The 144,179-nt window shown below is 48.6% G+C and overlaps 1 protein-coding gene and 1 long non-coding RNA gene across 3 annotated transcripts; one reads left to right on the forward strand and one right to left on the reverse strand.

Moving 5' to 3' along the window:
- Positions 1 to 11,696: 11,696 nt before the first annotated feature.
- Positions 11,697 to 78,990, reverse strand: PRKX (protein kinase X-linked). 2 transcript variants are annotated; one of them, XM_042973871.1, is made up of 9 exons: positions 78,765 to 78,990; positions 52,133 to 52,301; positions 36,982 to 37,245; positions 29,886 to 30,005; positions 24,323 to 24,418; positions 21,794 to 21,851; positions 16,336 to 16,413; positions 13,965 to 14,113; positions 11,697 to 12,164 (listed from the first exon to the last, which is right to left on the reverse strand). In XM_042973871.1, the coding sequence occupies exons 1-8, from the start codon at positions 78,940 to 78,942 to the stop codon at positions 13,988 to 13,990; spliced, it is 1,089 nt and encodes a 362-aa protein (XP_042829805.1). In that variant the 5' UTR covers positions 78,943 to 78,990; the 3' UTR covers positions 11,697 to 12,164; positions 13,965 to 13,987. The 2 variants fall into 2 exon arrangements, with proteins under 2 accessions (XP_042829805.1, XP_042829806.1); XM_042973872.1 differs by having other exon boundaries at positions 11,697 to 12,170.
- Positions 76,872 to 93,776, forward strand: LOC122235251. Its single transcript, XR_006213360.1, has 3 exons — positions 76,872 to 78,365; positions 91,579 to 91,641; positions 93,465 to 93,776. It is a non-coding gene; the product is annotated as an uncharacterized LOC122235251 (long non-coding RNA).
- The last annotated feature ends 50,403 nt before the right edge of the window (positions 93,777 to 144,179 follow it).

The following is a 144,179-nucleotide window of genomic DNA, read 5'->3' on the forward strand; positions in this document are numbered from 1 at the left end:
TGTGAGTTCGAGCCCCGTGTCGGGCTCTGTGCGGACAGCTCAGAGCCTGCTTCAGATTCTGTGTTTCCCCCTCTCTCTGCGCCTCCCCTGCTCTGTCACTCTCTCTCTCTCAAAAATAAACGTTGAAAAAAAAACTTTTAATGAAAATAAATTAAAATCCCAGAAAGTTTTTAAAAAGTCACACATCAAGGTAAAATAGTACTTTTTCCCTACAAAATTGGCAAAAAAATTGTTTTAAATCCCACACAGGATCCGTGCTGTCAGCACAGAGCCCGACGCGGGGCTGGAACCCATGGAACCATGAGATCATGACCTGAGCTGAAGTCAGATGCTTCATGGACTGAGCCACCCAGGCCCCCCTCAGCATTATTTTCCCCGGGAGAAGTGACTCGGGCAACACCACTGCCCAAGACCTCGTAAACAAATTAATATACCATCAGCATTATAATGCTATAGGTCATAAATTAAGATACTATCATGATTATAATAAATTAATAAACTACTATAATAAATTAATACGCTACCATTGGCTTCTACTTGGACGCAAGAATTACCGTCCACTATAACCTCCTGGCTGTTCACAGCGAGTGGACAATAACATACTTTAGAAATTGTGCTCGTGTATTTTCAATTATTGTAGAAATACGGTGGGCCCACATTGGCTACCGCGCCTCCCAACGTTAACACACACACCGTACTCACAATATAAAGTGGCCGCCGGTGAAACATGAAATTAATGAGAGTTTTATTTGGCACTCATAACCTAAAATAACAGGCAAGACCTTCCCTAGGGGATCAGGGGCTAAGTTCACAAGGTGAAAGGATGGTGTAGAGTGATATATAACGATTTCTTTATAACGTGTGTTCCACATCGTGACTCCACGGGAGAGCACGTCATGCTGGAAAAGAGAAGCTATCTATCGGGTTGAAGACAGACTCACGGAAGCAAACACAGAGTCTCGAGTCAGACTCGGGTATCCCGGGAAGCGGGAACGTCCAACAAGGGGACTCTTGTATACACAGGGAGAAGACAGACTCGGGAAAGACAGAAATGGGGCCAGGCAGAAGTCCTGTGGCAGGCGTTGCTGTAGGGACGTCCTAAATCAGCAAAGGGACCAGGGCATCCAGAACCGAGTGAGCAGAGAAGAAACAGAGTCACACATGCCGGACGGCAGAGCACGGGCGGCTTTGCACACATTGTGAGGATGCTGTCTTTGCTCGCGGTGCAACGGGGAGCCACCGCGTGGTGTTGTGCAGACAGAGATGCAGGAGAAGAACGAGCATCACTAATGAGTAAATGGGAGCACAGTACATCTAGGTTGGCCGCCATCTTGAGTCCAGGTAGACACACAACTGCACTCGAACCGAGGTCTCTGAATCAGCGTCCAGGGTTCCTCCAACCACCCAGCACGTCTCTGTCTGCTTACGATTCCCCACACTGCTCGTTTAAATATTTTTGTCTTTGCAGGGGATCAAACGTCGGTGACGTTCAAGAGAAACTCCAAGATGGAGTCAGAAGTAGGAAATAGGATCCATGAAAAAATGCCTTTGCACGCCCCACAGCAAAATGCACACCCCACACGGGCATCTTCAACAGCTCCTTCCTCCCTTTGTTAGGTTCTTTCTGTCTGTCTCGGCGGGCGGACCTCTGGTTGCGTGACCTGGTTTGGATCCAACTGGAAGACTGCACAAGGCGAGCTCACACTCCTGGTTTGATGCGTTGGTGAGACGCATCCGAGCTTTCCAAGTGTGGTGATTCAGGCTCTTGCTTGGGCACCAGGGTCAATCATGTTGTAAGCGTTTAAATGAAGCTGGTCGCTGAGGTCCTGTTTTCCTCTTTGCTTTCTTTTTTGGCCACCCTTCAATGGTCCCTGACATCAAAATACTCCTCAAGACCGTGGTTTCGAACCCGGGGTGATTTTACCTCCAGGGGACATTTGACAACATCTGAGGACATTTGGGGTGGTCACTACTGGAAAGGAGGGGGATGCTACTGGCAAGTGGTGGGTGAAAACTTAGGGACACCGTCCAACACCTTATGGTGTATAGGACGCCCCACCCCAGAGAGTGATCTGGCCCCAAAAGCCCAAGAATGAACCGTGTAGTCAGCGGCCGGTGTTACAAGGGGTGTTGTTGGTAGATCTGGAGGTAAAACTAGGAAAAGGTAAGACTAAAATCAGGAAGCCCTAGGGTTTCTTTATGAGAATACCATAGCCTGTCTCATTAGCCAAGAATATTTTATAGATAGAGAGTCTGAGTAAAAACAATAGAGAAAGAGCAGTTATACTTTTGTATAGTTTAATACAACTGTGAAGTCGACGTAACCATGACCAAAGTAGACATTGACAGTCGTGTGAACTTATGCATGGCTAAGTAGGTTTTATTCCTGTGCTATGTTTAAGACATAGGATATTTACCACATTAACTAAATATCACGCTATCTACGTATTAGTATACTTCAAAGTGTTCAAAGATGGTAAAATCTTGGATTGCGAGTAACTTGTTCAGTGAGTGTTCCGCAAGACAAGCAAAAATTTCTAATAAATTTTCACCTGATAAACGAGTTATGTCTTACAATACAAGCGGTACCTGATGTGGAATGTCACATGATCAGAACTGAGCCAATGGGTGTTCTCGCTCTCTCTCTCTCCCTGTCACTGCAGGATTGTGGGCGATCGTCAATGCAGTGTCACATTTTTGAGAAATCCTCAAAAGGACGCAAAGGTAAGTGTCCCTGGATAGGTTCCTTGTTAAAGCTGCACATAAAGAAAAACATTCCATTGAGCCAATAGATACCAGTGGCTCCATTAGTGATCGTGAAAGTCGTCCTACACAATAACCCTCCTCTCTCTTGTCTCCTTCACACCAGCCCCGAAGGTGTTCAAAGGAAAGTGCAGGTTAACTTGTTGTTTTCATTTTGTATTTTCTTTATTATTTGATATTACATTACAGTATTGCAATCATTTTTATACGACTATTTTTGGGTTGTGGAATGAATCATCTGAGTTTCCACCATTATGAAGAAATTCGCTTTGATCTACAAGCACTTTGGATTACAAGCATGTTTCTGGAACGAATTACGCTCACAAACCAAGGTTTTACCGCAATTAGTTTTAAATATTCAATATTACAAAGGTGAGGGGGCCAACGCACACCTCAAAAAAACAAAGATTTTTAAAAGTGGGTTATCCACTTTTAAAAGTGGGTTATCCACAAAATCTGCTACTGTACCAAAACCCTACAATGAGTGTGCTTCATCATTACTTAAAGAATGTTCTTCAAAGTGCAGAAGCAGACTTTCAGAAGACCCATGCACAGAAAACAGGAATAATGAAAATAGATCAAGGAAAGAAAATAAAAGTCTGGGGTTGAGAGAGGGTACATGGTTAAGTATTTGAGGGGCTTCCATTGCTGGCAAGGACAAGCTGGATTCTTTTTTTTTTTTTTTTAATGCTTTTAATGATTATTTATTTTTGAGAGAGACAGCATGAGCAGGGGAAGGGGCAAAGACAGAGGGAGACATAGAATCCGAAGCAGGCTCCAGGCTCCGAGCTGTGAGCACAGAGCCCAACATGGGGCTCGAACTCATGAACCGTGAGATCATGACCTGAGCCAAAGTCAGATGCTTAACTGACTGAGCCACCCAGGCGCCCAGCACAAGCTGGATTCTTAAGGCTCAGAAGCCACACCTCTGATCTGAAGTAGTCAAGAGAAATGCCTGGAAATCCCCAGTACCTCTTTTCCTTGGAAAAGAGAACACTCCAGTGTATCGAGAACTCCCAACGCCTGTGCAGATCGTGCACAAGAATTAGGAAAGGTTCGTGCAGGGTCCGGCTGCCTCGTCGCCAGCTGCCAACAGCTGACAAAGATATTCCACCTCCATTAGGAAGGGAGGTCCATCCAACTGGATTCCCAAAGCAGACTGTAAAATGTAACGGCAATATCCAATGACCATGGGAATTTTGACCCAAAGTTGTAAAACAGAAACAACCAAAAAGGAAAAAAAAAAAAAGTTGGACCCGTTTTCTGTCAAAGTATAAATTTATAGAGATTGAGAATCAGAGCTGTGGAAAAGAAAATATTACATAATGACGGACCATTAATAACTGCCTTGTAAAATGCTCCTATATCGGCCAGAAGGTGGGTGTGTGCCATGTGGGATAATGGTTTCTTCTCGACCCCAGCTGGCTTTCAATCCTGCCTTCAATCGCCAATACCGAGCTCTGATTTAACACGAAAAAGTAGAGAGTGTCAGTGTTTTTTTTCTAACACGGACCAAGACAGAAGCGTGGGTCATGCATTCAATTCGCTGGGTCCCCACTAGTACTAAAAAGGGGCGCCTGGGTGGTTCAGTCCACTGAGCGTCCGAGTTTTGTTTTCGGCTCAGGTCACGATCCCAGGGTCATGGGATTGAGCCCTGAGGTCGGGCTCCATGCTGAACGTAGAGCCTGCTTGGGATTCTGTCTCTTTCCCACAACGCCCCTCTCCCCTATTTGCATTCTCTCTCTCTCTCTGTCTTTCTCGCTCTCTCAAAATAAATAATTACAACAATAATAAAAATAATAATAAATTTGAAATGAAAGAGTGTTCTATTTACACATTAATAAAGCCACATTTGCTCACCTTTGGTTTCAGGTTTGGGTTCCAGATAGTTCTGCCAAATACGCCACAGTGAGGGTCTGAAAAATCACAGCTTATGGGATCTCCTCTTAAGCCCCAAGGCTGTGTAAGATTATATTCCGTAGCTAAAACTTAAAAAAAGACAAGAAATACCCAGTGTTGGCAAGGATGTGTAGAAAAAGGACCCCTCGTGCACTGTTGGTGGGAATGCAAACTGGTGCATCTGCTCTGGAAAACAGTACGGAGGTTCCTCAGAAAGTTAGAAATAGAACTACACTACGATCCAGTAGTTACCCTACTGAGTACTTAACCAAAGAAAACAAAAGCATTAATTCAAGAAAGAAAAGAAAAGCACGAATTCAAAAAGACACACACGCACGCCTACGTTTACAGCAGCATACTATTTACAACAGCCAAGATACAGAAGCAACCCAAATGTCCATCGATGGATGAACGGATAAAGAAGATGTGGTCTATATATACAATGGAGCACTACTCGGCCATCAAAAAGGATGAAACCTTGCCATTCGAGACATGGATCTAGAGGGTATCACGTTAAGTGAAGTAAGTCAGACTTAGGAGGACAAATACTATGATTTCACTCCTACGTGGAATCTGAAAAGCCACACGTATGAATAAACAAGCCACCAAAAAGCAGAAACAGACCCATAAATGCAGAGAACAAAGCGGCAGTATGATGGCCCGTGGTGGCTACACATGTGATGAGCACAGTGTCATGTGTAGAAACTCTGTCACGTGCGGAACTCTGTCCACGGCAAAACGGGTATTTCCAGGGCATTATAACGCCAAGAGCTCAGATCTCGGACCTTTGTTCATTTCCCACTTACTGGACTGATACCACTTTGTAAACCTTGCCCGTTGTGGGGTTCCCCCCTTTTCCCAAGGCGCTGGTTTTAAGCCTCCTGCACACAAATTCTGATTCATTATTAAGACTCGTTCTTTGGCCAGTGGCTTTCCGAGACATTGCTCCCGAGGGACTGTAAGAGCGGAGTCTGCACCGGGCTGCAAGCCAGACGTGTATAACGAGATACGAAAGCCCGAGTCGTTTCTCTGTGATGTCCTTGAGAATGAAGATCGTTTGGGATGAAACTGAAGGCCGGCAGGTCTCTGCCTCGGCTGGTCTTTGGCTAGGGAAGAGACGGGGAAACGGGGAGTCGCTGTTTGGTGGGTATGAGGTCTGGGTTACGCAAGACGAACATTTTTCGGAGATGTAGTGTCCCACACCGTGCATAGACCTAGCAACCCAGTAAAGTGGACTGAGCATTTTGTTGACGGTCGATCTCCTATTATGTGTTTTTTACCACCATCGAAAAAAAAAAAAAGCTTATCTCAGCTTCCAAGTTCACAGGGTTTACAAGACCGTTTCTCACATGCACTTCTGGAAGGAAACGTGCCTGTTCAAATAAACCCTGGGACCGGCAGACTGAGTGGGGGTTTAAGGAGATGGTAGTTTTCTGTGCAAAACAAAGCATCAAATGCCAAATTCTCGCATAAACACAGTCACTGTAGGTCTTGAGCATTTGACAGTTTTATCCAGCGTCCAGTGTTTTCGGGAGAAGGAACACAGAGAATCTGGTTCTTAGCCTCTTTAATGAACGTCTCGTTAGTTTTATTATGGAAGCGTCACATGGTTCACTGGAATGAGCAGGAACCAGATGTAGCATAAATCTGAGCTCCGTGACGTATTAACTGCGAGATCTCAAACAAATGACTTAGTCTTTCTCAGGCTCAATTCTGCTACCTTTCAGGTGGACACATATCCTATCGTTCACAGTATTTAAGTCCCAGATGATAATGTGTGCCCAGAAGTGGGATTGCTGGCTATGCTTTAACGTTTAAAGGAGCCTTCCTACTATTTTCCAGAGTGGCTACACCAGTTGGCATTCTGACCCGCAGCGCACCAGGGTTCCAACTTCTCGATACCCTCACCAACGCTGGTTAGGTTTTGTCTTTTTGATGAGCCATTCTAACAAGGGGACGTGATTACTCACTGTAGTTTCGATCGGCATCTCAAAGAAATGTGTGCACAGCTCTGTTCACTGCTGCACTATTTATTCACAAGAACCAAGATACGGAAACGATGAATGAATGGAAAAAAGAGATGTGACACAGAAGCACCTAAGTTTTCCTTAACGTTCTGGGGACAAGGTTATCGGACCCTTCTCACAAAAATGCAAAAGGACGGTAAGAGACTTGCATGAACAGAGTGTGCAGTGACTCTACAGAAATTCTGGAACAGTCCCTGCCCGGAAGATGTGGAACCAGAGCCTACGTTGGCCTGCCTGTCCCTGAAAGATTCCCTCTTCCAAGGGGTCTCCACGAGAGGGGTGCACGAGCTTGGTCACCAGGTAAACAGGCTTCTGTGTGACCCTCAGTTGGTCGCGACATTCTGCTCCCCGGCTGCAAGTGACATCAGTGTTATCAACTATACACAAGTGGGCTTCAGTGATGAAGGCAGGATGTTTTTACCAAGCAGCAAGGGTCAAGCCATGTGAGTAGAGGGAACGTGCAATCAAATAACGTATTTGTTGATAACGATGACGGAGGCACATTTTTAACAAGCGGCAAAGGCAATGTGCACGGTCACTCTCAGGCACCAGGTAAGAATCTGGCAAAGTGTGGCCTGAACGACAGATCCGGCCCCTGAACAGTGCTTTGTTTTAATAAAACTTTATCGGAACACATATTGTCTAGGGAAGCTTTCACGCTCTCTCACAGATACAGTGTGCCCTGTAATGCTGAAAACATTTAGCATCTGGTCCTTTGCAAAAAAAATGATACAATAATACTGTATCGTGTATTTGCAAGTCGCTAAGAAAACAGAATTTAGAAGTTGTCCTCACAAGAAAAGTAAGTTTGTAAGTATGTGTGGTGATGAATGTTGGCTACACGTACTGTGGTGATCATTTCTGCAATATATGTGGGCACCCAATCTTTATGTCGTATACCCGAAACTGAATAGTGTCCTCTGTCAATTATACCTCAATAAAAAAATTAAAAGTTGAATTGAAAAAGAGCCAGGGCTGGCCCCTGAACTAGACGAATATAGAAAAGCTTATTCTGTAAATGGAAAAAGCAGAGCAGAAGCAGGCTCCTTAAAAGTTACAAAGTTTTATTAAACAATCCTGGAATGAAGAGTATTATTACATAAATTAGGCAGCAGTAAAATTTTCCTAGGGTATATATACAAATCACAGTGATTTTCATTGTGCAAGATTTGAAAGGATTAGCGACAGGCTATTTTCTTTCTCCACGTGGGAAGCTGCGATGACCCTCCCCATCCCCACCCAGGAATCCCCGTGCTGGCTCGCCGGGGCGCACCGCACCCGCAAAGGCACTCCGTCTCGTGTCTGCGGCCACCCCACTGGACCGCCACGGGGACCCCGCGATGCGCGGGCGACCCAGCCAGGTGGCCCCGTGAAGCGCAGCGCAAGAGAGAAGGAAGCTACAGTCGTCACCCAGAGCTGAAAAGCCATCTCAGAGCGCAAGGCACGCTGAGCGTCAGAAGGCCACAGCTCCCATCCGCTAAAGCACCCACGGAACGACACTTTCTCTCCATTACTCTAAACACAGGTGCCGACCACGGAAGGTCCCATGGAAGTGCAACAGAACGGGTTACAACACAGTAATTTATAGGGAACTGTGACACAGGACTTGCCTTCTACTCTGAAGGTCTGTTCCCTGGGATGCGAAAAGCAGACTCCATAGGAACACGCAACGCTTGCTGAAAACTCATGTCCTGCCCTCCACCGCCACTGAGACACGCACACACACAGACACGCAAACACACACACCCCAAACTGCCCACACGCATCATTAACACCAGCGGTCGTGTGCTTGTCTTCTTGGTTTTGGTAGGTGGATGTCGCCCCCTGAAGGCGGCATCATGAGAAGGATCTTCTCACCTCCGTGAGAAAACGGGACACACGGCACACAGGACTGGCCCCACGCCGACGAAACCCACACTCGGTGGACGGACCTCCGGGAAAAGAACAACCCAAGCCTCCCATGCCGGGATCCCCGCCGTGGGAGCCATCAGGGGCTTCTGTGAACCTATTTGTTTCCGGATGTAAAATCAACTGGCTGGAAAAACAAAATCCAACCGAGTATTTCTCCCACACACTATGATAACCACGTAGGTGGGATGACAATTTTGAAGTCATCGTGGGACGGGACTCGGCGTGATGCGCTCCCGGGGCGGGGGCAGCCCTGGGGACCCACGGGGTGGGGCGCTGGGGTCTTTAGGTGAGGGCACGGATTCCTATTTTCACAGTTAAAGTGGTCCAAAATCCAGAGGCAACTCAGGTCATACGGAGAAAGGGCCAATGCGTCCACATGACGCGACTGGGGTACTGGGGATTCTGGGGGTGGGAACACCCACGGGAGCCTTTGAGTAGAGCGGAGAGAGTGAAACACAGCAGGGCAGCAGATGCTTACTCACAGGTGGCTGGGCAGGGGTGGGGAGAGCGATGTGAGAGCCTCACGATGGTGTGAGCGGGGCACGTGGCTGACACGTTGAGTTGGGCTCTCTTTCGACGCATCTTGACTCCAGCCTCAGAAACCACGATGTGCCCCTTGCCTCAACAGATCTGTGCACGACACAGAGGGTTCCCACCTGTGTTGTGCAAGAAGGGGCTGGATGTCGTCCAACAAAATGTAGGATATGCGGTTACGGCCAGTTGCGACTTTATCACCTTCTGAGTTTTGAAGATGTGTATCCAGGCGGGCTGGTGCCCATCCCCTTAGTAAAAAACAAAAAAAACAAAAAAAACAAAAAAAACAAAAAAACAACGACACCCACCCCTACATACTTCTTTGCGAAACATTCATTTCCTGAGGATGCTTTTTTAACGGTGTTTGTATTTCAGAAAATATTGCCAAGTCATAAAATTGCATAGGACAAAAGGACTGTACAGTTTTGTTTCTGGTGCGAATTTTGCGAACATTTCCATGACGTTTTTTCATGGCTTTTTTTTTTTTTTTTTTTGCACACGGATATTTGATCAGATCCCTGAAGATTTGAGAGTGCCCCCCACCAAGTAAACTATTTTTCAGTTATATATAGTGACGGTCCCGGGGGTTTGGGACTCATTTTGATTAAGCCAGTGTTTGTATGACATCACCCTGCTTCATTTACAGCCCAGCCACGGGCAGTTAACACATGGCTTGTGCCACTTGGAATATTGAAATGGCAAGAGTGAGCTTAACACCATCTGGTATTCTTGGAATTCCTTTTAATTTTTAATTTGTGTTGCATGGCTGATGGTGGATGACGATGTTTTTAAAGAACCGTGTGATCCAAGCGTTGCAACGTGGGGTTGTTTTTGTGTGTGTGCATATCTGTCCAAAATTAAGGCAATGCGTTCCGTGCTATCTTGATGCAATTTTCATGCCAGATATTAAATCCGGGACGGTGAGCACGAAACCCAAAAATAGGCGTTTGGGTCCATGTATCTCCGCACAATGTTTCATCGTGTTCAAGAAAGGTGTTTCATTTATTTTTATTTTTCTTAAGCACAAAGCTCCAAAATAATAATAATAATAATAATTTATTTTTATACGTCAGAGAAGGCGAGATCCCTGCTCTCCCTTGTGGGTTTATATCGGAGCGTACAAAGTGACTTTGTTGATTCCGTTTTGGAACATTCAATGGTGAAATAGTTTAGAATCCGCTGGATGTGTGGCCCGTTCTGGACCCTCTCCTTTGTCCAAATAGGACGGGGATCGCTCAGCACAGACCGAAAGCACCACTCTGCTGGAACACCCTTTGAAAAGAATTGTTGAGTTCGTCATTATAAAGAGTTTATTTTGCTAAATCTTGTACTCACTCTGACCTTCTCATCGGAGGTCCACCTGAAGAGCAGGTCATTTACGGGAAAGGGGGATACGCTGGACGCCTTGAGTTTCACGGTCTTTTAAAAGCTTTTTTATGTGCTGTTCACTCTACATTCAAGTACCAACAGCCCCGGCCTCCTGGGCGTGTGACTGGCATCTGGCCGGACCTGACAGACCACTGCATGGCCTCTGACACTTTGCTGCTTCAGAAAAATGCCTGACTTCCCCACAGGGCAGGTCGTTACACCCGTAGATGTAGCTGCAGAAGGGGTCGGAGGGGGCGCCTGGGTGGCTCAGTCAGCTAAGCGTCCCAATTCGGTTCAGGTCATGATCTCACAGTCTGTGAGTTCGAGCCCCACCTCGGGCTCTGTGCTGACAGCTCAGAGCCTGGAGCCTCCTTCGATTCTGTCTCCCCCTCTCTGCCCCTACCCCGCTCACACTTGATCTCTCAAAAATAAATAAACATTAAAAAAAAAATGAGAAGAGTGGTTCCATGCACAGAAAAGGCTTTTGCAAGCACAGCACTGGAAAAGTGTCTCCGAAGGTGCAGACCCAGCAGGTGACTCAAGAACACCTGAGCTGCAGAAACCTTGAGAGGGTCCTCAGGCGACCCTCGCCCCACACCCACGTTCTCCAACACACCTCCCAGGGTATGCGCAGCTCCCCTCCTGGCTGCCCGAGGACACGGATGTTTCCAGGCGAGCATGGGAAGAAAGGAAGGGGACAGAGGGGTCTTGGACGTCTGTGGAAGTGTCCTCCTGGCGTCGCCCTGGGCTCTGGAACCTACTAGTTAAGTGCACAGACATCCCTGCAACAGAAGGTCCTGGTTGAGCCCTACGACCAGCCACATGGACAGAGGTGAGGAGCTCTGCGTTTCCAGAGCACTCACAGCCAGGGGGGAACGGGCAATCCCGTGAGGTCCGTACAGCAAAGTTCAGAATCAGGAAGCGGAAACACAGGGCAGAAGGTCATGGATCACGGACAGCACGGACCCCGAGGACGTCTTTGCGCATCCCGTGTCCTGGGAAGAACCACATCTAGCAACACGCTCAGTGTGGACCACTCCACATCTGCCTTTTCACCGTGTTGCTAGATGTGTCTCTGCCCTTCTGTTTCAAGAGCTAACGTCACCAGGTATGACGCACTAAAGACAAGAGACGCGGACCCACCACACGAAATTTTCTTCACCACCTACGAAATGCACAGAAGACGACACAAAATGCACACACCGTATCCGTTTTAGGTTTTGTCCCCAAGGAAACAGATTCTTGAAAGAGCGACTCGAAAAATAAAAATCACAGGCTGTGCCAAGTACGAACATGGACATCAACGCACGATTTGCACGCCACTCATACAGTCTTTTTACACACGCACACGCACACCATCTGTGGTGACGGCGGAACACGTTGAGTTCAAACTTATAAAGTGAAGTCTGGGAGGAAAACCGAGATATCACAGTAGGTTCATCGCACTAAGAGAGAAGACAAAATCTACAACCAAACAATTTTCCAAAAGTTCCTACTGTGCAGTAGATTTCCAGTTGTTTAAATAAGGCCAGGTCCGTGACTTTCTACGGGTCTCCAGGCTCTTTATATATATCCAGATATATAGAAATACGGAAACGTCCTTATCCCGCGTAGACGACCCCTCTTCTGAGCAATCAGTGTCCCCGGCAGGTTCAAATGGTCCTGTTTCTCCCAGGAGACAAGATAAAGGATTTGGTTAGTTTGCAAAATAACGGGGTCAATTTTGTAATAACAGCAATAACTCAAAAGGAACTCAACGATACGCACACACAGGAGGAAACTTTTTCAATGAAATTCTTATTCCAAACATCCACAAGCAGGGATCGTAAGGGGTGTGAGATGCTTAATAAAACAAAACACAACAAAACTAAGCAGTCTTTTTACAAAAAAATTTTTTACTGTTTATTTATTTTTGAGAGAGAGAGAGAGAGTGTGAGAGAAGGAGGGACAGAGAGAGAGAGAGACACAGAATCCGAAGCAGGCTCCAGGCTCCGAGCTGTCAGCATAGAGCCCGACGCGGGGCTTGAACCCACAAGCGGTGAGATCATGACCTGAGCTAAAGTCAGACGCTGAACCGACTGAGCCCCCCGGGCGCCCCCAAACTAAGCATTCTTTTAAAGGTGGGTCTCAAATGTGATAGGATGGTGTCATGAATATAGATCGCATGGATTTCACAAGCAAATCTCGATCCTGTCTCAATGGGCTTCACCATAGAACCTTCCAGTTAGACAGAACACATTTTATTCTGAGGTCAAATAAAAGCTCAAGTGTGAGCTATCTCCCTTCCAGCTGTCCTAACATCATCTTCCTTGGGCTAAAAAACATGGAGAAGGCACTCGCAAAGATGAACAGTTAAGACATACAGTTATCAGTCAGCTCTGGAGGGCAGTATTCACCCTGAGCCTGCCTCTCATCCGTGGCAGACCATTTCGTTTCCCGAAGAAATACCTTCCTACACGGAGACTCACCCCTGATGACTGAGCACGGAAAATGCCGGATCTCTGTTCCGCCCCGTGTGCAAAATGACGGAGACAGATTAAAACGTTGGGGCGCCCGAATGGCTCAGTCAGCCAAGTGTCCGACTTGATTTCGGCTCAGGTCACGATCTCAGGGATCAAGCCCCACGTCGGGCTCTACACTGGCAGCTCGCACCCTACCTGGGATTCTCCTGCTCTCTGCCTCTCTGCCTCTGCTTATGTTCTCTCTCTCTCTGTCTCTCTCTCTGTCTCAGAATAAATAAACTTTAAAAAAAAATACGAAAATCAAAGTCACCACATAGGCATATCACTGGCAATATGTCGCCTCTCTTCCTTCACATCATTTTTCATGCCTGGACATGAGAAGCAAAGCCATAAACTCAGACATTCCACAGACACAGAATCAGAGACCTTCGCAGGTTCCAAGACATGACAGACTCAAAACCCATCCTTCTAAATGTCACACTGAGCTTAGCCAATTTCATACGAGGGGTGTAAGCTGGTATGATCACTTTTTGGTGAAAAGGGACCTAAAAAAAAAATACCTTTTTGGAAATACGTGATAAGTGTTACGGGGAAGGTGGTGTGGAGCTCAGGGCTTCCAGAAAAGTCGAGAACGCAGGGAGTTTTACGAAAGGAGACATGCGTCTCTATATTCGGGCACACACACACCTTGCAGGGCTCTTACTCAGATGTACGGATTGTGTCCCTCAGGTCTGTCTGGGGAGGAGGGTGTGGGACGCAATACTGTCTCTGGGCCACCTTGAGTGACACCTTGAGTAACCTTGAGTAACATGCCCCGGGGGGCCGGGGGTGGGGGAGTGCTTCTTAAACAAGCTGATGCTTGGAAGGACCAGGTCAAGTTCTGCTCCCCCGCTCGTGTCCCACTGGATGAGGGAAGCCCCCGTCTTGGTCGACGCAACATCCCCTTGATGAGAGGACGTGTCAACCTCACTGGAGTGCAATTACGGAGAAGAAGATATACCTTCCACGTGTGGATTCGCGTCCTCAGAAATTCTTGAAGACTTCCAAATCCTTCGGCGAGACGGGAGGGGCCGCGTTCCAGTCATTGTCGGGATAGGCTTCGAAGTTGGAGGTATCGCCCTCGCCACACAGCTTGGGCACGATGGGTGGCTGTGGGGCCCGGGCAAGACACAAAGGCACGGTTAGGAAGGAACACCGCGCACCGGGAAGGGACATGCATCGCAGCGTCTACGGCTTTACGTAAAAATGGAGAGGAATTGAAAAACAAGAATAAAAAGCACAGAGAACCCAAGCCGTCTTTCCTTTGCTTACGAACATGGGAAGTTTCGAATCTGAAACCGTGCCAGTTTGAGGCACGAAGAGAGGAAACACGCTACCCAGCAGTTGCTTCTTAAAGTCTAGAGGGAGAACCACCCAGATCGCTTGTTAAATGCAGATTCCCAGGCCAGCCGCGGTCTCAGGGATTCTGAGGTAGCTGGTCCAGTGGCCAGAGTTTGGGAAAATCCCAGAAAGATGTCAAGCCTCAGTCCTGCGTTGGTAAAATGAGGTGATCGGCATTGGATAAGAGGTCGGCCAAGGTTTCCCGTAGAGGGCCACTGAGTAAATATTTTTGGTTTTGCCCGCTGTAGAATTTCTGTTGTGACTGCTCAGCTCTGGCACTCCAGGGTCAGGCAGCCTCAGACAAAATGTGAATGAAGGGATGTGGCCGTACACTAATAAAACTTGATTTATAAAAATAAGCAAGGGGCAGGGGTGCCTGGGTGGCTCAGTAGGTTAAGTGGCTGACTCTTGATTTCAGCTGAAGTCACGATCTCATGGTTCGTGGGTTCAAGCCCCACGCAGGGCGGGAGCCTGCTTGGGATTTTCTGTCTCTCTCCCTCTGCCCCTCCCCCATGTGCGCGCATGTGAGCTCTCTTTTTGTCTCTGTCTCTATCAAAATACCTAAATAAGCATGAAAAGTATTTAAAAAAATAAGGAAGGGGCTCAGGAGGAAATAGAGTAAGAGACTAACACTCAGCTATGGCAATGCGTACCTTCTAATATCTATTTGGTCTGGGGTTTTTCTTTTTTTTTTTTTTTTAGTGTTTATTTTTGAGACAGAGACAACATGAGTGGGAGAGGGGCAGAGAGAGAAGGAGACACAGAATCGGAAGCAGGTTCCAGGCTCCGAGCTGTCAGCACAGAGCCTGACGTAGGGCTCAAAATCGCGAACCACGAGATCATGACCTGAGCAAAGTCGGAACACCTAACTGACTGAGCCACCCAGGCGCCCCTCTATTTGGTTTTTGAACAACGAAAATATGTTACTTATTGAATTGGAAAAAATAAGTCAGTTAAGACAATAAAATACTTAAAAGTTAAAAGCAGCTCATTGAGACATTGGTGGTCTGGGCTGAATGTTAGCTTTTGGGTTGGGGGGCCAAGCATTAGCATTTTTTAGGTCTCTCCATCGAGTCCAAGAAGTATAAGGTTGAGAATGTCACTGTTAAGGAGTCGTGTCAAAAGTACATTCAGTTTAGGGAGGCTCCTGGGTGGTTCAGTGGGTAAAGCGTCCGACTCTTGGTTTCGGCTCAGGTCATGATCTCGCAGTTTGTGGGTTCGAACCCCACATCAGGCTCCATGCTGACAGCGTAGAGCCTCCTTGGGACTCTCTCTCTCCCTTGCTCTCTGCCCCTTCCCCAGTCACTCTCTCTGTCTCTCCCTCAAAAATAAATAAATAAACTTAAAAAATGTTTTTCAAAACTACATTCAGTTTAGGGGCGCTTGAGTGGTTCAGTCAGTTAAGCATCTGACTTCGGTTCATGAGTTCATGGGCTGCACAGTTCATGAGTTCAAGGCATTGAAGTCACAGTTCCTGATCTCACAGTTCATGAGTTCAAGGGCTGCATCAGGTTTTCTGCTGTCGGCTCAGAGCCTCCTTCAGGTTGTCTGCCCCCCTCCCTCTCTGCCCTTCCCTGTCTTGCTCTCTCCCTCTCTCTCGGAAATAAACAAACATTAAAAACATAAGTAATTACTTAACTTTATTTATTATTATTACTTATTTTCATTTTATTTAATTATTTATAATTATATATATTTTTATATATGCACATAAATATATATATTCAGTTCAAAGAATGATCTAGAGAATATTCCTCATCTAATCTACTGCCAGGGGTCTCAACCCATTACCTCCAGGTGTCTCTTTATCGCTAAGACTTAACACCGAACTGGGATGTTGTTGGATTAACGATTTGAGATGCTCTGCTCTGTTATACAAATTAAACAAGGTGTCAGCCATAAACAAACGAGTCACAGGGTCACTCTGTGGCCCTTGTTGACGACAAGTAAAAGACGCCAAGCTGAGACCCACCCGCTTACGTATGTTGTACCTTCAGTTTCCTTTGTGGGACCGCCTCCCAATCCACAGTTCGGAACCACCGGTGTCTTTTCACGTCCTCCGCTCCGTTCTTCAGAAGAAACAGGCACCATCAGCAGACAGAATTTTGACAAGACAGGAAAGAAAATATTCCAGAGAAGGTCTACTGTACTTAGGTTAGCGCGTGCGGGCACACACATGCACGCACACACAAAGTTTGCTGTTTTGAGTAACTGTCCCTGGACCATACGCTATGAGGGGGACACCCGTCAATGAAGCCCTTTGTGTTTTGTTCACTTTCCTTCATAGCAGAAACCTCTGGACCACACATGAACGTGTGATGCCAGCTCAGGCTCCCGAAATAAAGAGAGAGACACAGAGTCATTTCTGAATCTGTCAACTGTGTTCATCTTGATGATTTTCTTTGGTATTTAGTATCCTCATCATACAAACATAGGAACCAAGGTTCACTGAAGGATGTAATTGGCTCGGTATTGGGAAGCTATTAAGTCACATGACTAGGACTCAAACCCACGATGTCCAACTTCAGAGATCTTGAACAGCCACCCACTCAGCAGTACCTTCCAATTAGAGCCTTAGTGTGTTTGTGGACTAGAAATGGTGTGCTAACGCCTGTGTGTTTCTCAAGTGTGATCCGATGGCCACGTTGCAGACACCGACGGCAGCATGGCCTCTGAAACCCCCTCCCAAGTGTCCGGGCTTCGACCCTCCCTTTATTCTCCCTTTTTATGATCCTCGGAGCAACTTTTTTAATCGATTAAATGTTGGAAACTGCGGAGAGAGAAATACACGAATTCTGTGACATGGGAAGAAGCCAGTGGATCTGAGTGTAACATTTCGTTTGTGAAATGTTTTACAGTATAGAGCTCATATTTTTAACCTTTTCAATTTTTCATCCTCAAACAGCAAAGCTCTCAATTACTGTATCTACAAAAGGAAAGACATGGTGATGTGAATTGTTTCCACTTTTTTCCTAATCGTATTATTTTGACAACCATTCCTCTTTCCCTATTGGGAAAAAAATACTCTCCCTTCCCTTCTAAGTCAAACAGCAAATACTTGTTGAGTGTTACTGTGAGTGATATGGAGAGAAGGCAAGTAAGATTGGAAGTTTACTCTCAAGTAAGTGAAACTTTACTATGGGTGGTAACGGGTTATACTATATAGATAGAGATAGGTAAAGAGGTAGGTAGTTAGATAGGATGGATAGATAGATAGATAGATAGATATGATGATGGATAGATGATATAGATGACAGGTGATGGATAGATAGGTGGTAATAGATATGATGGATGCATACACAGATAATGGATAAATAGATGATGGATGGATGGATGGATGGATGGATGGATAGACGGATGATACATCAATAGATTATTGATTGATAGATGATGGATGGATGGACGCATGGATGGACGGATGGATGGATGGATAGACAGATGGAAGGATAGATGATGGATAGATAAATAGATGACTGATTGATAGATGATGGATGGATGGATGGATGGATGGACAGATAATAGACTGATAGATAGATAGATAGATATACAGGGTGGATAGATGGATAGGTGGATGACAGACAAATAGGCAGACAGGGAGACAGGTAGAACACAAGGAAGAAAGAGTGCACATAAAGGGCATTAACAGGAGAAAACCAGCAAGGTGGGCAGTGAACACAGAGAAGGGTGTGTGGAGGGGTGATTAGCCCACCACGGCTGGCGCGAGGCCGCACCATGAAGATCAGTGCACCCTAAGCTGAGCTGGGGAGGAACCAGGAGGCCGGTGAACGCCAAGCTAAGGCCCTTGGGCTCTACACTGGGAACACACGTCCTTTTCCATAGACAAATGAGTGCGTGGATGGAGAAAGCCTACAATGGGCACACGTGCAGCGGGAAGCTACAACCACCACCCCGGAAGGCAGGGATACACCCTGACAAGGACAACGACACCGCGCAGAATGGAGAGACGGGCAGCCTGGCGAAAGCACACGCGTCCATCTACAAGCAACCTGCGCTAGACCGCTTGCTACTCGGGAACATATTTTCATTTTGATGAGGCACTCTCTGTAGCCTCTTCCAGCCAGTGTCCACGTGGCGAAACCCCACCCAGACCGTAAGTCCTAGCTTGGATGTCTGTGTGTGCTTTTTCCAGATTCCCTAGGTCGGAACATCCCAGGAGGCCTGGCGTGGTCACTGAGCTCCTCCCGTCACGTTCTACCGATGGGGCATCTGCGTCGTCCTTGAAGTCGTGGCCAAGGACCCTGCTCCTGGCTGCGTGTTCGTGGCATTACCGCGGCAGTTGTCCACTCGTAAGAAGAGGCTGCTGCGAGGACACGTCCAGACCGCACTCCTGGACGGAGGGGCTCAGATGAAAGCCCGGAGCACCCATGGCCTAGCTCTGTGCCTCCTTCTCTGCAAACCCAAACTGCTCCAGGCGGGCCGGCTCACCTCCCCAGGGGCCAAGGCACCTAGAGAAGCGCAGCAGGCCAGCCTCCTCTACCTCTATTTGGATGCGGCGCACCAGGGACACGAGTGACAAACTCATCGTACATTTTAACCGTCACCAGAGCTGTGTTTGATTGGAAGTCAACACACAGAAGCAGGTCCCGAAGACTTTCTGGGACACACAACACGCCGCCCCTACGTTTTTAGCGAGATGTCCACGTGAAAGAATTATCTTTGCTCCTTACAGGAAACAAACACAAATATCATGTCCTTATGAGGCACGCCTGAAACCAACACAATGTTATGTCAATTACACCTCACATGGGAGGAGCCTCCTTGAAAACACAAACACAGGCAATATTCCGCCCTCCCCCCCGCCTCCAAAATGCATGTGACAGACCAAAGTGATGACATGAAATTATAGGAACTGAGAGGAACAGAGAAAATCCAATTTGTCTCTGTGGGTTTGGGGGTCTTTAGTTGGGTGGGGGAAATCTTCCCCAAATCCCATAATCCTGGGCTAATCCTGACAGGAACATGTGACAAATCCCAATAGAGCTGAATTCTACAAAATAACTGGTAAGTCTTCAAACTCTCAAGATCCTCAGAAACACAGAAAGCCTGAGAAGGTGCCACGGTCAAGAAAAACCAAAGGAGGGGTGCCCGGGTGGCTCAGTCGGTTGGGCAACTGACTTCAGCTCCCATCACGATCTCACGGTTCGTGGGTTCGAGCCCCGCGTTGGGCCCTGGGCTGACAGTTCGGAGCCTGGAGCCCATTTCGGATTCTGTGTCTCCCTCTCTCTCTGCCCCTCCCCCACCAACGCTCTGTTTCTCTCTCTCAAAAATAAATAAACATTAAAAAAAAAAAAAAAGACAGAAAAAAACCAAAGGAGACACGATGACGAAATGCAGTATGGGACACCGATGTGACTCCTGAACACAAAGGAGACATTGGGGGAAACTGAACAACATCGAACAGAGTTGGACTTTAGCCAGTCATGTCAGACATGCCGCGCTGGAGTAGGATGTTCGGAATGAGGGAAACTGGGTGTGAGTATTCGGGAGCTCTCTGTACTATCTTTTTAGTTTTTCTCCACATCTAAAACTCTTCTGAAAAAGCAACATTTATTTTTAAAACATCAGGTTGAGGAACAGTAGGGAGAGCTTCTGATCCTGGAGGGTTCCCCTCACTACTACTCCGTGGCTGTGGCACCCGACTACCACGTGCAGTGGCCGGGTTCGTGGTTGTTCAAGTTAGAGTCCTAGGCGCTAGCCTCTCATGGATAACACCCCTCACAAGCCCATCACACCATTTCTAATCGGGCAACGTAAAGGAATCACATGGCAAGCAATTCTAGCAAGGCATGGTCTTGGAGCTTAGCTGTGAATCCATCAGGCAATTTTCATACGACTTGTCATAAAACGGCAGGAAGATCGAACGGAGAACTAATCTGTTTCGTGGCTGTGTTCCCTGCACCAGTAACATCCCATAAATTAACATCGAAGACACTCCTTGGAGACGGGGACATAGGAGCCAGTGTCCGTGAATGATGTGAAGGACAAATGAGACCACTGTTATGGGTTGAATTGTGCCCTACACAAAAGGGATACATCGAAGTCCTAGCCCTGGTACCTGTCAGTGTAAGTGTGTGGAAATAGGGTCTTTGCAGATGTAAACAAGTTAAGACGAGGTCATCAGGGTGGCCCTAAATCCAGTGACAGGTGTCCTTATAAGAGACAGAAGAGGAGAGACACGGACACAGAGGAAAAGCCAAGTGGAGGCAGAGATGGGAGGGGCGTGGCCAGAAGCCCAGGGACGCCTGGAGCCCCAGAAGCTGGATGAGGCAGGAAGGACCCTTCCTTGGAGCCTCAGGAGGGCGCCCAGCCCTGCTCTGCCCGGATCTGAGTGGTCCTGCCCCGCCGGGATCTCAAACTTCTGGTCCTTTGTTGCAGCAGGCACAGTGACACAAATACACCCACATACACAGAGCGTCCCGAGAGCTCGCTGGAGACCAAGCCTCACACACGGGTCTGTGTCCTCCAAGATTAGAGCAGACAAGGCCAATGCACTGGCCCAAGTTTAAGCTCCTCCATGGACGTCCAGAACTAGAAATAGCTAAGAAGATGTTCACGGACTCTCTTAGGCTCGGAGATCCCATAACACAACCACAACATGCATAGAAGATACCATACCCTTTATGCAACAATCCCTTAAATATATTGCCCTCCACATGAAAAGCGTGTGGAAATCATACACGATGTCCACCTCAAATGATTAATTCGCACGCAAATGTGCAAACCCATGTTTATCTCGCCATTCACAACAGCCCAAAGGTGCAAACAACCCAAATGTCCATCAACAGGCAAATAGGGAAACACAACGGGGTCCATCCATGATCAGGATAGTATGACTCAGTCATAAAATGGAATAAAGCACCTGCTACCCCTCGGATGGGCCCTGAGAACATGATGCTCAGGGAGAGAAGCCAGACACAAAAGGTCACTGATGGTGTGATTCATTTACAGGAAAGCCCAGAATGGGGGAATCCACAGAGACAAAAGTAGATTAGTGGTTACTCAGGGCAAGAGGGACAGAAGGACAGCGTAACGACAGCAGAAGGGTATGAGATGAAGGAAATTTCTTTAACATTGACTGTGGTGACGGCTGCATAACGCTGTAGAAGTATTAAAAGCTACCGGACTGTCCACTTTCAATCGGTTGGTCATACAGTATGTGACTTGTAGGTCAGTAACACTATTCGAAAAGCAGAAACAAACCAGCAAAATACCGAGAGCTGCGAGATCACGGTTGAGTCATTTCCTCGTTGGGAGAGAAATGGGATGGGGTGTAGACCCAGTCGGACGGGGCACACCCAGACACCCAGATTTGAAATCTGTCCAATCATCAAACACCAATACCGTGCCTTTGTTTCCATACATAGGGATGTGTGGTGAGAAGTGACAGGGGCAAAGAGTGTGGTGATACGTACGGAAACAAACACTGACCTTCATGTTTCCGAGCCGTCTCGTTCTGTCAACGACCAGCAGTTTCTTAATGAGGTCCCTATTGGGGGGAAAGAGACAGAAAGTATACACATCTTGATATGGAACCGGGCAAGCACAGGATGGCCACAGCCACACGGTCGGCATTTGGAGAGAGGATCAATTTCCCTCTGGCCTCAACCTTTTCTAGCCCTTGTTTCTTAACCGATTATCAGTTTCTAAGTAACGTACGCAAAGCTGGGTGGGCTACACAGAGATCACAGGGCTGAGGAAACGTGGATGAAATCATTGTGCAGGCTGCTGGTGAGAATGCAAACTGGTGCGGCCGCTCTGGAAAGCAGAATGGAGGTTCCTCAAAAAACTAAAAATAGAACGACCCTACGACCCAGCAATTGCACTACTAGGCATTTATCTAAGGGATACAGGCGTGCCGTTTTGAAGGGACACATGCCCCCAGTGTTTATAGCAGCACTATCGACAATAGCCAGAGTATGGAAAGAGCCCAAATGTCCATCGATGGATGAATGGATAAAGAAGATGTGGGGGGCGCCTGGGTGGCTCAGTCGGTTGAGCGTCCGACTTCGGCTCAGGTCGTGATCTCACCGCTCGTGAGTTCGAGCCCCATGTCGGGCTCTGTGCTGACAGCTCGGACCCTGAAGCCTGCTTCGGATTCGGTACCTCCCTTTCTCTCTGCCCCAACCCACTCGCATTCTGTCTCTGTCTCTCTCAAAAATAAATAAACATTAAAAAAATTAAAAAAAAAAGATGTGGTGTATACACACACACACACACACACACACACACACACACACTCTGGAGTATTACTCGGCAATCAAAAAGAATGAAATCTTGCCATTTGCCACCACGTGGATGGAACTGGAGGGAATTATGCTAAGCAAAATTAGAGAAAGACAAGTATCATAAGATTTCACTTACATGTGGAATTTGAGAAACTCAACAGATGAACATGGGGAAGGGAAGGAAAATTAAGATAAAAAGAGAGAGGGAGGCAAACCATAAGAGACTCTTAAATACAGAGAACAAACTGAGGGCTGCTGGAGGGGAGGTAGGTGGGGGATGGGCTAAATGGATGATGGGCCTTAAGGAGGACACTTACTGGGGCGAGCACTGAGTGTCGTTAAGTGATGAATCGCTAAATTCTATTCCTGAAATCACTATTACGCTATGTTAACTAGCTTGGATTTAAATTATGAAAAAAAATAAAGAAAACATTAAAAACATTAAAAAAATCGTGCAGAAAATGAGCCTTTTAATATAACATGCAAAAAAATAGATATCGAAACCCCCCAGGCCAATCGAAAGACCCACAGCCCAGATTCAAAAACTGCATGATGCAGCTTTCAGTGACTAAGCTTTCCTGATGTGCCTTATGTCCCGGGCTCAGGAGCACATAGCCAGACTCACACCGCGCCCCGGGCTCCATGACCAGCTGGGAAGGCTGAGATCCCAAGACCCGTGGTGATCTATGTAATGGTCCAGGGTCCCAGGGTCCCTGGTTGGACCATGGGACGGAAATTCTATACAATATTTTTCATTTCTTTCGAGAGAAAAGAAACCTTTTTGCGTGCTGTATCTGTCTTGGCATCTCAGTGTCTTAGTATTCACGGCACAGGGTGTCCCCCTTCTGGATGGTTATTTTTAAATGGAACCTCCTCTTCTTGCTAGTCTTTTAAAGCCTGCCTGGAGGGGCGCCTGGGAGGCTCAGTTGATTGAGCGTCCGACTTTGGCTCAGGTCACGATCTCACGGTTCATGGGTTCGAGCCCCATGTCGGGCTCTGTGCTGACAGCTCGGAGCCTGGAACCTCCTTCGGATTCCGTGTCTCTCCCTCTCTCTGCCCCTCCCCTGCTCACGCTCTGTCTGTCTCTGTCTCTCAAAAATAAATAAACGTGAAAAATAAATTTAAAAAGAAATCATTCTTGTGTTTTTAAAAACTTAGTTTTCCGCACCCCCCGGCCACAGATTTCATGAAATGCATTCCCAAAGTTACTAACACTGAACCCACAGAAAAGTTCTTGCAGCAGATGTTCATCAGTCTAAATTTCAGCGTGAAAGAAAGAATTTAGGAAGGAAAATAATTGAAGCAGGAGAAAAAAAGAAACGTTGCTAAAGCCAGGCATGTTTCTGCCAACCGTAAAACTAGCTAAAGGAGGAGGCGGGGGGGGGGGGGGCGGACAGGGAGGGGGGACCCTTCTCGTCAAATACCCGAAGGGCTCTCTTAGTAAATGCAATTAACAAATGCCTTCACTGGCTACTTGTAAATGTCATTTCTTTCAAAAGGCATAAAATCCGGCCAAGAGTCGTGAAAAGGGGAAGGATCATTATACGAAAATAATGACAACGTTTTCCCTTCCAGGGGAAAAAAGAATGACCCAAAGAGTTCTGTCACGACACATTCACAATGCAAGATGCTATCCTGCTGGGCAGATGCCGTGTCTGGGAAATCTGATGTCCTTTCTAAATCAACACGCCCCCACCACCCCCACCATGAGGAGGGAAAACGGTTTACTTACTTTACACTGAAATCCAAATGTCTGGGGAAATCTATTTTGCCCGCGAGAATTTTTTGATAAATGCCAAATGGGTTGTCATCAAAAAACGGAGGAAACCTGTAAGAAAAATAAACATCTATTTTTAGCAGAGAGCAAGCACGGAAAAAATCCTGCTTCCTAACGATTTCCACTCAACACACATGCAGGGCACAATTTGTTGCACATGGACTCCTTCCTTGCACGCTGGGGACGCCAGAATCTTGGGACACACGGAGCACGGCTGGTTCCAGGAGGAAAAGAATGCAGCAGAGGAATGGCCAGCGTAGACAAGGCAATGACCATTAGAGCACGTGATCGACTGTGGGGGTCGGTCTCTGGCATTAAAAATGTCACCCCATCACAGGGTGCCTGGGTGGCTCAGTTGGTTGAGCGTCTGTCTGACTGCGGCTCAGGTCACGAGCTCATGGTTCGTGGGTTCGAGCCCCACGTCGGGCTCTGTGCTGAAAGCTCGGAGCCTGGAGCCTGGTTCGGATTCTGTGCCTGGAGCCTGGTTCGGATTCTGTGTCTCCCTCTCTCTCTGCCCCTCCCCTGCTCACACTCTATCTCTCTGTCAAAAATAAACATAAAAAACCTTCTTTAATTTATAAAAAGAGAAAGCAACATATGTATCTTCTCTAATATCTTGAAATAGAAAAAAAACCTGAAACAAGAAATATAGTTAAAACCACAAGGAGGAAAAAAAAATCCAAGAAAATCCAGAAGTTAATCAAGAAATAAATCCCAGATCCCTACCTACATGCCCCGAGGCACAGGCTGTACTTTGCATATGGGCTCATAGTTCCTTCCCAAGGCTAAGACCCTCAACTCAAAAGTATAACCGTTAACTGGATTCTTTAGAAGTGGAACTTCTAATTAAGTGAAACAAGCAGTGAAAATAACTTATAAAACGCAACTTGCAAATGGTATCCTGATGGAAGATGGCAACTTTCAATACTCCAAATTAATTTCTGACATTAAAAAAAAACAACAGAGAGGTGCCTGGGTGACTCAGTTGGCTGAGCGTCCAACTTTGGCTCAAGTCATGATCTCGCGGTTCGTGGGTTCGAGCCCCGCGTCGGGCCCTGGGCTGACAGCTCAGAGCCTGGAGCCTGATTCTGATTCTGTGTCTCCCTCTCTCTCTCCCTCCCTCACTCACGGTTTCTCTGTCTCTCTCTCTCTCTCTCTCTCGGTCAAAAATAAACATTTAAAAAAAAACCAAAAAATTGAAAAAAAAAAAAAAACAAATGACAGAAAACAAAAGAGTACAGTTGTTTTTATTTTTTTCAATTTTTTTCACCTTCTTACCCTGCCAATCTGTGAATAGGAGCTTATTTGGAGACTCTTTGAAAATGTGGGTAAGTGAAGGATCTGAGATGAGCCGATCCTGGTTGAGGATGGCCCTGAATCCAATGGCAGATGTCCTTGTAAGAGACAAAAGAGACACACAGACACAGAGGAGACGCCGCGTGAAGGGGGAGGCAGAGACGGGAGGGACACGGCCACGAGCCCAGGGGCGCCTGGAGCTCCAGAAGCTGGAAGAGGCAGGAAGGACCGTCCCCTGGAGCCTGCTGGATCTCAGCAGCCCTGCCCATGCCTGGATCTCAACCTTCGGGTCTCCAGAACGGAAAAACGATAAATTCCTATCCGAAGCCACCATGGTTTTAGCCATCTGTCTTGCCAGCTACTGATACACAGAATAGACCCATTACCCCTGCACGTATGTTACAGAGAAGTGGAAAATGGAAAAAACAAAGAACAGAACAGAACGTACAAAGAAAGGAAATTAATGGGCACGTTGAGGGAGAGGAGGCAGGTGAGAAGACGGAGACGTGGAAAACGCTGCATAAAGGTGAACGTGTGGCCGTGGGTGATGCAGGCATGAAATCGCGTTTTTTTTTCTGAAGTGACGTTCCAGATCCATAAACAGAGACTCAGCGTCGTGCAGACAAGCGCCGTGTCTCGGAGCGGCCGGTGATTAGGGTTTGGTGACTCCCAACTCTTCCGACCACCGTTGCTTCCAGAGTTACGAGCTGCCTCGTACTGAGAACCCGGCCAGACCAGGCTCGGGAGGAAAGGTCTACACGCACGCAGATTCTCAGCCGGTCCTCACCATCCGACTACGCCTATCAAGTTAACAGCTCCCGAGTCAACCTTCCCTCATCTGCCAGATGCTTTGTGTAACCAGGGTTGGGAGAGTCGTCGTCGTCCGTTCTTGGGTGGCAAGCCCATCTGAGGACACCGGGCCGTATGATTTCATCGGGGAAACGCGCTCGTCCGACACCAGGAGAAAATGTGTCATACGTACCTAACGACCGTTACGGACGGCGTGAAACAAAGTGTTCTCAGGAAGCAGGCATTACAGGACCGCGTCACCGGGAAGCTATGTCAGCAGGAGTTTAACAAGCGGAAAAAGAAGATCATCGCTGCATGATGCCTTTTCCAGATCCGACCCAGCCACCTACACCTTCCAGTAGAATGGATCGTCCAGAAAGAGGCACCACATCGTGCCAACGTCACGTTCCCCATCACCCTCTTAGAAAACCACACGGGGGGCGAGCCTGAGGGACGTGGGTTCGAGGGAAGAGTTTGTCAAGAAGAAAGAACTTTTCTGCAGAGAAAACAGAAAGGGCAGGTGCGACCCGTTCATTCTTTTCGCTGCTTTTCCTCAAAGACCTGGGACTTGCGTAGAAAACGTAAAACGTGCATCCTGTAGAAAAAGGGGCAAAGACAACGAGCTGGGCTGTGCGAGGGGGTGAGGGGCCGAGTGTAGGGTAAGAAAGAGTCTGAGGGGCACTCGGTGAAGCCGGCTGGCCACGATTCTCAATATGGGGTCCCAGGGAACCCTAGGGTTCCTGAAGCGTCTTTGAGGAGTTTTGCGATGGCCTTTTTTTTCTAACGGCAGAGCTGAATGTGGATACGTTTTTGTTTTTGTTTTCCCCATCCAACTCCAGCAATGGTGCCCTGGTTGGTGTGTGGGGGGGGACAACTCCAGCTCCTGCCAGGGAAATGTCCCCTGGCCAACACAGGGAGCAGCTGGAGGGGGCAAGGCGGAAATTCAGAACGGGTCCAGGTGAGGGCGGAGTCTCGTACAACTGCAGGAACCAAGGAATGCCCAGGAGGGATCAGCCAGGCTTGCGGCATAGACAGTCATCACTGTCAAGAAATCCCTCCAGGGGCGCCTGGGGGGCTCAGTGGCTTCAGCGGCCGACTTCGGCTCAGGTCATGATCTCGCGGTTTGTGAGTTCAAGCCCCGCGTGGGGCTCTGTGCTGACAGCTCAGAGCCTGGAGCCTGCTTCCGATTCTATGTCTCCCCTCTCTCTCTGCCCCTCCCCTGTTCATGCTCTGTCTCTCTCTGTCTCTCAAAATTAAATAAGCAAAATAAATAAATAAATAAATAAATAAATATTAAAAAAAAAAGAAAAGTAAAAGAAATCCCTCCAGAAAACCCAGACTCACTCCAACTGGAGATGTGTAAAACAGAAATACGTTAGTGTAAACGCATACGTACCTGCACTATTTTCTATTCTACTCCTAATATTATATTAGAAATATATTAAAAATCGATGATATTCCATTAAAAAAAGAAACATTCCATTTTCTAATATTCTAATACAGTGTTTTCTAATATTTGAATGGATTATATATATCCTAATAGTATTTTAATCATCCCAATAATTATTTACATAATTATCCTAATATATTCATTCGAATATGTCCTATTATAATCTAATTTTATTTTATTCTATTTAATTCCAATAGTTTCCTTATAGTCTAACAATATGTTCCAAAACTGTACTTACTAACAATATTTCCCATTATTATATTCTGTAAGTAGAATGTATCCTAACAGAACGTACCTAGTAATACAAAGAAAAACCTTGCTCGTAACCTCATCTATTAAAGCCCTGGACGCCAAGGTTCATTTATTGTTAAGCAATGGTGACCTCTAGCGGTCAATAATATGAAGGAAGGGATATATGCTGCAGGCCGTCTGAGGGGAATCTGATGAATTTGGACGTATAAATATTCACAACCGTTTTATCTTCTTGATGGATGAACCCTGTGTGTGATTCATATTAACCTTCTGGTCTGCCTGGCACTTCACGGGCTGGGTGTCTATTAAGAAATTTGTTTCTATGTGATTTGCTAGAGACATCTGAGCGAAGAGTTAATGGAAAATACAGAAGACCAGATAGATGACAGATAGGTGATGGGTAATGGATGGATGCATGGGTGGATGGATGGACGGAGAGATGGGAGAGATAGATGAATAGATAGATACATACACAGATGATAGACAGGTAAACAGACAGATGGACAGAAAGATCGGATAGATACAGAGACAGGTAGGTAGGTAGGTAGATAGGCAGAAAGACAGATAGGTAGGCAGATAGACACGTTGATAGATGATAGATACAGAGATAGATAAATATAGATGGAGAGCTGGATAGATGGATGGATGGATAGACAGACAGGTAGGTATATAGAGACAAGTGGATTAGATACACAAACAGATAGGATAGATACACAGAATGCATAGACAGACTGGTAGAGAGGTGATCATAGACGACAGACACATGATAGCTAAAACATGATAAATATATAGGTAAACAGTTGCTAAATACTGAGATAATCAATAGACACACAAAGAAATTCAGGCTTTCACAGATTCCACGCTGGCCACACCCTCCGTGCAGAAATACACCCGTTTCCATCATTTTTTTTCAAACCGAAGAGGAAGGTTTCCAGGCAAAAATCTCTGGTCTTGCCCTACAGGGATATCAGATGTGGAATGGGGTCCAGGTTTGGCCAAGCGTCTGCTGACCTCCCCAGCAGGAAACAAGGAAGCTAAAGACAGAGGACAAAGGACAGGGAGCGAGGCCCGCACATCCAGGAGCCCCCGGCCAGTCTCCTGGCACCTGACACACCGGACGCCCGTCGTCCGCACCATCAGACAAGAGCTCTTCCTCCATGGGACCAGGAGGAGTCCCCACGTCCACACTTGCTAAGCATGGGATGCTTGCTTTATGCTTCTGGTAAAAGAGCATCCTAAGCCAGACTGGAGTTTTTCACCATGACGATGCCTTGATAACACGTGAAACACCTCTGGCATCCGGACGACGGGACAGGGTGACTTTGCAAACCTCACACAAAGCGACCATGGGCACGCTCTCTGCTTACTGGCTCGCTGCTCCTTCATAACATCCTGAACTCCATGTGGATTTATTTACTTTCATCCGAAACGTGCTGTAATTGCTTAGCTCTGTCCACTGCTCCAAAAGGGTCCAAGCGGAAGATTGAATATTATATTCACGGGAGGCAGGAACACTTAGACACAGGGTAGAGGTCCCAACGGCCGGTGCTTGTGGTGGGCGCTTTTGCTCTTACGAAAGCGCACTTACCTGTGGGTCCCCGTGGTCATGGTGGCACCGACTGGGAAACTGGCACAGGTATTTGCCAGCAGAAAGCACGGTTCTAGAAGCAGGAAAGGGAGGTACCCCGTCAGCAAGTGGACTTCCTTTTTCTCCACGGGAGCCCTACTCACCCCGAATGCATCTCAAATATCAGGATGCCAAGCGCCCACCAGTCCACAGCTCTCCCGTGGCCCTTGCTCTGGATGACTTCGGGGGCCAGGTACTCGGGCGTGCCACAAAGCGTCCACGTCCTGGGGACAGAGAACAGCACGCACAGAAGAGTTAGCTGGGGTCAGTGAATGCGTGCATCTCAGGAGGACCTCGCGTGACAATGGCTTCGGCCATCACAGCCATATCCCTCCCCATCCCGCAGACACACCGCGCTGGACAGAGATACTGGCATTGTGAACCAGGATTGGTTCCCTTACCAACACTCATCTATCCCGATACAAGCAAAAATACATGCTCGGTTTGACCACCACCCGCCGTTGGCTGTCGCTTCACCATTATTACTCGAAACGCAAAAAAGCCACAGTACTGGTTTTCCTAGGAAATGATACGGAAAACAAATGCAAGAATTCGTTCATAACTTCCTGTCTTGGGGGTCCCATCAAGAGCCCCCAGCAACAAAGTACTTCTGTCCTCGGGGAGGAAGTGCTGTGAACTTTCCACCTGTTCCCGAAAAGATCTGACGCGTTTTCAAGGTGTCTGTGGGCTCAAGGTCATGTTAGTCTCCCCAGTGGCTTCTAGAAATCCTGAGGTTAAGGGACCCTGGGATATTTGGGGTTGAAATGGAGCAAGGGGGGGGCTTTGGGAAGGATTTTCTCCACAGAGGAGGTGAGACTTGCCAAAAATGTAGCTTCTAGCCCCGCGCAGAGGACCGTGGGCTAAAAGTGAGGGAACCGCAGAATGTCATCATCCGAGGCCCCCCGGTCACGGTGCTTTGTTACGGCAGCCGTGGGAAAGGCACGCACTCCCCAAGCCGGCCACTCACACGCAGAACCTTCCTTCTGAAGCACGTGCGGGCTGGACCCGCACGTTCTACGGGACACGGTGTGTCGTCTAAGGGAACATAAGCCAACTGAAGGCAGGGAACAGAAAACCTCTGAAAACCCAAGTTTGGAGGTCCAGAAGACGGTCATACTGACTCCCACGTGGTCTCGCTGGATGGCTGACGACCCCTCGCCCACTAAGACTCTGACACGTGAGACCCTGAGCCCATCTCCAGAACACCTCTGCCCACCTTGCCAACTTACGGGCTCCCAAGGCTGCCTGAAGCCAGCTGGCAATTGGGCTCTGAGCTCCTAAATGCACAGGTGGCCGCATTATATATACATTAGGTACAGCGTCTCCACTTCCACTTGGAAAGGGGGGTATCTTTCTGGCTCTGTCCTAGCGTAAGGGGCACAGAGGGAATTTCTAAGTGGCCTGGGGTAGGCGGACGCCTCTCTAGAGGAAGAGCCTCCGGCAAAAGCGTCTGGTGCTTCTCGGCTGCACAGAGAGGCGTAAATTGCAACAGAGAGCTTCGGACCTCAGTAAGTAGGTAAAGACAGACAGACAGCCCTGGATGTTACGCAGACACCGCCGGTGCAGGCTGTGAATTGTCTATGCACCTGGTCTCGTGTCTCTCAGCTCACTCGGCTCTTGGAGAGAAGGCAAGGGGACACCCGAGGTTCTCCGTTTGTGCACGGCTATCACTTCCGCTGCCGTGGGCACGTTAACGGAAGAAAAACACGACTCTGCAAAGCGCACCTCGAATCGCTCGTCATGACGCCTGTAGGGAGGTGAACGGTCTCCCCCCAAAAGTCCTAAACCCCAGAGACTGTGGATGTGATCTTATTTGGAAATAGGATCTTGCTGATGGAATCAAGTTAAGACGAGGTAATATTGGATGAAGATAGACTAACTCAGTAACTGGTGTCCTTATAAGGAGGGGGACAGACACAAGACATCTCTTTCTACCATGTGAGGACACGGTGAGGAGGCAGCCATCAATCCTATCATACTAGGATCTCACTCTCCTGACCTCATTTAACCTCAAGTACCTCCTAAAAGCAGTATATCCAAACGCAGTCACTTCAGGGGGTTAAAGTTTCAATATATGAATTCTGGAGAGACACAATTCAGTCCACAGTAATGGTGGTGATGGAGATGGTTGTGATGGTGATGACGGTGATGATGATGGTGAGGATATTGATGATGATGGTGATGGTGATGATGACTGTCATAGTGATGATGGTCATGGTGGTGATGGTCATGGCAGTGATGGTCGTGGTGGTGATCTCGGCGATCATGGTGATCATAGTGATGATGATGGTCATGGTGATGATGATGGTCAAGGTGATGATGACAGTCATAGTGATGATGGTCAGGGTGATGATGATGGTCACAGTGATGACGGTCAAGGTGATGATGATGGTCACAGTGATGACGGTCAAGGTGATGATGACGGTCATAGTGATGATGGTCAAGGTGATGATGATGGTCAAGGTGATGATGATGATGGTCACAGTGATGATGGTCAAGGTGATGATGATGACGGTCACAGTGATGATGGTCAAGGTGATGACGATGGTCAAGGTGATGATGATGGTCACAGTGATGATGGTCAAGGTGATGATGATGACGGTCATAGTGATGATGGTCAAGGTGATGATGATGGTCAAGGTGATGATGATGGTCACAGTGATGATGGTCAAGGTGATGATGATGACGGTCACAGTGATGATGGTCAAGGTGATGACGATGGTCAAGGTGATGATGATGGTCACAGTGATGATGGTCAAGGTGATGATGATGACGGTCACAGTGATGATGGTCAAGGTGATGATGATGGTCATGGTGATGATGACAGTCATAGTGATGATGGTCATGGTGGTGATCTCGGCAATCATGGTGGTCATGATGGTCAAGGTGGTGACGATGGTCACAGTGATGATGGTCAAGGTGATGATGATGGTGGTCCTAGTGATGGCGGTCATGGTGGTGATGGTGATGGTGGTGATCTTGGTGATCATGGTGGTCATGATGGTCAAGGTGATGATGATAATGGTGGTGATGGTGATGAAGGTGATGACAATGGATGGTCATAGTGGTAATGATGGTGATGCTGATGGCAGGGATGATAAAGTCAAAAGCAACATATGTATGCTCAGTGCTTACTATGTGCCTGGAACTGTCCTAAGTATGTACTTTCCAATTAGCAGATCCATCCATTCTTACCAACAATCCTAAGGAGTAGGAATAATTTTCACTTCACCGATGAGCAAAGCAGTGGATGGCAAATATCCTCAGGGCATTGGGGTGCTTGGGAGGTTCAGTCGGTTGAGCGTGGGACTTCGGCTCAGGTCATGATCTCACAGCTCATGGGTTCAAGCCCTGCATCGGGCTCTGTGCTGACAGCTCGGAGCCTGAAGCCTGCTTCGGATTCTGTGTCTCCCTCTCCCTCTGCCCCTCACCTGCTCTCTATCTCTCTCTCTCAAAAATAAACATCAAAAAAAATGTGATAAAGTATTGATGTTATTTTTTTAAATCATTCTCCATTAGAGATAGCATGGTGAGTAATCACTTTAAAATAATGTACCAAACAGTGGCGCCTGGGTGGCTCAGTCAGTTGAGCGTCTGACTCTTGGTTTTGGCTCAGATCAGGATCTCACCGTTCATGAGATCAAGCCCCAAGTCAAGCTCTGTGCTGACAGAGCAGAGCCTGCTTGGGATTCTCTCTCTCCTTCTCTCTACTCCTCCCCCACTTGCTCTGTCTGTCTCAAAATAAATAAACTTAAAAAAAAGTTTGAAAAAATAAAAAATAAATAATGTAAGAAACAAAAATGTGGGAGAGGTAAAAACTCAAATCAGGTTGAGCACTGGGTGCTGTATGGAAACCAATTTGACAATAAATTTCATAATAAAAAAAATAAATAAATAAAGCCAAAAAAAAAAAAAAAAAACCCCTCAAATCAGGTGGCAAAGGTTTGATGCCCACTGAATCTGGGTGAGAGGCATACAGGATTCAAGGTCAACAATTCTCTCCCCTCTGGTGGGTGTTTGAGAACGTTAAGGAACTATTGTTAAAGACTGGGAACAATGTTACTTATTACTAGCAAGATGTCAGGCACAAAAATCCAAAGGATGGCACTCAATGAAACATGTGAATTTTAAAAACTACAGAGGCGCCTGGGTAGCTCAGTCGGTTAGGCATCCGACTTCGGCTCAGGTCGTGATCTCGCGGTTCATGAGTTCGAGCTCCGCATCGGGCTCTGTGCTGACACCTCAGAGCCTGGAGCCTGCTTCAGGCTCAGTGTCTCCCTCTCTCTCTGCCCCTCCCTCACTCACTCTCTCTCTCAATGTCTCTCAAAAATAAACACAAAAAAAATTTTTTTAAACTACAACAGAATAACTGAAGTAAATGCGTCAGTATTTTCTTTTGATCACTTCAGAAAATGAAAAATAATTCTAGCGTGCCCCTTCATCTGCTAGGAAAGCTACGTGCAGAATAGAAAGTGTGGGATAAATAGTTTCACGCAACAATAAGAAACACCAGTGTAAAAAGAACTCACTCTAAGAAAATAAGAGTTCTGTAAAATTAAGACACAGGAGGGAAAAAATACACCTGCTATTGAGAAACGAGGGAAAGCTTAAAAAATTAAGTCACTACGAAAGAAGCAGGTGGACTACCGAATTACGTGCTCAACCACACTGCACGCGATGTTATTAAAAAGACAGGAGAAACACACTTTTCCACATTATGTGTTCAAAACCATTCTTGCAGGAGCACCTGGGTGGCTCAGTTGGTTAAGCGTCCGACTTCGGCTCAGGCCGTGATCTCGCGGCTCGTGGGTTCTAGCCCCGCATCGGGCTCTGCGCTGACAGCTCAGAGCCTGGAGCCTGCTTCGGATTCTGTGTCTCCCTCTCTCTCTGGGTCTCTTACACTCATACTCTCTCTCTCTCAAAAATAAATAAAAACATTTAAAAAATTTTAATAAAAAACAAAAAACATTACTGCAGATGAGTCTGTGGTTGGTTCCACGTCTTCTGGGCTGATCCCTGTGGACGTTTCCTTCCACCTTTATGCAAAAATCAGGTCTGTTGTCGAATCCTGAACCAGAAGAGAGGACGTGACTATGTGCCCACGGGCACCACGGGTCCAGAGCTGGCCCAGAAGGGAGAGACTTCACCAAGCAAATCAAGAACAATTAGGAAGAAGGGGGGGTTGGGGGGAGTGTTTTTGCGGTCTACACGGCCCATGCCTGGAAAATGAAGTCGTTTGTAAAAGCAATAGATCGAGATGGTAATGAGGCCTTCTTTCCCCGAACTCAACGTCTTAAGTAAATTAACTGCGTGACATTATCTACTCCACCACCGTCATCCATTTAGTCTTAAATGGACACGATGGGTTAACTGCAGAGGAACACCGCTCGCCAAACTTAGAAGCAAGCGAATGCGTGAAACATTTTAAGGCGGGATGGTTGGAATCAGACTTCCAAATAAAAGGACTTAAAGAAAACGAAAAGCAGAGAAAGGGGTGTAACGACTTTCTACGACGTGATGCCAACGGGGGACGGCCCCAATATTCTAAACCAGCTACGATGTGTTAATAGGGTCTCCGTTCACAGGGGTATGGAAGACCAGTTTGCTTTTATGGGCCTTATTCTTACAAAGGGAATACGGGAAATTCCACAGGGGATAATCAGACGGAAGTTAACCGCATCACAACGTGCAAAACTGCTTCCGACCAGAATCAACGTTCTCATAAATGCAGACGTTTCCATAACATGAGGAATAGAATTATCACCTTAGCCATCCCCACGTCATCAAGAAATGGAAAAATATGGGGAGATTTTTCTTTTCTTTCTTTCTTTTCTTTTTTTTTTTTAAGATTTTATTTGTAAGTAATCTCTACACCCAACATGGGGTTCAAACTCACAACCCTGAGATCATGACCTGGAATGACTATGGAATTGAAATTTTAATCCACTTTTAATGAATTTAAACTTAAAACTTGTTTAATGTTTATTCATTTTTGAGAGAGACAGAGTGCGAGCCGGGGAGGGGGTAGACAGAGAGGGAGACACAGAATCCAAAGCAGGCTCCAGGCTCTGAGCTGTCAGCACAGAGCCCGACGCGGGGCTCGAACTCACGAACTGCGAGATCATGACCTGAGCCGAAGTCAGACGCCCAATCGACTGAGCCACCCAGGCGCCCCTACACTTAAATTTAAAACCCAATACTCACTACAGTTGCTGAGAAAGTTTCCAGTATTTTTGGAAAGCCTGGCCATGTGCGTCTATCTTCCCAACTGTAAATTTTATGGGTTAAAGCACAGAGTAAGTGTTTCTGATGAAAATGTAGTACTCTGAGACGCACCAAAAATTCACGTAAACGCGCCCAACTGTTTGCAGGGGTTATGTGTTGGAATAATCATATTTGAGATGCAGTGGGTTAAGTATGCTATCTTATTAAAATTTTACTTTTTAAAACAAGGCTTCTTGGGGCACCTGGGTGACTCAGTATGTGGGGCTTGTCGGGGTCTAAAGGTTTGGTTTTGGATAGAATTTTAGATTCTGAGTCCAAAGAGGCAAGTAAGGCGAAGGATATAGAGACGGGTGTGGAAAATTTTCTTTCACGCTGTGTAGATACTCCCATCACATCGCACATCAGTTTTGTAGGTTTTTTTGTTTCTTTTGTTTTCAGGTTATTTGGAGGAAATATTTTTGATGAAATATCTGATGAGGTATTTTTGATGAAATATGCCACGAATGCGCCGGGCTTAAATGCATGGGATTTACGGTACTGTCTGCCCTGAATTGTATCTATAAAGGCTGAATTACTCCTCATGAAGAGAGAATATGGTCTCTGTGATTCGCGGCACCTAAAGACCCGTGGAAATCAACACACACAGGCATTACAGGTGCATTACCCTCCCTTAAGCTAAAGGCTGGACGTTTATACGTTGTATATTCTATAATCGTACACACTAGGTCCGAACATGTCCTCAGCTAAATGGAGCACGGCAGATCATGGGGCGAAGTGCACCCAAAAAAAGGCATCGTATGCCCAACTGTGTAAGATTTCACCTTATAGAATTATTGTTTGCTCCTGGAACTCAACTCAGCCCCATCCAGCATCTGTGCTCTTACTCTCACGGTCGCTCAAAAATCATAAGCATTCAAGAAAATCCGGACGCGGCACCGGGCGAGTGGGCTGAAATGGGTGAAAACGGTCACTTACTTGTCTACCAGTTTCTTGGCGAACCCAAAGTCGGTGAGCTTGATGTGGCCATCCCTGTCCAGCAGTATGTTTTCCGGCTTCAAGTCCCTGTAGACGATCTCCTTTGAGTGCAGGTACTCAATGGCGCAGACGATCTCCGCGGAGTAGAACAGCCCGGTGCTGCTGGAGAAGCGGCCTCGCTTCCGCAGGTAGCTGAAAAGCTCGCCGCCGGGCACGAACTCCATGAGCATGTACAGGAAGCGCTCATCGTGGCACGTCCAGAACCTGCGGGACGGCACATGGGAGTCAGAGTCGCGCCAGGGACACACAGACGTTAGGGCGCGGGCGTGAACGGACAGTAAGATGCCATATGGACAGGAGCGCGGGGCGGGCTCAGTCGGTTAAGGATCTAGCTCTTCATTTCGGCTCAACTCACGATCTCATGGTTCATGGGTTTGACCCCTGCGTCAGGCTCTGCACTGGCAGTAAACAGCCTGTTTCAGATTCTTTCTCTCTCTCTCTCTTGCTCTCTGCCCCTTCCCCACTCTCTCTCTGTAAATAAATAAATAAACCTAAAAAAAAGAAAGATGCCGTATACTTATTGAGATATTCATATACGGGAACAGATGCTTGAATATGCGTATGTAGATGTAATCTGCTACCATGTTTTTTGTTTGTTTGTTTTTTGCTGTTTATTTTACTTCTGAGACACAGAGCGCGCGCACGGGGGAGGGACAGAGGCAGAGGGATACACAGAATCCGAAGCGGGTTCTGTGCTAAGCGGAGAGTCCAATGAGGGGCTCGGACTCACAAACTGTGAGATCATGACCTGAGCTGAAGTCAGCCACTTCACCAACTGAGCCCCAAGAGCATGTTGTGATAACAAAGTGTCCCCCAGGCTGAATTCTGTCACCCAAAATTATATGCAGAAGCCCTATGCCCAGGACCTCAAAATGTGATCGTATTAGGGGATAAGGTCCTTAAAGAGGAGACTAAGGTAAAATGAGCTCACCAGGGTGGGCTCTGATCCCACAGGACTGGGGACCCTTGTAACAGGTGACAGGAGGAAGCAGCCTCATGACCAAACGAGAAAAAGTGCAATTATGCACCGAGAACCCCCCCTGCTTGGAGAAGCGGGCTCGGGGCGTCCGCCTCCAGCAGAGGGTCCTGCCTGCTGGGACGGGCCATGCCAACAAGATAAAGACGAAGCCACACGCGGGGGGACAGCTCGCCAGGACCGGAAAGATGCACTCAAGAGAAAATCATAAAGGAAGAAGCGTACACAGGGGTCGGGAGAGGAGGTCATGCAGATAAACACAAACTCGAGGCAGAAGGGAGGAAACCTTCCCCATCCCGGAAAGGGGAAGCCCTGCTGTGCCGAAGGGAAGCATTTAAAACACATGTTTAGGGGCGCCCAGGGGGCTCAGTCGTTTAAGCGTCCGATTTCAGCTCAGGTCACGTGATCTCGTGACCTCGTGAGTTCGAGCCCCGCGTCGGGCTCTGTGCTGACAGCTCGGAGCCTGGAGCCTACTTCGGATTGTGTCTCCCCCTCTCTCTGCCCGTCCCCTGCTCATTGTCTGTCTCTGTCAACAATAAACGAACGTTAGAAAAATAAGAAATGAAATCAAAATTAAAACGCATGTTCCTTTTGCCGACCACTGACGGGTACGCGTGCTAACAAGCCACGGTCGTATACACAAAAGGCGTCCGTGAAATGCGTGTGCAAACGCACAGCGCCTTCGGGGTGAGGATGCCTTTCGGGACGGCACCTGTTCGCTCGCGGCCTCTGCACGGATGCCGTGTTCTCTCCAAGCCGGTACAGGGAGTGCGGACGTGAGGACATGCAGGAAGTCCCTGTTTCACTTATTGAGAGCCGAGCCCGGGTCTCCTGCTTCCCCTTCTCGCTTCCTGCCGCTGGGAGGGCCCATGATGTGCGGGATTGAGGCGTGAAGGCATATGGGGAGCACGAACGGTGTTGGCAGGGGCGGGGGTCCTGTTCTGCTGCTCTTCAGACTTTCTGGAGAAATCTTTTTGCAGTGACACAGATTGACCAGACGGCCACGTTCTCTCTAGCATTGAAAGTCCAGAGGAGTACTTCCTTGCGGCCACACGCCCTTGACTTTTTTTTCTTCATTTTTTTTTAAGGATTATTTATTATTGAGAGACAGAGAGACACAGAGCATGAGCAGGGGAGGGGCAGAGAGATGGAGAGACCCAGAATCTGAAACAGGATCCAGGCTCCGAGCTGTCAGCACAGAGCCCGACGCGGGGCTCGAGACCGTGACCCCAGCCGACGTCGGACCCTTAACCGACTGGGCCACCGACTGACTTCTTGATTAGTACAGCAAGAACATTCCTTCCGGGGAGGCTTCACTACCAAGGCTCGGTGTCACAAATGCATATGGCAGGCACACTCTGCTGTCGTGGGGATCCGACAATGAATCCACCGTTCTGGTGAGCAAATATGGTCTAGGCTCCAGAAAGCACCTGAGTGGTACACGTGTAGAATGAAAGCTGTATGTAAGCCCCTGACGTTCTGGATTTCTCTGGAACAGGACGGGTGGTAAATTTGGCTAGAACCCATCGGAAAAAGCATGGTGTTCCGGAGTTTGGGCATGGCGCTCAGCCCTTGAAAAGACCCCAAGTGGCCAAAACTACGCAGGTCACGGCACTAGCGTGTTCTACAGCTGTGAATTTGGTTGAAAAGCTGAAAAAATACGCAGAACCCTACCTTCCCACCTCTCAAATGCGTAAGTACGTGCATGCGTGTGCACGCACACGCGCACACAGTCTCTTCATCAATTAGGATGCACCCATTCTGTGGATATATCCTATTGTCGCTCCTACGGATTCACAGCCAGGATCATAATCCACGCAGAGCCTTTCTCAGCTCTAGAGAACAATGCATCGCCATGTTTTCATGCAACCTGATTTCACCCTTCAAAGGCACAGGAGAGAATTCACAATGAGGGAGATTAGAACAGGGCCAAGAGACAGCCAGTAGTAAGGAATGAAAGGGAGCTTTGGGGATTAATCAGCCAAGTGGAAGGTGCATAGACCCAAGGACTGTATGGGTGGAGACCAGGAGATCCAGGCAGAAGGAGTGGGTCAACGAGAGCAGTCTGTCACCTGCGTTCCAGCTGAACTGCAATTTGGGGCACGAGTGGGTTGAGATATAGATGTATCTGGGCAAAGATAGGACTTAGTGTCTACCCTTCTGCTCCCAATTTCAACACGCATCGCTGTTCTTTCCCCCACACCATGAAGTGATTCTGGGACACCAACCCGGCATCCTACAATTCAACTCAATTCCGACACAGTCGACCTGGAGACCACAGAGATCCCGCAGGAGAAGGGCGCAGTCCTACAAAAATGGCCCAACAGACACTTCAGACGCCAATTCCAAGTCCGGCTTGTCACCTGTGCTTGTGACTGACCCGCTACAGACAAGAGGTTCCCAAGACCCCTCCTTGGGTTCCATTAATCTGCTAGAGCGGTTCACAGAGCTCAGGGGAAACACATAACTAGGTAAATCACCGGCTTCAGATAAAGAGATAGAAGCCAGGAATGGCCGAGATGGAAGAGAAGCGGGGGGTCAAGGTGTGGGGAACCGTCCGTGCTCTCTCCAGGTGAGCAGTCTCCTCCAAATCTCCCCAAGTTCGCCAACCAACTCGGAAACTCCCAAACCCCGTCTTTCTGGGATTTCATAGAGGCTTCATCCAGTAGGCGAGGTTGATGAAATCATTGGCCTTTGGGGATTAACGCAAACTCCAGCCCCTCTCCCCTCCCCGGAGATGTGGGGTGGGTCTGAGCAGCCCAAGCCTCCAATTACAGGATTAGTTTCCCTGGCAACCAGCCCTCTGCCCTGGGCGGGCAGGCGGGCGGGGGGGGGGGGGGGGGGGGGGGGGGCGGTTCTCCAAAAGTCACCTCATTCACATAACAAAAGCCACCTTTGTCACTCTGCTCACTTAGGAAATTCCAAGGGTTTTAGGGCCTCGGTGCCAGGGACAAAGAGCAAACATCTATTTCTTGCCAAAAATCCCAACATCACAGGGACAAATGTCACACACTAACGACTGAGTGGGGCGCAGGACAGTGGTGTGTATGGATATATGGAGACACATCTGTCCCACAAATCTCTCAATAAGATCCAACAAAGCATCAATAACAATCCTACGAAAGTCACTATATATCAAGTGTGCTGTGGAGTACTCCCCAAGGAGTCGAAAAACAAGGCTACAAAAAAAAAAAAAAAAATCCTGAGGGCCCTGGTGCCCCTGGCTCATCTTTCCTTCAAATCTCCACTACTAAGGCTTTTCTCGTATGGAGAGAATGGGCAACGCGTGGGGGGTTACTGATAAGAGCCACAATATTCAAAGACACAATGTACAAGTATTTAGTCATCCCTTGGGGCTTGCGGGCAGAAACGAGGGGTCCAAGTGGCCACAAATGACTTAAAATCTGAGCCTAGAGAAGGAGAAACAGGATGAATCATGTTGGCCAATCCGCTTGTTAATTAATACCGGTTCATTGCGGGGCTCCGCCCCTCGCGTAGAGGCTAAAAAACAATGAAAACGCAAGGGCAAAAAGAAGTGGGTTTATCACGAGTGGGATGAGAAAAGGAGGCATTCCTGGGTCGAAAATTCAGTATGTAGGGGCATCTGGGTGGCTCAGTCGGTTGAGTGTCCAATTCTTGACCTCGGCTCAGGTCATGATCTCATGGCTCCTGAATTCAAGCCCCGTGTGGGGCTCTGCCCTGACAGCGCAGAGCCTGAGTCGTGTGTGTGTGTGTGTGTGTGTGTGTGTGTGTGCGCGCGCGTGCTTTAAGGACACAAAGATCTGTATCAGACTGTCCGTGTGATTACCTGGCACTGAAGGAGGGTGGGAAGAAGAGACAAAGGAAAGCCCTACACAAGGGGAGCAGAAAAAGAAAAGAAAACCAACAAGAGAAAATGCTTCAGCTCCTCCACAAACAGGAAGGAGATATAATTCGACACGGAAAATGCAGCCAAGCAGTTAAAGCAGGTACACGAACAGATACTTGGCATTAACATGAAGTACGAGAGCCAGAACGTGGAAACAACACAAGTGTCAATGAATGGATGGATGGATGGATGGATGGATGGATGGGGGATGGATGGATGGTGGATGGATGGATGGATGGATGGATGGGGGATGGATGGATGGTGGATGGATGGATGGATGGATGGATGGATAGGGGATGGATGGATGGTGGATGGATGGTGGACAGATGGATGGATGGATGGATGATGGATGGATGGATGGGTGGATGGATAGATAGATAGATAGATAGATAGATAGATAGACAAGATATATGGGTAGGTGCATGGGTCGATGGATGGATGGATAGATAGATAGATAGATAGATAGATAGATAGATAGATATGATGTATGGGTGGATGGATGGATAGATAGATAGATAGATAGACAGACAGACAGACAGATACATAGATAGACAAGATATATGGGTAGATGCATGGGTGGGTGGGTGGGTGGGTGGATGGATGGATGGATGGTGGATGGATAATGGATGATGGATGGATGGATGGATGGATGATGGATGGATGATGGATGGGTGCATGGGTGGATGGATGGATGGATGGATGGATGGATGGGTGGGTGGATGGATAGATAGATAGATAGATAGATAGATAGACAAGATATATGGGTAGGGCATGGGTCGATGGATGGATAGATAGATAGATAGATAGATAGATAGATAGATAGATAGATATGATGTATGGGTGGATGGATAGATAGATAGATAGATAGATAGATAGATAGATAGATAGATAGACAGACAAGATATATGGGTAGATGCATGGGTGGGTGGATGGATGGATGGATGGTGGATGGATAATGGATGATGGATGGATGGATGGATGATGGATGGATGATGGATGGATGGTGGATGGATGGATGGTGGATGGATAATGGATGATGGATGGGTGGATGGATGGTGGGTAGACAGATGGATCGTGGGTGGGTGGATGGATGGATGGATGGTGGATGGATGATGGATGGGTGGATGGATGGTGGGTGGACAGATAGATCATGGGTGGATGGATGGATAATAGTGGGCAGATGGATCATGGGTGGATGGATGGATGGATGGATGATGAACGGATGGATGATGGATGGATGGATGGATAGATGGATGGATGGATGAATAGGTGGATGGGTGGGTGGACGGATGGATGGATGGATGGATAGAAAATGGGTGGATGGATGGATGGGTGGACAGATGCATAAACACCATGTGGTTCATGCACACAGTAGAACATGACTCAGTCTTGAAAAAGGATGTTCTGCATCTGCCACAAGGATGGACATTGAGGAATTGATGCTCAGTGACATAAGCCAGACACAGAAGGACAAATCTGCGTGATTCCACGTATACGGGGTCCCTGAAGGCATCACATCCATAGAGATGAGAGTAGATGGTAGGACCAGGGGCTGGGGATAAGGAAGGGAGCCAGTGTTTAAGAGGGCAGAGTCTCAGTTTGGGGAGATGGAAGGTTCTGGAGATGCTGGTGGGGATGCTGGCACAACAACATGAATGTGCTCGATGCCACTGAGCTGTGCACTGAAAAACAGGTAAAATGGCCAATTTTCGGTTCAGGTGCATTTTAGCACAATGAAGAAATGATCGTTTTGAAATGCATTCCAGAGAACGTGGGAATCTACGAAAAGCAAACGAGCTTGACCCTGACCACAACCCCCAGCAACACCTTCGACCTCTGACACCGACCACCCCGCCGTCTTTCCCTTGCAAAGCATGTGGCCGTCGTAGCCGATTCGAAAGTCGGCCTCCTTCATTTAACAACGGCTGTCGTCCTGTCTCCCGATGCCAAGGTATAAAGCTGGGCTTCTGCCATGAAAACAAGAAAAGCAGACACCATCCCTGGGCGTCACCCTAGCCCTTTGGACTCATGTCTCTGTGCAACCTGAGGCTCTGGAAAGTTCCTTCCACTTTCCACCCAGGCTCCATGGCAACCAGCCCTGCCCCGAGGCACCCTTACCTTGCTTCATCCCCCAGCCTAGGGTGTCCTCCAGCTCTGTTCCCCAAGGGTCCCCTACCCGCCCTCGCTGGCACCTTGAAGGGGGCTGAGCGCCTCCTCCGTGCAGAGACAGCTGCGTCCTGTTCGTCGGCAAAGTGGCATCTACAGCATCACCCGCCCACCCTGCTCGGCGTGTGCCCACCCCAAATACACCACTCTGCCAGCTGGAGACGGGGTGACCGCCTCCTGGGGTTTCCTGGAAGCCAGTCCCCGACAAGTGCACAGGGGGCCCACAGCATTCCCTGCAAACGTCCAGGGCTACTGTGATGGTCACGACTGGGAAAGGAGGGGACACTGCCATCAGTGGGTGCAGACCGGGGATGTCGGTCAGCACCCACAGGGCACAGGAAGCCCCAGGTCAGACGGCCATCCGCCCCCGGATGTGAGCAGTGCCCAGGTGGAGAAATCCCGAAGCAGCAACGTCATGGGGACAAAGCCCGAGTCCCGGGACCACTAGGAAGAAGAGGTAGAGACAGGGTGCCTGGGGGGCTCAGTCAGTGAAGCATCCATTGTTGATTTCGGGGCAGGTCGTGATCTCACGGATCATGAGTTCGAGCCCCGTGTCGGGCTCTGTGCTCTACAGCACGAAGCCTGCTTGGGATTCTCTCTCTCCCTTTCGCTCAGCCCGTACTCTGCTCACCCTCTCTCTCTCTCTCTCTCTCTAAAATAAGCGAACATTTAAAAAGAAGAGGTAAAGACGGACGGAGCCCTCGAGCCGTGCCATGCACTCTTTCCCATTCCACCAGATAGGACGCAAGCATCAGAAGGAGGCTTCCGGAATAATGCCCCTAACGGGTGGAATCAGCCCCCCCGTGACCGCGACCACCTGCAAGCCTGACTCCGTGCAATGGCAGACAGCACGGCGCACCTGTAGCTGGGCAGAAGGCACCGTCCCAAATATCCCTGCTCGCTGACCGCTCACCGTTGTCCCACAGTTCCGCACGTTGCCCCACGAGGAGGCATAAGCAGATCCGAACCACGTTCGTGAGCATGAGGCGTCCGAGAGAAGGCAGCGAGAGAATGAGCCCTTGTGGCTCAGGCGTGGATAGAACGCAGCCTGAAAGACGCTGGCCGGGGAGGGAACACGGGAGGACCAGCCGAGGGGGGGAACGGAACAGGACAAAACTGACATTTGATTAAGCACGAGCCTCGATATTGCTATGAAGATTCTTTTTTTTTTTTATTTTTGACGTGATTAACACCTAGTGTCAATTGACTTTAGGAGAAGCACATGACTCTCTCTCATATGGGTGGGCCTCGTCTAATCAGTCGATGGCCTTAGGAGCCACCAACCCCCCCCCCAAAAAAAAAACATGAGGTTTCCAAGGGAGAGGGAATTTTTGCCTGTGGACTTGACTACCATATAAAACCCTGCCTGAGTCGCCAGCTTTCAGTCAGACACTTGAGAGAGTCTATCCCTTCAAATCTGCCTCTCTGTTCTGGTCGTCGGGATCGTGCTGTCTCACGTACCCAGGATGCCGCCCCCCACCACCAACTCCGTCCTCGTACTCAGCATCCCTGAGTCTGAACACCTGCCATGGGCCACGCACCTTTCCAGGCACAAAGAGAGGGAGCTCCTACGTCTGAGGGTTGGTGAGCTAGCAGGAGACAGACGGGCAGGAGAGATGGGTAGTGAGGGTCCAGGGAAGGCTCCCTTCCCCGCGTCTGCCTGCGGTGTCTCTCGGGGTTCCTTGGGAGGAGCGTGACCAAGTCTCCCTCCAGAGCCCCTACACGCTGCCCCCTATGGGAGCTACATTAGTTACTGCAGTTGGCATGGACATCTGCTCCCTACATAGCTTTAGGAGGGTCAGACCTTAGCAGCATCACATCCCAGCAAGATGCAGGCTGGCGGGAGGTAGGTCCCTTTCCGCCAACTACTTAATAATGCTGAATTCTCTGTGCGATCACATGTGTATAAAGAGAGACTGCTCGGGGGCGCCTGGGTGGCTCAGTCGGTTAAGCATCCGACTTCGGCTCAGGTCACGATCTCGCGGTCCGTGAGTTCGAGCCCCGCGTCGGGCTCTGGGCTGATGGCTCGGAGCCCGGAGCCTGTTTCCGATTCTGTGTCTCCCTCTCTCTCTGCCCCTCCCCCGTTCATGCTCTGTCTCTCTGTCTCAAAAATAAATAAACGTTAAAAAAAAAAAAAAATTAAAAAAAAAAAAAAGAGAGACTGCTCGGCACCCAAAGGTAACATGCGATTTCCCCCTGAATTTTTTAAAAAAACTTTTTAAAATGTTTATGCATTTTTGAGAGAGACAGAGCGTGAGCGGGGTAGGGACAGAGAGAGGGAGGGAGACACAGGATCCCAAGCGGGCTCCAGGCTCCGAGCTGTCAGCACATATCCTGACGTGGGGCTCGAATCCACGAAGCAGGAGATGATGACCTGACCCAAAGTTGGATGCTTAACCAACTGAGCCATCCAGGGGCCTCCCTTTTTTTTTTAATTTATTTATTTTGAGAGAAACAGAGGCAGTGCAAGTGGGGGAGGGGTGGAGACAAAGAGAGAGAGAGAGAGAGAGAGAGAGAGAGAGAGAGAGAGAGAGATTGAATCCCAATGTCCATGCTGCCAATACAGACCCTGATGTGGGACTCAAACTCACAAAGCTGTGAGTTCATGACCTGAGCCGAAACCAGGAGCCAGACGGTCAAATGACTGAGCCCACAGGTACCCCTGTCCTGAATTTCTTGTATGTTCACTGACTTCCATCAAGTCAATGTTTTTAAAAAGCCAGCTACTCCTTGGTTTGACTTGATTTCTCGGAATTAATGCCTTCACTGGAATTGTATCTGACGTACAAGTACTGAAGCAGATTGTGGCGATCACTGGAGGTGGCACACAATAGGGACATGGGAGGCATCCAGTGGGGTCATCCCAGGCCCGGTCTGGCTGGAAGCTTCTTTGCAGAGCAAGCATCTGAGCCAGAAGGAAGAGAGGACCCTGTCCTGGGACGGAGTAGACTTGAGAACCTAGAAGCAAGCACCAGCAATGGCCAGAGAAAGGGGCAGGCAGCTGGCAGGAGACAAGTGTCTTGTGGTCCCTGATCTGCTTCAGCTGGTCAACAGGTGTCAAGGAAGAGCTTCTGGCTATGACGCCATCATGTCTTAATTTTGGATCCGTTGCACAGCACTTCCGAAAGAGAACTTAGAGACTCCATATGGGAAGGGAGTTGACCAACCTCAAGTAGATCGACTTCAACCGCAGGATGAGGTACATCCTGAACCAGGGGGGAGGAGGGACACCCGGGGGGCCTCGGGGATTCAGTGCAGGAGTGGACAACTCACGTCTCCTGCAGGTGCATGACCGGGGGGCAGCCTCAGGCCAGCTTGGCCTCACTGGGTGTCCCTCACGAGGTGTCTCCCAGAGCAGACATGGCAGCTTCAGCCGGTTGGTGTCACGACGATGTCCCCGAGTCCTGTCTCACCGAACCGGTCACCACAGGCAAGTAGAGCCCTCCTTAATCTGCTGGCACCCACTCTTTGTGCAGGGAAGTCAACCCTCCCCAGATTTCTGTCTTCCTGGACCCTGACCAAGTGGCCTTCCGGTTAACCCATCGCCTCGTGGTGACCGGGTTCGTAGCAGTCAATCTCCCAAGGGCAGAGGTTCTCCACAGGGGACGCCAGCAACGTGGAGACGTTTTTGGGTGTCACAATGAGTTCTACTGGCATGTGGAGGGTGGAGAGACCAGGGACGCCGCTCGTGACCCTAGAGCATGCAGGACACCCCACATGAGAGAGTCAACCGGCCCCAAATGTCAGCAGTGCTGAAGCTGAGAAGTCTTCCTTAGCATGGGACATTCTCTATCTACCTCCCTCCCTCCCCACCTATGTCCCTATGATGTATCTCTGTATAATCTATCATTCCATCGATTGATCTATCTACCTACCCACCTATCTACCTGCCATCTACCTATCTATCACCTACCTATCAAATAGCTATCTATCATCTATCATGTATCTATCTATCATTCTATCGATTGATGTATCTATTATCTATCATTCTTTGATCTATCTACCTATCCACCTATCTACCTGCCATCTACCTATCAATCACCTACCTATCAAATTCCTATCTATCATCTATCTACCTATCATCTATCTATCCATCTACCATCTACCTACCTACACACCTATGTATCTATCACCTATCTATCATCTGTTTATCTGTCCATATATTTATCTATATCATCAATCTTTCTATATCAAATACCTATCTATGTACACATCATTTATCTATCATTTATCCTATATATCCATCCTGTCTGCCTTCCTTCCTCCGTTCCTTCCTTCCTTCCCCCATCCATCCATCCATCCATCAAATCTATGCATCGCTATCTAGTATCTGTCTATAGCTCTATGGCAGTGGTCTGCAATGGAGGACTATTTCACCCCATAGGAGGTTTTCTGTCAATGTCTCGGGACATTTTTGGTTGTCACCACTGGGGACAGGGTACTATAGGGGCAGTGAGAGGAAGGATGGCAGGGATGCGACACCACACACACCAGCAGCCCCACCACACAGCATGACCTGGTTCCCCAATGTCAACAGTGCCGAGACTGAGGACCCCTGTTCTGGGGTCAAACAACTCTAGACCACCAGCGACTCCTATATGCCCAAAAGGATGAGAAGCGGACACGGGACGCCGGTGTTTGGGCACACCCCCAGCTTTGGTCCCAGGGAAATCTTGACTTTGCACCCCGGACAGAGAGCTACTCAGCTCTTGTAGAATTATCTCCACGGGCTGAGCTGGCCTTCGGAAGGGCTTTATCCCCAAATAGAACGTGTTCTCTAATGTGCATTTAATGAACGCCCTGGCCTCTTCTCAAACACACCGAAGGAGCAGTTCACATACTTAACTTGGACAACGCCACGGGCAAGGCTGCCAAACCACTCGGCTGGAACATCAGACTCCAAACGGTCGCTGTGCGGCCCGATATCTGGAGCCAGCGGTGCTCCACGCGGCCTCCAGACATGCAAGCAAAACCCCCTCCGTGTTTCCGGACAGTATGGGAAGCAGATGTTGGGTGGCGCGACACTCATTCACAAGAGAAAGTGCCCAGCTGGAGGGCTTCAGTGCGTTCTTCACTAATGGTCTGTCCCAGGAAGATACGTCCTTCATCACGTGGCCCTCGGACACCCTGTGGCTCCCATCCAGACACAGCGTGCCCTCTGTGCTATGCTCTTAAAGACCTACTCTTGGCAACTCACCAAGTAGGTGTTACAGCTGAATGATGTCCCCATAAAATTCACATGTTGAAGCCTTCAGGACTTCAGAATGGGACTGTATTTGGAGATGGGCCTTTAAAGAGGGGATTAAGGTAAAATGAGGTCAGAAGGATGGGTCCTGATCCCACAGGACTAGGGTCCTTAGAACATGAGGACACAGACACGCACAGACGGACGGCCACGTGAGGACACAGGGATAACATGGCATCTACACACCAAGGAGAGAGGACTCGGGGGGAACCAGCCTACGCCCAACCCGGATCTCGGTCTCCCAGCCTCAACCCTACCTGGACGTCAGACTCCCAGCCTCCAGGTCTGGGAGGGAATAAACGTCCCTGGATGAAGCCACCCCACCTGTGATAACGTCATGGCAGCCGAAATGCACACACTTATTCTCTAGAATTCTTGATAAGGGTCACCTGCAAATCTGGATCGCTATTACGTGTCCAGGGGATCCATTGCTAATGATCGTTTCTCTAGATCCTGAGCATTCCAGGAGAGCCCACATGCCAACGGGCGTCGTCTTGTGCATCTCAGGACTGTGGGGAAAACCCCAAAACTGACTGAAACCAGTAGAGAGATTTTTAAATGAGGCCCTGCCACCTTTTCCCCAAACCTGTGAGTTTAAGCCCTCCAAGACGAATATCTAAATGTTCCTTAAATTCCACGTAGATTTAAAGATGAGGAAAAACTCCCTTCTTCTCAGCCACACCCGACATTGAACTTGACATATAAACAGACTACACTTGGGGGCACCCGGCTGGCTCAGTGCATAGAGCATTCAACTCTTGATCTCGGGTTGTGAGTTCAAGCCCCATAATGGGTGTAGAAATTACTTAAAGAATAAAATGTTTAAAGATAAATAAATAAAAATAAAAAGACGACATTTGACTGTGTGTCCTGTTCCTGTGCTGTTGAGAAATCACACTCTATAAAAAGCAAAAGAAGCCTATTTGGATAACCCAGGATCAGCCTGTATTGCACCGAAATCTAGGCTTCTAGAATGTGTGATGGAAACAAGTCAGGGGTGAAAGAAGGAGGCAGAAAGAACTCAAGACAGCTATGTCGTGCGAGCTCCTGTCTTTCCGCGTGCGTGTTCAATTTCCGCAAGTTTGAAGATTCCATCTTGGGAAGTCCCCTGACCTAGATTCTCGAATCGCAAAGCCAGTCCAGACCCCAGAGTATCTAGGCTGCTCCCTGCTGCTCCCCACGTCCCCACATGGTCCCTGCATCTCGTGAACCACAAGATTGGTTGGAAACTCCCTACCTTTGGAAGGAAGCCCAAGACACGGGAGAACAGTCCAGGAATAAGATAAAGGAGTGCAGGTCCCTAATATTTGTTTAGGGGTGTCTGGGTGACTCCGTCGGTGAAGCATCGGGCTCTTGATTTTGGCTCAGGTCATGATCTCGTGGTTCCTGAGATCCAGCCCTGCATCAGGCTCTGGACTGTCAGTGCAGAGCCTGTTTGGGATGCTCTCTCTTTCTCTCTCCCTTTGTCGCTCTCTGCCCCTCCCTTGCTTGTGTTTTCTCTCTCTCTGTCTCTCTCTCTCTCAAAAATAAGTAAACTTTCTTCCCGGGAATCGCTATTTTCGTTTATGCAAGGGACAGAACTAGAAGCTTCCCTTAATCCTAGAGGAAGATCGATGTGCGTTCGTGTTTCTAACCACTCTGGCCCCGAGGACCAAACGGGAGGCTCACCGCTGACTGAATGGGCAGCACTGAGTGCCCTGAATCACCGGTGACTTTTGTGACTTGAAACCACGATATGGTAGTGAGCCCTCCGCATCGGCACAGAATCACCTGCACCTCCAGAAAAGGAAAGTAAAACCAAAAAAAAAAAAAATCAACCAGTTCCATTCTCCTCCTCGTTAAACATGCAACATGGCCCTGTTCTGGGTAGGGTGCCACTTTGGGCTTGGAGGATGGGGCCCTGGCGGCCTTGTGCTTGGAGGCGTCCGTCCCTAAGTCGGGATGCACACGAGATGCTTCGGAGCCGTGGTGAACGGCTCCTGTGTCTGTGTGCAGACAGGTGTATTAGAGAAGGGCAGGAGTTGGTCAGGTGCAGGGGTGTCCAGAGGGGAGATGCACAGGAAGGAGGCACTGCAGGGGAGGGGTGGCCCGAGGGACGCGGGGGAGCGACAGCGTGGACCCCTTCTCCTGCAGGCGGCGCTCTGAGATCGGGCAGCGGATGACAGGGTGTAGGAAAGAGACAGCAAGCAGAAGGGAAAGCCAGAGGTGCATCCACAAGGAGCCTTTTAGGGACACTAAGCCACTGGGGCCATATTCTGGGGACCGCAGGATTCCCTGAGGATCTGCAGGTGCCAATGAAGGTCACCAGAGAGGTCTCTCGGGACGATCTCCGCAGCTGTGAGATGGAGACCGCCTTGGCGGGAAGGAGGCCTTGCAGGGCAAAACCTGCTGCGAGGTCCGTGTCAAAACTCAGGGAAGAGACGGGGGCCTGGATCAGGCAGGGGCGGGGGGTGGGAATAAGAAGGAGCAAGAGGAAGACGGCAGAAGGGAAGACGTGGACACTGGTTGCAAGGTACCCACACCCATGGGTGCCGCACGGAAAGACAGCCACGTCTGGGCATCCCACCTCTGACACCTGGCTGCAGAATGGTCTTACCCTCTGCTAGCAAAGAGCATCAGAGGAGAGAGATGTATTTGTTCAGTGCTGGGCATGCTCAACTAGACGGGTCTGTGGTGCATCTAAATGGAGATACAGAATCGTCCACTAGAAACCCAACGAGTGGCCTGCACGAATGAGGCTGAGCAGGTGACTGAGGGCCAGCTGTGACCTCACCGCCCAGCACCTGGGATCTGAGACAGGGTGGGGACCAGCAGGGGGCGGTGGGGAGGGACTCACAGCTTGACCAGGAACGGGTGGCTGACTTCCTTCAGCACCGACTTCTCGTTGTGCACGTGTTGTTCCTGCTTCAGCCGGATGACGTCGGGGATGCTCATGACCTTCAGGGCGAAGAAGTGCTTGGCCGTCTTCTCCTTGACCAGCTGTACCCGCCCGAACGTCCCTGTGCCTGGAGGAGGGGGGACAGCGCACAAGGCTGCATCAGGACCTTGAGGAAATTCCAGCAGCTTCAAAGCTCATGACCCGAGGATACAGCAGGAGGGCTGAGAATCTAGGACAAGCTGCCTTCTCTGGAAGCTTCAAGGGAGGGCACATGTGATGTGCGTACAGTCAGTCACCTGCCTCTGAAATGTTCTGTAATTCAGGGGGACAGTGTGGGGTGGGGAGGGGGAGTGGGGAAGCCGGCCATCGTTTCTGTAGATGAGTCATCCCACAGACCGCACGCACACGCACGCACACGGACAGGGACAGACAGAAAGGAAAGTTTCAATATACTAACTACTTTGGATGTAAATTTTAAAAAATAAAAAAATAAAGTTAAATTACAAAGTTAAAAAAAATAATAAAATAAAATGAAATAGAAAAAAAAAAAGGAAAGTTTCAGTAAAGGCATTTCTTCAACGTGTTGTTTCCTCTTCAAGACTTTCTGAATAAAGACAAAGGATCGGGCACACGACACTCATCAGCTGGGTCTTTACGTTAAAATATGCAGAGGATTGGAATATGGGACAGATACCAATAGGATATGGGAATACATACATATTCAGGTAGGATATAAAGGAATAGAGTCTGAGAGCGGGTTGAAATTTAAAAATTGCAATCCCTACTAATATGCAAGGAAATCCAACCTTTTATACCCTGGCAGGACCTTCCCAACCCAAATGCAACCTCCACCGGCCCTTCCAGACCCTTCTATTCCTAGGGGGGCATGGTGGCCACCTTGGAGCCCTCACCCAGGCTGGCAACCACTTAATGCAAATATGAGGTCAAAGATCCAAGGGAATTTTATCGACAGCCAGAAAAGATATAAAGATGGGAGAGAAAAATGGAAATCTGTACCTGTGAGCCTCCAGGTACCTGGTGCCCACGGAGCTTATCAATGGCGGCTGTGTTTTCCATCAATGTTTGTCTAGGCAATAATGAGGAGGAAGGGGTCTTCCCGGGGAAGAAGGTCAACAGTTGGGGCTCTCTGGTTGGAATAATGCCAATTAATGTGGTAAGAGGGAGAAAGAAATTCAAGGCAAGCTGAGAAGAAAAGGGACCCCCTCCGCCAACATAACCACACAGCCACAGATTTCCTTTTTTGTCCTACAGAGTTTGGAATCGCACACGGTGACGTGAGAAAGAGAACAAAGTCCCAGTCAGGCAAGACATTTGGTTTTAGCATTTTCTACACATTAGAATTGCCGAGCTGTGAAATAAATCTCCTCGCCTCCCCGGGCGGGGGCTCGTGGGGGTCGGAGAAGGCACAGTGAGTAGGAACCTTGGCCTTTAGATGCAGTTTCCGATCATGAATATTTGACCACGGGAGAAACAGAAAGTGATCAACAAAAGCCAAGAAAAGAAAGTGCTGTGTAAGAAGAAGGAAATGACGACGGGCTGATCCACTTTCAAAGTAGATTTGCTCATCAGAAGAATTTGGAAGCAAACACAGGACTGTAAAGAGGCTAAGGCAGGAGCGTGTTGCTGAAATTCTGCACCATCAAGACAAAAGCACGAAGCGTGTGGGGAGGAAGGCTGTACAGAGAGTGAACTGGCAATGTTGACTCGTTTTTAGGACGACGCTGATGTTTCCACTGGGTCAGATGCAAGGTTTGCCGTTTATGTGATCCGTGAACTGGCACAAACACATTTAATCCTTTTTGGCCTCTGTTGTTCACCTCCCCTACAGGGCAGGTAGCCCTCAGGGGAACATAAAAGGACAGCCACACCACTGGGTAGATGCCCATGATGGAAAGAAGGCTGCGTGCCTAGATCTTACACTCTGCTACCGTGCTTTCTGCCCATGCTTCTCCACTGCCCCCGAGAAGAACCCGACTCATCCCTGGACTGCATTTACTAGATGATACTTTGGCTTCTCAGCACCTGAGCCGGATCTGCACCTGGACATTGTCAGCCAAAGCCCGTGCCACCCTGTTGGATGCGGGCAGTCCCCGGACGCCATCGGATTCCAGGACCACACAAGTAAACAGTCTTGTTCGAGGGGGACGAAACCAGTACAGTGCAATTGTCTCCTTGACCGGCTTCAATGCACAGAACACACGACCACGTGAGTGGTGTTGGCTGTAACTCATCAAGGTGGTGGGAAGAAATGGGCAAACAGGGCTTTTCCCACTTGGTGCTGGGAAGCTCACCAACATCCACCGCCAGCTCTCAGTGTCTGCCTGTAGGAAACACAAAAGTCCAGGGGCGCCTGGCTGGCTCAGGCCCTTGAGCGTCCGACTTCAGCTCAGGTCATGCATGATCTCACAGGCTGTGAGTTCGAGCCCCGCGTGGGGCTCTGTGCTGACAGCTCAGAGCCTGAGCCTGCTTCAGATTCTCTCCCTCTCTCCCTGCCCCTGCCCCCGCTCCTGCTCTGTCTCCCTCTCTCAAAAATAAATAAATAAATGTTAAACAAGAACAAAATTTTTAAAGAAGAAAGTAAAACTTCCAGTTTTTAGCTTTGTTGTACGTAAGGACGGCCTTATGAGTTATAGCCAACACCACTCACGTTGTCGTTGTGCTCTGTGCATTGAAGGCGGTCAACGTAACAATTGCTGGGTACTAGTTGCTAAGAGAGTAAATCCCAAAAGCTCTCATAACAAGAACAAGAATTTTGGTTAACTGTATGAGAAGACGCACGTTAACTAGTTAGTGGTAATTATTTCGACACATGCGTATTTCTCAAGTCATAATGCTATCCACCTTAAACTAATTGAGTGTTGTGAATAACACCTCAATAAAACTGAAAAAAACAAAACAAAACAAAACTCTACCCCAACAGGGTTTAAATAAAATAACACACACAGGGCACACGACACAGCATCTCAACCAATGTAATAAATGAATTTTCCATCTGTGTAAAAAAAGAGAGAGACAGAGAGAGCGCTTCATCAATGCAAACACTTAAAATGGGTGAATTTTGTTGTAAATTATACCTCAAGAACACTGACCCCCACACCAAAAAATTTGGGCTGAGACAGTTTTTTTTTTTAAGTAAGCTCCATGAAACAGAGGTGGAATTTGTTTCCACCCATTATTCTTTGGGGCCCTGGATACAGACATCCGTCAACCCTCAATTGAGAGGTAGAATATATCTCATGGGGAAAGGATCCCACACAGGGCATGGGAACTGGGAACAAATCTATTGCTACAGGAAGACAGAAGACTAGAAGGTCCTTTGATAAATGTGGACAAAGTTAGAGAAGCCTGCCCAGACTGAGAAGCAGGAATGAGGAGAAGGTGACAACCCAGGGTGGCATCTCAGGCTTGTGTATGGTACTAACACCTTTGGCCCTAAATAGCTCCGATTCCACAGGGAATGCAACAAGGAATATTTAAAGTACCTCCATATAGGGGCGCCTGGGTAGCTCAGTTGGTTAAGAGGCCGACTTCGGCTCAGGTCATGATCTCGTGGTCCGTGAGTTCGAGCCCCGCGTCGGGCTCTGTGCTGACAGCTCCGAGCCTGGAGCCTGCTTCGGATTCTGTGTCTCCCTCTCTCTGACCCTCCCCAGTTCATGCTCTGTCTCTCCCTGTCTCAAAAATAAATGTTAAAAAAAAAAATTAAAAAAATAAATAAATAAAAAATAAAGTACCTCCATATATTTGCCAAAAAAAAAAAAAAAATTGAGGAAGTCCATCCACAATAACACAAAGAAGGTCCACACAGTTGTTAATGGGATCACAGAGAAGCCAGTTCCTGGTTTTATGGATGTCCTTTGATTATGGAAGATATTATCCCTGGGGGTGAGGGCACATGGGGAGTCTCCTGTCCACTATTTCACAACTTCTGAAGAGTCTTACGTTATGGAGAGTCAAACTATTTCCTGTAAGAAATTTTAGGAAAAATCATCTCTACCTTAAACCCAAGTTGAGTAGCCTGTGTGACCATCTTCAAGAAGGCCTATACCCTAAGTGCACAGGTTCAGGATTCGACCGCAGATATTTTGGTAAAAGCGTCTCTTCCTCGAAAGTCATCTGTTCAGTCTGCTTCCTTAGAAGTCCAGTGATTGTCAGAGGTGACTGGGCCAGCTGCTGTGAGTCTTTCCTTCCTGCATAGTTTCCTTTCGGTTACTTTATTTCTTCTAAGTTTTGCTTTACTTGTTTTTTGTTTTGTTCTGCTTTGGTTTTTGACTGTTTTTTGACAGCACTGAAAGGAGGCATTTCTTGTAGTTTCCTCTAAAAGACTCTTAACGATGTCCTTGATACTGACCCTGTAAGTTTTTAAGCCAAGGCCACTGACGGGTCCATCGTACCTGGTGCCACTAAACTTGACTGACTGCTGGTGATCGCAAAAATGAAGAAAACAGAGGGAAATGAAATTCCGTTCCCAACCGCAACGCACGCTCCTGGAGACAGAACTGTGTTCTCTCCAGCCTCCCTTTACACAAAGTTTCCTCACTAATGGGCACCCCATGGTGTTTTCTGCTACAAACATACAACTAACTACAAACAGGAGGTTTTCTCAGTTCTTAAGGAGTTCATAATCAAACAGACACACAGGAACCACAAAACGCTACAGGTCCGTAAGCACATTCAGACCTGGCACAGAATGTCAAATACCTAAGCCACGACCTCACCGTTTAAACGTTGTGGAAAAGAACAAGGAGAAGGTAATAATAGGTCCCAAGAGGAACTAACAAACCCACAAGCCAGCCCACACAGGTAAGAGTGAAACAGTACCAATTGCAATTGTATAAAAGTATTCACACTCAAACAAATAATTGCATGAAGGCGTTTCCTTTGAAACAAAGACAAAGACAGACATGGACATTGGGTTTGATGTGAATGTGTCTGTATTCGGGCCTCCCGCCTCCTCCCCAAAGGTACACCCAAAATATAAAATCCCATTTCATTTATTTACTTTGGATATGAGAATACAGTTTTATTTTGTGCCATGAAATAGACTCTGACTGGGTAACACGGATATGTGTTCCCTGATCCCAAGGCAAGAAGAGTCACAAAAGGAGTTAAAGATGAATAGATGCACAGTAAATGATAGGTAGATAGATCCATGGGTAGATGATAGATAGATGGATAGATGACTGGATAGGTGGGTAAGTGGATGGATAGATAGATAGATAGATAGATAGCATAGATGGATGATAGATAGATAGATAGATAGATAGATAGATAGATAGACAGGATGCATACATGGATGGATGGATGGATGGATGGATGGATGGATGGACAGATGGAAAGACAAATGGATGGATAGATTGACAGACAGGATTCATAGATCAATGGATGGATGGATGGATGGATGGATAGATAGGTATGATGGATGGATGGATGGATGGATGGATGGACAGACGGACAAATGGATGGATAGATTGACAGACAGGATTCATAGATCAACGGATGGATGGATGGATGGATGGGTGGATGGATGGATGGATAGATAGGTATGATGGATGGATGGATGGAAGGATGGATGGATGGATGGACAGATAGATATAAACAGACACAAAGATGATACACAGACAACTGATAGGTAGACACGAGTGATCTAATAAGACAGATGAGATAGAGGATAGCTAGCACATAAATAAATAGACACAGACACAGACCAATAATAAATAGATTACTGATACATACATTGATAGAGGATAGAGAAGATAAACGAGTAGATAAGACAGATGGATGGACTGGCGGATGGACAGAAAGATACTAGCTTTGTAGATAAATAGATAGAAAGATGGACAGATAGACACTAATTAACTTTAGACATTTATTTACTTTGTAAGCTTATTTCCCAAATAGAAAATAAAACCTTGTCAAAACCCACCTGGCAATAACCCATAACGTCCAACTTGATTTCCTAACAGCCCACACAACGCTGGGACAGTCCAAACTACTCCACACAGTTATGGCACACACTGGGTTGGGAGGGAACACGTTCCTTCCTCATCCGTCCACGTGGCACATTAAGGTACATGGGATGATACAGGGGGGTATGTACTGAGGAGCAGCAACCAGAAACCTCCTTGGGTGACCCCCACCCCACCATAAGCAGCTACAGGAGGGTCTGGACTATGCTTCACACCCAAGACTGCCTGAGGATCAGACACCCCTGTCCTCAAGGCCCTGTGTCCCCCAGATGCAGCCAGTGTGCATGACGGGGACGTGGCAGAACATGACACACCCTTAATTCACCCGGCATGCCACGTGGCCTGAAGGAATAAGCAGACTCCTAACGTGAGGCTGGTACACAGTGGGAAGGATCTCGGACTCAGCTGAGTCACTGGACATCCTGAGAAATCTGGGGAGGGTCTCTTCCCACCAGGGGACACCACACGAGCCAGTTAGCAGCGTCCTCCTGTACCGGGAAGTGCTGAACTCTATTTGGACCTGTTGAAATCAGCTTGGGGAATGTGTAAAGCAACTGAAAACCATACAACTGCTAAGGAGGCCAAAAGCATTCAGCCTGTTGGTCATTAAAATATCTGTCCCCGCTTTATAGTGTTGGTGGCTTCTATGTGTTGAAAGGATGTCTGTGAAAAGATACAGGACGCTAAGATGGGGACCAGGGGGTCACGGGAGAGGACAGACCGGGGACAAAAACAGAGGTGCATTTCAGAGTTTAATATTCTTAGTTTTTTTTTTTATTCTCAAAGTATAGAAACGTTTTATCTACATAATAGCAACATTTGAGTGAAACGGATCAATTACATGAAATTGATGCATTAAGTAATTATTTCAAAATACAGCTGACCCTTGAATAACCCCGGGGGCTAGGGGTACTGGACCGCCCCCCATGCAGTTGAAAATCCACGTGCAACTTTTGACTCCCCCAAAACATTAACTACTAATAGCCTAGCACTGACTGGAAGCCTTCCTAATAACGTATACAGTTGATTCACACACGGTTTGTATGTTCCATGTATGACATACTATATTGTTACAATAAAATAAGCTAGAGAAAAGAAACCGTGATTAAGAAAATTCTAAGGAAGGGGTGCCTGGGTGGCTCAGTTGGTTAAGCATCCAACTCGGCTCAGGTCATAATCTCATGGTTCGTGGGTTCAAGCCCCACGTCAGGCTCTGTGCTAACAGCTCGGAGCCTGGAGCCTGCTTTGGATACTGTGTCTCCCTCTCTCTCTGCCCCTCCCCTGCTCACACTCTGTCTCTCTCTCTCTCTCTCTCTCAGAAATATATAAATATATATTTTTTTAATTTTTAAAAAGAAAATCCTAAGGAAAATACATTTACAGTACTGTACTCAATTTATTGTAAATATATACACATACATATATATGTGTATATATATGTATATATATATCACGTATAAGACGCCCCACGCAGTTCAAACTCATGTTATTCGAGAGTCTACTGTAATTACTACATCATAATATATGAACTTATCATCACAAAACCCATTTCCTTTCCTTTTCGCATTGTCCCCCTCTTGGTAATATCAGAAAAGATTATAAGCTACAATGTATGAAATAATAAATGTCTAACGCATGCAATTCTCCTTTCAAAAGGCAATTCTGAAAATTACTGTTGCAGACAAGTACAGCCAGACTTTTGTTTTATGGGGGGAAAAAAACCCTTAAAAAAATGTCTGCTAATTCTGTGATTTAACTTAAAAACACAGAACTGGACACTCTGAAAGGGTGACTCTTATGGTCTGTGAATTATCTATCTCTCAGTATGCAAAACTTACAGAAAAGGTGTGCTTTGGACAATCTCATGAAGGTTCTTTGTTTTAACTTGGAATATTTACTTCAAAGATCAGCTGGAAAAAAAAAAAAAAACTGGACCAATTCAGCTCAGCACTGAGCGGGAGGGGGTTGTTTTGCGAGATCGCTTGTCTAGACAGCTTTTTGTGTTTTTAAACAAGTAACTCCCTCAAAACTTTGCTGAGTCAAGCCACGTTCAATTTCACATCGTTCTATTTTAAAAGATAAAAATAGAACAGACATTTTAGAACCACAATTCTCCTATTTACAAATTGTTTACTAAATTATGCTCTCCCCCATCAAAGACACAAAATAGGTAATCACGAATGAAAAAAGAAACACAGGAAGTTCCTGCGCGCCCCCAGCCGGAGCAAATGTCCCACAAGGGAAATGCTTTGAATTCCTGGCTCGGCTTCAGTGCTCCTATAAGCAGGAGATCTGCAGCTTTTAATGTCACTCGGCTGAGTCTGTACCAAGATGAACAAAGGTCGGTCTTCACACGTTCACAATACAAGCTGGCCAGGTTAAAGGCGCAGCCCTAACCTGTATCCAGGACGGGATGGGCGTGTGTCAGAGAAACCCCTCAAATGCCCCCAAATGTACAGCCCTATAGATCATGGTTCCTCAGCCTCAGGACTATCGGCATTTGGGGCTGGGCGACTCTCTGGGGCGGGGAGTCCTGTGCTCCATTTGGTGCTGACCAGCGGCTCTGGTCTCCACCCACCAGATGCCAGGAGCAACCCTTATACCCAGGTGTGACAACCAGAAATGTCCCCAGACATTCTCAAGTGTGTGTGTGGAAAAACAGAAAGCACCAATGGTTGAAAACAACCACCACTGATGGACAGATGATAGACAGACACATGATACATGATTACGATGATAGAGGATAGATACATGGGTGGATGGATGGATAGATGATAGGTAGGTAGGTAGATAGATAGATAGATAGATAGATAGATAGATACGATGGATAGATAGAATTTAGATAGATAGATAGATAGATAGATCAAAATAGGGATGGATGGATAGATACATAAGATGGATAGATAGGACAGATAGGAAGATAGATATAGACAGGATGGATGGATGATGGATAGGATGGATAGACAGATAAATAGATAGGTAGATAGATATAGGGATGGATGGATGGATAGATTGGATGGATGGATGGATGGATGGATGGATGGATGGATGGATAGATATGATGGATAGATAAATGATAGATAGATAGATAGATACATAGATACATAGATCAAAATAGGGATGGATGGATAGATACATAAGATGGATAGATAGGACAGATAGGTATATAGATATAGACAGAATGGATGGATGATGGATAGGATGGATAGATAAATAAATAGATAGGTAGATAGATATAGGGATGGATGGATGGATAGATAGGATGGATGGATGGATGGATAGATCAAAATAGGGATGGATGGATAAATAGACAGATAAGATGGATAGATAGGGTAGATAGGTAGATAGATATAGACAGGATGGATGGATGATGGATAGGATGGATAGATAGATATAGATAGGTAGATAGATATAGGGATGGATGGATGGATGGATAGATAGGATGGATGGATAGATAGAGAGATAGATAGATAGACAGATATAGATAGGACAGATAGATAGGATGGATGGATGGATAGATGGATGGATAGATAGATAGATAGATAGATAGATAGATAGATAGATAGATATAATGGATGGGTGAATGGATGGATGGATGGATGGATGGATGGATGGATAGATAGATAGATAGATATAGATAGGATGGATAGATAGGATGGATGGATAGATAGGATGGATGGATGGATAGATAGACAGATAGATAGATATAGATAGGAGGGATGGATAAATAGATATAGATAAATAGGATGGATAGATAGGATGGATGGATGGATAGATAGATAGATAGATAGATGCAGATAGGACGGATAGATAGGATGGATGGATAGATAGATAGATAGATAGATAGATAGATAGATAGATAGATATAGGACGGATAGATAGGATGGATGGATAGATACATACATACATACATAGGCAGACAAATGAAAGAGAGAATCTCTCACGCTAAGCCACAGTTTCCTCCACCTTGGCATAAATGACATCTGGGGAGTCCTGAGTACTGTAGAATGTTGAGAAGCATCCCTTTTTTTGCACCCAGCAGATGCTTGTGCCACACCCCCTCCAAACTCCGCTCGTAACAACCAATAGTGGTCGGACATTGCCAAGTGTCCAGGGGGAAAGGCAGTGCCCCTAGTTACGAACCCTTGCCATGCAGCAAGTACTGGAGGTAGGACCTTCTGTGGGGCAAGAACCTTCCCCAATCTGCCGTCCACCACAGAAGGCACAAGCTCACAGGGGCTACTGGGGATCTGACATGTGGCCATTGAGACTAGCTGATGAGACCATGCTAGTATTGTATTGCATGTGGCTCGTGGCTACCATATTGGACTGCTTTAAAGGTCCACCGTTCACAGGCGCCTGGGTGGCTCAGTGGGTTAAGCATCTGACTTCAGCTCGGGTCATGATGTCGTGGTTCATGAGATCAAGCCCCACGCCAGGCTCTGAGCTATCAGCGCAGATTCTGTGTCTCCCTCCCTCTCTGCCCCTCTGCTGGTCACACTCTGTCTTTCTGTATCAAAAATAAATATTTAAGGATAATAAAGTTCGACCATTCAGCTCACCCGTGTTATGAATACACCCTAGGTCTCTGAACAAAGACAGAGTCAATACAAGGAGGCCAGCTGTTGTTTCCACCGCGGTTCGTATTTCACTGTGTGTCAGACGCTCACACGCCCCTGATGCAGGAAGGCACAACATAAAGGCGGTTCCTGCGTTCACTTAGTTTAGTTACAACCAGGCCGGGCGGGCAGGCAGCAAACATTCATTATACTAGCAATAATAACGTTGATGAGCTTACTGGGGTTTCCTGAGCTTGTGGAGGCTCTGTGACTGTGTCAGACAGGTGTGGGAGGAAGAAAAGGATGGAACTTACCTTGGGGTCAGGGGTCAGAAAAGACATTCCCTTTCGAGGAAGTCAAGTTTCAAAATGGAAAGAGGAGGGTGGCTCAGGCTGGAGGCTGCTTTGCAGGGGGACAGGGAGGAAGTGAAGGAGGCGAGGGAGGAAGGGAAGGAGGTGAGGGAGGAAGTAAGGGAAGGCAGTGAAGGAGGTGGGGGAGGAAGGGAAAGAGGTGAGGGAGGAAGGGAAGGGGGTGAGGGAGGAAGGGAAGGGGGTGAGGGAGGAAGGGAAGGGGGTGAGGAAGGGAAGGAGGCGAGGGAGGAAGGGAAGGGGGTGAGGGAGAAAGTGAAGTGACAGAGAAAGGGAAAGGGGTGAGGAAGGGAAGGAGGTGAGGGAGGAAGGGAAGGAGGTGAGGGAGGCAGTGAAGGAGGCAGGGGAGGAAGGGAAGGAGCAGATGGAATCAAAGGAAGCCAGCAGGGTGGGCACTTACCCAATATTTGTGTCCTTATAAAGGATAGAAGAGGAGAGACACAGACACAGAGGAGAAGTCACGTGAAGAGGGAGGCAGAGACGGGAAGGACGCGGCCACAAGCTCAGGGACGCCTGGAGCCCCAGAGGCTGGAAGAGGCAGGAAGGACCCTCCCCTGGAGCCTCTGGAGGGAGCACAGCCCTGTCCCACCTGGACCTCAGCAGCTCCGCCCCCCACCCCCGCCCCCCTGCCTGGATCACCGCAACCCTATCCCGCCTGGATCTCAGGCTTCTGGTCTCCACAACCGTGGGAACACAAATTTGTGTGTTCGCAGTGATTTGCTAGGAGAGCCACAGGAAGACACTCCTGGATGTCGGGGAGACAAGGACCCCTTAATGGACGTTGCTTTGGACACACGCTCTCCAGTCCAGTGCTCACTCAAGAGAAAGGTCTAGGTTACAGGTGTGCATTTGGGAGCCCACAGCTCCCACCGACCGAAGTCACAAGCATGGCCAAGATCAGCCTTTGATCTTCGAGACTTTTCTTCTTTAATCATTTAAATTTTCAGCAATCCTATTTAAAGCTGCTTCTCTTTTACGGTCACATCCTATTTTCGCTGATGGGAACAGTATCTTCAACTTCTCTAAAAGGGGGACTCCACGTAAGTCTCATGTGTCAAACGTCTCCCGTGTTCCTCGTTTTGTTTTAATCAAGCTTCTCCTGGGTTCCCTGAATGATCAGCTTCTGCTGGGATCACATGTCTTTTCTTATCTTAATGCCTCGCACAGTGCAACCTGCTGATAAACATCAGGTCTGCGGTCTCCCCCCAACTCCACCGCCCCGTTTAAGAATGAGACGATACCAGAGAGAGCGACTCTGAAAGTTTCCGCAAGGGAGTGCGTGTGGGGAGCGGGGGTGGCTCTCAGAACGAAAGCATCATCTTGGAGAGCCCAGAAGCCCTGCGTGCCCCCCGCGGTCGTGTTTACCCAGATCCTACTCGGCACTGAACATGTGTTATCAAATCGCTAGCTCCTTCTTGGCACCTTGATTATAATCCTTCCAACACTGACCTTTTCTTAGAGCTATATGCGTTCGTGCGATTCTTGAAATCCTGTGTTTTCGCCTCCCCCAATGACGCGTTACGGTTCCTTGCACGCAGGACGCGCTAACAACCGCTTTCTCTAAGTAACGCCTCTGTGAAGCGAACTCCAAACCTACGATGCGTTGGGGACATCCAGAGCTGGAAGGAAGCAACGCAGTCGGGTAGGATCCAATTGTGAGCACCAGTGACCGGGTCGGCTGGTTGGCGGAAGATGTAAGCCACAAATTCAACGCACGTTCTTTGGACACGAGGAGGCGTTTCATGTTCTGAAGAGTCGCCAGATACGCAAATCGCCATGAATCGGTCATTGCATCCGGTGCCCACTCAAGATCCTCTGAGACCCGGTCGTTGGCTTGGAACGGCAGTCGTCAAACGCCCTGATCTCGGGGTTCTTCGGCACCCTGGCAACAGATCAAGGACTCTAAACGATGCTCGCGTTGTTGGCCTGTGGGTGTCACTATCTGCAGAGCATAACCATATCAGCGAGGAAAACAAATATAGAAAACACAAGAGCGAGCTAGTGCACCCCACTGGTGGCCAGAGATGACATCAGCACCCTTCAGGAAGCCTCCGGAAACCACCAGACACTCCCCGGCAAGAGGGAGAGAGAAAAAAGGTCAAAGGATATTTTCGTGCTATGATGAACAGAGGCGTGACCCCATGCACTTCCCTGAGACGTTCTCAGGGGAGCCCCACGGGTCCCCGGGCCCCACTTGGAAAACTATCTTGGTCTCAACCATGAGCTCCCCATGGCAACCCATCATGCAACCACCAAGGTCCTCCAAGGGGCGTTAAATGGGAGTATTTTGCACACGGCACAGTTCCGCGAACACGACGAAGGTGTATGTTCGGTATCAGTTAGTTTCTGCTCTGCAAAGGACACAAACATTTCGTTTGTAAGGTTTTACGATGCGCCCTTGTCACCCTGCGGTAACACGTCCGTGGCGATCGTTAAAGGGCCCCACGCACTAAATCCGGGCATTCAGAAAGTCTCGAGCAAACGGCACGCACCCTGACGTATCACAGCCGGATGCAGGATGCCTTCCACGGAGAGTGTTCCCAAGGCTTCCCGCGTCAAAGCACAACCTTTCCTCCGGGACCAAAGGTGCCCCTGGGAGAATGTGATGCAAATACGCCCCCCTCACAACCGTCTCTCAGAGACAATATCCCAATTCCCTCAAGAGTTTTGATATGCCCATTCACCTTGTCTTATGGCCTCCCCCCGTCCCGTGACATGCGCCATCTGTCAAGCAAACGCATCGAACGCGACTGCTCTCCGCACTACAGAGTTATTCATTCCTTCGCCGAATGGCGAATTTTATAAAACTCCTGCTGTATGTTTTCCTACCAGCGTGTGACGTTCAGTACAGTGAATTCGTCTTTTCTGTGCTACCGGTGAAGAAGCCCGGATGCCCAGCCGTGGTATGGGACACCGCTTCGGGAACAAGGACCGTCCAAAGGCACAATTTCCAAGCCACCTTTTGGGGTGGAGCAGGGGGCCGCCTGTTCTGCTGAGGAAGAACCCCGGGCACCCAGCTTTGGAGCCGGACGCTGCTTCCCCATATAATGTGGCAGCCGGTCTCGGTGGAGCCGCCCTGTTCGCCAAAATCCAAAGAAGGACAGTATGTCCGAGTGCCCGAAGGGATGTCACCCAATCAGCCAAACCCCTTCCAGCTGCGTATCCTCTACTCAAGACCGTGTGCACACGTCCCGTGCGCTAACGAACGTGAGAAGAAAAACACGCCACAAAATACCTAACCCAACTTAACAAAAAACAGTAGGTTTTCACCTTTAAAGGTAGGGAATCCCCACCTGCTGATACAAGAGGTGAAGAATCCAGACCACAGAGCCACCTGTCAAAGCTTCCCATTGATGGCTTTGTCACGAACATCGCAAGCTCTGAACGGTGTTCTCAAGTTCACGCCTAGACTCACTCCAGCCGGATGGCAGTGTTACTCAACTGTTTCCTCTTTTGTTTTTTTATTTTAATTTTTTAATGTCTATGTATTTTTGAGAGACAGAGAGAGAGAGTGCAGGAGGGGCAGAGAGAGAGGGAGACACAGAATCCGAAGCAGGCTCCAGGCTCCGAGCTGTCAGCGCAGAGCCCGACGCGGGGCTCGAACTCACGGACCGTGAGATCATGCCCTGAGCCAAAATCAGACGCTTAACTAACTGTGAGCCCCCCCAGGCGCCCCTCTACTTTTCCTTGTGAAGGAAGATAAGCCCCCTGGGACTCAGAGCAGCTGTCCTGAGATGCAGCGCATTTGGGGACACGTTTCTGGAGCAGGTGGCCGCTGACTTGTTTTCCTCACACTCCCTTTCGCGGCTTGTGCGACGGGGAAGCAGCAGAGGGTGGTTGATTGTGTGGTGGCAGGAAGCCAGGCCTACGCCAGCCCCAGCCGGGAGGGACACCCTGTGCCCCACGAGAACGCACGGCCCCGTTCCAAGAACCAACGGGCCACGAGCTTCCAAAGAAGCAGACTCTGAGCCCCCCACAGGAGGGTGGTGTGATTCCAGGAAGGGCTGGGCATTTCTGAGCAATCTTCCCAGCAATCTTCTTGCAGCCCAGAATCTTGATCAAAAGAAGACACTGGGAGTGAGCAGAGAGAACATGAACTCAGAACTGCCAGAAAAATGAGAGCCATCAAGGAATCTGGAAGGAAGAAAGAAAACAACAGATAGAAAAGGAAAGACAAGACAAGCAAACCAAAGAAGTAACAAGAAGAAAGTAGAAACCCATGAAATTAAAAACAGGAAGTCGACTGCAGGGGGCGGGGAATCGAAGAAAAAAGAAGCTGGTTCTTGGAAAAGATCAATACAATGGACACATTGGGCTCTGTTCCCAAAATAAAAGACTGAACTGTTTAAGGATATCGACCAAAGGCCGTTGGCAACCGCGTGGAGGGAACTGGAGGGTATTATGCGACGTGAAATTAGTCAGAGAAAGACAAACGTCATATGACTGCACGATAGGAAGACTTTAAGACACAGAACAGATGAACACAAGGGAAGGGAAACCAAAATCATATAAAAACAGGGAGGGGGAGCAAACATAAGAAACTCTTAAATATAGAGAACAAACAGAGGGCTGCTGGAGGGGTTGTGGGAAGGGGGATGGGCTAAATGGGGAAGGGGCATTAAGGAATCTACTCCTGAAATCAGTGTTGCACTACATGCTAACTAACTTGGATGTAAACCAAAAAAATAAAATTAAAAAAAATAATAAATAAATAAGTAGAATCATAAATTAAAAAAAAAAAGATTCCGACCAAAGACAGAAAAGCCTTCATAAGTAAAATCACCTGACAATATAACTCAACTATTCGGGGACTGGGGAGTCATTACTGATTTTAGGTGGTTTTTTTTTTTTTAAGTTTATTTATTATTGAGAGACAGAGAGACAGAGCATGAGCACAGGAGGTGCAGAGAGAGGAGACACAGAATCCGAAGCAGGCTCCAGGCTCTGAGCTGTCAGAGCAGAGCCCGACGCGGGGGGGGGGGGGGGGGGGGGGGGGGGGGGGGGCTCGAACCCATGAACCGCGGGAGCACGACCTGAGCCGAAATCAAGTGTCAGATGCTTATCCAACGCCTCCACCCGGGCACCCCATTCATTACCGATTTTATTTTTGTACATACACTTGCTTTTTCTTGAAAGTGTAAGGATAACGGGATCCGGGGCCCAGGAAGGGGAAATTCTGGACACGTTACCATCTTAAGCCCCTTTCGGTCGGGAGTAATCACTCCCAGCTGGATTTTCCGACTCTGCAGAATGATTTCCTTTGAGGTTGTCCCCAAACATAAGCTGGCCCAGAATCCTCCGGCCGACGGCCCAGCTACACGCCCCCCCAGCAGGCACGCCCGGGCACACACACAGTCCTGCCTCTGTCCGCCCTCCGCAGTCCCATCCCGGGGCCCCGAGCATGACAAAGGCCCTCTTTCTCGGAGCCCCAGCTCTTGCCGGCCACACCCGGCCCCACATGTGCGGGGCCCTTTGTTCCGTGGAGTGGCTCCCGAGATAATGATGCAGCGGGATGAAATCATCCACCAAATTAATCGTCAACCACTTTAAAAGAACTCTCTGGGGATTGCCCTCCGAACCTCTTTGATGAGCTGCCTCGTCAAGAATATGTCTAAACGAACCACCTCAAGACAAGGACTGTAATTTCCGCACACGAGAGCCGCGCAAGACAATGGGGCAGCGGGTGCGACGGGGCGGGCAGCAACTCGTCCATTTCGGCAGGGATCTTGGGGGACGGTGCCCTTCCTCGGCTACTGGCGGAAAGGCCAGTATGAATTTCCACATGTCCCTGAAGTTCCACGCACTGTGGCACAGAACACGCTGCACCCAAGGTGGATGTCTGTCTCAAGCATGGAACCACCCAGGTGGGAGGCGTCCTGGGACGCCCCAGGTCCAGCCTCGGCAGGCTTCCCGCCCTGAGCGGCATGGGAAGCTCCAAGCAGGTCTTGGGGAGCCCACGGGACACCCGAGCTGGAAGGATCGCCCAGAGGGGTCCTACAGGAAACTCCTACACCCGGACACGGTTGACCCGCGGGGCTGGAGGCAGCCCCCCACCCTGAAGAACGTCTCTGCTCGGCCTCGTCCGGGCAGGAGGAGCAGGGAGGCTTCTGCACCCCGGAATGCGCACCACTTACAGCCCTGATACAGCTGCCCTGCTGGGGCGCGTCTCGGAGCTCGGGAGGCTTGAAAGGACAAATCGCTGGCCAACTTCAAATGCATCGGGCGGCTAAGGACCGCGTTGTCTCCTCTTCAAATGGAATCCGGATGCCAACTGGACTTCCACGTAAGTGCGCTAACGCCGAGGCAGAAATGGCCCATGGGGTCCATCCCACCCGGCACAGACGCGGAGACCCCTACCCACAGGAAGCAGGGGAAGAGGCTCCCGGAATTAGCTCCTGACAGCCTTTCCTCGTGTTGGTGGTGTTACTGTCTCACGAGCTAACTCGGAGAACAAAGCCTGGCAAGTTAAGCCAAAAGAAGTGCCCGTGTTATCAAATCAGCCAAGCAGCTCTAGACTCCTCGCCGACAATCCTGTCTGTCCTCCTGATCTCACTCCTCCAGGTGGACACCAGCTCTGCTTCCGGGATGCCACGTGGCGAGCCTTCCGTCCGGTTCAGAGCTGCGTGTCTTGACTGTGCAGCCAGGGCCGGACTGAAGCTTCTAGAAGGGAAGGTGGTGTCACCTCCGCTTTGAGCAACGCCACCATCAAGGCTCCCTTGTAACAGGAGAACTGGTTTTGCTTGCCCAGCGCAGGGGACGGGTCCCACAGAGGTGGCAATTAGTCCAGGCAGAGGAGGGCACAGAGGTAAGATGGTCAATTAACTCAATGAATCCCTTGTCTCTGCACCACCCCCCCCCCCCGGCCCCGTCTCTCACTCACACACACCCCACTTAGAACTTCATGCATAGCTAATCAGACCTAGCATTTCTCCTCCTAATGGAAGAGTTTTTATTGTTAATGCGGTTTGTCCATTTAGGGAAGTCAGTGCGGCTGGAGAAGGGGGAAGGCCAGGCAGGAGCACAGCCGCCCCACCCCACTCCACTCTCTAAGCGGTGCGACTTAAGCGGGTGCCGGAGACAGAGTAATGCCTTCACCACCAACGTGCTACCTGTCACCCAAATCCCCAGAACGTGTGAATGTTAGTTTCCATGGCAGAGGGTAAACTGAGTTTCCCGGTGCTAATTACACACGCTAAGTCGTTGACTCGAAATAGGGAGACGATCCTCGGTGCGGTGGGTGAGTCCTTACAAGTGGGAGAGGGAGGCAGGGAAGCAAGGACCCGAGACACGGAACCATGAGACCTGACCCAACTATGCTGCACTAGAAGATGACGAAGGCGTCATGAGCCAAAGAAGGCGGGCAGCATCTAGAAGCTGTAGAAAGCAAGGAACCGGACTCTCCCCTGGAGCCTCCGGAAGGGAACGCAGCCCCGCTCACCCTCGATGTGAACCCAGGGGCACCCGCCTTCAGACTCCTAACCTGCACAGCTGTGGGATTTAAAATATGCGTGTTATTTTAAGCCACTAAGTGTGGAGTGAGTTGTTAGAGCAGTCATGGAAGACTCATGTAGAGACAAGGCCCCCGAGAGTGATCACAATGGGAGAGTAAGCAGAGATGACCTTGCGGTGGGCTTTCTGGGACCCCTCCCCGCACCCCAACTCCCAAACCAGGAGATGGAACAAAGAGGCGGGGCGGGGGTGGTGAAGACTCTTCAGCGGCCTCAAGAGAAGCATATGCGGAAGATTCAAGATCTACTGAATGGCACAAGCTCCAAATCCAGACAAATACCACCACCATCCGTCCCTGAAATGACGAGCCTGCACCACGCTTGGGAAGCGATGATGAGGATGATGATGGCCACGATGATGATGGCGATGCTCGCCTTGGTGAGGCGTGCCTACTTCCTACTTGATGCCAAAGGACAGCAGAAACTTGTGCTCATGGCTGAAGCCCCGCAGCCCTCCTCAAAGGACACAATAAAACACAACACACACCCACCGCACTACGTGAAAAGTGCATCTGGCGAGTGACCGCCTCGACCACGGAGCGTCCCAGCCCTTCACTGACCCCTGCTCGAGGACCATGTGGGCAAAATGTGGGGATGGAGAGCCAGGTCCACAGGCATCAGGAAACTATACCCCATTTAGTGAATACGGAGCTGGGAATACGGTGCTGGGGAGGCATGGTTTCTGTCCCCGTCACTCAGCCCAGGACCCTGAGCGCCAACCCTAACACACTGTTGGTTCATAAGTGCACTGACCACTCTCCAGTAGTGAAAGAAGAAAGGCAGGGCGAAAGCATGGATGAGGCACTACCACAGGCTACAACGTGGATGACCCCTGAAGGCGTTACTCTGAGAGAAAGAAGCCAGCCACATGAGGATTAACCCCGTAGGACTCCACTGATAGGAAGTTCCTGGAACAGGGGTTTCATAGGGACAGAAAACGATTAAGAGGTTAGCAGGGTCTCAAGAAGGGAGACACGAGGGCGTGACTTCTTAATGGGTGTGGGGTTTCACTTGGGGGCGACGGGAGTGTTGGAAGTAGGGGGTGGTTATGGTTACATACTACTGTGAATAATTTAATGCCACTGAGTTGTACGCTTAAAATTGGTTAAAATGGTGAATTTTGTTATATCACTATAATAAAAAAATTGTTTCAAAAAAAAAGAATTAGAGGGGCACCCGGGTGGCTCAGTCAGTTGAGCGTCCAACTTGGCCTCAGGTCATGATCTCACGGTTTGTGAGTTCGAGCCCCACATCGGGCTCTGTGCTGACGGCTCAGAGCCAGGAGCCTGCTTCCGATTCTGTGTCTCCCTCTCTCTGTGTCTCTCTCTCTCAAAAATAAAAAAAAGGGGCGCCTGGGTGGCTCAGTTGGTTGAGCGTCCGACTTCGACCCAGGTCATGATCTCGCGGTCCGTGGGTTCGAGCCCCGCATCGGGCTCTGTGCTGACAACTCGGGAGCCTGGAGCCTGTTTCAGATTCTGTGTCTCCCTCTCTCTCTGACCCTTCCCCATTCATGCTCTGTCTGTCTCTGTCTCAAAAATAAATAAACGTTAAAAAAAATTTTTTTTAATTAAAAAAAAAATTAAAAAAAAAAATTTAATGTTTTCCAAAACAAAAAAAAAAAGAATGAGAAAGTTGGGCTGCCCGACCACACGGCGTGGAAGTCACGGAAGGTGACTTCCCAAGACATGGAGGGACCCAGATTTATGCACCAGGTCCCACAGACATCCCACCAGATGGGGCAGACATTCACCCTTCTCGGTGGAGCGTGAAGGAGATCCACAGAGCGCCCCAGGAAAGCCCCTGGAACGCGCGGCATCCCAGATCCACGAGCGGCACGCAGGGTCCCTGGGAACCAGTAACACCTCTCACCAGCCATCCCTTCCCAAGGACGAAAGAACGCCCACACCCCATGCAGAGTTTTGCTAGACGTGCTACCTGAATGCACAAGGCACCTTGAGGGTTGATGGGTTGTGGTGGCTGTATTTGGAGATGGGGTCTTAAAACAGGGGATTCAGGTAAAAGGAGGTCAGTATCGCGGGCCCTGACCTCGTAGGACAGGTGTCCTCATGAGAAGAGAAGATTAGGACGTAGACACACACAGAGGGAAGGCCATGTAAGGGCACAGAGAGAAGATGGTGTCTACACGCCCAAGAGAGAGGTCTCAAAACAAACCGGTCCCGCCCACACCTGGATCTTGGACTTCCGGGACCTCCGGGACTGTGAAGCAATAAATGTCTGTTGCTGAAGCTGCCCGTCTGCAGTGCTGTTTCTCTAGGCAAACTCAAAGGGCAGGGTAAAAAAAAAAAAAAAAAAAAAAAGTCGTCTATCCATTCCATGAAATATTACTTGATCATAAACAAGAATGAAATACTGAAATATACTACCTATACATACGAAACTCAAAAACATCATGCAAGTGAAAGAAACAAATTAAGAAAGGCCCCGACCTGTATGATTCCATTTACATGAAACGTCCAGAATAGACAAACCCATCAAGACAGAAAGTAGGCGGGTGGTTGCCAAGGGCAGGGCGAAGCGGAGCAAAGAATGATTGCTGAATGCATAGAAGGTGTCCTTCTGGGGCGACGGAACTGTTTAAGAACAAGACAGAAGGGAGGGTTGCATATTGGGAATGTGCCGAATGCTCTCGGGTTTGTTCACTGCAAAATTATCTTACGTCACGTGAATTTCAATTAAAAAGAGTTTCATGAGTGTCGGAAGTGACGAGGACCATGGTGATCATGACAAAGAGGGTACAAAGAGGGAGGATGCAGGCAGGTGTTGAAGGGAAGGTGGGGATGATGGTGTTGGTGATGATGATCGGGTTGGTGGTGGTGGTCGTGAGTCATGGTGAGATGGTCATGATGACGAAAGGGTTGGCGGTGGTGGTCACCATGGCCATGATGATGAGGGTCATGATGATGAAAGGGTTGGCGGTGGTGGTCACCATGGCCATGATCATGATGGTCATGATGACGATAGGGTTGGTGTTGGTGGTCACCATGGCCATGATGATGATGGTCATGATGACGACAGGGTTGGCGGTGGTGGTGGTCACCATGGCCATGATGATGATGGTCATGATGACGATAGGGTTGTTGGTCGTGGTCACCATGGCCATGATCATGATGGTCATGATGACGATAGGGTTGGTGTTGGTGGTCACCATGGCCATGATCATGATGGTGTTGTTGATGATGGTGGTGGTTAACATGATAGAGGAGGTAGGATGTGGGCAGGTGTCAGGGACAAGCATAGACAGAGGTGATGGTGACGTGAATGGTGACGATGTGGTGATCTTCTCTCAAACACGGATGTATCCACAGCCCACCTTCCGTTGCCTGATGCAGCACCAGCTTTCCCATTATTTAACCCAAAAACCTTGGAGTTGAAGTTACTCATAACTTAGTTCTCTAAGTCACTGTTGCAGGCGGAATGTCTGTGTCCCCTCCCCCCCTGCAAAATTCACGTCTTTGAGACCTAAATCCCAGTGTGACTGTATTTGGAGACGAAGTTTCTAAGGAAGAAACAAACGTGAAATGAGGTCCTCTAACGGTGAGGTCCTCATCCAACAGAACCCCTTGTAAGTGTCCCTGTAGGAAGAGACACGGGAGGACGCACCCTGTCCCCACCCCGACCCGTTCAGCTTGCACATGAAGCCCACCTGAGGACACGATGAGAAAATGGCCATCTGCGAAACAGGAAGCAAAGTCTCACCAGAAACCCAATCAGCCCGCATCCCGACCGCAGACCTTCAGCCTCCAGAATTGCCAGAGACCAAGGTCTGCGGTTTAAGCCGCCCACTCTGTGGCAATGTCTCCCAGCGGCTCTACTGGGCTAATACGGTCACTTTCACACGGCAAATCGTCTCGGTTCAACCTCCAAATGGTCCCAGAAGTCGAGCACCCGGTAAGATGTCCCCGATTCTAAACACCACCATCCACCACATCCTCAAGGGTGCATGCTCCCAAGCCTCTGCCCCCGACAAGCCCCAACAAGAACCTCTGAACCCACGGGAGACGCGGTCACAGCTCAAGATCCTGCAGCCCCTCCCCCAGTGCTCACACCCGGCCAGCCCTGCTCTGTGCTTTCCGGTCCCGGCTTGCCCAGCCCCACACCGGCCACAGTGACCTCCTTAGAGCTTCTGGAACACGTGCACGGGGCCTCGAGGTGGCCCTGGGGTTCCAGAGCACATTATGGGTCGGCAGCATCGCTGGGGACTTGTGAGGAATGCAGAGTCACGGGCTCCAGCTCAAGGGAGGGGACCCAGGAAAAATCTCCAGGGCGGGGCCAGCATCGGCCCTGCAGGGGATGGTGACGCGGCCCAAGCCTGAAGACCAGCCACGGTGCCCACGGTCTTGTCCGCAAGGGAGCCCCTGCCTCACCTTCCAGGATTCGATCAAACATCTCCTCCTGGGAACGGCGGACCCCACGGTGCCCTCCACGTGCCAGCATGGCCCGCCCCCGCCTCCGCGTGCCGTGGCCCCGATCCCACGGTGCTGCTCTCTCCTCCCGCCAATGGTACCCACCGTGCACCTGTCTCAGCGCAGCGTAAACTCGAGCTGAGTCGTCTATGACCTCCCATGTCCAGTCTGACCTCCCATGTCCGGAGGCAGGGGCTGGGGGAGGGGGATGGAGGGAGTTACGCACTGACGCAGATCAATGTTTGTGTCCCCGCCGTGCCCCCCAGCCTCATGGCATTCACATTTGCTGTTGGGCCTTCGGGACGTGTTTACGATTAGGCGAGGTTGTGACGCTGGGGTCCCCCCGGGGCTGCAATGAGCTCCCTTATAGGAGCTCCCTTATAGGAGCTCCCTTAAGGAGCTGCCCTTATAGGGCAGCGGGAGCGGGATTAGGGCCAAGTTGGGGGAAGCAAGAGCGCGGGAGAAAGTCCTATTGGTGGGGAAGCAAAATGATTGCCAGGACTTTAGGCAGATCCGCCTACAGTCAGTGATTCTCGGACAAAGGTCTCCTCGATCTTGAGGAAATACAACTTTGTGATTGTGCCACATGTGAACTAAACAAATAGCAGGTGGTGACCATGAGCCCCCAGGCTGTGTGAAGGGAATTCGCTCTGGCCTCGGCTTGGGGGTGTTGGCCGCCATAGACATGCACAGGATGGGGGCGCCTGGGGGGCTCAGTCGGTTAAGCTCCCGACTTCGGCTCAGGTCACGATCTCACAGTGCGTGGGTTCGAGCCCCGCGTCGAGCTCTGTGCTGACGGCTCAGAGCCCGGAGCTGCTTCGGATTCTGTGTCTCCCTCTCTCTCTGCCCCTCCTCTGCTCTCGCTCTCTCTCAAAAATAGCATTAAAAATTTTTTAATAAATAAATAAATAGGGGAATAAACGCACAGGGTAAAACTGGAGAGAAAGGCATCCCCCGCAGAATCTGAAAGCCGTGCCTGCAGAAACTGGGACGCCTTGCACATGGTTCACGGTCTCTGCGACTGAACCAAAAGCAACATCCTGGTTGGGATCTTGGGCCAAGAAGGAATCAGGACGCACGGAAGCTTTGCCAAGGGTGCACGGGATGGATTTGGGGATTCCCTGCGAGTGTATAATTATTTCAAAACATATAGTATATTTTTTACTTTTTTATTGTTTTGTGTATTTTTGAGCAAGCGAGAGAGACAGAGGGCAAGCGGGACACAGGCAGAGAGGGAGGGAGACCCAGAATCCAAATCAGGCTCCAGGCTCCGAGCTGTCACCACGGAGCTCCGATGCTCGAACTCATGACCCGCGAGATCATGACCTGAGCCGAAGTCAGACCTGCGACGGGGACTCGTCAGTCCTGTCCTGTGGGCGCCCCCGCCCCCCCCCCGGAGCACCCAGCTGGCAGGCACAAGTGATGGGTGAAAACACGGCAGGGTCAGGGGGAGGACAAGAGTGAGTCACACACCCAAGGGGAGACGGGCAACGGGAAGCCACACTGTGTGCCGCGACCACGAAGGGAAACGTCCTCTGGGCGGAGCCGGGCTGTGCCCTTCCGTCCCGAATCATCCTGCACAGAAGGTTCTGGGGCGTGGGGACGGTGGTGGAAAACAGAGGTGCGGAGGGCTTGGGGGCGTCTGGGGAGTGCTCCCTCCGCGTGTAGGGTGGGTTCCCGTCACGGAGCACTGCACTCACATGAGGAAAAGCGCATACAGGTGGTCTATGGGTGCCCGTGTGGCCTGGGGCCCCGTGAGGTCGCCCGGCTGCTCGTTCCCCTGGGACCCACTGCACCTTACATCGGGACCTGGAGGGGACACGCACAGGCTGCGGGACGGGACGGCCGGGACGGGACGGGACGGGACGGCTGGGGATCCCTCCAGGCTTAGTCTCCGGGGCCGAGAGGGCTCAGGTTCAGGTTCCTCAGTATTGAAGCACAAGGTTAGATACAACACCACAGAAACTGCACACACACCTCCGTCACTCACAACCCCCTGGGTCTCTCACATACACATACTTGGGTCTGTCTGTCTCTCTCTCTCTCACACACACACACCCCTGGGCCCCTGACCACACTCTGTAACCGAACAGCTGAACACGCGCCCCCAGCTCTCCGTCCACACCCCTGGAGCCCGCAGGAAGTTATCCTTGAGGAAGGAGCCTCGTCCCCAGTAGGAGAGGCCAAGAGGCAGCTGGACGGAAGCAGTCACCCTCCCACAGCCGCCCCTCTCCATCCCCAAAGGTGGCGACCTTCTATTTTTAAGGACAAGACGACCGGCTGGGCACCTATGCCCACGGGGCCCCGCGTGACTGCAGGCGGCAGGAGAGGTCAGGTCCACAGCCCGCCCACACCCTGCCGCGGGGTCCTGGCCCGTGGCCCGGGGCCCGTCTGACAATACAGCCATGTCTGTGCCCAGAAGCAATACAATGGGTGTTTCTGCGTGCCAAGGCTCGGCGGGTCCCCCAGCAACTTTCCATTGTTCACTCGGATTTCCACGTACCCCCGGGGTCACCGCACTGGCCCGCGTTCTCGGCCCGCCCTGCTGCCCCCTGCAAAACACAGCCCGCTTTTCCACCAGCCGGCTTCCGGGAGGGAGGGAAGGAGATGGGCACAGAGAGACAGACAGACGGAAGGATGAGGGAGACAGCGACAGGCAAGCAAGGAGAGGTAGAGGAGGTGCGTCCCGGGCCGTCCTCCCCAAATCAGGTTTCCTGGAGACCCTTCCTCACAGCCGAGTGCAGAGGGCAGCGGGGGACCCCAGAGGGAAAAGAGAAGGTCTGGCTGCGTCTGCCGGGGTGACTGACCCTAGGCCACGACCTCGAGTTCACGGCTTCATGATTCCCCGCCCAGCTTCCTCCTTTCCAAAACAGGCTTAGGGGACCCAGGAAAGTCCCCGAACTCCCCTGTCCCAGGGTGACACGGCCCCTTCCCCACGCGCTTTCTGACAAAGCGCACATCCCCGAACCCTGTGGGCCGGAAAGACGTGCTAAGCAGCCACAGGCCCATGGTGGGTGTCCACAACCTGAACCGGGCACCGCCGTGCGGTCGGGGTTTTCTGACCCCACTCGGGGCGGCCCCATAAGCCAGCGCGTCTGGGGATCCGCGCGCCCAGGGAACTCGCTGGAAATTACATGCAAGTCAAAGGGACGAGACAAAGGGAAATCAGTGTCCGGGAAGGAGCCCCAACTTTCAGGCGCTCAAGGCGTCCGTGTCCCTCGCCGCCCCCCGCCCGCCCCGTGACGGGCGCCCCGGGACACCTGTCCCCGCCAAGCCCCCGGTGAGGTCTACGCGGAAGCATCCTGCCGCTGGACACAGGGACGCTGCCCAGAAAGAGCTGTGCAGGTGCGTGTGGCCGCCGCCTCGGTCGCTCGGGGCCCCTGGCTGGGAGGGCGGGCGACGACCCCAACGTGAGGTGACCCCACCCCCCCCCCCCAGGAACTTTCGTGACGTCGGGTGCCACGGACACCTGGGGCGGCCGGGGAGGACGGGAGTCCTACCTAAAGGGGTTTCTGGGGCGCGGGGCTCGGGCGCCCCGCAGGCGGGGAGGCTCGCGGGGGGCTGGAAGGGGACTGGCTCCGGGTCTCGGGGCGCCCACAGGGGCCAGGGGCGCACGGCCGGGACCCCCCGCGCAGACGCGAGCGGCCAGGGCCGGTCAGGGGGACGGCCGGGCGACGGCACACGCGCGCCCTTTGTCTGACGCCAGCGTCCCCCCGGGCCGGGTGCCCCGCGCGCCCTACTCACCCACGGTGGCCAGCGTGTCGAAGTCCTGCAGGCGGTAGGCGGGGGGCTCCGGCGAGGGCGCCTCGGGGCTGGGGCAGAGCGCGGGCGCGCCGTCGGGGGCGTCGGCACGGCCCCCCGGGGCCTCGGGCTCGGTCGCCTTGGCCGCCTTGGCCGCCTTGGCCAGCCCGGGCGCCTCCATGGGGGCGCGCTCCAGTCCGGGGAGCGCGCGGGGCCGGGCTCGGCGGGACGCAGCCTCGGAGGGCGGCGCGGCGGCGGCGGCGGCATCAGCGGCGTCCACCCATGCGCGTCCCCCGCGGCCCGGCGGAGCGGCGGGGACAATGGCGGGGCGCGGGGCGGCGCTCACTGAAGCAGCAGCAGCAGCAGCAGCTGGTGGGAGTAGCCGGCGGCCTCGGAGGGCGGGCCCGGGGGCCCGGGCGGCGGCGGGGGCGGGGGCGGGGGCGGCGCGGCCGAGGCGGGGGGCGCGGCCCGGGCCGGCGGGGGCGACGCGGGGTCCCGGTTCATCCCTCGCCTCCCGAGTCCGCGGCCACCCGCGCGGGCGCAGCGTGCGCGCCGAGGGAGGGGGGGGGGGGCGGGCGGAAGCGGCCTGGGCGGGGCCGCGCGCTCTCCCGCCCGCCCGCGCCCGGCCCGGGGACCGGGGCGTCCCCGCCGCCGCCGCCGCCGCCGCCGCCGCCGCCGCGCTCCGCCCCCGCCGCGCCCCGGAGCCGCCCCCGCCAGGCCGGGGCGCGCGGGCGGGCGGCGCTGGGGTGGTGGCCGCGCCCCCTCGCGCGCCCCCGGGGGCTGGGGTCCCCGCCGAGCTCGCCCGGAAGGCCGGCAGGCGGGGCGGGCTGGGCACCGGGAGGGCGTGGCTGGCACTAAAGTAAACTTAAAAGATCCAACTGGAGCGGGAGCTGAGTGCGCCCAGGGCGCGCGGCCCGCGCTGCCCCTGGGGCGCTTGCCGGGTCTGGCGAATCCTAAGACCCCGCCCAGGTCGGCTTCCTGGTTCCTGGGCGGGGGGGGGGGGGGGGTGAGCCAAACTGGTACAAGATGCTGGCGGGAGTAGAGGCGAAGGGGTGGGCAGGGGCGGGGCGAGCGCGCAGGACCCCCCCCGCCCCGTGAGTTTCCCGCAAGCTTTGCTAACAACCCATGATTATTTCCGAAACAAAAGCAACCAGAGGCAGACTTAAGAGCTCGGACGCCCGAAGGCAGTGCCCCCAACTCTGACGGCTCCCTGTGTTCAGGACACCGGGCACAATGTGGGGAAGGAAGGCAGGGCGCCCCAGGCCATTTGCATTTACAGCTCCGTCTCCCACGCACCCGCCCCCGTTTAAGCGTGTCCGAGATCCCATGTGGGCACACTTCCAGAATAAACGACTAGTGTGTATGAGAACTTGGAATGTCACGGCGCGTCCTGTTTTGTGTCTGGCCACCCTGTCCGCTCGGGGAGGGCAGGGGCGGCCGGTCCAGAAGGCAAGGCCACGTCTAAGTCAGAAGCGAAGCGTTTCACCGAGACTAGGCCATGCCTGCCGGGCTTGGCCAAGTGGGAGGGGCGACAGGAAACCAGAACCCGGCTCTGGGTGTGGCGTTCTGGCCCCGGGCTGCCAGCTTCGCCCCACCCTTCGTCTACACTTTGTGGGTGGCATTTTCCCCAGGGCTTTAGGCAGAGCGCTGGGTCTGGTCGTTTACTGCCAGAGAGGTGGAAAAAAAAAAAAATGCGCGCCCTGAGCAGGCCGAGGGCACCGGGCTGGAACTAGGAGGGGCTCTGGGCACCAGGTCCTGCCTGGCCCTGCCCTGCGGAGGGGTTGGGGGGGGGGGGGGGGGAGGTTTCAGGATGGTCCCCGGGGACTTGCCCCTGCGATGGTGCTAGGGGACTAAGCTTGGTGGTCAAGTCTGGGTCAATCAGGGACATGCTTTTTTCCTTTCCTATTGCACCCAGGCAGCAAGGGTTCCAGAAAAACTTTCAGGATCATTATAAGGCCAGGTGGCCCAGTTGACGTGACTCAGTCCTCTCCCACCCCTGAGCCTGACCACATACCTACGTCTTCCTATAAATATCCTGGCCAGCTTCGGGCAACACCTTGCTGTACAAAAGCAGCTTTCATCCGGGACGATCATAAAAGTTCTTCAGAAACCACAGCATATGACTCGGAAAGACAACAGAAAAAAAACAAAACAAAACCCTGTAAGCTAGGCATTAAGGGGTCAGTACAGCCTCTGGGCTGCGACATGACGTTTGGGTGCAGGGAAGGCACACGTGAACCGGAGGTTCACGCAGCAACCCGTCCAGGTGTTCAATACTAGAGGAATAAATGTGTAGTTTTCTAAGCCAGCAGGAGTATGTATACGTGTCGTTCTTTTGGAAGAGTTAGGTATATACTTGTACATGTGTGTGTGTATACGTATGTGTGATGTGTGTGTGTATGACTGTAGAGATAGTGAGTTAAAATTAAAAAGTACAGGGGCGCCTGGGTAGCTCAGTCGGTTAAGCGTCCGACTCTTGGTTTCAGCTCAGGTCGTGATCTCACGGTTTGTGGGTTTGATCCCTGCATCAGGCTCTGCACTGACAGCACAGAACCTGCTTGGGATTCTCCCTCCCCCTCTCTCTCTGTGCCTCCCCTGCTCTCACTGTCTTTCTCTCTCAAAAGATAATACACAAACTTAAAAAAATTTTTTTTTAATTAAAAGGTATATAGTTACCTTTGCAGGCTTTGTACTTATTATATTACATACTGTGTATGTTATATTCGGATATATTCTATAATATGTATTCTAATGTGTTTTATGACATGTATTCTATATATATTCTAAATGTTTTTGTGTTTTATTTTATATTTGAGAGAGAGGGAGACAGAACATGAACAGGGAAGGGACAGAGAGAGAAGGAGACACAGAATCCAATGCAGGCTCCAGGCCCTGAGCTGTCAGCACAGAACCCGACACGGGGCTCAAACTCATGAACCATAAGAACATGACCTGAGCCGAACTCAGATGCTCAACCGACTGAGCCACCCAGGCGCCCCATCTACTATGTATATTCTAAAAGACATGCTTATGGCCCTTCAAAGACTTTACAACTTGTATGTACATACATATACATTATATATATATATGTATATATATTTAATATTGAGTATTATATATATTCTAACATTCTGTAATATATTCCAATATATTTTATTATGTATATTTTAATATATTTTATTATACATTCTAACATTTCTATTCTAAGAAACATATTCAGGGGCATTGGGGTGCCTCAGTCAATTAACCATCTGACTCTTGATTTCCACTCAGGTCATAATCTCATGGTTCGTGAGTTCAAGCCCTGCATTGGGATCTGTGCTGACATCTTGGAACCAGCTTGAGATTCTGTCTCTCTCTCTCTCAGTGTGTCCCTCTCCCACTCACTCTGTCTCGAAAACAAATAAACTTTAAAAAATAAATTGAGGGGCGCCTGGGTGGCTCGGTCTGTTAAGCGTCCGACTTCGGCTCAGGTCATGATCTCGCGGTCCGTGAGTTCGAGCCCCGCGTCGGGCTCTGTGCTGACTGCTCAGAACCTGGAGCCTGTTTCGGATTCTGTGTCTCCCTCTCTCTGACCCTCCCCCATTCATGCTCTGTCTCTCTCTGTCTCAAAAATAAATAAAAACGTTAAAAAAATTTTTTTAAAAAGTAAAATAAAATAAAAAATAAATTGATTAGTTAAACAAGTAAAAAAAAACATGTTCAGCTGCCTTCAGACGTTACAAGTTATATATAATGTTAGATATATTATACATTGTATTCTAATATTGTATAATATATATTCTAATATATTTCACTATAAATTCTAATACATATATTCTAAACAACAAGCATTCGGCTGCCTTTACAGAAATGGCAGTCTATATTCATAAGCATATTTATATATGCAAAAAATACATATATATACTTTTGAGTTAAATACATGTCTGTATAGCGTCTCTCACTCGGGTAAACTCATATTTTGGAAATATACAGGTGGGTTTGAATACATGGTTGGAAGAAGCCTTCCCAGGACTTCTGGAAAGCAATCCTTTCAACAACGTAGGAATGCTTTGAATGTGGACGCAGCCAGGGATGAAAATATTTCTATCGCTGGATGCCTGGAAATATGCCCACTTAGGCTTTGCTCTTTGCGGGCAGGCAGAAAATTCTGATGGATGTTTAGCTACGGGATTAGGGTTTCAGATTTCAGCAGCTAGATTTTCCTGTAATTCAGGTGAAGCCCTGTACCAGGTGTCCCGTGTTTACTAAGAATATAACAGGGTCATTTTTGCATTGTCAGTACATCTCTCCCCACTTTCTCAGATGAGCTGTGGCAAAGCCATGTATCGGGGTTTGCGAGTTTTCGCTGATCACCGATGACCCTTTGGCCAGCAAGGAGGGTTTCCAGGACTGGCCAGCATTTACTGCTCTTAGCTTTGCAATCTTCTGCTTCTGGTTTCTTCCCGGTCACTGGACGGCCCCTGGTGGGTCTGTGTTGGTTTAATGCGTTGGGAATTCATGGGAATTCATGGTTCGTGGGCCATGTTCTCTTACCATCCCGGGGACTTGGGCCTCTGTGCATGGAGGCGGACCCTTGGTGACTAATCAGAGATGATGAAACTTGCTTTATAATTGTATGTGTGGCCACAGTCATGGAGGCTTGCTCCAGTGTGAGCCCCGCTGAGTCACCGTCTTCCGCAAGCAGCCTGCACAGACACCCCAGGGCTGTATTTCGGTAGCTGGCTCTCGGGGGGTCGGGGGACCCCATGTTACACCCTCACTTGTATCAGAAATGCCGCCCTGGGGGCGCCTGGGTGGCTCAGTCGGTTAAGCGTCCGACTTCAGCTCAGGTCTCGATCTCGCGGTCTGTGAGTTCGAGCCCCGCGTCAGGCTCTGGGCTGATGGCTCAGAGCCTGGAGCCTGCTTCCGATTCTGTGTCTCCCTCTCTCTCTGCCCCTCCCCCGTTCATGCTCTGTCTCTCTCTGTCTCAAAAATAAATAAAAAACGTTAAAAAAAATTTAAAAAAAAAAAAAGAAATGCCGCCCTGGCCCAACATACGTCTTGAAACCAAATGATCTGGAAGGGCCCACTCTCGGGGCGCCTGGGTGGCTCAGTGACTTAAGCGTTCAGCTTCGGCTCAGGTCATGATCTCACGGATCGTGGGTTCGAGCCCCATGTCGGGCTCTGTGCCGACAGCTCGGAGCCTGGAGCCTGCTTCGGATTCTGTGTCTCCCTCTCTGTGCCCCTGCCCTCTCTCTCTCAAAAGTGAACAAACATTAAAAAAAAAAAAAAATTTTTTTTTAAAGATAAATGAAAAACAAAAAAAAGAAAAAAGAAATAAATACCCAGGCTGGTGATGGAAATGAAGCTTTCACCCTGGAGACCTCACAAACCCTTCCCTGGGCAGGAAGGTCGCGAGTTCCAAATGGGCTCACAGCAATTAACTCACTGGGTAGAAACATGAGCAATCCGATAATTGGGCATTTAAGGAAAATCAATGAATCATCAATCACTAAAGTCAAGCCAAACCCTAAGGCACCGTCTCTCCAAAGTAAAGCTTAAAAATCTGAGCAGACAGGCTTATTCTTGCATGGAGCGCGGACTTCTAAAAATAACGCTTCTGAACGTGCCTATTTAGTCCGAGGCTTCTAGAAAGTGATTTCAAAGGAAACCGTAGAGGAAGCACAGAGAGGGGGAACGCTGTCTGGGCCGCACCAGCCTGGAATTAGACTTTGCTGAGTTCACTCTTCCCCGAGATGTGCGTGAGAGGTTTCGGTCCTCAGATGCTGGAGACGTTTCTGGAAAAATCTAAGCCGTGCTATTGAGCTCACACAGGTGCATAACGCTTGGCAAAATGCAAACCAACGGCCTGCCCTGATCACTTGGGTCACATAGCTCTGCCTGGACGCCTTGCTCCCGGGCTAGTCGCTGAAGCTTTGAAGTAACTAAAGAGTCTGACAAAGCAACATGACAAGAACTGTGAACTTGAAAATACCATCGACAAAACCCCCGGGGTCACCGCACTGGCCCGCGTGCCCGGCCTGCCCTGCTGTCCCCTGCAAAACACAGCCTGCTTTTCCACCAGCCATTCTTCACATTCTGTGTCTCCCTCTCTCTCTGCCCCTCCCCTGCTCATGCTCTGTCTCTCTCTGTCTCAAAACTAAATGGAAACATTTAAAACAAACATTAAAAAAAATTAAAAAATTAAAAAAAAAAAGACACGACCACCCAAACACGTAAGAAAGTTATGGAAATATAAATGAAATTAAAAACGTATATGCTGACTGATATGTGGTCGAAGGGTATTAATGCAGAATTAAACCCCAAGAAGTGCATAGATAAGGGACATTCAGAGAGGGAGAAAAAGAAAGGGATGGAAGAAATGTATCAAAGAACAAACGTGGCGGCTGATTTTGGAAATCCATCTAATACTAGAAGCATGGGTTACTCCCTGCCCACAAGAGAATTCTCACACACTTTTAGCTGTAATGTCCGTTAGCAGAAGGACGTACTGTGTTAGAAATGACCATACATTTAGGCCCAGTCATGTTATGTCTACAAATTTATGTTTAAAATTAAATTTTGGAGAACGTCGAAAGCTTTGTGATCAAAGATACCCGTGGCTATGGGCTGAATAGCGTCCCCCAAAATTCACACGTGGAAGCCACCTCAGGATGTGGTTCTATTTGGGGTGGGGTCTTTAAAGAGGGGACTGAGGTTAAAATGAGATCAGGTGGGGGGTCCTGATCCCATAGGACTGGGGTCCTTAGAACATTAGGACACAGACATACACTCCTAGAGGGCCTCAGTAGGAACCAGCCTCGGCCCTGCCTGGATCTCAGCCTCCCAGCCTCAGCATGCCCAGATCTCAGACTCCCAGCCGCGTCCCTGCCTGGACCTCGGACCCCTAGCTTCGGCCCTGCCTGGATCTCGGACCCCCAGCCTCGGCCCTGCCTGGATCTCGGACCCCCAGACTCGGCCCCGCCTGGACCTCATTCTCCCAGCCTCCAGCCCCGCCTGAATCTCAGCCTCCCCGCCTGGCCCTGCCTGGATCTCAGACCCCCCAGCCTCAGCCCTGCCTGGGTCTCAGACCCCCAGCCTCAGCCCTGCCTGCATCTCAGACCCTCAGCCTCGGCCCTGCCTGGATCGCAGACTCCCATCCTCAGCCCCTCCTGGACCTCAGACCCCCGGCCTCAGTCCTGCCTGGATCTCCGACCCCCAGCCTCGATCCTGCCTGGATATCAGACTCCCAGCCTCAGCCCTGCCTGCATCTCAGACCTTCAGCCTCGGCCCTGCCTGGATCGCAGACTCCCATCCTCAGCCCCTCCTGGACGTCAGAGTCCCAGCCTCAGCCCTACCTGGATCTCAGACTCCCAGGCTCAGCCCTGCTTGGATCTCAGACCCCAAGCTCAGTCCCTCCTGGACGTCAGAGTCCCAGACTCAGGCCCTTCTGGACCTCAGACTTCCAGGCTCGGCCCTGCCTGGACCTCAGACACCCAGCCTCGGCCCTGCCTGGATCTCAGTCTCTCAGCCTCGGCCCTGCCTGGATCTCAGACTCCCAGCCTCGGCCCTGCCTGGACCTCAGTCTCCCAGCCTTGGCCCTGCCTGGACCTCAGACACCCAGCCTCGGCCCTGCCTGGATCTCAGTCTCTCAGCCTCGGCCCTTCCTGGATCTCAGACCCCCAGCCTCAGCCATGCCTGGATCTCAGACCCCCCACCCTCAGCCCCTCCTGGATCTCAGACCCCCAGGCTCAGACCTGCCTGGATCTCAGACCCCCAGCTTCGGCCCTGCCTGGATCTCAGACCCCCCACCCTCAGCCCCTCCTGGATCTCAGACCCCCAGGCTCAGACCTGCCTGGATCTCAGACCCCCAGCCTCAGCCATGCCTGGATCTCAGACCCCCCACCCTCAGCCCCTCCTGGATCTCAGACCCCCAGGCTCAGACCTGCCTGGATCTCAGACCCCCAGCCTCAGCCATGCCTGGACCTAAGCCTCTCAGCTTCGGCCCTGCCTGGACCTCAGACTCCCAGCCTCAGCCCTGCCTGTATCTCAACCTTCCAGCCTCCAGCCCTACCTGGATCTCAGACTCCCAGCCTCCAGGACCCCGAGACAATATGTGTGTTGTGTTAATCCCAGGCTGTGGTGTTCTGTTATGGCAATCTAACACATCCATTATTTAAGGCAGTTTTTTAATGATAGAGAAAAATATCACACCCTTGATAAATAGAAAAAAAAAAGTAATTTTAAGTAATCTAGGTGGTAATCTAAATGCTATCACATACTCCGATCTTCATCATAAAACAAAATGACCTGGAAAAAAAAAAAAAAAGGTAGGAAAATGTCAAAAAGGTTGTGTCTGGATTATAATTTCTCTATAATTTTTTTCAATGTTTCCCAAATTTCCTTGTAATGAGGAAGCGGACTAAGAGAAGAAATTGGAGAGGTTTGGAAACCAGTTTTTGCAAAGTGGTAGATGTCCATGTAGTCAGCCTGGGCCTTGGTGAGGAGCTGTGGTTTTACAGTTAATCACCATTTCCAGGAGGGCCATCAGGGCTTATGTGCAAACCGGATGGTTTTACTCAGTCTGCAGGACTTATCAGGGCAAAACTCATAAGGACGAAAACTTGAGAAGTGGGGTGATGGCCGTGCCAGAGGTGTGAGTAAAGAGAAACGCGTGTCCCAGGCCTTGGAGGAAAAAGATTTGGTGGTGTAATGCCTCTGGAATGGGCCAGCATCGTCCTCCCAAAGCGTGCATCACAACCCGCAAACAGAGGTTAATGTTTATGAGCAAGAACCCGCGTGAGAGCCAGGATTCTCGGCTTCTGAGAAACGGAGAACTGTCATGACGTGGGCATGAGGTTTTGTCCCGATAAAGCCGGGACTTTAAAAATAGTTTGGTAGGGCGCCTGAGTGGCTCAGTCGGTTAAGCGTCCGACTTCGGCTCAGGTCATGATCTCACGGTCGGGAGTTCGAGCCGCGTGTCGGGCTCTGTGCTGACAGCTCAGAGCCTGGAGCCTGTTTCAGATTCTGTGTCTCCCTCTCTCTCTCTGACCCTCCCCCGTTCATCCTCTGTCTCTCTCTGTCTCAAAAATAAATAAAAAAACATTAAAAAAAATTTAAAAATAGTTTGGTATTGCACCTGAAAAGATACTGGCATACCCAGTAGACGTTATGCGGACAAGGGCGTGGGGATTTCAAGTCTTCAAACAGTATGTGTATGTTATATATAGTTTGTATGTAGTATATATACAGTGTATATATATTATATATAGTATGTATATAGTATATATATACTTCATATACAACTTATATGTATAGTTTATACATAGTATATACATATATAGTTTATACAGTTACATATTATATGTATATAGTATATATATATACTTTATATATAATTTATATGTATAGTTTATACATAGTATATACATATATAGTTTATACATAGTTATGTATTATATGTATATAGTATATATATACTTTATATATAATTTATATGTATAGTTTATACATAGTATATACATATATAGTTTATACAGTTACATATATGTATATAGTATATAGATATATACTTTATATATAATTTATATGTATAGTTTATACATAGTATATACATATATAGTTTATACATAGTTATGTATTATATGTATATAGTATATATATATACTTTATATATAATTTATATGTATAGTTTATACATAGTATATACATATATAGTTTATACAGTTATGTATTATACGTATATAGTATATATATATATACTTTATATATAATTTATATGTATAGTTTATACATACTATATACATATATAGTTTATACATAGTTATATATTATATGTATATTAGATGTATATTATATACATATATGTATGCACAGTAGACAAATAGGTATACATACATAAATCTATACCAACCTAAATATGTATAAAGCCACAAGTACACATCTTTGTACATATTTAGGTTGGTATATAGGTATTTACACCTATATTTATAATCATTTGAAGTATATATAATTTAAAAGTATATAAGCTACTTTCACTTATTTTTTTAACTTCCTTTGCCTGTTTTGAGGTGGGGAGGAGTAGAGAGAGAGAGAATCCCAAGCAGGCTCCCCGCTGTCAGTGCAGAGCCCGATGTGGGACTCGAACCCACACATCATGAGAGCGTCTGAGCCGAAACCAAGAGGCGGAGGCTTGACCGACTGAGTCACCCAGGTGCCCCTAAAAGTACAGAAGCCAATTTTGAAGGCAAATGTTAACGTGAAAGGTACCTTTCTGCCCTTTCTGCCCTCAATCCCATACTGTGACTTGGAAGGTGTGGCGGTCCCCAGAGACGCAACCTACACGGGGTGCTGTGTATGACTATAAGATGCTGCTCTGTCCGACTGTGTGTGGGGATATGCGCCCAGGTGCGTGAAGGTGTCTCAGGGAGACGGGCCACTGCAACAGAGTTTCCAGTACCAAAGTCTGGGGGCTCCTGGGGGCCTCAGTCAGTTGAGCATCTGACTCTTGATCTCGGCTCAGGTGGAGATCTCACGGTTCCTGAGTTCGAGCCCCGCGTTGGGCTCTGTACTGACAGCACAGAGCTCGTTTGGAATTCTCTGTCTCTCCCTTGCTCTCTGCGCTCTCTCGACATAAATAAAATAAATAAAAAAAAAAAAGATGGCACTCCTGATGTGGGCACTTGGATGAAGCCGAGGTGAGCCGGCCAAGATCCCCATCTCACGGGGTCAGATTCCACTGGCCAGCCGTGGATGGTTAGAGGATGTGACACGGAGGCTGGAAAACCAGAAATAGCAAGGTGGAGAGCCAGGGGGAGGAGAGGGTTTGCAAGTCAGTAATTGCCTGGATGCCCTAGATACATATAATTACATGGACATAAGTGTATGGTAATCGTATGTATCATACGGTTTTCTGTGTGTGCAGAGACACGGGAATATGTCCACATAGAGAGGGGGACGTACGTGTGTATCTATCTCAGATGCTGGGATTTGAACAAGGACCTGAAGGAGGGAGGTAGTCCATGAGCACCTGTCTGGGGAGTGACAGGGACAATGTGGCCTGACCTTGGCAGGTAGCAGGGACACACAAAAGGTGTGTCCCTAGAAGCAAACAAAAGTACATGAGAAGCACCCGGCCAGCTCGGTTGGTGGAACGTGTGACTCTTGACCTCGGGGTTGTGGGTTCGAGCCCCACTTTCGCTGTAGACATTACGTAAAAAAAAATAAAAATCTTAAAAAAATAAAGAACATAAAATCCTTTAAAAATGCAGGATGTCCACTTAAATCTGAATGTCAGATAATATATGTATGAAATATGTGCCTATGTGATGTTTGGGACATACTGCTGCTAAACGCCAAGACGAATTTGCATTTCAGGTAAACAGTTAATAATTGTTTCCGTATAATGCAGAATACTGCATTAGGGAGGTAGTTACTACATAACCACTTGACTGTGAATTGCAAATAAACAATGAACAATTCTTTCATTATAAGGGTGTAAAAGCATATGCGTTTCTAGGGTTCGTACACGATTTTTGCAGACAGCGCTGAATGGATCCTGAAAAATAGGGCTTTGCTCTGAGGAGGGTAAATCAGTTCAGGGTGGTGGGAGGGATTACACTCAACCCCTTCTGTTCAGTTTGAGTTTCTGAACAGAAGATGTTCTTGTGTAATCGTTTTTTAAATATAGTAATTGAGGGGAGACTGGCCAGCTGAGTCGGTTGAGCATCCGACTCTTAATTTTGGCTCAGGTCACGATCTCAGGGGGTCTACACTGAGCTCGGAACCAGCTTGGGGTTCTCTCTCTCGAGCTCTGTCTGCCTCTCCCCTGCTCTCTCTCTCTTTCAAAATAAATAAAATAAAATAAAATAATAAAACAAAATATTAATATAAAATAATAAAATAAAACAAAATAATAGTATAACATAAAATTATAAAATATATAAAATAAAATAATAAAATAAGATGATAAAATATATAAAATAAAATAAAATTATAAAATATATAAAATAAAATAATAGCAAAATAAAATGATAAATATATACAATAAAATAAAATAATAAAATAAAATAATAAAACAAAATAATAGTATAACATAAAATAATAAAATAAAACAATAAATAAACTAAAATAATAATATAAAGTAACATAAAATAATAAAATAAAATAAAATGATAAAATATATAAAATAAAATAAAATGATAAAATATATAAAATAAAATAATAAAACAAAATATTAATATAAAATAATAAAATAAAATAATAAAATAAAGCAAAATAATAGTATAACATAAAATAATAAAATCAAATGATAAATAAACTAAAATAAGAAAATAATAAATAAAATAATAATATAAAATAAAATAATAAATAAAATAAAATGATAAAATATATAAAATAAAATAATAAAATAAAATGATAAAGTATATAAAATAAAATAAAATAAAATGATAAAATATATAAAATAAAATAATAATAAAATAAAATGATCAAATAAAACAAAATAATAGTATAACAAAATAATAAAAGAATAAATAAACTAAAATAATAATATAAAATAACATAAAACAATAAAATAAAATAAAATGATAAAATATATAAAATAAAATAAAGTAAAATAAAATAAAGCAAAATAAAATAAAGTAAAATAATAAAACAAAAAATAAGGTCCCTGTAGCAAACGCGATAGGTCCCACATTCGACAGAGAGAAAGATCTGCCCACTCCGATTTTTTATGGCTTCTTGGGTATAATTAGAGCAACCCACGTGGGGCTCCAGATGCTGGGCTGGGAATATCTGATGCCACTAATTACTGTTGCTTTGTTTTTGCATTTAGAACGACAGTCGTCACTGTAAGATGCCTTGAGATTTGTAAGGACTAGACGAAACGACGTTGCAGGTAAGTATTCCTCAGGAACGCACCGGGCTGGGGTCAAAGATGATGCCCAAGGGTGCTCTTGGGCAAGGGTGCGAAAGACATCAACTCTGTGTGTCCTGGGTGGGACCTGGGGGCCGAGGCCAGGGACCCACGGAGCTCAGCCGCGTGTTGGGATGCAGGGAGGGTTTGTTGGTATATGATAGAGCTGCGGAAACGTTAAGCTTCCTCAGGACTGCAGAAATGACACTCTGGAGCCCTCCCGTCCAGGGTCAAGTTCCCACAAGAAACGGGTCTGGGAAGAGGGAAGGGAAGAAGCGCCTTGAACGTATTCCTGAGTCAACAGCACCGTGGGGAGAGTCCCAGTGTCCAAGATGAAGGACGTGGTCCAGCAGCCGAGGGCCGCGAGACTGTGGACATCTGCATTCTCAGCACACAGACCCTGCCGACGGCACACAGCCTGTTTGGGATGAGGTCGCTTCTGGGGGTCACTGTTACCACAAGGGTCCAGACTCAGCCCCCCATCCCGCACCCCCATGGAAGGCTGAGACCCTGACTGCATCTTGGAAGATGTCCCTGTGGTGATACAGTGAGGCAGTCGGTATGACCCCCGAGAAGTCCAGTTCAGGACAGCCTTAGGCAACAGGGGCATAGTCCCCAATAAATGCAGATAATGCTGGAAGTTTCCAACATGTGCCCTGAAAACATCCCACCCCATCGTTCGCAAGAACAGAGAGAGAGATCCCGCATTAGCCCGTAGCTCACGGCTGGAATCAAACCCAGATATGGGACAACAAAGTTTGTGCCTCATGCTTATATATCTATATATTGGGGCCACCACCACCACCGAGGGCAGGATGCATTTACATAACAAACAGCAGCTCATTATACAAACGAGTGCTGGGGCGTGCTGTGTATCTTGTTTGGGATTTTGCCAAAGGCGTTGGAAGAAAGATGATGTAAGCTTTGCAGAGAAGCTTGGGTAAATATGAAGAGAACAGACCTTCATGGGATAAGGAATTTCCGTGCTGTCACATCCCTGAGGAATACGGACATAAACACACGTTTCGGAATGGATTTATCTGCTGTGTAGGCCGGAGTTCACAAAACTCTGTACTGCAGGGCTTTCGCTATGAAACGGGAAGGGTATCTGTGGGTTTGTCCAGAGACCGTGAAAAGAGACTCCGATTTCCTCAAGACTGAAAACAGTGTTCAGTGCACTGAGTCGCACACTTTGGGGGAAACTGGTCTGTCAATGGACCCAGCCTTCTATGAGAGGACAGGGGGCATTTTAATGCAGATCAGGAAGCCATCTCGACTGCGGGATGGGTATAGATCGGATTTGAAAGTGCTTCTGAGCGGTCTACAATGCCTACGGTGTCAGTGTCGTCATTAGGGAATCCGAAGGCTTCTGCATAAATGTGAATCCCCAGTACGGGGTTCACCAATCCTTCGCCAAAACGTCGGCCTTCTGCCATGTTGTTGCAAGGTCAATGGACATGGGCTCTGAATCTTGTGTTTAATAGAACATGTTCTGAACGAGGCTGAACGAGGATACCTCCCTAGCCCACCCCGCACACCCCACCCCCCCCCAAAAAAAGATGTGCCAACCTGGAACCTGGTAATAGGACCTTAGTTGGAAAATGGGTCTTTGTAGATGTCAATAGGGATCTTGAAATGAGATCACCCATGGGGGCCAGGGTGAGGCCGTCTCAAGGTGGGGGGAAGGACATTGACCCCACTTCTTAACTGGGGAGGGCAGGAGAAGAACGTGTGTCATGGGACATGTCAGGTCCTCCCTGGGAAAGACACTCAGGGATGCTGTCTTCCACATGCCTCTTTTCCAGGGGACAGTGGCAAGTCATAGTTTGCGTGAAGTACTCAGACTACCTCAAAATGCATTCGATCAGTGAAGACGCGTGAAGTCTGCACGAGTGAAGCCAGAAGAATCTTCCCCTCGTCCACCTTCCAGAACGTCACCTCCTAGACTTGTCAAAGCCACGCGCACTGGGACTTTTGCCACCTACAGCCAACCCCACCCCAAGCACTTCCTGCTGCTGTGTGCAGACAAACCCATCTCTTGATGTGTAAACAAGGTGTGGTTTGAGGTTTTGGGGGTTCGGGATGGGTTTCATTGTTTTTAGGCATTAAAAAACGGTTTTAGGGGCGCCTGGGTGGCTCAGTCGGTTGGGCAGCCGACTCCGGCTCAGGTCATGATCTCGTGGTCCGTGAGTTCGAGCCCCGCGTCGGGCTCTGTGCTGGCAGCTCAGAGCCTGGGGCCTGTTTCAGATTCTGTGTCTCCCTCTCTCTCTGACCCTCCCCCGTTCATGCTCTGTCTCTCTCTGTCTCAAAGGTAAATAAACGTTAAAAAAAAAATTGAAAAAAAAAAACGATTTTAAAGAAAACATTCGTTTATTTAGAAATTCATTAAAAATTGTTTAGGGACGGTCTGTTATTTCTCATGTAGGATAGGGAGTAGATGGGGTTATGTTTCCACGTGTGTTTAATGCATCATGCTGAATTCTTCCTCCCTACTCTTTAGCCCAGGGTCCCTGAACCTTGACACTATTGACATTTGGGAACAGATAAATATTGGCTGCAGGGGGCTGTTCGGTGCATTGTGGGGTGTCGAGCATCTTCCCACCCCCAGTTGTGACAAGCAAATGCCTCCCAACATTTCCAAATGGCCCCTGGAGGGAAAGGATGTCGTCCTTGGTGGAGAACTACTGTCTTAGTACAATGTATAATTTACATCCAACACCGATCATAGACCTAATTTATACGTGTGGGTGTGTATATATAAGTGTTTGGATAGATGATGGATGGATAGATAGATACATACATACATACGCACATAGATAAGTGATAGATGATGCATTGATGGATGAAAGGATAGATGGATACATAAATATCATAGATAGATAGATAGATAGATAGATAGATAGATAGATAGATATGATGGGTGGGTGGATAGATGGATGGATAGATAGAGAGATAGATAGATAGATAGATAGATAGATAGATAGATAGATATGATGGGTGGGTGGATAGATGGATGGATAGATAGATAGAGAGAGAGAGAGATAGATAGATAGATAGATAGATAGATAGATACATATGATGGATGGATGGATAGATAGATAGATAGATAGATAGATAGATAGATAGATATGATGGGTGGGTGGATGGATGGATGGATGGATGGAGATGATAGATGATAGATAGATAGATACATAGATAGATAGATAGATAGATAGATAGATAGATATGATAGGTGGGTGGGTGGATGGATGGATGGATGGAGATAGATAGATAGATAGATAGAGAGATAGATATGATAGGTGGGTGGGTAGATGGATGGATAGAGATAATAGATGATAGATAGATAGATAGATAGATGATAGATAGATATGATGGATAGATAGAAAATTCTAATCCGATTATATATCAGACATATTTTCTTAGATAGGGTCAAATTTACCTTTTTGAATCTGGCTACAATTTCCATTTGAAGAAAACACATCCTAATGTGGATTGGTTTCCATTTAATCTTAAATAATAATCTTACAAAGTGAGCAAGTAGCCACATATGTGTCCTGTGACAAAAAAACCCAATGAAGCCATTTTTCCAGTGCCTAGTTGACAATGCAGACCGGCCATGAGTTGTGAAACTCTCCTTTGCCTTGTGAATCCATGAAAGAAACTCCATTCCAGGAAGATGAGGTTATTTTTGTACAGAAAGTAGGATAGTGAGAAATCCAATACAGAAATCACAGTGGCAAAAAAAAAAAAAAAAAACACAAAAATTAAAAACTGTGGCACATTTGTATTAAGTCGTAAAAGCTCTGTAGGCTCAAGGAGTTGTTTTGATTTTAACTTATTTTCGTTTGTAACCATGTGAGTAGCATGATTACAGCGTTGCATATATGGGAATGCCTTGCCTTGGTCTGGTTTCTTAGAGAAGCTGGAGAAACTTATGGGGTTTGTTCCTTGACGGCTTTCTCAAGCTCATAGCAACAGTTTCTTAAAACATCAGCAGACTAATGCAGAAACTAAGAACATGTCTTGGAAAGGAATCCCCAAATGCAGCTTTTCTCCAGGAACAGCAGGTGGAAAACCTTGAAAGTGCTCTTTCCAAAGTAACAATTTGCTGCAAATATATGCTGCCTTTGTATGAATGAACACCTTAACGTTAAGTGGAAGCAAGATAATGAGTACACTTTAGGTGTTTAGACTTTGAGGCTGAGATAGATGATAGATGATAGATAGATAGATAGATAGATAGATAGATAGATGATGGTTAGAGATATCATGGATGGGTGATGGATGGAGATGATAGATGATAGATATGATGGATGGATGGGTGGATGGGGATGGATGGATGGATGAATGGAGACGAGAGGTGATAGATATGATGGATGGATGGATGGATGGATGGATGGATGGGGATGGATGGATGGATGAATGGAGACAAGAGGTGATAGATATGATGGATGGATGGATGGATGGATGGATGGGTGGATGGATGGATGGATGGGGATGGATGGATGGATGAATGGAGACGAGAGGTGATAGATATGATGGATGGATGGATGGATGGGTGGATGGATGGATGGATGGATGGGGATGGATGGATGGATGAATGGAGACGAGAGGTGATAGATATGATGGATGGATGGATGGATGGGTGGATGGATGGATGGATGGGGATGGATGGATGAATGGAGACAAGAGGTGATAGGTATGATGGATGGATGCATGGATGGATGGATGGATGGATGGATAGATGGATGGAGATGAGAGGTGATAGATATGATGGATGGATGGATGGATGGATGGATGGATGGATGGGGATGGATGGATGGATGAATGGAGATGAGAGGTGATAGATATAATGGATGGATGGATGGATGGATGGGTGGATGGGTGGATGGATGGATGGATGAATGGAGACGAGAGGTGATAGATATGATGGATGGATGGATGGATGGATGGATGGATGGATGGGTAGATGGGTGGATGGATGGATGGATGCACAGATGGGTGGATGCACAGATGGGTGGATGGGTAGAGCGACTTCACTGAAAGGCTAAGTCAAGTTCATCCCATGGAATTCTGATCTTGTCTGTAGAACGAGATTCCAGTGGGATCGTGTGTCCAGTGGCCACATCCTGGGCATCATGATGGTTTTGTGCACAGCCTTGACAGTTACTAACAGGATTGCTTGTCCCAACATGATGCAGGTGGAAACATTTATTCATTCTCATTCATCTGCCTTTTATTGACCTGGAAATCCTTGCCACATGTGCACATGCCACAAATTGAAAAAGCAGTCCCAAATTCTATGCGCAAAGCGACATTGCTGCCTACAATAATTTAATATTTTGTTGAAAAGTGCTTTTTTTTAGAGGAAGAAACACAAGGCTTAGTAGTTCTGTGTTCAATAGTGGTTATTATGCCGATGGTTGCAATAAAGCACGTCTACTCATAGAACAATGTGTGATTGGACTCTGCTATTTAAGTGGACTTTAGTTCCGATGGGGGCAACTGAAGCACACGGTGTGGTAAGTATGGAATTCGCTGCTACAATTAATACTCATTTGTTGAGTGACGAAGATAGAATTGAGGCATACTGGCATTGTAACCCGGATTTGAGGCTTTATCCTCTCAAAGGGTCTGAGACTGTTGGGACTCCAGTATTCATTCAAATGTTCTTAAAACACTCTCTTTTTTTTCGTTAACTTGAAGAAACCTCAACTGCGCCGTGGAGACTGTGCTTGAAGTAACGGGGACACCACCAGATAGCACAGGGATGGGCTTCCGGCCAAGCCCCCCAGTTAGGTATTGATTACCTAGAAGCGATTTGAATAATGGCCCTCCCATTAAGGAAAATGAGTGCTTTAAAAAAAAGAACGCTAGATTACTGGATGAAGAGGGTCCTTCCCCCTCGGATGGATGGATGGGTGGGGATGGATGGATGGGTAAAATGCTAAGAATGATACTCATAGAATAATTTTGGCTTTTGTGAAAATATTCTGCACCTATTGAAACGGTCTGTTTTTCTCGAGAGTGTGTTTGGTGTTGTTTACAAAACTGTCTGGAGCGAATGGTTTATTTCTGGGAATTTCAAAAGCTCATCCAAATTATTTAATAGCCGCGAGACTAGTGAGGGAAAAATTGTGTGATCTCACCAAGTGGCTTGCCTGTCTATTTTTGCATAGAGAAATACATTCGTGAGCTCTACTCAGACACGCTTCTCCTTATTACGAAAATTCATTTGCAAACCCAAATGCATTTCCGAAAACACAGTTTGGATGTTCGAGTGGAATCAAATGTTTCCAACAAATCGAGCACGGACAAAAAAAAAAAAAAAAAAAAAGTCTAAATTGTGCATGCTTAAGCGTCACACATTTCAAGTTTTTTTTTTTTTAATTTTTTTTTAATGTTTATTTATTTCTGAGGCAGAGAGAGACAGAGCATGAGCGGGGGAGGGTCAGAGAGAGAGGGAGACACAGAATCTGAAGCAGGCTCCAGGCTCTGAGCTGGCAGCACAGAGCCTGACGCGGGGCTCGAACTCACAGACCGCGAGATCATGACCTGAGCCGAAGTCGGACGCTCGACCGACTGAGCCACCCAGGCGCCCCTCAAGTATTTTTGTATGGTCCTTGTGGAAGGCGCCTTATGACCCCAGTGTTGTCTTTGTTCTGTAGCGAGCGGTAGAGAAAGTTGCACAGACATTTTATCTCTGGACAGGAAGGTCTAAAACACTGCACTTGGCAGAAGGAGGTGAGCACAGCGTGTGAGTCAGTGCTAACCTCAGCGCTGTGAAGATTATGGGGGGGGGGGGGTTGCTCTCTGCTGTAGGACATCCTGTGTATCCCAGGGTGCTGAGCAGCGTCTCTGGTCTCCACCCACCATAAGCCAGGAACACGCCCTTCCCCCATAGTTGTGACAACGAAAATACCTGCAGACCTTGCCAGTGTCCCTGGGAGCAAAATGAGCCTCGGTTGTGAATAATTGCTCTGGAGAGGTGAGCACTATGTTCAGAGTATCTGAAAATCATCACCTCTGATCCTAGGTGAGCTACCTGGGTTGCAGGGGGCGGGTTTCCGGTTCTCTGGTTGGGTTCCTGTCTCTCGCCTGTGTCTTCTTGCTGGGGCCGTGGCTGCGGGGTAGCTGATATTTGGGGCACGCTTCTGTTAAAGCCCCAAATGGAGCCATTTCAGCCAAGTCACCAAACTGGGGCTCAATACCTGTCCGGATGCCAGTTTCAACCTCCCTTGGAAATGAAGTCTTAACTCGTCCCTTGGGAATGCGTTCTCTGATCAAACAGCAAGGGGGGCATCTGTCCCCTGGGCCCTCTCCGTCCTGCTCCCCTCCAAAGACAGGTGAGGTGATCCAGGTAATAAAACCCCTGCCCGTCCCCTAGGAGAAGTTGACCTTGTCCGGAACAAGCCTTTCTTTCCATTTGCTAATGACGCCCTTGCCCTACCCTCGTTCCTACAAGAACCTCAGTAAAATCACATTGTGCACCAAGGTCCTGTCCCCGTGCTTCAATAAAATCACACCAAGGTCCTGTCCCCGTGCTTCAATAAAATCACATTTTGCACCGAGGTCCTGTCCCCGTGCTTCAATAAAATCACATTGTGCACCAAGGTCCTGTCCCCGTGCTTCAATAAAATCACATTTTGCACCAAGGTCCTGTCCCCGTGCTTTAATAAAATCACATTTTGCACCAAAGACATCTTCAAGAATTCCTTCTTGGCCTTTGGCTCTGAACCCCCCAACCATCACCCCAAAACCCCATCATCAACTACACCTGCCACAGGAATCCTTGCTACGTGTGGGGTGACGGCTTCCCCAGATGACGGGCTCTCAGACACCGGCTGGGGATCTTCGATGCACCTCAGATCTGACCCAGTCTACCTGGAGCTCTAGATGGGACTTTCCCAAGACCCCCTCTGTGGGTTGCATTAATTCTGTAGTGACTCAGGGAAGCTCATTTACCCAGTAGATAATCTACCGGTTTAATACAAAGGGACAGAGGCTATTAGGGTAACAATCAGCTGCCCCATGCAGAGACCCGCAGGCTGAGGTCCAGAACAAAGCAGCTTCTGTCCTCATGGAGCTTGGGGTCTGTCACAGAGACGAGTGGAAGCATTCTGGCTCCCCAACCTGAAAGATTCCGAACCCCGTCCTTCTGGGATTTTTCTGGAGGCTTCATCCAGTGTAGGTAGAATTGATTAACTCATGGGCCTCAGGTAATTGATTCAACCTCCAGCCCCTCCCTCCCACCAGGCGGGACAGAAAGTTCTATCCCTTTAATCCCGGAATTGGTTCCCCTGGCAACTAGCCCCCATCCCTAGGGCCTTTCCAAAAGTCACCTTATTCACATAACAAAAGACACCTTCCGATCTTATCACTTAGAAATTCCAAGCGTTTTAGGAGCTCTGTGCCAGAGGAGGGTGGGGGGAGAAATGAAGACCAAAATGTATATATTTCTTTTAAGCTTTTTTAAAGCTTTCTTTCTTTCTTTCTTTCTTTCTTTCTTTCTTTCTTTCTTTCTTTCTTTCTTTCTTTCTTTCTTCAGTGTTTATTCATTTTTTGAGAGAGAGAGAGAGAGAGAGAGAGAGAGAGACAGAAACAGTGTGAGTGGGGGAGGGGCAGAGAGAGAGAGGGAGACAAAGAAGTGGAAACAGGCTCCAGGCTCCGAGCCGTCAGCATAGAGCCCGACGCGGGCCTCGAACCTACGAACTGTGAGATCGAACTGTGAGATCGTGACCTGAGCCAAAGTCGGAGGCTCAACTGACTGAGCCAACTTTAGGCGCCCCTAAAGGTTTCTTTAAAACACAGCTTTAAGGAGCTATATTTCACATTCTGCACAACGCACCTGCTCAGAGTGCACAACTGGCTGGTGTTTAGTACTTTTACAGATATGAGCAATCATCGCTACAGTCCAAAATGGGACATTTTTGGGGCACCTGGGTGGCTCAGTCGGTTGGGCGGCCGACTTCGGCTCGGGTCATGATCTTGCGGTCCTTGAGTTCGAGCCCCGCGTCGGGCTCTGTACTGATGGCTCAGAGCCTGGACCCTGATTCCGATTCTGTCTCCCTCTCTCTCTGCCCCTCCCCCATTCATGCTCTGTCTCTCTCTGTCTCAAAAATAAATAAACGTCAATATGGGACATTTTTATTGCGTGGGAACGATGCTGCACTTCAGCTACGACCTTCCCATCCCCACAAGCCCAAAGCCACCGTTACTCTGTGTTCTGCTTCTCCAGATTCTCCTATTCCAGGCTTTCGTATTAGTAGACACCTATCACGGGGTATTTTTGGAACTTGCTTTTTTTTCGCTGACCATCGTGGTTTCCAGGTTCATCCGTATTGTAGCAGGTGACAGAACTTTATTCCTTCTTATGGCTGAATGATATTCCGGGGTACGGATGGGGCACGTGTTTCTTATCCATGCGTCCGTTGATGGACCCTAGGGGGTTTCCACACTTTGGCTATTAGGCATTGTACTGCTATGGACATGCATGGATGAATTTGTGCATGAACCTGTGTTTCCATTTCTGTTGCATAGATTTGGTAGAACACACGGGTTTTGGTAGATTGGGAATCTTGTCTACGATGTTCTCAGAGGGTTTCTATGACCCTTTGTTGCTTGCGGAATTGGAAGAGGTATATGTCAAGAAGTGATGTGGGTAAAATATATCTCTGTGGCAACTGGGGATTGTCGGCTTTGAGCCACAGCTTTTGTAGGGAGAGAACCAATGCCTCCCGTCTGGGAGAGGTGGTGTTCTTGGGGGCATTTTAATCAAATGTCTGGTCCCTTTCATTTTTGTGTCGGGCAGTGTATTGGGGGAGGACGAACAAAAAAGCAGGTGTTGAGTTTGTGGACACTGAGATCTGGAAAGAAGGTATAAGACAGGCAGTGCAGGAAGGGCACTTGGGGTCTAGAAGATTAGGCACGCAGAGCTGGACCAGGGCCATGGACAAACCTGCGCCATCTATGAGGACAAAGTACAAAGAACCGCGTGAAAGGAAATAGGTCAGGGCACCAGCCCCTCAACAGAGCTTGACTCTACGTCAGGAAGGAGTGTGTTCTTACCTGCTCTTAGGCCTAAGGTGGGGGTTGGGCATGAGACTTTCTGAGGGAGATGTGCTGGAGAACCTGGTTCCAGGTGTGGGTTCCAGATCTGGTTCCAGGTGTGGATCCAAGTGTGAGTTCTAGGTGTGGGTTCTAGATGTGGTTCTAGGCGTGGGTCCAGGTGTGGTTTCTAGGGGTGGGTGCAGTGACGTCGGGCAAAGGCATTTGCCAACGCATTTGCTGAGAAATCAACAAGCTGTCCATTTGGGCAAACTTTCAATATCCCTGAGTTTCCATTTCTGCACGTGGGTATCCATCATAGGGCAACTCTGCGTTTCCTTGTGATTATGGCCTAGAACAGATTGTCTGGACAAAAAGGCTGCCGTTGGAACGGATGTGGGCTTCTTTCTGTCTGGGATTCTCTTAGACGGAGAAGGGATGCAGGGTCCACTGAGGAAAAAGCCGACGATTGAGGAGGAAACCCCTGTTGACTCGGCCCCGAGCACATTACAGGCATTTTGTTCTTCCGTGGGCTCACCAGCCCTTGAACCAGGGACTGTGGTTCTCACGTGATCGATGAGCAGGGAATCGGATGCCGAGAGCACCCGTCCACCTCAGACCCAGTGGACGGCCTGGGTCACCTCTTTCCGACTTCAAAACGCTAGGAAATGAACAGAAACAGGTTCTAACACCGCATCCTGCAAATGAGGCCTTTTTAATCCTCTCCGATTGAAAATTTGGATTTATGTGGCAACGGTGTTTGTTTCCTGTCTATCAAGCAGCCGCTAATTCAACCCAGAGGCCCCAGGTAAGAGACACGTCTCGTCATATGTCCCGCCTCCTGCAATGACCCGGGTGTCTCCAGGCCTGGATCATTCACCCAACTAATGGCGCTCCACCCGGGGGTGGGAGAGGGGGTTGCTGCTCAGACCTGGGAGCTCACAGCACAGGGCTGGGGTGGCTCAGGCCTTCCAAAGTCCCTGCCACAGGCAAACACCGGGGGCTTGTTTAAAATAGCCACACCCCAGGGCCTTCCAATTCCAAAGAAGTAGGGGTGAGGCCCAGGCTGCTGTGCTTAACAAGCTCCCCGGGGCGATTGGAATGTACAAGCTGGAAGAAACGGCCAAAGGAGGCCATCTGCTGCCTTGCTCTGGGTTTCGGTTTGGGGATATTTCCCTGTGGCAGGAGCTTCCGGAAGAGGGTTCACTCCTGGGTCGCTGACAGCCTGTTTATGTCAACGTCAGGGTTTCTTTATCAAAGGGTATGTTATAAGCTTAATTGCATCTCACCCCTGCCCCCCAGCTTCCCCACATGTTTGTATGTTGAAGCCCCTACCTGTAGTTAATGAGATGGTGACGTGATTTGGAAATAGGGCTGTTGCAGGTATAATAAGTTCAAGTGAGTTCATCAGGGCATCCCTTAAAGCAACGGGACTGGTGTCCTTCTAAACAGGGGGCCCTGGATACAGGGACGCGCACACACACAGGGTGAGGGCGAGGCCCGTGTGAAGACACAGGAGGAGACGGGGGGTGGTCTGTGGGGGGAGGCACGTCCAAGCTGAAAATCGCCAGGCTTTGTCTGCAAACCAGCAGAAGCTGGGGACAGGCTTGGGACAGATTGTGTCCTAAAACCTCCAGCAGGAACGAGCCGTGCAAGCTACATCTTGATTTGGGATTTCTACCCGGAGGCGGTCAATTTCTGTGTTGAAACCACCCAGTCTGTGGGGGTTTTATCCCCAACAGAGCAAAAGAGATTATTTGTGTTTAGGTTGGGGTTTAGAACTGGGGGAACAGAATTCTCCACACAAGGCCACTTGGGAGACTCCAAGGTGCCGAAGATACAGAGGGCAGCTGGCGTGCCTTCCGCTGTGTGATGCTTCGGGCACAACGTTGTTGGGAGGCAGACACAAGTACACGGGAAGGAGAAAAGAAGGAAGAGGGTAAGTCACATATGGGTCGTCTCCCAGCTCTGGAGACCAGACGTCTTAGGTCCAGGAGGGGCAGGGCCGCTGAGATCCAGGCAGGGCAGGACCACTGAGATCCAGGAGGGGCAGGACCACTGAGATCCAGGAGGGGCAGGGCCACTGAGATCCAGGCAGGGAAGGACCACTGAGATCCAGGCAGGGCAGGGCCACTGAGATCCAGGCAGAGCAGGGCCACTGAGATCCAGGCAGAGAAGGACCACTGAGATCCAGGCAGGGCAGAGCCACTGAGATCCAGGAAGGGTAGGGCCACTGAGATCCAGGAGGGGTAGGGCCACTGAGATCCAGGCAGGGAAGGACCACTGAGATCCAGGCAGGGAAAGACCACTGAGATCCAGGCAGGGCAGAGCCACTAAGATCCAGGCAGAACAGGGCCACTGAGATCCAGGCAGGGCAGGGCCACTGAGATCCAGGAGGGGCAGGGCTGCTGAGATCCAGGCAGGGCAGAGCCGCTGAGATCCAGGCAGGGCAGGACCGCTGAGATCCAGGAGGGACAGGGCCGCTGAGATCCAGGAGGGACAGGGCCGCTGAGATACAGGAGGGGCAGGGCCACTGACATCCAGGCAGGGCAGGACCCCTGAGATCCAGGAGGGCAGGACCACTGAGATCCAGGCAGGGCAGGGCCACTGACATCCAGGCAGGGCAGGGCCGCTGAGATCCAGGCAGGGCAGGGCTGCTGAGATCCAGGCAGGGCAGGGCCGCTGAGATCCAGGAGGGACAGGACCACTGAGGTCCAGTCAGGGCTGTGCTCCCTCCTGAGGCTCCAGGGGAGGGTCCTTCCTGCCTCTCCCTCTTCTGGGGCTCCAGGCGTCCCTGGGCTTGTGGCTGCCTCCCTCCAGTCTCTGCCTCCCTCTTCACATGGCTTCTTTGTCTCTGTCTCTCCCCTTCTGTCTCTTACGGCACCTGCCATTGGATTTAGGGCCCCCCTGGTCCAGGATGGGCTCATCCCAGATCCTTCACTTACTCCCATCTGCAAAGACCCTGTTTCCAAATAAGGTTCCGTTCCCAGGTTCCGGGTGGACGTACATTTGGGGGGGCCACGCATTCAACCCTCCACATGGGGCCTCTAACGGTTCCACTGGCCACACCCTCTGCCTTTCGGTGTGGCTGCTAACAAGGAAGCAGAGGCGTGTTCTGCCGCGTGCGTTTCCACTAACGCGTAAAATACACGGATACTTTCTTCAAACAGACTCAGAGCCCAGCCTCCTGCTTGACTCTCTGCGACCACCCAAACGCTCGAAACGCTCACACAGAACTCTGCCGTCCGCCAATTTTTTATTTTTTTCTTCCTGCTTCATGTGTTACTGGGAAAGGCTCCTCTGGGCACTGTGCCACTGCTGAGACCCCTCCTCTGTTGTCGAAAGGATCGTGTCAGGGACGGGCGTCCTGGAGGGTGGGGGAGGGTTTACTTCAGTATCTACGTTTTCCAGGCAATCGGCTGTGGTTCCTCGTGGCCCTTCCCAAGCAATTACATGGTTTTAATACAGATTTCAGCGGTTGCTATAATTACCCGAACCATCTAATCTAGCGCATAATGCAAGTGCCATTACGAATCTAATGAGTATATAATCAGAAGTTTTCCAGATAAAGGGAGCACGTTCTCTGCGAGGAAAGGAAGTCGAGCTGTGTCCCCGGCATTCACAAAGCAATCAGTGTTGTGAGAATGGTTTCTGGGGTGGGGGGCGGGGGGGAAGAGAGGGGTTTGCTTTTGTTTTTTTGTTTTTCTTTGCCTGTTTGGTTTTCGTTTTCTTGGTTGGTTTCGGTGTCCTTTATTCCTCTGTTTGGACCGCGTGCCGAGTGTCGTCACAAAGCTGGGCTCAAGGGGCATGAGCATCGCGGGCGCGATGTCTTTCCCCACCGAAGGTGCACCTGCCCGTCCCCCCAGGATTTGCGCCCCCCTGCAGGTTGTATTTAATGCGATGTTTTTTACAGAGAATCAGAATGGATGCCAGCAAAGCAATGAGTCCATGCAGAAGGAGCCCCCAGCCAGCGTGGGGATCCAAAGTCAGGATCGGTACCCACACGGGATGCTGGGCCAGGCTGGTTCCTTCTGTGCCTTCGTGCTGCTGGGGAAGCACAGGTGGGGGGTGCTGCAGCAGTCCGAAGATGGACAGGACCTTCCCGGGGACACTGAGCCCAGCTTCCCTGCAGTGGTCTGTGCCCAGGCCCCTTCCTGCAGCACTCTGCCCGCACGGTCCCCCTTGGAAGCCAGCAGGGACCCCTGTCCTCCACCCGGAGGAAGCTGGGGGCACGGAGCATCTCCTCCGAGCGCTGGAACCCACAGGAACGAAGGCTAATTCTCTTCTGGAGCGTTCTCCCACTTGGGTCTTGCTGGTGCTATTTTGGGTCCCTCAGCCGCACGGTGACAGATCCTTTTAGCACAAAGCCAAAGGCGCCGAGATCCATCTGTCTGCTGGTTTCTCGCTGAGTGACAGGAGTGCCCGTGAGTTAAGGGACTCAGGGCATCCTGTCCCTGCCTCCAGCTGCCGTGCCTGCATGTTTTCCTGAAAGCCTGAGAAAGCGTCCCTTCTTTCCAAAGGCACCGCGGACAAGGTGGAACGGAGTGGCCGTGGCACCTGGCGAATGTTTATCATTTAGACCCCATGTGCCCCGTATTTACGCACACAAGCTTGGTTTCCCAAGAAGATACTTAAGATAATTAAACAAAATTTTAATAACATGGGGGCGCCTGGGGGGCTCAGTCGGTTAAGCGTCCGACTTCGGCTCAGGTCATGATCTCACGGTCCGTGGGTTCGAGCCCCGCGTGGGGCTCTGTGCTGACAGCTCAGAGCCTGGAGCCTGCTTCCGATTCTGTGTCTCCCTCTCTCTCTGACCCTCCCCTGCTCGCATGCTCTCTCTCCCCCCACTCTCAAAAATAAATAATGAAAACGTTTTTAAAAGTTTTTTTAAATTTCTTTTTTTTTACATTTTACTTTTAACAGATTGGTTTTATTTTCACATAAAATTTTAATTTGTCATAAAAATTAAAATATAGTAAATAAATTAGACATAGTGGAAGCAACCACATTCTGGCAATATTGAAAATAAAAAGAAAATAGAATGTGCCGATGAATAATACCAGGAATAAAAAGGAGACATAACTTGAGAGGCAGCCGTGTTTACAAGGAAAATGAGATAATGTTACGGGTAAGTGTCCCGGTACATGTAAAAACTTGACCCAACCAAAACTGACTCAAGGAGATATATAAGACCAGAATAGTATCATGGCATTTTCATAAATTGAATCAGTGGTTAAAAGGCTACCCATCAAGAAAATGCTAGCCCTGGGTGATTTCATCAGGTTGCTGAAAATTCCAGTATTATCTGAACCCCTCCAGGCGAGAGAAAAAGAAATAACATCTCCACGGTATTCTATGAGGCTGGAAATACTTTTACACCAAAGCCCAGTAAACACACACACACACACACACACACGCACAAAAATCCAAAAAACTTGGGGAAACGTTTTCTACCAGTGAACTTATTGTGCAACATATATTAAATAGTGAAATTTTGGAAGTGATCTCCTTAAAAGTAAGGAACAGTTCAAGGATAGCTCTTATCATCATATCAACCTGACGCTGTCCTGGGGGCTGTAGACGGTACAGTCAGACCGAACAAGAAACAATAAATACAAGCATTGGAAAGAAGGGTGACACTGTTTACACGAGGTATTTTCTATATGTGTAGAAACCATTACCCCCCCAAATCAACTTCTAGATAAAACATAGAATTAATCAGAGTTTAGCAAACTGTCATTAAATCATTAAATCAAATAAAATCATTAAATAAAGTGAATTTCTGTTTAATATAGCCACACAAGAATACTTAGTATAATATAATATTAGATTATATATAATTATACTATAATATATAATATATTATACAATATAATTAAAATACATCATATACTATACTACATGTATTATATAATATATAATCGTATACTACAATATGTAGTATAATATTATATAATATCTCCACAGTATTGTATTGTATTATATTATATTATATTATATTATTATATATTATATATTATATTATATTATATTATATTATATTATATTATTATATATATTATATATTATATTATATTATAATGCTATATTATATATTGCAATATATAATGTACAATAATATATAACATAATTAGAATTATATACAATATATGATATATACTATACATAATTATAATTATGTTACTATATAATACATATAATTATATGTTATTTTATATACGATATATGATAGTATATAATATAAATGATGATAATTATATTTTATAATAGAAAATAAGCAATGTATAATAACTACAATGGGATTATTCTACCTAAAGAAATGTAAGAACAAATGAAGAAAACTACAAACCTCTTTGCTTAATGTGCTGAAACATATATCATATTCAAAGTTTGACAAATTGAGTAGCCTGAAGACACATAAAGATGGGGACACCCTCTGTCTGTCTCTTTCTGTCATTTTAATCCTAGTTACATCAGTATTGTTTTGCAAAGCTTGAGAATCTGACCTTGAAATTTATATGCAGGGGAGCCTGGCTGGCTCCACGCTGGGGGGAGAGTGAGACTGTTTGTCTCTGGGTAATGAGTACAAGCCCTATGTTGAGTGTAGAGAGTACTTAAAGTTCTTAAAAAATAATAAAATAAAGTAAAATACAATAAAATAAAATAACATGAAGTAAAATGAAATAATACAATACAATACAATAAAATAAAGTAAAATAAAGTAAAATAATAAAATAAAATAAAATTAAATAAAATTAAATTAAATTAAATAGCCAACACTGCTAAAATACGTAAAAAATCAGGTGGAGACTATCACAGCCAGTATCGTTTCCATTCAAGAAGTCTTCGTTTGACTGCGATGTAGCATGGGTGGCTGAGATTAAAGACCATTACTGGAAGGCATTTTGGTGTTTTGGTGGGAAGACGATGGGCTGTTCAGCATGGCGTTTGGACAATGGGTTATCCAGAGGGACCAGGACCAAGCTTTAAAGTTCTCAGCTATCCAGGTTGAGCAGTTAGGTAGGAGAGGCTAAAGTCAAACCCTTGTACAGGAGAAGCAGGCAAATACATTTCTGACCTTGCATTAAGGCAGGCTTTCTTCAACCAAGGGCCAACAAGGAGAAGCCACTGGAAAGAGTGATATGGTCGACTACGTGACAGTTAAGAATTTGTTTGCCTCAAGACTCCAGGAAAAGAGTGAAACCACGGCCTGGACTGCGAGCACATATTTGCTGTAAAGGATTAGTAGAAGGCTAGTATTCCTCGTACATAAAGAACTCCTCCAGGTCGATGTGAAAAGACCGCCCAGTTGCAGAAAGATGAGAGCCTCCAATTGGCATTTCAAAGAAGAGGAAGTGGAAATCACCAGTAGATGGACGTGCCTCACTGAGTGGTGGTAGGCAGGGGATACAAAAGTGAAACCCAAGTGTCAGTTTGGAGAGGAGCAAAGCAGGGCACACACGTGGAGGCAGGGAACTCACAGAATCTGCCTATAGTTGTGCCAGTTGGTACGGCGCTTTGGGGAAACCATGTGGCATTCGTTAGTGAGGACGAGCCATTCTGCTGATGACTTATCCCTAACAACTCTTAAAAGGTGTGCCAAGAAGCATATAGGAATACGCTCACGGCCTCGACGTTCGTAGTAGCGAAAGATCAAAGACCATCCAAATGGTCATTGAGTAATACCCACACAACGGAGTAATAGAGAGTAAAGACAATTCGTGAAATTAAGAAGAAATTAAGAGGCGCCTGGCTGGCAAAGTCGGTTAAGGGTCTGATTTAGGCTCAGGTTATGATCTCATGGTTCCTGAGATCAAGTCCCACATTGGGTTCTATGCTGAGAACGTGGAGCCTGCTTGGGATTATTTCTTTTTGTCTCTCTCTCTGCCCCTTCCTGGCACTCTCTCTCTCTCTCTCTCTTTCTCTCTCAAAAAAAAAAAAAAAAAAAAAAAAAAGAGAGAGAGAAAGAAACTTAAAGAACAAATTTAAAAAATGAAATTAATGGAATCTGACTAAATCTTTCAACATATCCCACACGCGACTGGAGATCTGTCAAGTGTGTTGACTTTGATCTTTCTCTAGGCAAGAAGTCAAGCCGACCTCATGTCATGAGCTCTTCTAGAAGTATTTTGGCTTTGCCAAAGTAAAAACAATTCACTGTTCATTTGATAAGTGCACATTTGCATCATTTCCACCTGTTAATAAGGTAACCTAAAATTCAGCTAATACCCAAAACGGAGCGTATTATGTGGCCGTGGTGGAACCTGACTCTTGAACATTACAGCAAGAAGACTGTGCTTCCAAGATTTTCTTACTTCTTATTTCTTTCCACGTGCTCAGGGTCTAAAATTGATTTTATAGAGTAAGAAAATAATAAAAAGTGAATTCATTTCTTCCCATCTTCCCCTGACCAATCTGGTTCCCTTTCTCAATTGTTAAAAAGCAGAACAACAAATAAAAAACACACATTTCTGTTTAAACCTCTTGGGTCCTAACTCAGAAGTGATCTCTGTCTTCTAGTTTTCAGAACACAGTTACTACCACATCCTGTTGACTTTGTGTTTATCAGATCTTTCAAATTTGAACCTTTCTGTCCTTATCTCTGCCCTCAATCTTCCAAGCAGGACGACATTGGGCTTATGCCCCTGTGCTCACCACAACCATCCCCTGGTGTTTTCCTTGGGCTGGAACACGCCCTGACCATAGCTCACACCATTATTGTTCTTAGATCTTGGGGATATGGTCATGTGACAACCCACAAAAGCATCTGGTTCCGTGAGGACAGGTTGCTCAACCTGGTCACAGGCTCTGTCCTGAGCTGGAGACACGTCTGCATTTCAATCAGACTTGTGAGTCGTACGCTGGAAACTGACATGGCGGTCGTTACAGACTTGGTCTGTTGGTTGGTTGGCTGGTTGGTACTTTTCCAAAGACCCAAACGCTGCTGGGTCACACTGGGTGCGTGGTGCTGAGTCACCCGTGGCAGATTGGGCACCCCATGGAGTCTTTGGGTCTGAAACCCATGCAGACCTTGACGTGTGGGCAGGGACTTGTATTTTGGAGGGTTGCATCAGTGTTGGGATCCACGTTCTATAGAGCGGCCGTCCCCTCACTTCATTTACAAAGGTCGCTGCCCGTGCAATGGCTGGATGATAACACAATTATTATTACTGATGAAATCACACAAACACCTTACTGACGAACGAGAGACACCAAAGCAACTTTCAGCAGAGACTTTTCTCCAAGGGATTCTGTGACATTTCCGAGAACGATGACAGACACGTCGGTGCCTCCATGTTGCTGGGAACGGAGGCCTGTATGTAAGCGACCTTCTTCACACACTGCACGGATAGACTCTATTTGCATTAATCTTTGAAAATATGGAGACGCCTATGCAATCAAGTAACTCATCCTTTTTGTTTTGTTTTTTTTTGGTTGTTTTTATTTGAAATATCTTGAATTGGGTTAAACAAAGATCTCACCAAAGGGGATATATTCACTGTCTGTCTTCCACCTTGAATTGCCTTCGTTTGAAGCAGAAAAAAGTGAACGCTGTTTCTGCACCAAATTTCTAAGCATTCGAATGGGATTCTGTCCCAGTGGAGCAGGTGACGCGGGCTCTCTGGCTTGGGTGGGGGCCGCCTGGACCTCTCTTTACCACCTGCTGCGGGTCGCACCTAACTTCCTCTCTGTCACGATGGGCCCCTTGAGTCCACACTCAAATCCTTCCATTCTGGAATATCTGATTGGACTGTCGAATTCATCATTCCAATCCTCTGTTGTTATGTTTGTTTCTTTCTTTCTTTTTGTTATTTTTTTCCCTGAAACTCCCGTCTTTCAGATGTGAGGCCAACTCGATTTCTCTTCTTTCCCACTTTCTGTGTCTCTGTGTGTTATTTCTTTCCTTTTATTCTAGATGATTTGCTTGTTTGTTATCAGGCAGACATGGTACCAGTACTTGTTTTTGCCATGCGTTATAAGTTCCAAGAGCTCTTTCTTATACTCCATTTTTTTTTCTTTTACTGCTGTCCAGTTGGTAGTGAACACTACGGGTCAGTCGCTTCCTCGAGCAGGAACTCATAGCAGAAATGCTTTCTGAATGCCCAGGAGGACGAGGGGACGGGGTATTTCAACGTGCAATCTGCAGCCTTTCTTTCTGTCCTCCTTTCGTTAGGTGAAATTCATAACGTACAAAGTGAGCGATTGTATGAGCAATTTGGTACAATCACAGTGTTGGGCACCTACCATACTGATCTAGTTCCAGAAAATGAGTATCGCTACCCCAAACCAGGAATCTGTGAGGTAATTGTGCCCTGTTTCCCAGACACTGCCCACCCATTCATCTTTCTCACTGTACGAATTTTCTGGATGTTTCATATAAATGGAGTCATGCACCGTGCTGCCTTGTGTGTCCCGTGTCTCTCACGGAGCGCCATGTCCACAAGGTCCGTCCGTGCGTGTGGTAGCAGGTGTGAGGGCTTTTCTCCTTTTTTCATGGCTGAGTCATATTCCACAGCTCGGATGGACCACATTGAGTTTTTCCATTCATCCACGGATGGACACTTGGCTTGGTTCAACCTTGTGCGTCTCACAAGTACCACTGCTCCGAATGTGCGTGTATGTGCGTGCTTGCTAGAGACCCTGTTTTCGGTGCTGTGGACGCATCTACCTAGGAGGGGCGGGCTTTCTTTCCTTGTCCATATCCTTGCCTATTTGTCCTCGATTCCAAAGAACACGTTGTATGTAGTTTGCCAAAGTTGGAAAGACGTGTTCGCCTGGCTGCAAGGAGCGTGGGTGGGGGGAGGTTCAAGCAAGTTCCCTCGTTCTCAGCCCAGCCTCGGTCGGCACCTTGACAACCGCCCTGGGTCCAATTCGTGCCATAGCTTTCCCGGGATCATCTATTATCTGCTACCTCCTCACACATTCTTTCTGTCTGTCCTCAGTTTCCTCTTTAATGCCAACGTATGTACGTTTTGCAAGATGGAGAGAGAAGGAATAAATATTAAGCAGCCGCATTTAATACAGCAGCTCCCCATTTTTCTGGTTATAAACCTGCGTTTCCCATAATTTCTCACAGACGAAGAGGGGGACAAGGGCACCTGCAAGGTTCCCCGCGCCCTGCCCCCCCCCCCGGAGCCTCACAACCTCAGCCATCAGAACGTGTTCCCTAGATGGATGGGTGCCATCCGTCAACGTCAGACCTAATTAGCATGCAGAGGTCCAACTGTGGCTCCTACCCTTGGCCCTGCTGCCCAGAAGATTAGACAAAGTACAACGAGGTTGCCTGTACCTGTGATGGAAGTGGAAGGAAGCAGATGATTCCCAGGAGAATGTCTGGAAAGTATTGCAATGGAGGAGAACGCCCGGGGGTCTGCATCGCCACGAGGCGCGAAGGGCATTTCAGGGCCCGAAGGAAACCTGGAATGATAGGCAGTGAGAGACAAAGACTCGTGCAAAGAGTCCAGAAAGAAACAGGGGGTTGCACTGTGGGACAAAGGCGCTGGAAAGCCAAAGTCCACAGTCAATGCTGTCACCGTTTTGCAGGGCAAACACCGGGACGGCACACTCAGCCCGGTGGTGCCACGGGAGGGGCTCCCCAGGAGACAGGCGGCTGGTCTCTCGGGTGCAGGATGCCTGCCTCAGGGTGGAACCTCCCCTGCACCTGCGCCATTGCTTGGAATATACTGGAAGATGCAGTCTGAGAAGACAGAGAGAGGGAGCATGAGGGAGACAAGGGATGCAGGGAGCAGGATGGCCGCCGGGCGAGAGCAGTGAGAAGCTTCTCGGGTGGGGGGGGGGAGGGGTTCTCAGGACGGCAAAACTGAGTCCCGGTGCTCGGAAAGTAGGGGATCACATGCAAGGCAGGGACCCGTGGAATATAATACATCACACAACACAATGCCAAATAATGTCGTTCCATAACGTATCAGTAGATGCCCATTTTCCAGCCAGAGGAAACGAGTCACGGAGAGACTGTCGTGTGTTCAAGGTCTTCCAAGGGGCATCCGGGACCCAGACCCAGGCACTTAGCACTTGCAAGTTCCAAGAAGACAGCTGTGGGGCATCTTAAAAAGCACAAAGCCAGATAGAGCAGGAGGTTGGAGGGTCCCGGGAGGCTGTGTTTAAAAAACCTCATGTACTTGTGAGTTGGGGTGGATGAGTCCTGATGTACCTGTGAGCTCAGAAGGGATTTGCGGCAAGATAATAAGTCACATGTGACATAGGAGTCCAGCCCCCGGGGACCCCCCGCAGTGTTTCCTCTGGGTTCTTTCTCCTGAAGACGTGACCTGTGCCACTGTTGGACACAAACATTGCTTTCTTCAATGCAATGAAGGTTGTAGCTGAGCCTGTGAGGGGCGTGTGGCCCTAAGAGACAGATCCGCGTCCGATAGCAACTTTGGAACAAGCCTGTGCAACCCTGACCCTGAGTTCCCTGGGGCCAGTCATTTAGGCAGGCATGACTCTGCCTCTCTTTCTACGCCTTGCCTTGCTAACTTCCTGCAATGTGGTCTGTTTTTGTTTGTTTGTTTGTTTGTTATGTAGAAGTGAGGATCCGCGGCTCCTGGGGGGCTCAGTCGGTGAAGCATCCGACCTCGGCTCAGGTCATGATCTCCCGGTTCGTGAGTTCGAGCCCCGCGTCGGGCTGTGTGCTGACAACTGGGAGCCTGGAGCCTGCCCCGGATTCTGTGTCTCCCTTTCTCTCTCTGCCCCTCCCCTGCTTGCACTCCGTCTCTCTCAAAAATAAATAAACATTAAAAAAAATTTTTTTTTAATTATACCAAATATGATCAGATCAACTGGGAGCTGCTTGGAACCTTCCTGTTTCTTAAGAAACGTTAACACCTGCGTAGGTAAATTACTTTGCGTTACAGAACTACAAACGTTATTCCTCATTAAGCTGTACTTTCTTTTCCCAATATCTGAGCCCCTTCAATGTCCCTGAAACCCACATTCTACTTATGTGTGGAAATAAAGGAGACTGGTTTGGGGGAGGCGGGCGTAATCATTTTAGATCACTATCCTTTAGGTTTTTCCTTTTTTAAGCATTTTGTCATTCCTGGATAGAAAAAGATAATTTAAAAAATAGATCTTTTTTTTTTTTTTTTTTTTAAGTACGAGGAACACCATTTAGGAAATTTAAGGATGTTGTGTGCTGAGCACATTTTCTTTTAAAGTTCGTGGAGACTTGAATGTAAAAAATAATTGGGTAGTATTTAGAAATAGCAGCTTTTGCAGAGAATTCATGTATTTGCTAACTAAGAGATGCCCCTTTATCAAGCTGTAATCGACCTATAACATTATATGAGTTCCATTTGTATAACATGATGATTCAATATTTATGTAATTAAAAAAAAATTTTAACGTTTGTTCAATTTTGAGAGACAGAGCGAGACAGAGTGTGAGCAGGGGAGGGGCAGAGACAGAGGGAGACACAGAATCTGAAGCAGGTTCCAGGCTCTGAGCCGTCAGCGCAGAGCCCGACGTGGAGCTTGAACCCGCGAACTGTGAGATCAGGACCTCAGCTGAAGTCGGATGCTCAACCGACTGAGCCACCCAGGCGCCCCTCAATATTTGTATATTTTGAGAAAGGATCACCACGGTTAATCTGGAGAACGTCCATCATCACCCAGAGTTCCAATTTCTTCTCTCTTGTGTTGATCCAATATGTTCCTTTCAACATCAAAGCTTTGTGAGGGCAAATAAAGAGATTGAGAGGATGACTTCCTTATTTTTACTTTAAAGCTTTATTCGACTTTTAAAATAATAGGTATTATTTATTGACAGAGCTCGGATTTATAGAAACAATTAGCAGAAAGTATGGAGAGTTTACATATGTCCTGCTTCTTCCTAAACACGCCCAATTTTATCTGTTTCTAACATCTGCATCGGTGCATGTGGTACAATTACTACACTATTATTAACTAGGGTCCCTCGCTTGTGTCTTCTATACCCTATGGGTTCCAAACAATGGATGCTGATATCTGTCTGCCATGATTGTATGTACAGAATAGTTCCAATGTGCTGAAATTCTCCTGTGCTCCATTTATTAAAATTATTTTTTAATGTTTATTTTTGACAGAGAGAGAGCGCATGACAGGGGAAAGTGACACTGAGAGAGAACCCCATGCAGGCTCTTTAGTGCAGAGCCTGACGTGGGGCTCAAACTCATGAACCGTGAGATCATGACCTGAGCGGAAAGCAGGAGTCGGACGCTTCGCGGACTGAGCCAACCAGGTATCACCTGCTCTGTATTTTTTTTTTAATTCTTCCTTCGGTCCCCAGGATCCCTGGCAAGCACAGATCTTTTACTGTCTTTGGTTTTAAACAGATTAAATCTATACAAAATTGCCCATGAGGTTGAAGTGTGTTATTGGATGTTGAATGGAGTGATCTGGATCCATCACGGTAATTGGGTGTCGTCCCAACGCCCGATGAGGGAGAACACAACACACACAGACTCTGCCACAGCCTGTGTCCCTGCCTTGGTTGGGATGGGACGCTGCCTTGTCACTGAGGCGGGCCTTGGGCTCTCTGCCCATTGTTGACACTGGTGCCCACGCGGCAGATGGAAATGCAAGGCTTTGCACCAGCCCTGCTGGGCGGGGGTCTGTTGTTGGGTCTGCCGGGTGCTCGTGGCAGATGGAGATCAGGCCTGAGTCCCCAACGCGGGCAGGATAAATACGCCCAAGCAAAACGTGCGTGGCTTTGTGTGTCTGGCTGCTTGCTCTCATTGTAGCTCCGGACGAGACAGCACTTTCAAATGCTGTGTGTGTGTTGTGTGCGTGTGTGTGTGTGCTTTAATTCAGGTGACATCCTTACAATAAGTAACTCACGGTTTTGTATGTATTTGTATGTTGCACCCGCAACACAAGAGGAGTTATGTGGGTATGGAAAAATATAGAACTTGCATTTAGAGGTGTTTTATTTGCCAAGCAGGAGAAACAGCCTTGAGGACAGGTAACGTATTAGTGAACGATGGTTCTTGGGTGTGTATTGAATGCGTGCTTTCGAGGGTTCTAGGATGTGCTTTCAAGGTTCTAGGATGTGCTTTCGAGGTTCTAGGCTGTGCCTTTGAGGTTCGAGGATGTGCTTTTGAGGGTTCTAGGATGTGCTTTAGAGGTTCTAGGTTCTAGGATGTGCTTTCAAGGGTTCTAGGATGTGCTTTAAAAAAATTTTTTTTAACGTTTATTTATTTTTTGGGGGGACAGAGAGAGACAGAGCATGAACGGGGGAGGGGCAGAGAGAGAGGGAGACACAGAATGGGAAGCAGGCTCCGGGCTCTGAGCCATCAGCCCAGAGCCCGACGTGGGGCTCGAACATGGGCTCAAATCGTGGGGCTCAAATCGTGACCTGAGCTGAAGTCGGACGCTTAACCAACTGAGCCACCCAGGCGCCCCTAGGATGTGCTTTTGAGGTTCTAGGATGTGCTTTCGAGGTTCTAGGATGTGCTTTCGAGGTTCTAGGTTCTAGGATGTGCTTTCAAGGGTTCTAGGATGTGCTTTCAAGGTTCTAGGCTGTGCTTTCAAGGGTTTTAGGATGTGCTTTTGAGGTTCTTGGATATGCTTTTGAGGGTTCTAGGCTGTGCTTTCGAGGTTCTAGGATGTGCTTTCGAGGTTCTAGGTTCTAGGATGTGCTTTCGAGGCTCTAGGCTGTGCTTTCGAGGTTCTTGGATGTGCTTTCGAGGGTTCTAGGATGTGCGTTTGAGGGTTCTAGGATGTACTTTCGAGGTTCTAGGCTGTGCTTTCAAGGGTTCTAGGATGTGCTTTCGAGGTTCTTGGATATGCTTTTGAGGGTTCTAGGCTGTGCTTTCGAGGTTCTAGGATGTGCTTTTGAGGCTCTAGGCTGTGCTTTCGAGGTTCTTGGATGTGCTTTTGAGGCTCTAGGCTGTGCTTTCGAGGTTCTTGGATGTGCTTTTGAGGGTTCTAGGATGTGCGTTTGAGGGTTCTATGATGTGCTTTCGAGGCTCTAGGCTGTGCTTTCGAGGTTCTAGGATGTGCTTTTGAGGTTCTAGGATTTTGAGGTTCTAGGATATGCTTTCGAGGGTTCTAGGATGTGCTTTCGAGGTGCTTTCGAGGGTTCTAGGATGCGATTTTTGAGGTTCTAGGCTGTGCTTTCAAGGGTTCTAGGATGTGCTTTTCAGGGTTCTAGGCTGTGCTTTCGAGGTTAGGATGTACTTTCGAGGGTTCTAGGATTGAGCACAGTCACAAAGATGATTTTTGATGGGTAATGTGCTTCGTTCCATGAAATCTTCCGTTTGGATTACATAGAAGAAAGAAAAGCTAACATGAGACTGAGGACTGCTTGACATTAGTTGGTATAGTCATGTCTTCACAACTGCAGGCATAGCAGCGTGGTCATCGATTTTCACAAGGAGGGAAGCGTCTCAGAAGAGCGTCCTTCTGTATCATGAGGAAGGAAGACTCAGGCTGCGTTACTCACAGATCCCCCGTCATTGTGTTTGCTCAGGAGTGTTCAGATGTGTAGCCAAGATGAGATCATGTGATCCTCCCAGGGACAAGCGGTGAGCCAGTGTATGTGTGTGCATTTCTGTACATGTGTGTGGCACATGGGTTTTCATGCACTCATGTGCCTGTGTGGGTGTGTGTGCAAGTGGTGTGTCATGATCGTGTGTGCGTGTGTGCGTGCATGCATTTATGTATGTATGTATGTATGTATGTATCTATCTATCTATCTATCATCTATCCATCCATCCATCCATCCATGCATCCATCCATCTTTCCATCCCTGCATCCATCCATCCATCGTCCATCATATCTATCTACCCATCCATCCATCATATCTATCCATCCACACATTGTGTCTATGTATGTATGTATGTATGTATCTATCTATCATCTATACATCCATCCATACATCCATCCATCTTTCCATCCCTGCATCCATCCATCCATCCATCATATCTATCTACCCATCCATCCATCATGTCTATCTACGTATCTATGTATATATGTATGTATGCATCTATCTATCTATCTATCTATGTATCTATCTATCATCTATCCATCCATCCATCCATACATCCATCCATCTTTCCATCCCTGCATCCATCCATCCATCCATCCATCCATCCATTATATCTATCTACCCATCCATCCATCCATCATATCTATCCATCCACGCATCGTGTCTATGCATGTATGTATGTATGTATTTATCTATCCATGTATCTATCTATCTATCTATCATCTATCCATCCATCCATCCATCCATCCATCTTTCCATCCCTGCATCCATCCATCCATCCATCATATCTATCTACCCATCCATCCATCATATCTATCCATCCACGCATCGTGTCTATGTATGTATGTATGTATTTATCTATCTATCTATCTATCTATCTATCTATCATCTATCCATCCATCCATCTTTCCATCCCTGCATCCATCCATCCATCCATCATATCTATCTACCCATCCATCCATCATGTCTATCTACGTATCTATGTATCTATGTATGTATCTATCTATCCTTCTATTATCTATCTATCCATCCATGCATCCATCTATCTCTATCTCTGTCTCTGTCTCTATCTCTATCTCTGTCTCTGTCTCTGGCTCTGGCTCTGGCTCTATCTACCTCTATCTATCCATCTACCCATCTATCCATCGTATCTATCTATCTATCATCTATACGTGTATCTGTTTATCCACACATCATCACACATTGTATGGTGTGCAGGTGTGTGCACGCACATGTGTGCAGTGTGTGGTGTGCATGTATATGCATGCACACATGGGTGTCACTGGGTGGCCCATCCTAGATGCACAAGGGAATTAGAATTTCACTAATGAGGTTACTTTAGTCCAGTGTATGCGTTGACACAATCCCGTCACGGAACCCGCCATCCCCGAGTGACATTTGGGCTTTGCTAGGGGACTTCGGTGGCTTCTAGAATGGGGCACGGAGGGCAGCTTCCTGGGTGCTGTCTGCGGCCACCTCAGCTCTGCCTGTCGGTGTTCCAGGACTTGCAGGCAGCCGCTGGCTCTCGTGGCTGATGTCAGCGGCTGGCGAACGATCTGGTCTGGCCGAGGACAGATGGCCCTGCTGGTGAGTCGCTGTGGTATCTTGTCCCCTGCCCTGGCGCGGTCTGTCCACTCTCGTGAGCTGGCTCTGGGCCCATCCGGCCCGACCTTCTTCCTGCAGCTTGCCCCCTCCCCCGCCCCCCTGCACCATGAAGGACCGAAGTGAGGCTGGGACGGGAGCAGGACAGCTGTGTTCTGTCTGCCGAGGAAGCCTGATGGTTCAAGGGCAGATGGGAGCTGGGAGTGAGCTCAGAGCTCAGCGTTTCTGCTCAGGAGCCGAGGAACGATAGCCACTTTCAAGGGCGCTCACCACTTGGGACACTTGTTCCCCTTTTGCAGAGCCAGCCTTGACAGGAGCCTGAGCAGCTCTGAGCGAATGACATCTCACCCTGGAGGAAAAAAAATAGCAAAGCAGAGAGACCAAATGAATTTGTACAGCAATCCTGGCTAGTTTAGGTTCCCCTGGAAGGCACCCCAGCCCCCTTCTGACGCAATCTCCTTGTCTCTGCAAAGCGGGGTACTGGTGTCACTGTCACAGAGATGACAGTGGTTGTTAATGCACTGATGGCTGATGGCAGGGTGGACGCTGGGCACTGAAGAACATGAACACACCAGGGCGGGTTCCAGAGACTCCTTGGTTTGAGAGCAAAATCTAGATGTGTGTTACCAGCATGGGGTGGGGAGATACCATGGGATGCTGCAAAACATGCCACAGTGGTCAGCAGGCCCCACGTGGCATTGTCGTCCAGCTCCCAGCTCAGGCTGAGAATGCCTCACCTACAACGAGGGGTTCTATTTAGCTGACTATCTATCTATCTATCTATCTATCTATCTTTCCTTCCTTCCATCCATCCATCCATCCATCCATCCATATGTCATGTCTATCTGTCTATCTATCTATCTATCTATCTATCTATCATCCTTCCATCCATCCATCTACCCATATGTCATGTCTGTCTATCCATCCATCCATCCATCCATCATATCTATCTATCTATCTATCTATCTATCTATCTATCTATTTATCTATCTAGTTATCTATCTTTCCATCCATCCATCCATCTATCCATATGTCATGTCTATCTATCTATCTATCTATCTATCTATCTATCTATCTATCTCTCCATCCATCCATCATATCTGTCTATACATCTATCATATCTATCTATATATCTATCTATCATCCTTCCATCCATCCATCTACCCATACGTTATGTCTGTCTATCCATCCATCATATCTATCTATCTATCTATCTATCTATCTATCTATCTATCTATCTTTCCATCCATCCATTCATCCATCCATCCATCCACCCATATGTCATGTCTATCTGTCTGTCTGTCTATCTATCTATCTATCTATCTATCCATCCATCTACCCATCCATCATATCTATCTATCTATCTATCTATCTATCTATCTATCTTTCCATCCATCCATCCATCCATTATATCTATCTATCTATCTATCTATCTATCTATCCATCCATGCATATCTATCTATCTATCTATCTATCTATCTATCTATCTATCTATCTTTCCATCCATCCATCCATCCATCCATCCATCCACCCATATGTCATGTCTGTCTGTCTATCTATCTATCTATCTATCATCTTTCCATCCATCCATCCATCCTTCCATCCATCCTTCCATCCATCCATCTACCCATACGTCATGTCTGTCTATCCATCCATCGATCCATCCATCATACCTATCTATCTATCTATCTATCTACCATCTTTCTTTTTATGTATGTGATTTTTATTTAATATATTCATTTATAAATACTTTATGTGTATTATAATATTCATAAATATATAAAAGAATGTGTGCATATGTACATGTATATAAACCTATTCTTTTATATGTTTATATGTACTACATATATATATTATGAATGTGTATATATATCTATATATCTATATCTATATCTGAATCAATGTTTTTTTTTCATAAGCTCTACACTCAACTTGAACTCACAACCATGAGATCAAGAGCCACATGCTCTAGTGACTGAGCCAGACAGGTGTCCCCAAACACTCGCTCTTTTGTCCGTATATATGTATTTCACACGGATGCAAGTTACACATATATATCACACACATATACAGATAAAAGAATGTGTGCACAAGAACATATTGTTGTGCCCGGGTGGCTTAGTCGGTTAAGCATCCAACTTCAGCTCAGGTCATGATCTCGCGGTTCGTGGGTTCCAGCCCCGCGTCAGGCTCTGTGCTGACAGCTCAGAGCCTGAAGCCTGCTTTGGCTTCTGTGTCTGCCTCTCTTTCTGCCCCTCCTCCACTCACACTCTGTGTCTTTGAAAAAATAAATAAACGTTAAAAAAAAAAGAATGGCCTGCAAAGCCTTCAAAAAAAAAAAAAAAAGAATAAAAGTTACATAAACACACATCTCATGGATATCTCAATGTGTGTGTGCTTGTATGTGTTTGTGCATAGCTGGTCCTTCGAGCTCATATGAAAACAGTGTCCAGTTTCTTGTTTATGAAGAAGATGATAAACGCCACAGATAGAGACAAAAGCAGTGGACAAAAGTCGGTTCTTTATCTGAACTTTGTTCCTGGAGTACTGAGCTGTTTCTGTTATATTTCTTCGCATCAGGTGCAGTCCTAGACACTCAGCCCCAACTCCAATAATTGCTGTTGGCATGAGAAAATTAACAAATGCAGGGTGTCTACTATTTCTTTAAAGGGGATTTGGCAGTGGGGGGTGGTGTAGACTACTATCCATGGGTCCTGTTATGGACAGTTTTCTGCCGACTCTGGTCTGCCCTGTTGTTGCTGTGAATGTGGTGTGGTTGTGGGATGCCACACAGTCTTTGAAGAAGATCATCGATGTGGGGCGATAGTCATACAAAGGGGACCAGTCAAGTGGTGTCTTTGGCACCGATAACCTGGGTGCTTAAGATCCAAGGTTCTAGAAAGGAGGAAATGTAATGAGAGCCCGAGACCCATGCTGATGGGAGCCATCCATTTGCTGATGGGCGAGGCTCACAGAGAGGAGCACGCATCCATCCGTGGTGGTGTCCTTCCATCCCGAGGGTGGGGACCAGCTGCCAGGGCTGGAAACGGGGGCTGGCCTGGCAGACTTGGCTTCAGCACAAGCTGGGGAGACTTCTGTCACAGATGGTCCCTTTAACAGGGTTAAAACGGGTTGTCCTCTGGCGACATTGAAGTCTTGTCGGGAATCCAAAAATTTTTTTTCTTAATTTTTTTTAATGTTTATTTATTTTTTGAGAGAGAGAGAGAGAGAGAGAGAGAGAGAGAGAATGTGAGCAGGGGAGGGGCAGAGAGAGAGGGAGACACAGAATCCGAAGCAGGCTCCAGGCTCCAAGCTGTCAGCCCAGAGCCCAACGCGGGGCTCGAACTCACGGACTATGAGATCATGACCTGAGTCGACGTCAGACGCTCAACCAACTGAGCCACCCAGGTGCCCCAATGTTTATTTATTTATTTACTTGAGAGAGACAGAGACAGAGAATGAGCAGGGCACAAGCAGAGGCCTGGGTTTTCCTTGATGGGGCTTACTTTAATTGCTCAATACGAAACACTTAGAGCTGAAATTTGAATCTCTGGTAATGAGCAGGGCGTTGTCCCAGAAGACTATTGTAAAAACTGTGGTCACTAATGCAGAAACAAAGGAGGCCACCAAAGCTCATCTGGGAGGGTCTCCAGAACCTTCCTCATTAAAAATTTAAGTAGCTTTATGGTGAAGGTGTGGCATGCACGCAGAGACACCTGCTTCGAGAATTTGGGGAAGGGATGATTCAAATGAGATTGCACTGCCACATAGACTTCTAGAAATGGCTGCATTGCTCTGTTTCGGGTGTCAGTCATTCACGGACCGAGGGCTACATCTCGCCCACGGTCTGCTTTTATAAATAAACTTTTATTGGTACACAGCCGTATGCATTCATTTGCATGTTGGTACTGTCCATGGTGTTTTCTTGCTACAATGACAGAATTCAGTCTTTCCTGTTCTTTTCTAGAGGTCAGTATTTTCAAACGAGATCCTGTGGCTCATGGAGTCCAAAGCATTGAACTCTTTGGACCTTTCAAAAGACATTTGCCAAAACTGTCTCTATCTGGTGAACTTGGCTGCCTTTTTGACAGACTCCTCATGTGCCCGTGGCTTCAGAGCTTTAAAATCATCACTTGGGAAAATTTCACTTTTAATGTGGAAAGCTTGAAACTTGTTTTCTTTCTACTGTTCATTTTTCCTTGGAATATATCATTATTGTTTTTGAAGTGACAAAGCCAAACAAAACAAGAGGTCACTTAAATGTTGGGGAGCCCACGTGTTTTGTTTTCTCTGGCTGATTTCAGGTTTACTCCACCTAAATTGGTGTTTTTTCTAAGAAAGCCTGGCTGAACACTTTGCCTAGAATTTTATGTGTCATCTTCACATATTTTGAAAATAATAATTCATTTTTGATTAGCCAGTAGATTCCATTTTTCTGGAAAGATCCCCGGCCATGGTCTGTCTGTGTGTCCTACACTTCTGGCCTCCTCACCTCCTTGCCAGCAGGTGTCTGGCTTCCGATGCTGACTCTTGCCTACTTTTTTTCTCTACCATCTTCCATTTCCACGTTCACTTTGCTCTTTCTGCCGTTTGCATTTTGACCTGGGATTCCTACCGCCATCTATATGAAATTCGGCATTCATGTACATCCCACTGCGTTTCGCGTCCCTTGCCTGGAGTTGTTGTACTCACCTTATTTCTAGTACCCTCTTGCCCACTCTTGGTTTCCTAGAGCTCAGTGGGCAGCGGAGATGCCCCGAGGCTCCTGAACTCCCGCACCAGCAGGTGCCGAGTCATCCACATTCCCTCTGGTTTAGTCGCCAAGGGGTCGAAGAGAAATTTGAAAGCCAAGAGCTGAGGACCTGGAGGGAGAGGATCGTATGTGTCCATCCACTGTAATAAAGTCCTTCACTAATTCTTATTGGGATTTATTACATCTCGATGGTTCACGAAGTGATTGAGTAACCTGGTTAGGCAACGAATCTGAGTCTGAAAATAACCAATAACATGATGGTTTCTGTAAGTTTTAACTTCATTTAGAATCAGAAGAATGTTGTCTCCGAACCCTGCTATGTCTCCCTTTCCCGTTGGTGACTTTAGGTTAGCAGCCCTGAATCAGCTGATGTTGGGATGTTGGAGGAGAAGTGAGGACCCCAGATAAGAATGTTCGGCTGCGTGTCAGGAAAAGCGTAAGGCTGAGTTTCAGAAACATGTCGTAGAGCAGGCTTTTTCATTTTTTTTTTCCTACCTCAATTCAAATTGTGATCCTGGACCCAAAGGGCAATTATTTCATGTGTATTTTAAGTCGACATCTGGGCCATTTGGGAAATTCCCAAGCCATGTTGACAATACTCAACGATATATTTTCTATATAACATGAAATTGGTCGTATCACACCAACACGTCATACTTTGCTTATGCTACGTTCATATTGTAGGAGGAATTTTGTCCTCAAATGCACCTTTTTTTTTTTTTCAATACCTTCTACCCATGTCTTTACGCCTGCAATGAGATGCCTTCATAATGCCACGGGCCAACGCGAGGAGTGATGGCGGCTGTGACATCAACTAAAGCCTGGGTCCTGCTAGTGTTCGTTGCATGAGGGAATGAGAAACTATTTATTTCATCATTGCGTAAGCTTATTTTCTTAAATAAGCTTCTTTAAGTAGGAGTTCTCCTTCTCTGACAATAGAGCATTTAAGCGCTTGTGTTCCTTAACTTTGTTCAAATTTGTCCAGTGCTATATGTCTCTTCCTACTCACAGTGATGGTCTTCCTAAGTGTTCTTGCACCTGGTCAAAAGTTTCACATCCCTACCTTTGACCTGTTGGTCTTAAGAACCAAAGTAACAGTAGGAGCCTGGGTCTGCAAAGTTGAATCGACTTCCACATTTCCTTCCAAAAGAGCCGTAGAGTTAAGACTGGGTCCTGGTCAGGAACACATGACATGCTCCAGTTTTGTGATTGAGGATGGGTTTTAAAAGGAACCGGTTGCGGGGAGCCTTGGTGGCTCGGTCGGTTAAGCGTCCAACTTCAGCTCAGGTCACCATCTCGTGGTCCGTGAGTTCGAGCCCCGCGTTGGGCTCCGGGCTGATGGCTCAGAGCCTGGAGCCTGCTTTGGGTTCTGTGTCTCCCTCTCTCTCTGCCCTTCCCCCATTCATGCTCTGTCTCTCTCTGTCTCAAAAATAAATAAACGTTAAAAAATAAAAAATAAAAATAAATGAAAGGAACCGGTTGCAAGGGTGTGGGAAGGATGTAGGGAACCCCGAGGCAAGAGTGCAGGAAAGTGAGTCACAAAGGAGCAGGGGGGAAGAAGACCGACCACAATCTTGAGGCTTGGGTGGGGTGGGTGGGAAAGGACACTCTACCGGGAGGGATGGGACTAATTTCCCCCTTCTTTCTCGCTCCCGCCTTCTGCTGGTGTCTCCCAGCCTTCTGGCCGACTGGAAACGAGAGCTAAGGGAACACTTTGATCCAAGGAACTGTCCGGGAGGTTGGAGCAGAGTGGAGACAGACGAACTGAGTCCCCATGGATGATGAGGGCACGCGGGAGACACCCAGCAAAGATGGTTAGACCTTTTCTTTCACATAGATGTTTGATTTTCATTTGTGCCTTCACTCGTTTTTGCTTGTGTGTGTCAGAGCAATCTCCTCGTTGAGCGAGTGCTCAGAAGTCAAAACAATTATTGATTTATTTTTTGAATTATTTTTTAAAGTAATCTCTGTGCTCAGCATGGGGCTCGAACGCACGACCCCCAGATCAAGAGGCACACGCTTTACTGATGGAGCTAGCCAGACACTGCTCAGGGGTCCAAATTGTATGCACCATTGTGGAAAGGGTTAATAGCATCAATGGATTCGATGACTATGGTTAACTTGGATGAAACCAGTTAACTGCAATATCACGTGATGTTATTATTCTTTTCTTAAATTATGCAGAGATTCACCACATGTCACACTTGGTGTTTTACCTGTCACTGTGTATAGAACGACTTAAAACATTTCTTTGAACCCACCTCTTGTTGGATACGGACGGCTTTTTCATTTGGAGAAGCATCTTCTCATGCACAGGTATCCAGTGAGAGGCCATTCACAGGTGGCTCATTTTGTCCGTGGTGCCGATTTAAAGAAATATCAATTTCTTTGCTAGACTAGATTTCCCTTTTCTCTCATAGAATAATACATGCCATCCCTTGAAAGACGAACTTTCGTGATGCTATTATCTGAAGCCAATCACAGATCATTGGAAGACAGCCAATGTTTTTAATAACAACTACATCCCTTAATGATGCAATTTCACACTGAGATTTCCGATCTCAATAGTTACGGCAATGAAGAAGTACCTCGAATCATTTTAAAGGCTGGCAGGATGCACTTTGTCGTAGCTGAGTGGAAAGAGACAACCCTTTAGAGATGGAGGCATCCTTCAATATTATGACAGCCGGACTCTGAGAGTGTACTTTTCGTGAAAATGTTACCCCATCCCCTGACAAAGTGCTGTGTGCTCTAGCGGTTTGGGGAGCCGGTCTGTTGCACTTCCCTCTTGGAGAGCCCCAACCCCCTCAGGCGGTTTATTTGTATATTTGTATATTATCGAGGGAAATGATATATGGAAGGTGGATGCCTTTGGAAGTCATATAGTAAACACCCGTCTTTCCCACTTGCAGAATGGGGATAAGATATGGATATTTCAGGACTGTAAGTCATGTGAAGCCAGGCCGCTCAGGATGTCACCGTCCACCTGGGATCCTCTGTGTGTTAATTTCAGGAGTAGAAAAAAGGGAGAGAAACACCGTTGTGTTGAATGTAAACACATCAATGTCCATCATTGTGCTAACCATGTAGTGTTTCTGTGTAGTATTCCCTTTACACTGAATGAAACAGAAACATGGTAAGCAAGGATCTCAGCTCCTTGATTATTTCGGGGACCAAAATCATTGTGTAGCATTGCATGGGATGTTAGTACGTATCCGGTAATTAGTGAAGGTAGAAACTAAGCATAGACTCCGCCCGGGTCTACAAATGTTCACCAATTCCTCACCATAAGCTACTTTTTGTAGAAACAGAATGGTAGGATTCTTTTCTTTTCTTATTAAGTCATATGTTAACCTTGACTCCAGCTCCAGGGAAAACGTTCTTAGAATTTTAAAATTTCAAGTGTCTCTCCCACGACATACATTTTGGCGAAAGTTTTCTAGGTAATAAAACAAAATATATGAATGTGTCAGCCAATGTGTATTTGAACATTTGTTTCTGTGGGCTAAAGTCTCCAAAGATACATATCTCTTAATGGCTTCTACTCGAGGGTGTTTTAAGCAGAACTGAAGGAATAATTTAGCTCTCTGAAAAGCACCATTTGGTGGAAGGTTAGCTTTCCTCAATGCCCTTTGAGAGTGGAGTCAAGATGAAGGTTTGGAAGAGGTGACAATGGGATCGTTTCTACAAACTGGTCCGGGGCCAAAGTGGTGGGTCTTCGTGCAATGTTGGTGGGAGAAGGTTCTCCAATGGAACCATCATCTTGGGGTAAATGCAAAATACTAAGTTGATGTGGTGTTTTAAGTCCAATCCAAATGCAAATGATATCTCTGTAGTCATTGTATTTTTTTTTTAGGTTTTAAATGTTTTTGTTCCTCTTGTTGAAATAAAATTGTATATATTTAAGGCATTCCACGTGTTTTCATAGACCTATACGTCGTGAAATGATTACGGTCAAGCAAATTAACACACCCATCTACCCACATAGTTATCATTTTTGTGTGTGTGATGAGCGCCCCTCAGATCTATTCCCCTGGCAGATTTCCAATATTCAGTGCAGTTTAATTAATTATGGGCACCATGCTGTCCATTAAATCTTCGGACCTTATGCATCCTACGCGGGCGAAACATCGTATCCTTTACCAACGTCGCCCATTTCCCGTAGCCTCAGCTCCTGACAACTGCCATGCTGCCCTCTGCTTCTGTGTGTCCAACGTTTTTAGATTCCACGTGTAAGTGGCACCTGTGTGTGGCTTATGCCTCTTAACATAACACCTTCTAGGTTCATCCCTGTTGTTGGAAATGGCAGGACTTCCTTCTTGTTCTGAGGCTGAATAGCAACAGCCCGCTGTGTATTTAGACCACAATTTCTTGATCCATTTCACCTGTCAGTAGACACGTTGCTTTCGTATCGTGGCCGTTGTGAATAATGGGGCAGCGAGCTTAGGGGTGCAGATATCCCTCTGAGGTCCATATTTCACTTCTGTTGGGTATACACCCGGCATTCTTCATTTAAAAGGAGGGGCTGAAGTTAGGGGAACCATTGCAAGGGAGACTAACCCGGTCTGCAGACTCTGTCGGCTCACCGGGGGAGTGAGCGTGCTCAGGGGGCCGTACTGGTGACCGTTCTTGATATGTCGTCCCAAATGTCCTCGCAGACAAGCCCAAGGCAAATCCATCATGTTGAAGATGACACTTCATACAGGAAAAGCAATTTGATGTGCCTCGGTATTCTAAAAGAGGTCACGTATCCTTTCCCTGAGAATTTGTTCCCTCCGGGCGGTCTGTTTCGGTCTATCTCACCAGACACACGGACGGCGGAGTCATTATCTGGACAGGGGCTGCTGCTCATTGTGGTTGGTTTGAACATGACTGTGATTCCAGAAGCCAGACACCGAATAGGATATTAACCTACTTAGGAGAAAAGCACCCTTAAAGCGTGGTTCTCAGGCTCTACTGTGTGCCTGAAACGCCCAGGGGGCTTGTGAAAATACAGGCTTTGATTCTATGGGTCCAGAGATTGGCGTCTGTCCTGAGGGTTTGTATCTGGAACAAGTTCCCAGGGGTGTTGATGCTGCTGGCCCAACGACCCCCTTGGAAAACCACTGCCTTAGAAGGTCTCGTGATTCTTTTTTTTTTTTTTTAATTTTTTTTAACGTTTTATTTTATTTTTGAGACAGAGAGAGACAGAGTATGAACAGGGGAGGGGTAGAGAGAGAGGGAGACATAGAATCTGAAATGGGCTCCAGGCTCTGAGCTGTCAGTGCAGAGCCTGATGCAGGGGTTGAGGTCACAAACTGTGAGATCATGACCTGAGCCGAAGTCGGACGCTGAACCGACTGAGCCACCCAGGCGCCCCTCGTGATTCTTTTTTTAAACACTGTGATCGTGGTATAAAGTGAGCTAACGAGTGGGTATATTTTCTCGCCCCAAACCGAAAACATATTCTACTGAGGTAGACAGGTTTTCCGAACAGCAGTCTTTCGTTACCCTGTCGAGTGCCACGTGCTCAAGGATTTTGCATCTGAGCTGCTGGGTCTGCAAAGGAGAGTTTCGTCCTGTTCCATGTCCGACCGAGAGAATAAGTCCCCAGTCTGAGCCTGAGGGGTCGTCTTCCACTGGCAACTTAAGTGCGTCCTTGGAGGGACAAACTGGAAGCTTCCCCTGTGTTTATCTGAAGGAACGGAAATAGATTTGAGCGAGTGGAGCCCGTTTGGAACACGAGGCTCAGAAGGCCACCTGTTTCCTGGAGGTTAGAAGGGAAGCCACGGACAGAGGCAGGGAACGAGAGGAAATAAAAGCCCCGATCCCCAAGCACTGTTCTAGCATTGGCTTTTCCCAGAGGAGCTCGGCCATGAAAACTATGGTTCTCCTCTTTATGCGAAGGGCATCCTGACTTGGGAATTAAAGTTTGCTCCTTGTGGGAGCGTGTGCAATTCAATATGTCCCTTTGGATGCTTGGGTAAATAAGGTTTCTCTGCACCTCACACTGCTGTGTAGACCTCGAGCGTGACAAAACACCCGTGGGCTGTTCCAGGAAGGTCAACGATGCAGAAACGCCCTCGAGTGGAATCTGGAACGATTCTCTCAGATTTGGGGGAGGGCCTCCCCATCGGGCTGCAGTGAATCCTGAAGGCAGGAGGGTGGGCGCTAACTAAGCAAGGCTGGAGGGAGGGTGCGGAAGTCTGCTGTGAAGGAAAGGGTTGTCTTGTGAAATGAGGCGGGCGAGGAAGAAACGGAAGAAACTGGGGCACCGTTCTTGGGAGAAGAGAAGGAGGGGACCTCCCAGGAAGGGGCGAAGGGAGGCTCCCCGGGGCTGACTCGGCCATGCGTTCCATGCAATGCGGGTTATTGGGAGACCCAGCTGGTGAAACTGCAGGGCAAGGACAGCACGGGCAGAATTGTGGGTGAAAGGAAAGGAGCTCAGCATCTGGACCGATTGTGCCTGGGGAGGAGACGGACCCGGAGTTGCGTGGGGAATAAAATCTTCCGGTACTGGGACCTGAAATGCATGTCTTCATCCCAAACCCATCGCCTGGTCGCCTCCTTTCTTTCCTGCTCCTGCTACGTGGGTGCCTTGCTTTGCTTTGAGAATGGCTTTCCATGCCCACTTCTAGCCACTAGGAGTGATGTCGGGGTGGTGCTTTACGGGAGGGAAAAAAAAAAACACCATTTTCAGCCACTACCGGGAATAACGCTTCTGCCTAAGTCCAAAGGCGTGTTTCTATGAAATATTTATTAATACGATGTTGTGATGTTGCAAACACGGGCCCACCCCGGAGAGCATATATTTATAGATGAGGGCGTTTTGTCTTTGTGTGATGAAGTATTTAGTTCTATAATTTGATTTAATGTTTTATTTGCAAGTTCAAAAACTCCATGTAATCGCTCTTGCCTCTTGCTTCTGAATTATTGAAAATGCTATAAAGTTGAGTGTGTCTCAAGTGACCAATTCTCCAAACTCCTTGAGAAACATCTTTTTTTTTTTTTTTTCAATCTTCAGGGCAAAGTATTTTGCGTTTTCACATAGTACAGTTTTCAAGTTTATTGGGTACTGTGCTAGTTTCCTAGGACCGTCATAGCAAATTAACACACATTTGGACGGCTTAAAACGACCATAACAAAAAAAAATATTCTCTCAGAGTCCTGGGGAGCAGAAGTCTGAAATTAAGTTGTCACAGGGCCACGTTGGCTTCAGAAGGCTTTAGGGGAGGGTCCTTCTCTCCTCTCCCCCCTTGTGGTGTTGCTGGCATTGCGTGGTATTCTTTGATTGTGGAGATATCACTCCACTGACTTTGGTCTGTGTGAATCTCTCTTCCCCTTCTACGAGGGCACCCCTCATGGGGTCCACAGGTCCATCTGGCCCAGAATAACCTCACTGTAATTCAATTACATCTTCAAAGACCCCATTTCTTTTTTTTTTTTTTAATTTTTAAATGTTTATTTATTTTAGAGCAAGAGACAGAGCTTGAACAAGGGAAGGGCAGAGAGAGAGAGAGAGAGAGAGAGAGAGAGAAATACAGAATCTGAGCTGTCAGCACAGAGCCTCACATGGGGCTTGAACTCACAAACCGCGAGATCATGACCCGAGCCAAAGTCGGACGCTCAACCGACTGAGCCACCAGGAGCCCAAAGACCCTATTTCTAAATGGGGTCACATTTGGAATTGCCAGAGAGTAAGCCTTATACCTATATTTTGGGAGAGCCAAATTCGATCCACGACAGATACTATTTTCTATTTCTTTAGATGAAATTATGTTGAAATCTGAGAATATCAAGTATTTGACCTGAATCTACTGAATGTACAGTAATTCACCCTTCTCTGTGGTTTTGCGCTCTGTGGTGTCAGTTACCCACGGTCAAGCGTGGTCTGGAAGCAGATAATCCTCCTGACGGATCATCAGATGGTCAGTAGCTGGTTAAGCCTATGTCACAACGCCTACGTCATTCCCCTCCCTTCGTCCCATCATCACATGGGCATCTTGCCAACTCACATCTTCCCAGGGAGAAGGGCGAGTACAGGACAGTAAGACATTTTGAGCGAGCGAAAGAGAGACAGAACCCACATGTGCATATGGAACTTTTATTGAAGTGTATTGTTATAATTATTGTATTTTACCATCAGTTATTGTTGGTAGTATCTTAACTGAGCCTAATTTACAAATTAGTCTTTATCATAAAAACGTGTGTATAAATACATAGCCTATAGAGGCTTCGGTACTGTCTGGTTTCAGGCATTCGCTGGGGCATCTTGGAATGTATTCTCCACAGATAAGGGGTGCGGAGTCCTGTGGTCTGAATGCTAGAATCATGGCAGGTGTATGGATGGAACAGAGAGCTCATGGTGCATGAGTCCTTCTTTAAGAAGTAATTGGACCGACGGGGCGCCTGGCTGGGCCAGTCAGTTAGGTGTCCAACCCTTGATTTCAGCTATGGTCATGATCTCATGGCTCCTGGGTTCAAGCCCCACATTGGGCTCCATGCTGACAGCATGGAGTCAGCTTAAGATTCTCCCTCTCCCTCCCCGCCCCCCGTCCCTCCTCTGCGTGCACTGTCTCTCTCTGTCTCAAAATAAATAACTAAACTCAACGAAAAAGCCATTAGACTACATCAAATAGGGAAAGTGCAGAAATAATGTGGCGGAGCCTGACTCATGTGAACTCAGGGCAGAAACAATTGATGCAAACCAAAGAAAAGGCAACTTTAAGGAGTTGAGACTGGAGCTTGCACCTTGTAGAGTCAGTGGAGAGAAGTTCGTGAGAGAAATCGTGGAAGACATGCACAGATGAGCTGGAGGAGACAGAGGGCTTGGCAAAAGTCCCACGGAAAGCAGTGGTGGAAAGTGGGGTGAATCCATAGAGGCGAACCTCAACGCTAGTGGAATGCACCGTAAAGTGATAGTCGGGAAATGGGATCAAGACAAGGGTGTTTAAAGAGCGAGGAAAGGAGGTCAGAGGGGGAGGGTTTTAATGGGAGGAGTTTTTGGAGAAATTCCTGTAATGAGAAGCTGAACGTTTGCCGGGACCATGGATGACTTGTCTTGAAGAGATGAACAGGAATGGGGGAAAACACAGAGCCATGGCGGACAGTAGGGCATGTTTTCATTTCCCCACGTCCACGGTGAGCGTGACGATCAATGGCTGGGTCCTCAGGACGTTCACATGGATGCTTTCTGTGGCCCCAACACACCCCGTCTGGAAAGAGGGCCCCTGTGGCTTCTCCAGAGCTGGGGTTCTTAGTGCCAAAAGGACAGGAGAAGTGGGTCCTCTCTGAGACTCACCCAGGGAGCATACGTGAAATGTATCTGCCACAACTCCTTTTCCATTAAGCTCGGAGAATATTTACCGACAGCACAATACATATAAAAATCAATAAAGTGCTCCTGTGAAGGAGACTTTATCTATTATCCACTTGCTTCTTGAAGACCTTCTTTATCTCTCCAATCTTTCCCTGGTGTTGAGGGTGGCTGGACCCGGCTAAATGGATGAAAAATCATTTCTTTTGACGTGCACTTTCCTTTTCGATGCAGAGGAAATTAAATTTCTCCCAGGAAGAAGCCGTGATAGATCAAAACGGCCTTCAACGGAGTGCATCCCTGTAATTGCTGACAGAGAGCTGTCTGTACAATTATGTGTCCTGAGTAAGTAATGATTTCGGTTTCCTTGTTCCGCTGAAAAATAGAGTGGTGTTGGTGGGAACCAGAGAGCACAACGTGGAGACGCATTTTCAACGAAATTTTAAACCATCGATCTGTTGTACGTGGGTTCCTGACCGAGATGAATTCTCGTTGTCTTCCAAATCTGCTTTCTCTGCCCTTAAGAGGTCAACACAGGGACCCAGGGATGGGGATCTCCATTTTTCCAACTGAGATGGGGTGTCAGTTAAGAGGAGATTCTCCCGACGGGGGCACCTGGGTGGCTCAGTTGGTAAAGCATCCGACTTTGGCTCAGGTCATGATCTCGCAGTTGACGAGTTCGAGCCCCGCATCGGGCTCTGTGCTGACAGCTCGGAGCCTGGAGCCTGCTTCGGATTCTGTGTCTCCCTCTCTCTCTGCCCCTCCCCTGCCTCTCTCTCTCTCTCAAAAATGAATACGCATCAATTTTTTTTTTTTAAGAGTAGATTCACCCGAATATAAAAGAAACTTCAGCAAGTTTCAGCAAGGCAGAGGCTTCAACTCTGGGCACTTGACTGAGGTTGGGTTTCTTTCCATTCTCAAAAAAGATCTGGGGAACAGAGAGCAGGGCTTCTTTGGGACACAGAACGAGCTTGGAACCACAAGGGGAGGGGTGCTTTTAACTTACGGGCCAACTACAGTCAAGAAGGCTGCTGTCAGTGCACCTGCAGTGAGGTCAGGGAGAGAAAACTGAGAGATGGGCTCAGGGCTCCTTCCTCCATCCAGTTAGAGGCTTACCTAGGTAACAGGGGTGGGGGGTGGGGAGGGAACGGGAAGGAAAAAACTTCTAGAAGATGTGGATGTGATGATTCAGGTGATGTCGTAAGGTTTTCTCCTTTTGTTAATTTGTTTTGGGGTATGTGAAAATGCTCGGCCTTGGGCGTTCTTTTGTTAATAGGCGGTCAGTAAGGACTAGGTTACAACTGTGGTGTGCTGGGCCCATTCTAAGATGGTCCCTAAGATTCTCACCCCTTGGCGCATATACCAGGCGAAAAGACTTTGCAGGTGGAACGACAGCTTTCTTTTTTCTTTTTTTTCAATACATGAAATTTATTGTCAAATTGGTTTCCATACAACACCCAGTGCTCATCCCAAAAGGTGTGGAACGACAGCTTTCAAATCGGGTGACTTTCTGTTCGATCAACAAGGAGGGTGGGCCTGACCTAATCAGGCGAAGCCTTTGGACGACAGTGTGCATGTTGACAATGGGAGAAGTGGCATTTGAGGCGACAGAGACATTCTGTCTGACTTAGTGGAATATTCCAGATCAGAATGCCTACGTGGAGAACCCAGCTGGCTGTGTGGACAAGCGTGTGCAATGCCTATCTCCTCTTACATGGCTCTCGCACTGTGTGTAGAGTGGGGATTTTGGGTGTATCTGTGAAGATGCGATTTCAATGACACAGCATCCATTCTGTGTGCCCTGTGCCCCCAGGGTGACGGGAAGGTGACAAGACTGTCACAAGGGCCGCCCTGGGTTACGAGTTCCCACAACCCAGCTCTGCCAACTGTTTACTTTTCTTCTTGGAATCGCTAAGCAGTTGCCTGACCTTTCCCCGAATCTGGTTCGCGGTCGGGAGCACTGAGCTATGGTTCACCGTGATCTACGTGAGTAGTTCTGACCCTGGAAATGCCCGAAGGCGATTGGAATCACCTTCTACTCACACCAGGAGGTAGAGAATAAAGCTATTCGCACAGTCAGTATTGATCCATTATTGATTTCCAATTATTCAATTTTCCTCTCGCACCGTGTTCAGACAGAGACACGTGTCTCATGTTGATTTTCTCCTCCCCGGCAACATTTCAGAGAACCCCGAGATCGGTTGCAAGGGGATGGAAGGAATCCTGATGTACCATTTTCTTTTTAATTTTTTTTAACATTTATTTATTTTTGAGACAGAGAGAGAGAGAGAGAGAGCATGAACAGGGGAGGGTCAGAAGAAGAGAGAGACATAGAATCTGAAACAGGCTCCAGGTTCTGAGCCATCAGCACAGATCCCGACGCGGGGCTCGAACCCACAGACCGTGAGATCGTGACCTGAGCCTAAGTCGGCCGCTTAACCGACTGAGCCACCCCAGCGCCCCTGATATTCATTCTTCTCCCAGCTCTTCTGAGCTTGCTCCTGATGTACCATTTTCATGAACACTTGTAGGCATAGTGAGTTTGCCTGTGGGTCATTCTCTCTGCGGTGCATGTGGGCCACAGGACATTTGACTGCTTACGAGTTTCAGTGACCCAAGCGTTACTCCTAACGCATTTGGTCCACAGTGATGTGCACGGGTGTCTTTCCTTCATTTCCTTAGCAAGCCTGCATCATTCTGGTGCCTTACTTCCAAAAGCATCCCTTCCCTTAGCAACGTAGAGGCTTCCCTTAGCAACGCGGCTTTGACGTCATTGCTGGTCTTATTTGGAAAGCTGAGCTGTCCCGAAGGTCCCTAGACAGCCTCAGGATGTGCACCACGACTTCTCTGGAACGTGCGGTGTAAATAACGCGCCCGGGACTTCATTGGGACCCGTGGCTGTTGTGTTTCCCAGTATATATTTCTGGGACTGGAGCCCAGGGGAGGGAGTAGACGTGGTTTCTCATTGGGATGGGGCCCGTGTCATTACGGGGAGCTTTCGGTCTTGTTTAACAGGTTTGGGGCTCGCGTGCCTGGGCCTGTGCGTTGAAGGTCCTGTGTCGGGCCCCGAGAAGCCCATGTGTCCTCTGTGCTGACCGTGTCTCGAGAGGTACACGCGGGCAAACTCTGCCTCCCTTTGAGCTAATTCTGGGTCTTTGTGTCCCTTCCGGAAGAATTACCGTCTCTGACCTACTTTGAGTTGATCGACCTTCAGGGCACAGAGGAAATATCTGCCCCTTCTGCACCCAGGAGAGAACCTGACAGGAGAGGCTTTGGGGAGCACTGTTGTGATCCACATACTGGAACCGGCCCCAGGGCCACATTGGTGCCACTTTGATGGGCACGCGCACCTGCTTCCGAACCCAGGCGGGAAATGCCCGCGGTGGGATTTGGGAAAACGCAGCCCCTCTTTGGTGGCTGTTTCCGCCTGCTCCCTGGAGCTTGTGGCAGGGTACTTCAGTCACTCTGCTTCGTGTCTTTGCTCCTTGAAAGAGATGCCTTGCTTTGAGAAGGCTCTCAAAGCAGCTGGGGATTGGGCACGGAGTCGTGGAAGTCAAGCTGACCGTCTCCAAGGACAAAGGTGTGCCTCCGGTCGGCAGAGGACGGATGAGGAGGAGATATGCCTCCGGGCAGCCTGGCCGTGTGCTGGAGATCGTGCGGGGCGAGGTGCCCCCAGCTCGGTCCCCGCCACGGGGCGCGCGATGGGAGAGCCAGTGGGGTCTGCGTGGAGTCTGGTGGCTCAGCGAGGGGTGGGGGTCTCCTTCTGATGCAGCTTTCTCACGGCCGGGGCATCTCACGGTGCTTGGATCTCACGGCACGAAGGCTGACCCCAAAACGGAAGCCCCCAGCCCTGCTCAGACCCGGATGGATTGCGTCCTGGGGCCACGCTAAGTCCTGGGGAGGGGCAGAGACAGGGATAGGAATGCCACAGGCCAGGCTTCATCCGGGGTCACCAAAGCGCAGGGGGTCCTCATTGCTAGTGGACTCTGTATTTGCGCATCTGAACACCCGCTACGGGTCCTTTGTGGGTCGAAGCTGCTCGAGGCACGTTTGTGGGCACGCGCCCAGCGGCACGACACGTCAGTTGCTGTTCCCAGCTGAGGGGGCACAACGGGACCCTCTGCCTGCCTGCTGGGGCTCTCACCCGCAACAACACACGTTTCACATCCCTACTTGGTGCCCTGTTTTTTTTTTTTTTTTTTTTTTTTTTTACCGTTTTTGTGCGTTCCGTGGGTGATTTCGCTGCTCTCCGTGGCCGCTGAGAGCGCCGAAGCTGACGAAAATGTGACCGGAAGCCGCAGGGACTTAACCCCGCGCGTTGGCTCAGGGGGACACCTCGGTTTCCGCGAACTCGGCATTCGCGGGGACTTAATGAAGCGTAACTACCGTCACTACCGTGAATAACGAGAACCCGCGGTTAACAGTTCGCCAGCGACACCCACTAAGCTTTCGATTTGCACCCGGACCTGAAGGAAGGGATCGGGGGACCCAGTGCATCCTGAGAATGTGTCGCCGGGGGTTTGTTTTCACTGATGCTTATGCGGACTAGGCCGGTGAACTGGTATTTTCTGCTCCATACATTCACCCCGTGGGGACAGACTAGGAATCGGGCTCAGTGAATGCTTTCAGGTTTTGGTTTTGAAACAATCAGAGACTCGCAGGTTTTGCAAAAATAACGCAGGGCTCCCGGCTTGCCCCTCCCTCAAGCTTACCTGCTATTGTAGCATCTGGGCCCCGAAAGATGGTCCAAACAGTAACGGGGTGCTGGTAGGGGAGTATTGGCTAAATTACCTTAGGTTGTTTTCACTGGGTTTTTGCGTGAAGGTCTGTGTGTCCCACTGTGGAATTTGATCACCTGTGTGAATTGTGTCAAGCATCTCCAGAGTCAGGGTCTGGCAAAATGTACTCCCTCACCCTACCTTTTATAATCAGACCCTCCCCTTGCCTGAGCCCTTGAGCAACGCTGGTCTGCTGTGCCTTCTTATAGTGGCGTCATTTGAAGAGTGCCCAACAGGGGCTCCTGGGTGGCTCAGTCGGTGAAGCATCTGACCCTTAATGTTTACTTATGTATTTTGGGGAGAGAGAGAACAGAAGCGCTTAATTTGCCGGGTTTTTCCTGGCGCCCCGGGACGCGGGGGTCGTTCGCTCCGGCCCGAGCGCTCCGTTTCTGGGCGTGTCCGTCCCCGCTGTGCCGTGGAAAGCCCGGTGGACAGCGTTTCAGGAGCTCCTGTTACTGGGCCTGAATTGAGGTCACGGTGGCCCCAGGCCCGAAAGGTGAGACGGGACAAGGAGGAGGGGCCTGGCTCCTCGGGGTTCCCCTGGGAGGTTTCCAGACAAAGCGGGAGCACCCCGGGGGGGTGGGGATCCGATCTTCCCGGTCCCTCCCACGGGGGTCCCGGAGAGGCAGGGGGCTTTGGGAAAGGGCAGACCCCGTGCCCCCCTCTTTGAAGAGCCCCCTTTGAACACCTGCCGCCTGCGGATCCGTCCTTGGAAGCCTCGCCCCAGACACAGAGCCCGTTGTTCTGTGCAGACAGGTGGGTCCCCCGCCCCCAAGCCCGGGGCTTGGAAGGAAACAGAGGCTGCAGGTGACAGGGGTGGCCGAGGTCCCTCCCACAGCACCCCCGCCCTGAGAGGCAGGTCGCGGATCCCAGGCTGCGCAGCTTTGTTTTGGGGGCGGCGTCTTGGGTTTCATCCAGGGCACAGACTGGGGGTCAGCAGGGGGGTGTCCTGGGCTCCGCGGGACGGGCCTGGGGCTTCCACCTGGGCGCACGCGGACGCAGCGTGAGGTCCTGGAGGCGCGGTGCGTCCCTCCTCCCGTCGTCTCCCTGGCTCAGCCGGCCGTCCTCGCCCCGCTCCCTGGGCGTCTCGGGTGACGCGAGGACACGTGCGTGGCTGGCCTGAGTGCAGCGTCTGGGGCTCACGGGGTCGCACAGGGAGGGCTCAACCCCGCGGGCGGGCGCACGGTTCCTGGTTGCTCTTGGCTCTTGGCCTGGATGTGGGGAGGCGGTCCGCCCGCGGGCAGGGGGTGGACGGTGGGGCCAGAGGCTGAACAGGACCCCTCCCCACCCCGCCGCTCTCGGTGGCTGCAGGACAGGCTGAACCCGGCCTCACCTCCCAGGTTTTTGATGTTTACTTATTTTTGAGGGGGGGGGGGACAGAGCATGAACAGGGGAGGGGCAGAGAGAGAAGGAGTCACAGAATGGGAAGCAGCTCAAGGGTCTGAGCTCTCAGCACAGAGCCCGACGCAGGGCTTGAACCCACGAACCATGAGATCACGACCTGAGCCCAAGTTGGACGCTTCACCGACTCAGCCCCCAGGCGCCCCACTCGTGTGGATGTTAGGGCATCGCCATCACGCCATAAAGAAGCCCCACACGCAGTGGTCATCACTCTGCCAGCCCCCGGTGACCCCTCTCTGGGGGTTCTGTGCTCCCTCTCTGGGGGTTCAGCTGGTTTGCACATTTCCCCTCCATGGGGTCACACACAAGGGGGCTGTGGGTGTCTGGCCTGTGTCCCCGGGCGTCACGGGGCAGGGGGCGTCAGAGCTCTGGGCCTTTTCATGATGGGCTCAGACTCCACTCGTGCGTGGACCACACCGTCTTCCGTTCATGCATGCGTGGGCTTTGGGGGGGACAGCACGGCCGGGGCGTTAGCTCCCCAGGGAATCTGCTGGTTCCCCACCTTTCTCCGGGTCCCGGACCCCACACCGGCTGTGCTGTTCACGTCTTGTGTTTTCCCAGACCCCCCGGAACATGAACTCACGTACCTCCCCACGTGCGTGGATGGCGCAAAAATGGCGGGTTAGCAGCTGCCGGACGGACAGGGTTGTTTCACACACGGGAAACGCAGTGCACCTGTCCTGGGACAGGGACTAAATTCCTGGAAGGTCACCTGTGGGGCCTGAAGGAAGGCAGTCAGAGTCCCAGGGTTGAGTGGGATGGGATGGGATGGGACGTGACTTGGGGAGGCGGGGATCCCCGGAGAGAATTCCTAGGTGACCAAGGTTAAGCGTCTGACTCTTGATTTCAGCTCAGGTTACGATCTCATGGTTTGTGAGTTTGAGCCCCACGTCGAGGGATTCTCTGTCTCTCTCTTGCTGATTCTCCCCTGCTCACTCTGCCCCTCCCCTACGCTTCCTTCCCCCCCCCCCCCCCAATAAACAAATAAGCTTTAAAAAAAAGTTCTGGTCTTTTCCTTTTTCCGATTCCCCTTGGTCACCTAACACATCTCTCCGGGGATCCCCACCTCCCCAAGAGCCCTTGACTCGTTCTGCAGGGACAGGAGGGGTGTGGCCCCCGCCAGCACCTTCCTCCGGGCTTAGACCAGTGCCACGGTGTCACGGATGAAAATGGAGCTTCACCTGGGGGTTTTCTGCTAATTCCACATCGCCCTGCAATTCGGCTTCTGTATCGTGAGTGCCCTTTTTAAAAAAGGTTTAAAACTTTTTATTTATTTTAGAGAGAGACAGAGAGACACAGAATGTGAGTAGAAGATAGGTGGAGAGAGAGAGGGAGACACAGAACGCAGAAAGACGGTCCAGGTTCTGAGCCCGACGTGGGGCTCGAACTCAGGAACGGTGAGATCATGACCTGAGCCGGAGTCGGGCGCTCAACGGACCGAGCCACCCAGGCGACCCTGTGTGCCCTTAATCACGGGGGTGATGGGCTCTCAGGGCACGGGAGTAGATCATGGTTTAAAGATCTCTGCACGGGAAATTTTCCAGTCACCTTTGAAGTGTTGGAGTGCCATGTTTTTGGGTTTTTTTTTTAATGTTTCCATCCATTCTTTTATTTTTTTTAACGTTTATTTAATGATTGGTGAGACAGAAAGAGAGAGAGAGTGTGGACGAGGGGCAGAGAGAGAGGGAGACAGAATCCCAAGCAGGTTCCACACTGTGAGCACAGAGCCCGATGCGGGGCTCGAACCCACGGACCGTGAGATCATGACCTGAGCCGAAGTCAGGAGTTGGACGCTTAACTGACTGAGCCACCCAGGACACTCCTTCACGGTTAAGGAGAAGGGGTGCTTGACACAAGACAGAAACCCGCACCATGCTGGAGGTGCAATCCGGGAAGGCTTCCCGGGAGAGGCGGGAGCTGTGCCCACAGCGATGGGGGAGTGGGGCCAGGGAGGTGGTGGGGCAGGGGCGGGAGGCTGGACTCACATTATGGAGGCAGAAAGTAGACCGTCCATCGCCAGAACTTTCCATCTTCCCCAACGGAAGGTCTGTCCCCATGAGATGCTAAGTATTGATCGCCGATCCCAGCCCTTGGCCCCGCCTTCTACTTTCTGCCTCCATAAATGCGACTCCTCCCCCAGGAGCCTCCGAGGGCATTGCCCAAGGTGTCGGGTTTTCTTACACCCTTCGTGTGTGTGTGTGTGTGTGTGTGTGTGTGTGTCCATCTGTGGTTGGCAAACTTATCCTTTCAATAGGCTCAAATGAGTTAAGTTTGAAACTCGCCACCTGGGACCATGCATGTCACGGGTCCTTGAAGTTCCTTTCGGATGTTGGCTGAGGCTAGAAGCCCGTGACCCAGTAGAAAGAGCACGCTAGCCGTCCGTACCCCTGCGGGAAGGGGGAGAGAAGGTTTCGTGAGTAGTTCCTATCGTTCTTCCAGGACAGACTGTTCACCTGCTGGTGAGCGTTTGCATCTGAAGTGGGACCAACTTCCCAGATGCCTTCGTTCCAGTAGAGTCTCGGATCCGGGGTCTAACCCCATGAGTCACGGTCACCCACAGGTTGGTCTCGGAGAGGACCGTACGAAGGAAGAGGGATGGCGTGTATTGTACGACCAGCAGAAGTGAGGAGAGAGACGCAAAGCCCGTAGAAGCAAAAAGCTATTGAGTCTCTGTTATTGACGATGCTTATTATTATACCACTGATAATGGTTAATATCCATATATGTATAATAGTTACAGTAATGTAACCAATGGTATTATTCCAATAATTTCAGAATCCGTAAATCATGCCCTAGAATGTGGTTCAAGAAGGAAGGTGGGTTGTCCAACACTATTCATCCGAATAAGGTGAAACGTTACATTTTTCAGACTAAGCAACTTTATTAAGGCTAATGAGCCGGGAAACACAAAAGCCCCTTTGTCGGGTACATCCTTCACCCGCACCCGCCCTCCACCCAGAAAGGCACTGAGCCACCACGAGTCCCACAAAAATAAAAACACCAAGAAAACAAACGAAAAAAAAAATCCAAAAAGTAGTATTCTCTTTGAAACACAAAAGGAGTTCATTTCAGGGGGGGAAAGGGAATGTTTTTGTCAAGGCATCATCTCTTGGAGATTGTGGTGCTGAACGGACTTGTTCGAGACGATTTCTGTGCTGGTTCGTGAGTAGCATGGAAAAATCGCCAGGAGACCATTAATCCTGAGCTGCTGTTGGTGATGACGATGGTCACGAGGATGGTGGGCACCTGCCCAGTTGTCTGGGTTGCCCGGAAAAACGCTTCATCGTCGGATCTCGGACGTTGGTCATTTTCCTGCTTCTCCGAGGAAACAGTGAGGGTTTTCATGGAGACGTAAGTCATCAGACGGCAAGAAAACACACACAGTGCCTAACCAGCTTCTGTCTTGGCAGCCGGGGTGTGCAGGGGGACAAAAGCCCGTGGCTCCCCCCACGCAGGACCACCTCGCAGACAACGTCCCAACCAGTGACGCATAATGGGCATAAAAGCCACCGCTTCCCGACAGAAGGAGGCAAATAGATTTTTTTCTTTAAACTTGTGCGTGTGTGTAGGAGGGAAGGGTCCGGCCGCGTGAGGGAAGGGAAGGGAATTTCATCCAGACGGGGTTAATTCTGCAGGATTCATTTGGTGCCGTGGGGCTCATTCACACTGCCTTCCTGCTCTGTTCTCCCGGGAACGGTAGGAAAGTCGAGCCTCGCGCTCTGTGAAAGGAAAGCCATTCGTGGTGGTGGCCCGCCCACTCAGGGTTTACGTGGACCGTGAGCAAGTCCATTTCAGGACACTGTCTCCCCAGATGGGTCACACGACCCACAAGCGACCCTCAGAGGTCACTGTGGGTCCGTGAACCACACACGCATGTGGGGTTTCGGAACAACGTGTCGTTAGGAAAATAAATAGTTACGTTCCCGTTCTGGCTCTGACCATCCCGCCCAGCTTCTCCCGGGTCCCCCCACAGTGAAGGGCCGTGCCGACCTTGTGTGGTGTGGATCTCTCGTTGTCGTGTAACCAGCTTTCCAAAGGGACGCTCATCTTGGAAAGGCAGTCAACACATCCAAGTGTGGGGCCGGGTGTGTTTCTCATCCTGTTCCGGGAGTTTCTCATTCGCCTGGAATTTCACAAGTGAAACTTGTGAAAAGACTCA

The sequence above is a fragment of the Panthera tigris genome, chromosome X (genome assembly GCF_018350195.1).
Source record: "Panthera tigris isolate Pti1 chromosome X, P.tigris_Pti1_mat1.1, whole genome shotgun sequence".
NCBI classification, from domain to species: domain Eukaryota; kingdom Metazoa; phylum Chordata; class Mammalia; order Carnivora; family Felidae; genus Panthera; species Panthera tigris.

Bases quoted from the DNA above. Each gene is read 5' to 3' on its own strand.
- PRKX (XM_042973871.1), bottom strand. From the start codon at position 78,942: ATGGAGGCGCCCGGGCTGGCCAAGGCGGCCAAGGCGGCCAAGGCGACC. The intron at 21,852-24,322 runs GTAAGTAAACCG...TCCCCCCAATAG, and splicing joins CATTTGGATTTCAGTGTAAA to GGACCTCATTAAGAAACTGC. The intron at 16,414-21,793 runs GTCAGTGTTTGT...TTTCTTCTGAAG, and splicing joins GACGGCTCGGAAACATGAAG to AACGGAGCGGAGGACGTGAA.